A 144,179-nucleotide genomic window follows, 5' to 3' on the forward strand; every position below is an offset into this window, starting at 1 on the left:
CAGTGTCTAATGCCAAATCCTACATACTCAAGAGGCTAAAATCTGAGGGTTATGGTTGGAAGCCAACCTGGGCATAAAAATATCCCAGTCTGGTCTCCAATTAACCAGCAAAATCCCTCATGTGGAGTTATGGCTCAAGAAGTACAGAGCTTGCCTTGAGTGGAAAAGGCTAAGCAAGAAGTAGGTCCCTGATTTCAAACCCCAGCACCAGAACAAAATGCAGTAACTATATCATATTTAGGGAAAAAACTACCGAAAACTACAAAACATTTTTGGAAGAAATTAAAGATGACAGAGGAATGGAAAAACATTCTGTGGTCATGGATTACAGGATTTCACATGGCTAAAAATTCCACACTATCCAAAGCAATTTGGAAGTCAACTCAATGCCTATCAAAATTTCAATGATTTAACATTTTATTTTATAATAAAAATGCTGTACAGAGGGGCTACAGTTACAGGAGTAAGGTAATTAGTACATTTCTTGTCAAGCATTGTTACCTCCTCCTTTGTTTTTCTCCTACTATCCCTTCCCTTCTCCACCACCCCTGCCCCCCCCCCCCCCCCCCCCCCCCCCCCCCCCCCCCCCCCCCCCCCCCCCCCCCCGCCATTTTCCAACATAATGTCTTGTGAGTCTCATTGTTGCAATGGGTCATCCTGTGTCCTTATTTCAGCATTTGGTTATTCTCCTTCCCCTCCCCAAATTAGATAAATGTATATATAAGATGCAGGGTACCAAAAGAATCTAAATACAGTGACAACAGGGTATATACCATAGGGGGAAAATGACTTTTTTATTTTTAATGCGAGGTATCAGTTCTTAAATTCATGTAGAATCACAGAGGATCTAAAATAGCCAAAACAATCATGGGAGAAAGAGCAAGCAGAAGATATTATACTTCTTCTTTTTTTTAATTTTAATTTTTATTTTTGTGAACATACTGTACAGAGGGGTTACAATTACATGGGCAAGATAATGAGTACATTTCTTATCAAGCATTGCAGCCTCCTCCTTTGTTTACCCTTCTCATCCCTTCCCAGCCTCCCCCCCACCGAACCCTCCCCCCCCCCATATTATACTTCTTGATTTCAAAATTTGTTGTGAAGCTATAGTAAGCAAAACAATTTGATACTGGCACGAAGACACACACACACACACACACACACACACACACACACACACACACACACACACGGGAACAGGACTTAAAACCATGAAATCCCTATTCATGAATTCAACTAATCTCCAACACAATACACAAGGAAAAGGCTGCTGATAGGAAAACTGGATATCCACGTGCAAAAGCTTGATCTTTTTTTTTTTTTTAATTTTATTTTATTTGAGAACATACTGTACAGAGGGGTTACAATTACATGGGCAGGATAATGCATACATTTCTTACCAAGCATTGCTGCCTCCTCCTTTGTTTACCCTTCACCTCCCTTCCCAGCCTCCCCCCTCCCAAAGCTTGATCTTTTATCTTACACTATAAATAAAAAACTGATTGACTAGATTAAGCCAAACACAAGTCCTCTGAAGGAACGTACAAAATGCTGTTATCTCATCCAGACGAGATAGGTCAGGTATAACCGACAAGCTCTCAGATTACTGTAGACAATGACATTCAACAACCACATCTTTCAGCTTTCCAAGGCCAGGAAAAGCTAATGCGCAACTACTGTGGACGCAGAGGCCTATGGGAAATGTAGTCTTGAGGGTGTTTCACCGCCATTGCACCTTGGGCACGGGACTCACGCTGCTTTCTGCGCATGTGCCCCCGGTAGCTCCGCCTCCTCAGTGGGCTTCTCGGCCCCGAGCGTTGGCTGCTCGTCCTTTTCGGGGTGTGCTCGGCAAGAAGGGGCGCGCACTTGGGGTGAGAGCCCTGGGAGCAGTCCGGAGGGGGTGTGCATGTGTTCGGCGGAAATGTCTTGTGCGTTTGCCCAGCGTGCTCTTGACTGAGCCGCACGGGGCCCTGGAGGGCGGAAGGCCCTTGGAGAAGGACGCCTCCCATCTCCGGGCATCCCAGGCCCGAGCGGGTGCGGGCTGTCGTGTGCGGGGCCTGGAGCTCGGCCCGAGCACGCTTGCCATGCCGATGACTGACGTGCCCGAACGCCCGGGCGCTGGGTCTGAGGTGAGGCCTCCCACCGCTCTGGAGCTGGGAAGACTCCGATCAGTTCCCGCCAGGTCACCCCGGAGCCGAGGCCCGAGTTCTCAAGGTCACCCGAGTGTGCGGGGACCACTCACCTCCAGCTGCTGTTTTGAAACGTCGATGTCGTCACCTGTGCAGCACACTGCCACGGGTGAGGTTACTACTTCCCGAGGTAATTGGCAACCGCTACTGTGTGTAGAAGACCCGGTTGTTTCCTTGGCTGACGGGTGTAAACGTCACGTCACGCTGTGAGGTTGGCATTGAGTACTATCATGAAGACAGTAACTGAGGCTCGGGTGGATGGAGCTGTACTGGGCACAAGCTAAAGGTGAAGGACCTCGTGGATTCCAGGGCAGATGTGATTTGCTTCTAGTCTCAAGGCTTTCTGTTGCAACACCTGCTTCAAGCCAGCATTGTCACCCGCCCAGCCCTGAGCAGAGCTGACCTGTCCCCAAATACACAAGGATAGAATGGGAAGTGAATGCAAACGTGATCGCTCCGTGCGTCCTATGTATTCTAAGATTTTTAGTGTTACTTCAGTGTCAGGCTGAAACTGGTCTTTGGTATAAGGAATTCCAAAGAGTCAACATTTTGCCCCCAAATGAAATTGGTTTAGGTCCAGCTCCTTGAAATACATCTTCATCCTTTGTGAAGTAGGAAGCAGTGGCCTTGTGTACAGGAGCTTTACCTGGAAAAGAACTTCTTTACCCTTCGGCTTCTCTCCAGGGTTTCAGAACAGAGACACTAGCCCGGGAAGAAGCAGGTCCTGACCCTCAATGCCTCAAAAGACCCAGACTTAGTAACAGGTCTGTCTTCAGAAGCCACTGCAGTCTGTCTGACAATAAGGGGTGTGAGTTAGTTTTAGGAATAAAAGCATGAGCTGGGAGGCCCAGGGGAGGACTAATTAATGGCTTTAATTTGTGAGGGGAAATCAGCCCTCAGGTAAGGGGTATACAAAGCAGAAGTTGGCAATTCTGTTGATCTCTCTTCTGTTCTCTAATGTTCTGCTAACCTGGGAGACACTAGTGATTTTATCTTGACTTTAGAAAATTCCAGAAGGAACTTACTTTGTTGGGTTTTCAAAGTTACCTAAAAATTTTTTTTTAACTCTGGGAAACATTAAAAACACCGAATATTAAAGGTTGAGTGACATTTCAGGGGATAGTCAATTGGTAACAGGAAAAGAGTACAATTCACTGTCTCACAGGTGAGCCATTAAAAAGGCTTTTTTTTTTTTTTTTTTTTTTTTTGAGAAATACATTCAATTAGAACAAACAAAAATGTTAGAGCATCTCATCTCTTTGACTAGGGATGGCTATGGATTTGTGTGTGTGCACCTGTGTGCGCATAAGGAGTAAACAGCATTACTAAGAAAAATAAATATGATACAGAGTATTTTCCTGCTAAGTTAATTTTAAGAAAAGAATAGTGTCTGTGCTTTATTTCTTTTTTGGTGTGTGTGTTGGCTGTACTGGTTGAACTCAGGGCCTGGGCATTGCCTCTGAGTTTTTTCTCCTTAAGGCTAGTGTTCTACCTCTTGGGCCATACCTCCACTTCCAGCTTTTTGGTGGTTAATTGGAGACAGGTGCCTCAGAGGCTTTCCTGCCTGGGCTGGTCTTAACAGATGTGAGCCACCAGTGCATGGCTGCAAGTGGGATTTGTGAAGTTTGAGGAAGGGTATCTAGGGGCTGTGAGGTGGGTTGATCTGATGACCTGAGTCATCTTCTCTCTCCCTAGCCGAGCCCTCTCAGTTCTGCACTCTCCAAGAGCCTCAGAAAATGAACACATCTCAGGTGACTGCTTTATTCATTCCCCACTTTGTAATCTAATGCATTTATAAGGTTTAGAAGGGTCCATGCATTAACTGAAAAGGGAAACTAGAAAGAGAACTCAAACTCAGGTTTGCTACTTCCTCTTGATAGACAACCTTTGCTAAAGTAAGTAGGTCCCATACACTTATCAGTTTGGCAAAACTGAAGGTTAGTTCTGAGTGTGCATTGAACACCTCCACCACTTGAGCCACAGCTCCACTTCTAGCTTTTTTGATAGTTAATTAGAGATAAGCGTCTCAGACTTTCCTTCCCTGGCTGTCCTAGAATTGTGATCCTCAGATCTCAGCTTCTTGAGTAGGTATGGTTACAGGTGTGAGCCACTGATGCCTGGCTGTGATATATCCATTTTTAATTAATTCAGACTTAACCTGCCTCAAATCTAAGTACTTCATATTACCCTTTTTATTATATATATTGATATATATTGCTTATTTTGGTTAAAAAATTGCTAGGGAAAACTAAGCATAAGCATATAGACAGGAAATGTTGAATAATAGGCAATATTATAGGGCTTGTACACTGAATACTGAAGTCTTTTATAAGGCTTCAATAATTAAACCAATATGGTCTTAGTATATGATGAAGTATACTATACAAACCAGAAGAGAATGTTATGAGTAGACATAAATCTCTTCCTCTTTTCTTCCCCCCTTCTTTCCTCTCACTTCCTCTTTCTCTCTCCCTTTCCTCCCTTCTCTTTCTCTTTCTCTCTGTCTCACTCCAGTATTAGTATGTGAACTCAGAGTCTCCTGCTCTTTTTTTTTTGTTGTTGGTCCTGTGGCTGGAACTCTGGGCCTGGGCGCTGTCCCTCAGCTCTTCAGCTGAGTGAGCGCTCTACCACTTGAGCCACAGTGCCACTTCTGGTTTTCTGAGTGGTTTATTGGAGATAAGAGTCTCATGGACTTTCCTGCCTGAGCTGGCTTTGAACTGCTATCCTCAGATCTCAGTCTCCTGAGTAGCTAGAATTAACGGTGTAAGCCATCAGCGACTGGCAAGTCTCCTTCTCTTGCTGAGCTTTTTGTTGTTTTTTTCCTCTAGGCTGGCTTGTGCTCCAACACTTTGAGGTACATTTCCACTTCTGGGCTTTACTGCCTAGGCTGGCTTTCAGCCATGATCCTCAGATCTCGGCCTCCTTCTGAGAAACTAGGATTATAGGTGTGAACCACTGGATCCTGGCTCATAAATATCTTAATTTGAAGATATGTGACATCTCAACTGAGTTTGGAAAGGCTGAATACAAATGTCTAGGGTGAAGCATTCTGCAAGTAGCAGGGTGATGGATGAAAAGACTGTAGGTGGGTACGTTCTTTTTTTTGGTATGCTAGTCCTAGGCTCCTGGGGCTTCAACTCAGGGCCTGGGTATTGTCCCTGAGCCTCTTTTGCTTAAAGTTTTTGCTACTTTCATTTCTTTTTATTTTATTTTGTTGTTAATTTAAAATAAGAGTCTTATGGGCTTTCTTGCCCTCAGGTCTCAGATTCCTGAATAGCTAGGATTACAGGTGTGAGCCACTGACAACCCAGTTCTGTACATTCTTGAACAATGATTCATTTCCTTGCTGTTGTAGTGATTTTTTTTCCAGCCTTATTTCCTAGTTCTGTTTTAGTTCCTATTCAGGTTAATTGATATATTTTCTAGTTTCTCCATCACCTTACCATAGCTGTTCTGTCTCAGGACTAGCTTTCTCGAGTATATCTCCTGAATGTAAATGTGGTTTTGTGTAGTACTGTTCTGGCTTACCTGTACCTCTTCAGTTGTCCCTCCTGGATCCAGCAGGGATCCACTTGGTTGGGTTGTTTGTAGTATATAGAGTACTCTGCATAATGTGTTGAAAATGCATACAGGAATCCTATTCATAATAATAATAAAATTGTAAGGCATGAAACTTCCTCAGTATGTTAAAAGGCAATATGTGAGCTGGATACTGGTAGCTCATACTTGGAATCCTAACTACTCAGGAGGCTGAGCTCTGAGGATCATAGTTCAAAGCCAGCCTGGGCAGGAAAATCTATGAGACTCTTATCTCCATTTAACCAGCAAAAAGCTGGAAGTGGAGTCATGGCTCAATTGATAGAGCACTAGCCCTGAGCAAAAAAGCTCAGTGACTCAGGCCCTGAGTCAGAGCTAGGACTAGCACGCATATGTACACACACAGAGAGGCAATGTGTAATTAAAAAAAAAAACAAATAAAAATAGAACTGTATTAAAATCAAGTTTGTGCTCACTATGTATCCCCAAACTATAAGACAGATTTAGGGCCATGATAGGTATCCTTTAGGGCATTCACTTTCGTCTCTCCACAGTGAGCATAGTCAATTAGTTCCTGCTCCTGATTCTTAACCACCATGTTGACTAGAACTGTGTTGTCACAGGCATCAGTGCCCTTCATGGATGTGTGTGTGGACCTCACCGAGGAGGAGTGGCGGCAGTGCCTAGGCCCTGCGCACAGGACCCTGTACAGAGACGTGATGTTGGAGATCTACAGCCATCTCGTGTCTGTGGGTGAGCACACCATCTTCTGTGACAAAATGTATGCAGTGGATTACTATCATAATTAAGGCTTGGAATGTTTCCATCATCCCCGCCCCCCCCCCAAAGATACCTTGTAGCTCTTTTGGGGGAGTCCTTTCTCTCCATCAATGGTCCTGCATTCTGTGGCAATAATTTTTCTTTTTCATTTGATTTTATATAAATAGAATCATTAACTATGTATACTTTTTTTGTGTGTGCCACTTCGTTTTCTGGTGGTTTATTGGAGATAGATAAGAGTCTAATGGACTTTCCTGCCCAGGCTGGCTTTGAACTGCCATTCTCAGATCTCAGCTTTCTGAATAGTTAGGATTACAGGCGTGAGCCACTGCCCCCCCCCCCCCCCCCCCCACTCCCCTACTCCTCTCTGCCAGTTCTGGTTTTTGAGAGATTAATTGGAGATAAGAGTCTCATGGGGACTTTTCTGCCTAGGCCTGCTTCAAACTGCGATCTTCAGATCTTAGCTTCCTAAGTAGCTAGGATTACAGGGCTAGGATTACAGGGATGAGCCACAGGCACCTGACTCAACATCATGCTTTTGAGGCTCTTACATATTTATGTATATTAGAAATTTATTCTTTTTCTGTTGAGCATCCTTTGTGTGTGTCTGTCACAATTCGTTATTCTTTATCGACTGATAGACTTATCTGATTTTTTAGTTTGGAACTATTATGAATAAAGCTGCTATGTATGAACTTTCACATCCAAACCTGTGTGTGTGTGTGTGTGTGTGTGTGAGAGAGAGAGAGAGAGAGAGAGAGAGAGAGAGAGAGAGATTAAAAGAGAGTGTGTGTCCTAGAGCTGGTCACTTAGCTTTTTTATGCAAGGCTGGCACTCTACCACTTGAGCCACACCTCCAATTCCATCTTTTTACTTTGTCTGCTAGGGCTGGCTTTGGACAGTGATTCTCACATCTCAGCCTTATGAATAGCTATGACCCACAGGCATGAATCACTAGTGGTTGGCTCACATACAGATCCTATGTGGATTTAGCTATTTACCTAAGTCACAAGGACTGGGAGGTAAGCCTTTTCTGGCATCAGGAGATAGGACTCTTGGGATGGGCTAGTTTGAAGACCTGCATGGTCTCCTAATTGTTGGGCCCCTGTTAATGTTCCCTCCCACTCACACCCCTTTCTCCTGTCCATTGCTTAATCCTGATGGGTTTAGGGTGCTCTGCTGTCTGATTGGCCACTCATCAGTCACTGCATTGAGGCATGGGTGTCATTAGGTGCACCTGAAGCACCTAAGTAAAACAAGGAGCCACAGTGCCTGTGTCAGAAAGAAATATAAGCATAGTACAACTAGGAGCTAAAGCCAGAAGATGTCTAATAGCTCCATCTAGTGGACAGATGTGTAACAGCCATAAGAACTGTTGATCCTGCTCTAACTACTGTTTTTTGGTAGTGCCTTCTGATCTTGAAAGTTGTCCTTGTCTCTGAATGAACTGTCACCTGTCCTTTGACCTTCTTTAGGGGTGGGAAAGGACTGGTTCTTAATGTGATCCCACATAGAAGAAAGTTTAAAGAAAAATCTCTTTAGAAGATGGCTTAGTGGTAGAGTGCTTGCTTAGCATGCATGAAGCCCTGGGTTCGATTCATCAGTACCACATAAACAGAAAAAGCTGGAAGGGGTGCTGTGACTCAAGTGGTAGAGGGCAAGAATTGAGTAAAAGAGGCTCAGGGACAGTGCTCGGCCCTGAGTTCAAGACCCAGGACTGGCAAGGAGGAGGAGGAGGAGGAGCGGGGAGGGGGAGTGGGAAGGGGAGGAAAGGGAAGGAAGGAAGGAAGGAAAGAAAGAAAGAAAGAAAGAGAGAGAGAGAGAAAGGAAAAAAGGAAAGAGAAAGCTCTTTGAAAGAGGTTTAGAAAGATTGACATTTAGGCTAAGTTACCTGGGGACTATTAATAGAACAAAAGTTGTGCTCCCTAGACATTGTATATGTTTGTGTGTGTGTATGTATTTAGACCTTTTAAAATAACTTGAAACTTTTTTTTAAATTGTGCTGGTGTGGGGCTTGAACTTAGCCTGGTGCTCTTGCTTGGCTTTTTCCACTCAAGGCTGGCACTCATCACTTGAGCCGTACTTCTGGCTTTTGTTGTTGTTGCTATTGTTGGTTAATAAGAGTCTCTCAGATTTGTTTGCCTGGACTGGCTTCAAACCTAGATCTTCAGATCTCAGCCTCCTGGGATGAGCCAGCCACCAACACTCAGATATTTTTATTTTTTATTGTTATTGTAAAAGTGATATACAGAGGGGTTACAGTTATATAAGTCAGATAATGACTACATTTCTATGTATTATTTATTTATTTTAAAAATCCTGATCAGGAAAAGATGACATACCACATAAATTAAATGTTTTTAATAAAAAAGCTAACCAGTTGTCTAGTTACATTTCTCCCCCCAAAACTCCACATAAACTCGGTAGTAACTGAATCTCTAGGCAACATATTCAAAGTTGAGATTAACAATTAGGTGAAAAGAGAGTTCTCAGATCCAATTAAGAGTCCTGGTTCATACATAACGGGTGATCCTGGCTACTAGACTCTAGACAATATACTAAAAATCCCACTAAGAACATTAACTTCAAGTAGCCTTTTTTTCAGTTTCCAATTTGTAAATAAAGATCTCTTTTGTTAATTCTATCAGAAACCTTGTTGCCACTTGTTTTATTTACAATGCCAACTTCTGCAAGCTTAACTAAAGTTAACTAGACAATAAACTAGGCAGAAATTGCTCTTACAGAAAGAGAGAAATCCTAAAATGCCACTTTCCACAGAGAACCCACAATTGTTTTTTTTCAGAAAAGAGAAACTTTCGGGGCTGGGAAGATGGCTCAGTGGTAGAGCGTTTGCCTTGCATGCATGAGGCCCTGGGTTCAATTCCCCAGCACCACATAAGAAAAAAAGCCAGAAGTGGCGCTATAGCTCAAGTGGTAGAGTGCTAGCCTTGAGCTGAAGAGCTGAGGGACAGCGCCCAGGCCCAGAGTTCAGGCCCCACGACCGGACCCAAAAAAAAAAAAAAGAAAAAAAAAAAAAAGAGAAGCTTTCACTCGGACTAGAAGAGACTCAGCCAAAGTTTGGGATGTGTATTCAAACTACACATGCAACGAGGACAATATTACGCTAATACAATTGATGTGCTGTTGCATTTGTCTACTGTTTGTCTAATATTAACAATTATAAACGGAGCAGTGCAACTAGTATTTGGAACAATCCTTGTAATGTTACAGTGTCAGGCACATTTCACTTCTCTTCACACCACTGGTTCTCTTTGCATACTTGGGCTTCTTCCTCTTCAGAAAAGTCATTCTTAATGTTGAAAGTTTTGCAAATCTCCTCAGGAGTTTTCTCCTTAAATCATATTGGCAACAGTCTTACATGTGACATCAAGCAAACCTTTATGTCTAAGTAGTTTGCAGCCAGAATAAGTTTGAAAGGTGTTCCTTGGTCAACTTTCAGGAATTCTTGGTCCCAAAGAGGAATATCATCTGTATGCTTTTCTTTGTTCTCATCATCCTCAGTAGGAGGAGGATCATCCTTGTGGTGGGTGCACCATGGAATGACCTTGAGTTCAAGCCCTAGTACCAGCACCCATGTACACACACACACACACACACACACACACACACACACACACTTACATTGAGTACTTCACACTTAGGAACAGGGGAACTTTACAGCTAACTCGAGTTCTGAATTATTTCCTTTTTGCAGGGTACTGCTCTACAAAACCAGAACTGATCTTCAAGTTGGAATAAGGAGACAATCTGTGGTCATTAAATAAGGAGAACAAACTTCTAAGCCCAAATTCCCCAGGTGAGTTGTTGAATATTGCCAGAAGGTTCACTGATTCATGGAAAGTCGTATTCATGACTAAATTTAACAGGAAAGATACAAAGGAAAATCAGAGACAAAGCCTGGGGCAAGTCCACAGGAGATTACACACAAGATTCATGAGTTTTTATAGTACATACATGATTCTCCCAGCAGTGAATAAAATGAGTAAAAGGGCTGAAGATAAGAAAAAGAACATTTTTGTTAATAGTAAAGACAGTTTTAAAGTGAGATGCTGTCTACTAGGAACGTTTATTATAGACTAGATAGTCAAGATTTTTATCGTGGACTGCTCACATCGGCACCTTTGGTCTAGTATCACCCTTGAAAGTCCAGACTTTTAGAGGGGAAACAGGTGTTCAGCCTAAGTCACCATATATATACAAATAGTTTGAGCACAGTAAACTCTTCTGAGATATTTTTGAGAATCTTGGAAATCCTTTAGAAATTTTAAGTTTCTGGTTTCCATCCAAGAACAAACCTGGCAAGGAGGCCTTTTAACAAGTACTTAGGTATGTTGGAACAACTCTTAATCCGCACAAAACCACACAGACTCTCAGTATAATATAGAGTAAGATAGATTTGTGCATCATATAATGTAGGTGAGCTGGGTGCCAGTGGCTCACATCCATAATCCTAGGCTGAGATCTGAGGATTGTGGTTCAAAGCTAACCTGGGGAAGGAAAGCCCATGATACTCTTAACTCCAGTAAAATACTCATCAAAAGCCAGAAGGGGTACTGTGGCCCAAGTGGTAGAGTGCTAGTGGTAGAGTGCTAGCCTTGAGCCAGAGAAACTCAAAGACAGTGCCCAGGCCCTGAGTTCAAGCCCCCAGGACCAGCACACACAAAAAAAGAATGAGTAAATTGAGTCAATTGCATCCACACTGTAGAAGGAAACAAGGGGCGCACTTAAAAATTATTTTAAAAATGAAAAACACAGTTATGAATTGATAAAGCAATAAATAAATAATCAGTGTTTATTTACCACTCATATTTTGGGTTCAGTTAAAATAGAAAGCAGGTAAGAGAAAGGGTATTTTATTAATGGTAAAGACAAATTTAAAGGAACAATATGAAAGGAACAAATAGTTTGAATATTTGTGTACCCACTATGCCTTTTCATGAAAACTGTAAGCATTATAAGGAAATATATGGACATATTAGATATAGTAGACTCTGCTTTTCATATCACAGACCGAAGACATCAGTTGAGACCTTAAACTGGTGCCCAGCAAACTGGTCAGTCAAATTTACCTATTGTCTCTTGGAAAAGGAAGATTCATTGGAACACAGGTTATAGGAGAGTTAAGCAGTTGCAACAAATGCCAAAAGATCAAGCATAACCTTGATTTATTTTATCCTTTTTACTGAAAAAAGTTTAGTGACACTGGCTGTAGAATTTGTAATATATTTTATAAAATGAATCTCTAATGTGTTTTTTAAAACTCTGCTTGGGAAACAAAGAAAAAGTCTTAAAATGACCATGGAATATTAATAAAATATAAGAAGTATTTAGGTACATGTTAGTAAATTCCACAGGAAAGGCATTGTTCACTGAAACTAAGACTATAGCTTGTGAAGAATTTAAGAGAAATTAGTTGGGTGCTGAGGCCCGAGGCTCACACCTGTAATCCTAGCTACTGAAGAGGCTAAGGTCTGAGAATTGCAGTTCACAATCAGCCTGGGCAGGAAAGTCCATGAGACTCTTCTCTAGTTAACCTAGAAGAAGCTGGAAGTGGTGCTATGGCTCAAGTGGTAGAATGCCAACCTTTAGTGAAAAAGCTGAGAGTTTAAGGTCCTGAGTTCAAGCCCCAGTAATGGCATTAAAAAAAAGGAAAATTAAAGGCCTTCCCTTGGCTTTTGAGCTATCATTTCACTGTGCAGTTCAGGCTAGTTTTGATCTGACAAGGCATGTAGCCCAAGCTTATCTCGAACTTGTGACCCTCCTGCCTATACCTCCTAAGTTCTAGGATCGTAGGCATGTGCCTCTGTACCACCTGGAAGAGTACTCTACCACTTAAGCCATAGTTCTACTTTGGGCTTTTTGGTTGTTAATTGGAGGTACTTTCTTGCCCAGGCTGGCTTCAAACTAATCCTCAGACCATCAGCCTTCTGAGTAGCTTGGATTACAGATGTAAGCCACTGGTACCTGGCTATATTCTTGTTGTCTCAGAAAAACCTAGACCTTATAGAGTTGGTTGTTATTGTTGTGACCTACTTAGTGCTTATAATCTCCATTACACTTATCATTGATTTTATTGTTCCCAGGATCCTGTTCCCAGGATCCAGCAGCTCACTTAACAAACTCTATTCTCAATTGTTCCTCTTATTTTTTCTTTGAATTCTTTTCTGTACTTAGTTTTGACAGCTGTATTTTAGGGATACCAGATGTATATGCCCATCCTTACAGACATGTTATTTCTAGTTTACTTTTCTCTAGTAAAGAACAGTTTTTAAAAACCAAGGAGTATATAAGAGGTATATATACTGCATTTTTTAAACAAAGAATTATGTATACCTTTACCTGCAATTAATTTATGGGTGGGAAGCAAGCCAGAAAACAAGAAATCAAATACATAACGGAATGTATGTATCTAAGGCTCATTAATAATTGCATTGAGTATTACTTAATTTTCTTATTTTTAGAAGACTGCCATCCTGATATTCTCTCAGAAAAGAACCCAGAAAATCAAGGCAAACATTTATCACAAATTTTATTTAAAGCATTGACTACAGAACCAGAAATCTCTGCAAAACCATATGATCCAGACATAAACATTTTTCCTGCAAGAGTGAAGCCTTATAAATGTGACACCATAGGTCCTACATATCTGGGTCTTAGCCCATACTTCTCACACACTCAGTGTTCAAGGGAAAAGGCATATGAGGTGAGCTTACATGAGAAACGGCTCCTTGGTAGTAAGGACTGCAGAATGAATACTGGAATGAAATCTTTTGTTTATAGTGAATATAGGGAACCCCTCAATTACATGGAGGAAGTTAATCAGCATCAAAAAATTCAGAATCTGCGACGTTTTTAACTATAATGAAAGTAGACAAGCTCTTGAAAAGGCTTCCCTCAACATATCTCAGAGTACCCACCCCAAACTGAAGTATTGCAGATTCAATATATCTGTGGAAACCCAAATAAATAAATCAAAAATTATTGTGTCTCAGGACATTCCTCCAGAAGACAAGAGCCGTTATGAGTTAAATGAAAGCAGGAATAGTTTCAGTCAGACCACTCAGAAAACACCAAGAACACCTTTCATCCAGAAATCACACCAGGAACAACAGAGAAATCATACTGAGGTGAAGCACTTGAAATATGGAAAAAACCTCCAGCATAATCCAGCTCTCCTGCTATATGAGAGAACTCACACCACAGATAAACCATCTGATCTTCCCACGTGTACATCCAGCTGCCAGGAAACTTGTGATGTACATCTCAGCTCTCACTTTAAGTTGAAGCCCCACGAATGCAATGAATGTGGACAACCCCGCTCTGTGGTCTTACTCCTGATTCGGCCTCAGAAGAGTCACACAGGAGACAAACCTTAGGAAAGTTATGAGTCTTAGAGGGTCTTTGATAAAAATTCATGCCTAAGCAAAGTACAGACACCTTACATATATTAATGTGATAGCTGTGAGAAAACTTTCAAAACAAGGTCAGGCCTAAAATGGTATCAAAGAAATCACACTGGGGACAAACCTTTTAAGTGTAATGAATGTAGGAAATCCTTCATCTTTAAGTCAAACCTCATCGTACACCAGAGAACTCACACAGGGGAGAAACCTTTCATATGTGGTAAGTGTGGAAAATCTTTTGCCCACAGGTCAGGCCTAAGAAGTCATCAGGGAATTCACACATGGGAGAGGCCCTATCAGTGTGAGGTGTGTGAGAAAGCTTTCAAACTGAAATCAGACCTAAGCAATCATCATAGAACACATACAGGGTAAAAGCCCTACGTATGTGATGACTGTGGTAAAGCTTTTGGTAGAAAGTCAGACCTGAGAAAGCATCACAAGATTCACACACGGGAGAAGCCATTTAAATGTGGAAAACCTGCCACCCAGAAATCAAGCCTTAGAGAACAGAAAGTCCATACAAAGGATTAAATATATGAATGTAAAGAATACAGGAGAACTCAGCCAGAAATCAGAGCTCAACCCATAAAAGGAAGCCAGGTAGAACTGTAAGTATAGTGAACATTAGAATTTCTTCTGCACAACATTATCAAAACATCAGAAAGACAAGGTATATATAAATTTTGTTCACAAGCAGTTTATTTATTTATTTTGGGGAGGGTCCGGTCATGGGGCCTGAACTCTGGGCCTGGGCACTGTCCCTCAGCTCTTCAGCTCAAGGCTAGTGCTCTACCACTTGAGCCACAGTGCCACTTCTGGCTTTTTCTTTCTTTTTTTTGTTGGGGGGGGGGGTCTGGTCATGGGGCCTGAACTCTGGGCCTGGGCACTGTCCCTCAGTTCTTCAGCTCAAGGCTAGTGCTCTAACTTGAGCCACAGCACCACTTCTGGCTTTTTTCTTTTTGTATTTGTGGTGCTGAGGAATCAAACTCAGGGCCTCATGCATGCAAGGCAAGCGCTCTACCACTGAGCCACCTTCCCAGCCCCTTGTTTATTATTTTTTGGCAGTACCAGGGCTTGGATTTAGGGCCTCACGCTTACTCCAGTTGCTCACTTACCTGGGGCTCTGCCACTTGCGCCATGACTCCAGCCTTACTTTTTCTCGTACATTTGGAGAGAATTTCATGGATTCAATGCCTGGTCTGTCATTGAACTGAGATTCTCCATCCCTCAGCCTCTTGAGCAGATAGGACTTTAGGTATGAGCCACCAGTGCCTGTTTTTCCTGGGTAGTCTTGGAGTGTGCATCTCATTGAATATCAGAGGACTCAACCAGCAAACGAAACTATAAAGGTAATGAATTTAAAAGATACTCTGAGTTCAGTCCTTGGGACATTCCTGCTGCAGAAAGGCTCTAAAATGAGCAAGCAGTCACAGTAATTCATCATTTAAGTCACAAATACAAAAACCTGGAGGATAATAAATGTGCAGGCACCTATAGTCAAAAGTTAATTTTCTCAGTATAGCACTAAATGCTGGATGACAAAGGGCTCACAGTTGGCCAAAACAGATGAGAAGTGAAGGTAATGGACGTGAAAACCCTATCATAAGTCCACACTCAGTCTGAACTACACCAGAGTAATCTCTATATTCCACGTAACAACCATAACAATGATCAGCAATACCTATTTCCTGGCTCCATGCTACAAGCTAAAACCTCTCCATCTCACTGTCATCCAAATAGATATCAAGTTCTAGTTAGTGGAATGTGGAGGTCAGTTACACACAAGTCTCATTAGTACATCTCTCAAGTTTTTTCTCAAAAGACCAAGTAGAGATTACCCTGGAGTTCCCATACTGAGATGGAAGAGTAGGAGGCAGGAACCAGGTACAGAGAAGGGCTGTAACATGTCTCCTCACAGCTACTCAGTTGCAACTTTTTTTTTTGTGGCAAGAAAGTTTTGCTGAGCTTCAGGAGGTAGATATACCTGAAATTGATACAAATGTCCCATCCCGGTATAATACAGCCAATGAATATCATTTCTGTAGATATCTGAATTGATCATTTCAGAAGAAACTTGCAATAGCAATTCGGATGTCCATAGCTTTTGTCCAACCCCCCCCCCCCCCATTTCCCCTCTGATGATTTTTTTTTCCGTTGAATGTATACCCAGGAGTGGTCCATATGCTTTAAGGTTTTGAAGCACCTCCACATTGGATCTTCATAATGGCTGCGTGGATTACAACCCCCCCCTCCTTTTCATCAGGTAATTATTAGGTGGAGGGAGGTGTAAATTGATAAATTTGGCAATATATGCTGAAGAAATCTCTTACTAAGAGAATTATATTAAACCAGTAAATATTTCCGATGACTGTTTTGAATGTGAAAATTTCAGCAAATCATCAAATTTTACCTCGCACAAATATGAGAGAGATGTATCCATTTGAGAAAGGTAAGTAATTATTCTCCTGCTAGAAATTTTATACCAAAACTTGTTTCCTGTCTATTAGAGAAACATATAGTGAAATGCACAGTATTGATTCAGATATTCACTAGAACTTACTAGAATAGCCTGAAATAAAATCACATAAACTGACCATACCAAATATGTGTGTTTTCTGAGTTGTCTGTTTAGCTACATATGGAATTGTTAACTGAAAGTTTGCCATGTCATATACATTTTCTTGTCCTGCTGTCCTCTAACATAAATCCCCCCTCCCCGCTTTTCAGAAATGCCAGTATTTTCTTTGTACTTGTATATTACTATGTATTTTGATTAACTTATTAAATGGGAAGATATTGTCTATATCATCTTCATTGAATTATTTCTTGTCAGTCGTGGGTGGGGCTGGAACTCTGAGCCTGGGCGCTGTCCCTCAGCTCTTCAGCTCAAGGCTAGCATGCTACCATTTGAGCCACAGCGCCACTTCTGGCATTTTCTGTTTATATGGTGCTGAGGAATTGAAAGGGCCTCATGCATGCAAGACGAACACTCGATCACTGAGCCACCCTCCCAGCCCTTGAATGTTTTATTTTATTCTTTTGGGCGTTAGAAGTGTTCCTGGTTCCCAATTTGGCCTTAAGTAACCCACACTCCAACCCAGTACCTCCCTTTCTAACAATCCAACACCAGCCCACATTTAGCCACCATTTAGCTCAGCATTTTCAGCTCTGAACCTTAGTTTCCTCATGATTTACTTAAGAGGTTCCTGAGATATTCCCATCCCTCTCCTCCCCTGCTATTTTGGTTTTGCTACTTTGGTTGTGTGCAGACTGCAGCTGTATGCTGCACTTTCACCAAGGGCAGAAAGTCCCCTGGTGGCCAAGGAAGATCCTGGAATCCGTGGGCTAGGGAAAGACAAAAGATTTACAGAGAACAGGAAGCTCTATTCCTCCTCAAGGACTTTACCCTTACTAGTACCCTGGGTATTGATCTAGAAGGTGCCCAACTCATCTGGGAAGGAGAATATTGCTCCTGAATCAGTCACTAGACTTAATCCCCTTCGAAGAATGTGCCAGAATTTGCATGTTGCACCTGTTTCCATTTTATCCACCAATTTGGGACAAATTGACAGAACTTTTGCCATGTTGATTCTTTCAGTGTGAATATTCTTACTCAGCTTTAGTGATTCTCAATAAAATTATGCACTTCTACTCATGAATGGATTTGATACCTTTGGATTCACCCCTAGTTAATTGTTATTTAGTGTAATTATAAATTGTAATCTCGGGGCTGGGAAGTTGGCTCAGTGGTAGAGTGCTTGCTGTGCATGCCTGAGGCCCTGGATTCGATTCCTCAGCACCATATAAGCAAAATGAAAAAAGCCGGAAGTGGCGCTCTGGCTCAAGTGGTAGAGCACTAGTCGAGCTGAAGAGCTGAGGGACAGCACCCAGGCCCGGAGTTCAGGCCCCAAGACCGGACCCAGAAAAAAAAATTGTAATCACAAATACTTTTCATTTGTGGTTGTAGAGTGACTGAACATTTAAAATTAGACCTATGTGTCATCTATAGGAAATTTATATTTCTATATTTCATCTATATGAAATTAGATCTATGTTCTATTAGTGTGTCTCAGTTTTGTGAGGTTCACTATGCACTCTTAAACATCACAGTGTTGATGAAATCTTTTCAATTCTTGCATCTTTTCTTTCTTTGCCTTGCTGTGCTCTTCCTGCTAGTGTTCCTGTAAATGGTGCACTTGCAGACAGGGCAAGGGACATGCCTTATTACAAAAGGAACTTAAACATTTCAGCACAAAACATGCATGTTTGTACATTTCCCTCAAGATTTTCTCACCAAATTGTTTTTCTATTCCTTGTAAATGGAATTTTGAAAAAAATCATTGAATATTAAAATTAAATAGTGGGTATTTTTTTTACATCTTTGGTATCTTTTCCTTTTAGCATGCACAGTGTAGATTTCTTCTAATGTTCAGTGAATCTTGCATTCTTGGAGTGAACAAACCGGACTTGTCCATTCTGTATTGTAAGCACAATGGATTCAGTGCAAGGTGGAATGAGGAACACATTTCAGTAGCAGGAACTTCCAAGTTAGACACAGGTAGTATTAATGTCTAGCATACCAGCCATTCTGCTATTCACAAGGCATATAGTCAATATCTGGGCTGGTAAATAAGCAGTTTAAATGGACTGTAAAGTGGCTAGGGATGTTGTGTGCAATTGGTCTAGTATATGTGAGGCTCTGGATTTAGTACCCAGCATCCCTTCCTCCATATTCTCAAGCACACAGGCACACAGCACTATGATAGATGCTACAAGAGTCCAAGAAAAGAATACTATGTGTGTAATATTCTCTTTAGTATTCTGAATCAGTGCTTGATTAGTTTTCTGGTTTCAGCACACCACCTCTTTTTGGAAACCTCAACATAGTCAATGCAATTCCACTTTTATTTTCTAGTATCTGAATTCACTTCCTGATGGCTAATGACATAACCATTATGTAATATTTTATGCCCAGTAGTTAGCCTTATAAAAGCTGCCATTTATTGGCTTCTGATATGCATAATACATGTTGTATTTCCATATGTATAAATTGAAAACTGATACCCTCAAGCACCTTCATTCTAGTCTTTTCTATATTTTCTTCTATTTTAGTGGGAAAATTAGTTTCCATTAGCCATAAACACTTTCTTCTTTGCTAATTTCTAGAAAGCTTATCACAGAGTTTCATGACAGCTAATTCATACTACCTAAACCTACTGACCAGTGCAGTTTAAGTCAGTGGTCTGGCACATCCTTAGTCTGTGTTTCTGACATGGTTAAGGCAACATTGGATGCAGTGATGAGTTTGCCTGAGGAAGTCGCCTTTTATATAGGCCAGTGACTTCAGAGCCCCTTAAACCTGAACCCTTGAATTTCAGACTACTCACCTCTGAGGGAATGTGCAGTGCCTCCTGGTAGCTTCTTCAGAGAACTGACAGATGATTTGAAACAAGAAGGGTGAATCAGCTGGACTGCAGTAATCCTAGCTACTCAGGAGGCTGAGACCTGAGGATCCCCCTTTGAAGCCAGGCTAGGCAGACCAGTCCCAGGCAGACTCTTCAATGAGACAGCAAAGAGCTGGAAGTGATGTGGTGAAGGTGGTAGAGTGCTGGCCTTGAGTGAAAAGGCAGAGCAAGGGCAAGAAACCCAGATTTTAAGCCCCAGTAATGGCACATTAAATTTAAAAAGTGAGGTTTTTATCCCTTCCCTCCCACAGTAGAACCAATATTTGGATTCCTAGAGGGCAAAGCAATCCTTGGTTTAGGGTTATAATGACTCAGCTGTATGCAATGAATCATTTGAGGAAAGTTTCTAATGTCTTCCTCAGTGATTAAATACTCACATTGTGTAAAACCAGTATTCTGCTCCATCGCTGCCATTCATTTGAAATAGTAGGCAATTTGTGCTTTTAACCCAGTGCTTGAGAAATTATCAAGTTCAATAAATCTCAAACAGGCCTGGGAAGGTGGCTTAGACTGCTTGCCTAGCATGCACAAAGCCCTGGGTTTGATTCCTCAGAAACACATATACACAGAAAAAGCTGGAAGTGGCACTGTGGCTCAAATGGTACAGTGCTAGCCTTGAGCAAAAGCAGCTCAGGGACAGTGCCCAGGCTCTGAGTTCAAGCCCCAGGACTGGCAAAAAAATAAAAATAAAAATAAATCCCAAACACAGTTCCTGAAGCTCCAGGAGTTACTCAAATGTCTTGACACCTGCCCTAGTCTTCCTCTGGTGAAGGGCTGTGGAGTCCTGAGGAAGATCAACTCCACACCTGCCTCAAGGGGAAGGTCTTAGGATGAACAAAAGTTGAGCTATTTGGTGTGTTAAGGATGAGACACGTGAGGAAGAGAGTCTGATTACTCTCTGTCCCCTAACTCAACCTTTCTCTGGATTGGTACCTCTTTCTGTCACTAAGAGCTGCCTAAAACTCAGAGGCAGCTGCCTCCATTTCTGCTGCAAGGTTGAAGCACCAGATCCTTGGGCCTGCTCATAAACTTTATGTCTCCCTTTATGCTCAGGGCTCAGGCCAGGAAAGATTCCAGGAGATGAAATATTCTTCCTATCTTGTACCCAGTTCCTGCTCACTCAGAGGAACCATCCCTCTCTGGTAGCTCTAGGTGATGGACGAGCTTCATGGACAGAGTTGGCCTCTAACCTGGGACATTTGGGGAGTGTATCTGTTCCATTGGTGTGCCTATCCAGCCAGTACTAAAGAGTTTTGGTAGCTGTAATTCTAGTTCCTTAGGAGGGTGAGATTTGTGAATTGTGGCTTGAAGCCAGCCCCGGCAGGTACATCAATGAGACTCTTATGTCCATTAACCAGCCAAAAGCAGAAAGAACAACTGTGGCTCAAGTGGTAGATCACCAGCCTAGGGAAAAAAGCCGGGACAGCTAGTTGAAGTTGCAGTACCAATACACACATAGAAGTTATTTATTGTTTAAATACTATATAGTTCATGAAAGCCTATATTCAGCAAAGAGAAACAGATCAAACTCTGGGATTCCTTAATATTTTGAAACTTGTAGACAACTACAATTCTCAGGACAGAAAGTTAAATCACATTTCAAGGAACTCAAGACAGATGGACTTGCTTTGGCTGATTAGAAAATATGAATTCAAGATACCCAAGATGTGGAGATAGTTCATATGCCCAACAATGGATGAGTGGATCAAGAAAATGTGTTACATATATACAAAAGAATTTTACTCAGCTATCAGAAAGAATAATACTATGTGCTATTTGCAGGAAGATGGATGGACCTAGAAAAATTAGATTAAGTGAAGTAAGTCAGGCTCAGACAAACAGTGCATGTTTTCTCCCATATGCGGAAGTTAGGTTATGTTACATAAGTTATGTTACATATACATATATAACAAACAGGTTTATATGCATATACACCCAAACAAACTGACTTAAAGACAGTATACTTAGCGGAGGTGTAGAGTGGAACTTCTTTTAATGACTAATAAATCAGTCGACCAAATGAACAGCAGTGAAAGGTATATTAACTAGGTAGGTTTCATTAGGTAGCTGATGAAGAGGACATCATGCAAGGCAGGAAAAAAGTTTATTTACAGGCTGGGAAAGTGGTTCCGTGGTAGAGCGCTTGCCTTGCATACATGAGACCCTGGGTTTAATTCCCCAGCACCACATAAGCAAAAAGGAAAAAAGCCGGAAGTGGCGCTGTGGCTCAAGTGGTAGAGTGCTAGCCTTGAGCTGAAGAGCTGAGGGACAGCACCCAGTCCCAGAGTTCAGGCCCACAACCGGACCTCACCCTCAAAAAAAAAAAGTGTATTTGCAGAACTGCTGCCCCCATGGTACATGGTGGAGAGGCATGGCCAAAAGGGGAGACCCACCCCTGGGCCAGGACTTACCTAGCCAGGGACAGGAAGAGCTGTGGCCACATTGCATCTGGATGTGACCTCAGTGCCTGGGACCCATCTATGGTCAGATGGAAGGCCAGGAGCAGCCCAGGATGTAACCTAGCAGGAGGTGGTCACTGCTTCCAGGTGTGCCAGTTACCTAGGTAATGGATACTGGGTGGAAACTTAGCCAAGAGGTAGGGAAGTGTCTGCACTGGGTCTGCATGGCCTGGCCCAGGCCTTACAGTCAGGAAGCTGAAACATGCTGGGCTCAGAAGGCAACAAGGGGGTTACACAAATAGAGGGAGAAAGTGTGAGCAAATACAGTCTTTAACGTCAATGGATACTGGGTCAAAACTGAACTACACAATGTGAGGTTAGGGGTGATTGGGGAAAGGAAGAGGACAATAGAAGGGCTGACATTGATCCAGATGCAGTGTACTCCTAACCTGACTTCATCTGGAATTGAAACCTCCTTGTGCCACTACTCAATGAACATAAAAATAGAAAATATGGACATTCTAGAATATTGAGAAAAAGGGGTGTGTTTTTTGTTTTGTTTTCTGTCTGAGACTAGGACTCAGACTTGCCATCTGATGCTTTATGCTCATTGGCAGGCATCCTACCACCCAGGCCACACCTCCAACTCCCCAAATGTTATGAAATATGTATTTATGAAACTAGTATTTCTAATTAAAATGTCACCCTGGTGTTCATAGCATGTCAGCATTGGTGGATTTTCTATACATGTCTGTAGTAGTACACACACACACACACACACACACACACACACACACACACACACAATATTTACCTCTAGGAATGCAAAGCTTCCAAAACAGGCAGTATTAGAAGACATACTGTTCTTAATTGTAATTATGCAGTTAATCTAAAGGGAAAAATTTTGTTGAGAGATGAACCTTGATTACATTTACCAGTAAATCTTTCAGAGCTCATTCAGGTTTGGATTATGAGATTGAGTGGATTCTGTAGTGAAGGAGGAGATGAGATTAGTGGCTTCATCAAGTGTATAAAAGAAGAGCTCAGCCACAGAACTGTGCAGTCTTGGGCAACACCTTCCACAGAGACCTGGCTGCCTTGTCAAGAGCCATCTATGAAGAATTGGTCCTCTACCATCCACAAACTTGAATTTGGTGAGTGCTGGATATGTTCACTTGGAGAAGGAAACTTCAGTCTTGTGAATTTTAAGATGTAGATGCTTTAAAATCTATTTGCTCAACATAGTCTTTTCTTTTTTATCTGTCAGTTGTGGGTCCTGAACTCTGAGCCTGGGTGCTGTCCCTCAGCTCTTCAGCTCGAGGGACTCTACCACTTGAGCCACAGCACCACTTCTGGCTTTTTCTGTTATGTGGTACTGAGGAATCGAAACCAGGGCTTCATGCATACTAGGCAAGCACTCTACCACTAAGCCACATTCCTAGCCCAAGAAAAACTTTTCAATATTCAGAACTGGCATTTGATCAGTAACTGTACTAAATGTCAGGCAGATGTGAGCATGTTGTCATTTCTTTGAAAGTGTGCAAATAAGGAATAATGCATGCAATGAATAAGATTCAGTTTGAGGACTGATAAGAGGCAAAGAGCATTACAAAAAGGACATTCCTTGGGTTTGAGAATGTAAGTCTGGAAAGCTTCTTTCTTTTTTTTTGGGTCTGTCATGGGGCCTGAACTCTGGGCCTGGGCACTGTCCCTGAGCTCTTCAGCTCAAAGCTAGCACTCTACCACTTGAGCAAGAGTGACACTTCTGGCTTTTCCTGCTTATGTGTTGCTGAGGAATTGAACCCAAGGCCTCATATGTGAGGTAAGCACTCTACCACTGAGCCACCTTCCCAGCGTCCCCTGGAAAGCTTTTCTATCAATTAGAGGAGGGAAGAAAGTTATGAAAACTGGAGTGAGGATCTGATTTATATCTGAAATTGACATCCACTGTTAGGCTAGGTAAGAAATGTACCACTAGAAATAACATGTTTAGCAATGTGAATGGGATTACAATTAGACTAGAATTAAAATCACATTCAAGCTGGGAGCTAGGGACTCATGCCTATAATCTTAGTTACTCAGGAGTCTGAGATCTGAGGATGGTGGTTCAAAATCGACATGGGCTGGAAAGTTTCAGACTGTTTTTTTTTTTTTTTTTTGCCAGTCCTGGGTCTTGAGCTCAGGGCCTGGGCATTGTCCCTGAGCTTCTTTTTGCTCAAGGGTAGCACTCTACCACTTGAGCCTGAACACCACTTCTACCTTTTTCTTTTCTTTCTGTTTATGTGGTACTGAGGAATGAAACCCAGGGCTTCATGCATGCTAGACAAGCACTCTGCCACTAAGCCACATTCCCAGCCTCTCATGAGACTCTTATCTCCAGTTAATCACCAAAAAAAGCCAAATGTGGAGCTGGGACTCAAGTGCTAGAGCATTACCACGGTACTAGAACAATGGTTATTCATTGTTAATATACTAGAATCAGAAGGATTATTGTGAGGATTGTATAGATAAATATTTGTAATTCTGCAAGTAGTGGATCAGATTTTATTTCACATTTATTTATGTATTATGTACGTGTGTGTTTTTTAGGTCCCTAGAAGGCAATCAGAAGTATACAGATTCCCCGACAGCACTATCAAGAGATGGGGAATTGCCTAGGAATCCAAAGACAATTAACTCATCGTCTAAACCAATTAATTCGTCATCTCAACTGTTCCGTCTGAACAAGTTTTTAAGCTGGAAACTACTAAAGACAAAGAAGAGTGTATGATCTGCTTGGAAGACCTTGTCTGTGGGGACATTGTCCGACAGTTGCCATGCCAGCACTTCTTTCATTCACAATGCATAAAAAAGTGGCTGGTGATATCCCGCACCTGCCCCTGCTGCAGGAGGCACGCCGCTCGAACTTATGGATTCCAAGACAAACACTGACATTGGTAGCTTTGACCTTTATCATCGAGTACAAGGAGCCAGCCTGAGGAATGATGAACAGGAGTTTTTGAAACATTCCTCAGTGAAAACGGGGATTGGGATACAGCAAGTGACATTAAAAAAAAAAACTTACAAAGAAAGTAAGGTGATATGCTATGTCTGGCAATGCTTGGGATTGAAGTCAAGGCCTTATGCTTTTCAGGCAAATCTTGTACCAATAAAATTATGCACTTCTACTCATGAATAGATTTGATATCTTTGTATTCACCCTTAGTTATTTGTTATTTAGTGTAATTATAAATTGTAATCTCAAATACTTTTCATTTGTGGCTGTAGAGAGACTGAACATTTGAAATTAGACCTATATGTCATCTATAGGAAATTTATATTTCTATATTTCATCTATATGAAATTAGATCTATGTTCTATTAGTGTGTCTCAGTTTTGTGAGGTTCACTATGCACTCTTAAACATCACCTGTGTTCAGTAATGAAATGTTTTCAATTCTTGCATCTTTTCTTTCTTTGCCTTGCTGTGCTCTTCCTGCTAGTGTTCCTGTAAATGGTGCACTTGTAGACAGGGCAAGGGACATGCCTTATTACAAAAGGAACTTAAACATTTCAGTACAAAACATGCATGTTTGTACATTTCCCTCAAGATTTTCTCACTAAATTGTTTTTCTAATCCTTATAAATGGAATTTTGAAAAAAATCATTGAATATTAAAATTAAATAGTGGGTATTATTCAGTTTCTTTTTTACATCTTTGGTATCTTTTCCTTTCAGTATGCACAGTGTAGATTTCTTCTAATGTTCAGTGAATCATGCATTCTTGGAATGATCAAACCGGACTTGTCCATTCTGTATTGTAAGCACAATGGATTCAGTGCAAGGTGGAATGAGGAACACATTTCAGAAGCAGGAACTTCCAAGTTAGACACAGGTAGTATTAATGTGTAGTGTACCGGTCATTCTGCTATTCACAGGGCATATAGTCAATATCTGGGCTGGTAAATAAGCAGTTTAAATGAAGTGTAAAGTGGCTAGGGATGTTGTGTGCAATTGGTCTAGTATATGTGAGGCTCTAGATTTAGTACCCAGCACCCCTTCCTCCATATTCTCAAGCACACAGGCACACTGCACTATGATAGATGCTAAAAGAGTCCAAGAAAAGAATACTATGTGTGTAATATTCTCTTTAGTATTCTGAATCAGTGCTTGATTAGTTTTCTGGTTTCAGCATACCACCTCTTTTTGGAAACCCCAACATAGTCAATGCAACTCCACTTTTATTTTCTAGTACCTGAATTCACTTCCTGATGGCTAATGACATAACCATTACATGTAAAATTTTATGCCCAGTAGTTAGCCTTATTAAAGCTGCCATTTATTGGCTTTATAATACATGTTGTATTTCCATATGTATAAATTGAAAACATACCCTCAAGCACATTCATTCTAGTAGTCTTTTCTATATTTTCTTCTATGATTTTAGTTGGAAAATTAGTTTCCATTAGCCATAAACACTTTCTTCTTTGCTAATTTCTAGAAAGCTTATCACAGAGTTTCATGACAGCTAATTCATACTACTTAAACCTGCTGACCAGTGCAGTTTAAGTCAGTGGTCTGGCACATCCTTAGTCTGTGTTTCTGACGTGGTTAAGGCAACATTGGATGCAGCGATGAGTTTGCCTGAGGAAGTCGCCTTTTATACAGGCCAGTGACTTCAGAACCCCTTAAACCTGAACCCTTGAATTTCAGACTACTCACCTCTGAGGGAATGTGCAGTGCCTCCTGGTAGCTTCTTCAAGAGAACTGACTGATGATCTGAAACAAGAAGGGTGAATCAGCTGGACTGCAGTAATCCTAGCTACTCAGGAGGCTGAGACCTGAGGATCCCCCTTTGAAGCCAGGCTAGGCAGACCAGTCCCAGGCAGACTCTTCAATGAGACAGCAAAAAGCTGGAAGTGATGTGGTGAAGGTGGTAGAGTGCTGGCCTTGAGTGAAAAGGCAGAGCAAGGGCAAGAAACCCAGATTTTAAGCCCCAGTAATGGCACATTAAATTTAAAAAGTGAGAATTTTTATCCCTTCCGTCCCACAGTAGAACCGTTTGGATTCCTAGAGGGCAAAGCAATCCTTGGTTTAGGGTTATAATGACTCAGGTGTATGTAATGAAACATTTGAGGAAAGTTTCTAATGTCTTCCTCAGTGATTAAATACTCACATTGTGTAAAACCAGTACTTCTGCTCCATTGTTGCCATTCATTTGAAATAGTAGGCAATTTGTGCTTTTAAGCCAGTGCTTGAGAAATTATCAAGTTCAAGAAATCTCAAACAGGCCTGGGAAGGTGGCTTAGACTGCTTGCCTAGCATGCACAAAGCCCTGGGTTTGATTCCTCAGAAACACATATACACAGAAAAAGCTGGAAGTGGCACTGTGGCTCAAATGGTACAGTGCTAGCCTTGAGCAAAAGCAGCTCAGGGACAGTGCCCAGGCTCTGAGTTCAACTCGCAGGACTGGCAAAAAAACAAAAATAAAAATGAAAATAAAAATAAATCCCAAACACAGTTCCTGAAGCTCCAGGAGTTACTCAAATGTCTTGACACCTGCCCTAGTCTTCCTCTGGTGAAGGGCTGTGGAGTACTGAGGAAGATCAACTCCACACCTGCCTCAAGGGGAAGGTCTTAGGGTGAACAAAAGTTGAGCTATTTGGTGTGTTAAGGATGAGACACGTGAGGAAGAGAGTCTGATTACTCTCTGTCCCCTAACTCAACCTTTCTCTGGATTGGTACCTCTTTCTGTCACTAAGAGCTGCCTAAAACTCAGAGGCAGCTGCCTGCATCTCTGCTGCAAGGTTGAAGCACCAGATCCTTGGGCCTGCTCATAAACTTTATGTCTCCCTTTATGCTCAGGGCTCAGGCCAGGAAAGATTCCAGGAGATGAAATATTCTTCCTATCTTGTACCCACTTCCTGCTCACTCAAAGGAACCATCCTTCTCTGGTAGCTCTAGGTGATGGACGAGCTTCATGGACAGAGTTGGCCTCTAAGCTGGGACATTTGGGGAGTATATCTGTTCCATTGGTGTGCCTATCCAGCCAGTACTAAAGAGTTTTGGTAGCTGTAATCCTAGTTTCTTAGGAGGGTGAGATTTGTGAATTATGGCTTGAAGCCAGCCCCGGCAGGTACATCAATGAGACTCCTATGTCCAATTAACAAGCCAAAAGGAAAAAGAAGAACTGTGGCTCAAGTGGTAGATCACCAGCCTAGGGTGAAAAAGCCAAGACAGCTAGCAAACACTGAGTTGAAGTTGCAGTACCAATACACACATAGAAGTTATTTATTGTTTAAATACAATATAGTTCATGAAAGCCTATATTCAGCAAAGAGAAACAGACCAAATTCTGGGATTCCTTAATATTTTGAAACTTGTAGACAACTACAATTCTCAGGACAGAAAGTTAAATCATATATCAAGGAATTCAAGCCAGATGGACATGCTTTGGCTGATTAGAAAATATGAATTCAAGATACCCAAGATGTGGAGATAGTTTATATGCCCAACAATGGATGAATGGATCAAGAAAATGTGTTACATATATACAAAGGAATTTTACTCTGCTATCAGAAAGAATAATAATACTATGCTATTTGCAGGAAGATGGATGGGTCTAGACAAATTATGTTAAGTGAAATAAGTCAGGCTCAGACAAACCGTGCATGTTTTCTCCCATATGTGGAAGTTAGGTCTGATATACATACATGTAACATAAACAGCGTTATATGCATATACACCCAAACAAACAGACTTAAGGACAGTATACTTAGGGGAGTAGTAGAGTGGAACTTCTTTTAATGACTAATGAATCAGTCGATCAAATGAACAGCAGTGTAAGCTATATTAACTAGGTAGGTTTCATTAGGTAGCCGATGAAGAGGACATCATGGGAGGCAGGAAAAGAAGTTTATTTATGGGCTGGGAAGGTGTCTCAGTGGAAGAGCACTTGCCTTGCATACATGAAGCTCTGGGTTCGATTCCTCAGCACCACATAAGCAAAAAGGAAAAAAGCCGGAAGTGGGGCTGTGGCTTAAGTGGTAGAGAGCTAACCTTCAGCTGAAGAGCTGAGAGACAGCACTCAGGCCCAGAGTCCAGGCCCACGACCAGATCTCACCTTTCAAAAAAAAAGTTTATTTACAGAACTGCTGTCCCCATGGTCCATGTGGAGAGGCATGGCCGAAAGGGGAGACCCACCCCTGGGCCAGGACTTATCTAGGCCAGGAACAGGAAGAGCTGTGGCCACATTGCATCTGGATGTGACCTCAGTGCCTGGGACCCATCTATGGTCAGATGGAAGGCCAGGAGCAGCCCAGGATATAACCTAGCAGGAGGTGGTCACTGCTTCCAGGTGTGCCAGTTACCTAGGTAATGGATACTGGGTGGAAACTTAGCCAAGAGGTAGGGAAGTGTCTGCACTGGGCCTGCATGGTCTGGGCCAGGTCTTACAATCAAGAATCTGAAACATGCTGGGCTCAGAAGGCAACAAGGGGGTTACATAAATAGAGGGAGAAAGTGTGAGCAAATACAGTCTTTAATGTCAATGGATACTGGGTCAAAACTGAACTACACAATGTGAGGTTAGGGGTGGGATGGGGAAAGGAAGAGGACAATAGAAGGGCTGACATTGATCCAGATGCAGTGTACTCCTAACCTGACTTCATCTGGAATTAAAACCTCCTTGTGCCACTACCCAATAAACATAAAAATAGAAAATATGGACATTCTAGAATATTGAGAAAAAGGGGTGTGTTTTTTGTTTTGTTTTCTGTCTGAGACTAGGACTCAGACTTGCCATCTGATGCTTTATGCTCATTGGCAGGCATCCTACCACCCAGGCCACACCTCCAACTCCCCAAATGTTATGAAATATGTATTTATGAAACCAGTATTTCTAATTAAAATGTCACCCTGGTGTTCATAGCATGTCAGCATTGGTGGATTTTCTATACATGTCTGTAGTAGTACACACACACACACACACACACACACACACACACACACACACACACACACACACACACACACACACAATTCACCTTTAGGAATGCAAAGCTTCCAAACCAGGCAGTATTAGAAGGCATACTGTTCTTACTTGTAATTATGCAGTTAATCTAAAGGGAAAGATTTTGTTAAAGAGGTGAGCCTTAATTAGATTTACCAGTAAATCTTTCAGAGCTCATTCAGGTTTGGATTATGGGATTGAGTGGATTCTGTAGTGAAGGAGGAGATGAAATTAATGGCTTCATCAAGTGTATAAAAGAAGAGCTCAGCCACAGAACTGTGCAGTCTTGGGCAACACCTTCCACAGAGACCTGGCTGCCTTGTCAAGAGCCATCCATGAAGAATTGGTCCTCTACCATCCACAAACTTGAATTTGGTGAGTGCTGGATATGTTCACTTGGAGAAGGAAACTTCAGTCTTGTGAATTTTAAGATGAAGATGATTTAAAAACTATTTGCTCAACATAGTCTTTTCTTTTTTATCTGTCAGTTGTGGGTCCTGAACTCTGAGCCTGGGTGCTGTCCCTCAGCTCTTCAGCTCGAGGCTAGCACTCTACCACTTGAGCCACAGCACCACTTCTGGCTTTTTCTGCTTATGTGGGGCTGAGGAATCAAAGCCAGGGCCTCATGCATGCAAGGCAAGCACTCTACCACTGAGCCACCTTCCCAGCCATCTTTTTTTTTGTGTGTGTGCCAGTTCTGGGGCTTGAACTCAGGTGCCTGGGTGCTCTCCTTGAGCTTCTTTGTATTCAAGACTAGTGCTCTGCACTTGAGCCACAGTGCCACTTCCACCTTTGCTGAGTAGTTGATTGGAGATAAGAGTTTCACAGACTTCCTGTCTGGACTGGCTTCAAAGCACGATCCTCAGATCTCAGCCTCCTGAGTAGCTAGGATTATAGGCATGACCAGCAGTGCCCCGCTTTGCTCAGCAACATATTCTATGACAGGACTTCCAAGGTCAAAAGAGGTTGTTGTGAGAATATAGACTTTTCCTATATTATATCATATGTAGGATTACATGCTAATTTCACTACTTCCAAGTAGTGAAATTTTAGTAATGGTTTTTAGTGATTCAACCAGTGGAGGAGGACATTTGATCAGTTATTCTAAGTAAATAAAAAGCTGGAATAGCATTGTAATAAGGGCAAAACAGGTAGAAGGTTAATGGAGTGGGGGACTCTGGGAAGTGGTCTCTGAGAATACACATTACATTTGGCCTGAAGAAATTGAGAACTGAGGTGGCTCTCCATGGGTCTGAAGGAGGATACTGATATTCAATTCAGCAAGCAAAAGAGTGCTGATCGACACCAGGGATTGCTCAGAACAATGGGGTAGCTGTAGGAAGGAGTCTTTTTGAGTTGTTTCTAGGGGGATGTTGGATAGAAGTGAGTTTCAGATACCCAAAATACCAGAAAACTTCTTGAAGCCAGGCACTTGATGGTGGCTCAGACCTGTAATACTTGTTACTCAGGAGGCTGATATCTGAGAATCATAGTTAAAAGCCATTTTAGGAAGGCAGATCTGTGAGATTCTTATTTCCAATGAACCAGCAAAAAGCCAAAGTGGAGACATGGCTCAGGTGGTAGAGCAAGCCATAGCCTTGAATGAACAAGTTCAGCTTGACTGTGAGGACCTAAGTTCCAGTCTCAGTTTTAAAGAAAAAAGAAAAGAGAGAAAAAATTGCTCAAAAGGTTAAATTTAAATTTTTCCAAGTGAAAGATGACAGAGACCCACATATATGTGAAGGAAAAATGGGGCTAGTGTGATGGACAGTACCTTGGTGATCTTAGTAAGTCCTAAATGTCAGAGTTGATAATGAAATGGAAATTTCCCTTTTGACTTTCAGTTTAATTGGGAAGAAGGAGACAGGAAAGCACAACACAGTGATCAGAGAGGTTTATGTAGTGTTTCCTTCACAACGGTGGACAGAGTTTTGTAATGGGTCCATAGAGACAGAAGTATAGAGGAGGCTGGTACATCCAAGTTTTGGCCAAGGACAAATTATAGTATCTATCACTTTTTATTTTATTTTTTGTTGGTTGTGGAGCTTGAACCTTGGGCCTGATGCTATCCCTCAGCTCTTCAGCTCAACACTAGCATTCTACAACTTGAGCCTCAGCACCACTTCTGGTTTTCTGAGTGGTTAATTGGGGATAAGAGTCTTATGGACTTTCCTGCCAGGGCTGGTTTGAACTGTGATCCTCAGAACTCAGCCTCTTGAATAGCTAGTTTTACCATTATGAGCCATCAGCATCTGGATTTATTATTATTATTATTATTATTTTTGTGGGGGGTCTGGTCGTGGGGCCTGAACTCTGGGCCTGGGTGCTGTCCCTCAGCTCTTGAGCTCAAGGCTAGCACTCTACCACTTGAGCCACAGTGCCACTTCCAGCTTTTTTTTTTTCTTTTTGCTTATGTGGTGCTGAGGAATCGAACCCAGGGCCTCAGGCATGCAAGGCAAGCGCTCTACCACTGAGCCACCTTCCCAGCCCTGGATTTATTATTTTTTAAATGGTTTTAATTTGTATATCTTTTTGTGCATGTCTCTATCTCAGATAATTAGCTATTTTTTAGTAAAATATCGACACTAGCTGCCAATATAAGAATAAATTGATTTGGAAGTCAAAAAATTAAGACTTGATGCGACATCAACAATAAAATGCCCAAGGAAGCAGGAGAGAAAGGACTTAATGGAGAATAGGACTTACCCTGGAGCAGAGGAGGCATCAGTGGTTAGTAGACAAGTGACTGGGAATGCAGATGGGTGGTCCAAGGTGGATCTCTTGCACAAAGCTTCCTCTCCTAATCCTCCTTTATACATTGAAACGCTTCCAGATAACTTAGATGTGATGCAGCAGAAATGGCATACAAATAGTTGTTACACTGTATTGTTTGAAGACTAGGGAAGAAGAGAAAAACAGCCTGTATGTGCAATGGTTTTCAAATACTCTCTGTAGGTGGTTGTTGAAATGAGGATTCCAAAGCTACCAAAATGTATGTTCAAATATTATTCACATAAAAGGCATGAAGGTACTTTGAGATATAAATGAGGCAGAAAAAACTAATTTCACTAGCAGGTTACACTAGTTTGCGTATTGTGTAACTGTAGTTAGACAAAAGATTAAAACCTGTCAGACTCCACCAGGGAGTAAGGAAAAGCTTTTTTGTTTTTGTTTTTTAAACCAATCATAGGACCTGGGCCTGGGCACTATCCCTGAGCTTCTTTTCCTCAAGGCTAGCACTCTACCACTTGAGTCACAGCACCACTTCTGGCTTTTTCTGTAATGTGGTACTGAGGAATCACCAGGGCTTCATGCATACTAGGCAAGCACTCTACCACTAAGCCACATTCCTAGCCCAAGAAAAACTTTTCAATATTCAGAACTGGCATTTGATCAGTAAATGCACTAAATGTCAGGCAGATGTGAGCATGTTGTCATTTCTTTGAAAGTGTGCAAATAAGGAATAATGCATGCAATGAATAAGATTCAGTTTGAGGACTGATAAGAGGCAAAGAGCATTACAAAAAGTACATTCCTTGGGTTTGAGAATGTAAGTCTGGAAAGCTTCTTTCTTTTCCTTTCTTTCTTTTTTTTGGGGGGGGGTCTATCATGGGGCTTGAACTCTGGGCCTGGGCACTGTCCCTGAGCTCTTCAGCTCAAAGCTAGCACTCTACCACTTGAGCAAGAGTGACACTTCTGGCTTTTCCTGCTTATGTGGTGCTGAAGAATCGAACCCAAGGCCTCATATGTGAGGTAAGCACTCTACCACTGAGCCACCTTCCCAGTGCCCCCTGGAAAGCTTTTCTATCAATTAGAGGAGGGAAGAAAGTTATGAAAACTGGAGTGAGGATCTGATTTATATCTGAAATTGACATCCACTGTTAGGCTAGGTAAGAAATGTACCACTAGAAATAACATGTTTAGCAATGTGAATGGGATTACAATTAGACTAGAATTAAAATCACATTCAAGCTGGGAGCTAGGGACTCATGCCTATAATCTTAGTTACTCAGGAGTCTGAGATCTGAGGATGGTGGTTCAAAATCGACATGGGCTGGAAAGTTTCAGACTGTTTTTTTTTTTTTTTGCCAGTCCTGGGTCTTGAGCTCAGGGCCTGGGCATTGTCCCTGAGCTTCTTTTTGCTCAAGGGTAGCACTCTACCACTTGAGCCTGAACACCACTTCTACCTTTTTCTTTTCTTTCTGTTTATGTGATACTGAGGAATGAAACCCAGGGCTTCATGCATGCTAGACAAGCACTCTGCCACTAAGCCACATTCCCAGCCTCTCATGAGACTCTTATCTCCAGTTAATCACCAAAAAAAGCCAAATGTGGAGCTGGGACTCAAGTGCTAGAGTACTAGCCTTGAGCAGAAAAAAAAAGGAGAACTCAGAGACAGTGCTCAGGCCTGAGTACAAGTCCCAGGAACTCTTTTTCTTTTTCTTTTTCTTTTTCTTTCTCTCTCTGTCTCTGTCTCTCTGTCTCTCTGTCTCTTTCTGTCTCTGTCTCTCTCTCTCACACACACACACACGATTCCATTGGTTATACTTTGAATTATGTAATATTACCATGGTACTAGAACAATAGTTATTCATTGTTAATATAGTAGAATCAGAAGTTTTATTGAGAGGATTGTATAGATAAATATTTGTAATTCTGCAAGTAGTAGATCAGATTTTATTTCATATTTATTTATGTATTATGTACGTATGTGTTTTTAGGTCCCTAGAAGGCAATCAGAAGTATACAGATTCCTGGACAGCACTATCAAGAGATGGGGAATTCCCTAGGAATCGAATGGCCATTAACTTTAACTCGTCATCTAAACCGATTAATTCATCATCTCAACCGTTCGTCTGAACAAGTTTTTAAGCTGGAAACAACTATAGACAAAGAAGAGTGTATGATCTGCTTGGAAGACCTTGTCTTTGGGGACATTGTCCGACAGTTGCCATGCCAGCATGTCTTTCATTCAGAATGCATAGAAAAGTGGCTAGTGATATCCCGCACCTGCCCCTGCTGCAGGAGGTACGCTGCTCGAACTTGATGGATACCAAGACAAACAATGATATTGGTAGCTTTGACCTTTATCATCTAGTACAAGGAGCCAGCCTGAAGAATTCTGAACAGTTTTTGAAACATTCCTCAGTGAAAATGGGGATTGGGATACAGCAAGTGACATTAAAAAAAAAACAAAACTTACAAAGCAAGTAAGATGATATGTTATGTCTGGCAATGCTTGGGATTGAAGTCAAGGCCTTATGCTTTTCAGACAAATCTTGTACCACTCTTGGTCCCTGGCCCCAGGATTTTTCCTTATGTTTAGTTTTTTAGATAGGGTCTCAAGCTTTTACTGGGATAACCTTGGACACAGATGTACTTACACTACCTCCTGAGTACCTGGGACTGAAGACACATGTCACCACAACTGACCCAGTAAGATGACAATCCATCCACCCATGATTCATAACTATAATTGCATTGAGGTCTTGTGGGTGTTCCAGCACATAGGGGTTGGCTAACGTGTACCAACAACGCTGTGATATTCCATCTTTTTCTGCTTCTGTGGTGCTGAGGAATCGAACCCCGGGTCCCATGAATGCAAGGCAAGCAATCTACCACTGTGCCACCTTCCCAACTCCCTGAAGAAATCTTTGTCTCACAACTCTCTGAGTCCCTGTGGCTACTGGTACCCTGTGACTATGTTTGCCCTGTGATATCTGCCCCATGGTCTTCTGTCTTCAGACTCTTCCTCTGCCTTCCACTTAGGAGCATTTGTGATTTCATTAAGAGTCCACTTAGAGCTGGACACCAATGGTTCATAATTGTAATCTTAGCAACTCAGAAGGCTGATATTTGAGGATTATGGTTCAGAGCCATCCCTAGCAGGAAAGTCTGTGAGACTCTTATCTCTAATTAATCACAGAAAAATCCAGAAGTAGAGCTGTGGCTCAAGTGGTAGAACACTAGCCATGAGCAGAAAAGGTGCACAGGGCAAGTCCAGAGTCTAAGTCCAGAGTTCAAGCCCCAGGACTGGCAAAAGAAAGAGAAGAGAGATCCACTAAGAGATGGATGCCAGTAGCTCCTGCTTGTGCAATCCTGTCTACTTAGTAGGTTGAAATCTGAGATTGAAGTTTGAAGCCAGCCGAGGCAGTAAAGTCCATGAGATTCTTATTTCCAATTAATCCCCCAAAACCTGGAAATGGAGGTAGAGCAAGTGGTAGAACACCAGACTTGAGAACAAAGCTAAAAGAGTGTCTAAGCTTTGAGTTTTAGTTCTAGTACTGGCACTAAAAATTAATAAAGGAGCTCACTTGGATAATCTAGGCTAATCTCTCCTTCTCAAGATTCTTAATCTAATCACTGCAGCAAAATACCCCTTTCCTAAGATACAGGCTTCAGATCAGGAATTGCTATAGGATAGCACAGAGCTCCCTCCATTGTTGTTATTATTGTTTTTCTGTTGTTCTGGGGCCTGAACTTTGGGCCTGGGCGCTGTCCCTCAGCTCTTCAGCTCATGGCTAGCACTCTACCATTTGAGCCACAGCCCCACTTCCACCTTTTTTTTTTTTTTTGCTTATGAGGTGCTGAGGAATCAAACCCAGGGCCTCATGCATGCGAGGCAAGCACTCTACCACTAATCTACCTTCTCAGTCCCCTCTATGGTTTTTTATCCCTAAGCCTTGTTTTCTTTCTGACACTCCTGCTTCAAGTTCCCAATCACAGTTTATCTTTGCTAAAGAGAAACAGCAAAGAGTATTCCAGGAACTGATTTCTGGCCTTTGAAATTTCCTTTGGTTCCCCACTCTGACCTTTTTTTTGTTGTTTTGTTTTTGTGGTTACAGCCATATAATGCTCTAAGCTGGGGCCACATACTCTTATGCACCAGCTGTAAATAGTCAAGCTTACACAGAAATCCAGTATCATCCAAATCAGCATGCGATTAAAGCCAAGCCAATAGCGTGAATTTCTTATTCTAAACAAAGCAAAAGGAAGGAGCGATACCCAGTCTGTGCCAGTCTCCAAGGCCAATTTAGTTAAAGTCTCTTTTAGAGTCCGATTCATTCTTTCTACCTGCCCTGAATTCTGGGGTCTATAAGCAGAGTGCAATTTCCAATCTGTCCCCAGTGCCGCGGCTATTCCGACTTACTTTTGAAATGAAGGCCAGTCCATTGTCCGACCCGATGGTGGATGGGAAGCCATACCTGGGTAGAATTTCTTCCAGGATCTTCTTAGCCACGACTTTCGCCGTCTCATGCTTTGTTGGGTAGGCTTCAACCCATCCTGAAAAAGTGTCTACAAAAACTAGCAAATATTTATATCCAAATTTTCCAGTTTTAATTTCTGTGAAGTCTACTTCCCAATATTCACTTGGCCTATCTCCACGGAGGCGAGCTCCCTTTGTAACCGGTTGATTGGGGGCATTGGTGAGCTGACAGGCTTTACAATTTTTAACAGTGTCCTCAATGAGTTGATTTCCTTGCCTAATTTTTACTTCTGAGTGTCAGAGCAAGTCCTGCATTCTTCAGGTTCCCATGTGAGAGACCCAATTGATTCTCTTAAGAATCCCCTTGCCCAATCTTTGTGGCAAGATAAGTTTCCCCTCACCAGTTTACCATCAGTCTTTGTTTCTTTCTCTGTCCGGGGGTTTATAGGCCATGGGAATTTTCTTTATCCACTCCAAGTCTTCTTGGGAGTGCTGAGGCTCAGGAGGCAAATCTTGTTGCCCTGGGTCTACTAGAGTCAGTACTTCCGCTCTGGGCTGGAGGGCCGCCTCCTTAGCTGCCTGATCGGCCAAGTTATTTCGTTTGGTTATAGAATCAGTTCCCTTTTGATGGCCAGGGCAGTGCATAATGACAATATTTGCTGGTTCCCTTATGGCGTGGATGAGGCTTAAAATTCCCTCAGCTGTCAGCAGCGCCCTCTCTTGGTAAATGGCTCCATGCACAGTCGCAAAAGCATACCAACTGTCCGTGTGAGTGTTTAGTCTCTTCCCTTTTCCCATTTGTAGGGCTTTTGTTAGTGCCACTAGTTCTGCTCTTTGTGCAGACGTTCCCTGGGGGAGTGCTTCTGCCTATGCTATCTCAGTGTCCGTGGAGACTGCTGCACCCATGTACCTTTTTCCATCTCGAATGAAACTGCTGCCTTCTGGGAACCAGGTATACGCAGCATGCGATAGTTGCGAGTCCATCAAGTATGGCCTCTTTTCCTCAGCCCAATCTCTCTTTTCACGCTCAATTTCATGTTCTCTGTCCTTCCTTTCCTGTCTTTGCTCCTCTGTCTCTCTCTTACTGTAAACCTTTTCGGCCAAGGCTACTAAATCCCTAATAGACTTTTCACCAAATCTGTCCAGAGCTTGCAACTTTTGCTTTATGTCTGATACAGCTTGATTTATATAGGCAAACATAATCATCTGAGCCGACTCCTGGGTCTCAAGATCATACAGAGCATATTGACTAAAAGCTTCCATGAGCCGCTCAAGATATGCTGCCGGACTTTCACTTCCTCCCTGTCTTATATCATAAACCTTGGCCATAGTAGTAGGTTGTGATCTGCCACCTTGAGACCTGCCAAACAGAGCCTGGTGGTATACAAGGAGTAGCTCCCTACCTTCAACCGTATTGTAGTTCCATGTTGGTCGGATCTCAGGAAAATGCGCAGCGATCAGGGCAGGCTCCCTGATGGGAGCTCCTGTGGGGCCAGGGATATGTTTCCAGGCCACCTCTCAGATATGGTCTCTCTCTTCGGTGGTAAAAAGGACCTGTACAAGCTGACTGCAATCATCCCAAGTGGGCTGATGAGTAAAGAGAATAGTTTCAAGCAAACGAATTAAATCCTGGGGTTGCTCAGAAAAGGGAGCATTTTGGGTGCGCCAAGTGTATAAATCACTAGTAGAAAATGGCCAATTTTGGAGTTGCTGTTGACCATACACATCCACAGTACCTATGGTGCTTAAGGGAAAAACAGCTGCATAAGATGGGGGGTTGATCCCACAGCGGCGGCCAGTGACTGGCCCCTCAGAAACTTTAAGGGCAGGTGCTGAGGGTTCTATAGCTCCCTCCTCCTCTTGATCATTCTCAGGTTCTGCAAAAGGAACCTGGGAAGGGGAGTATGGGGGAGGAAACATTTCTTCTTCCAAGTTATCTCCCTGAAAAACCAGGGGGGTACCTTTTCTTTTCCTCTTAAGGGGCTAAATGGAGTGGTGCCCATGGTTTCCAGTCCCGTCAGTCCTTCAGTCCAAAAAACAATAAACAGTACAAACAAAACATGCGCAGGCCTGACAATTATGAAATAAAGCTTACAAAGTGGAGATCTCCCGAATTGGTCCGCTACTCCTGTCATGGGACATCCATGCCCCACAGCAGAAGGAGCAGACCCACAGTGGGAGAGTTGGGCCTCAGTTAACACCGAACCCACCCTCACCCCACAATTCACACGGGCGAGGTTCCAAGGATCCTTCTGCCCCTCCGCGCCCCCCCTCACACGGCAGGGTTCCAAGGACCCCAACCCACATGGCGGGGATCCAAGGACCCCGGCCCCCACGGTGGGGTTCCAAGGACCCCCGCCCCACATGAGGATCTGGGACGTCTCCCACTTTCTCCAGGGCTGTCGTGCAAGCGCGTCCAATTCGACAACTCTTTACGAATCGGAGCAGCCATCCTCACAAGGGAAAACAAATGTAAAAGAGACAAATGACAGGACAAGACAAATTAACAAAGACAGCGCTATTTTACCTTTGGAGTCTGAGGTCTGGGGGGGGGGGTCTTTGGGAGGTATCCCGGATGAGCCCCCACTTATATGTTATGCCAGGGTTGCAGGACCCCCCACAAGAAGACCACTGAGAGTCAGACTCTACAGCTGTTTTATTTAAATGGGCTGTAGCTCGGGCCTTGTCCTACACTCCGACACAGTGGAGCCTAGGAGGAGATCCCCGAGCTATAGATTTGCAGGTCTTATATAGGCACACAATCAACCAGGTGTTTTGATTACCACCACGTGTTGCTTTGCTAGACAGAAACAAGCAACACGTGGTGGTCACTGCCTCAAACTTTAACCTTTCAAGTGCTCAATGCATTCAATTGTTTAATCTACTAAAGTTTTATTTGCTCAATAGGAAAAGCAATGTATATAGTAAAGTTAAATTGGCATGAGTGGGTTAATATATCTTCAAAGAGTGATCCTGTAGCTCCCTTCACATAGTTAGGATGGACAGGAATCCATATTTTTAATGATACATTTCTGGCTTCCTCCGACTGAGGTACTGGGACTCGGACATCTCCCCATCACAAACCATGGCTCCTACACATCAAAGAGGCATCATGTGCTACCTTGGTTACGTTACCCAGCTGTTCTGAAACTGCCTCATGTCTTTCTTTATTTTAGTTTTGGTGATATTTTCCTTATGATCATCTCACTTGACCAGTCACATGGTATTTTTTTTTTAATTGTAAAGATACTATACAGAGGGTTACAGTTACATGAGTGAGGTAATGAGTACACTTCCTATTGAACATTGTTACCCCCTCCATTGTTTTCCCCCTACTATCCCTTCCCTCCCTACCTTCCCCGAGGTTCTTTTTTTTTTTTTTTTGATTGTGATTAAGTGATTACATAATTTCCCGAATTTCACAGTATTGTGGAATAATGATGCTCATTTAAAGTCACAAGTTCATTCTAACTTTCCTGGAGCAAATTGTCTATCACAGTCTATAACATATAATGCTGTTCACATGTTATACACCATACATAGTCACATGGTATTTTAAAAATAAATATTTTAAAACTAAAAAGGATGAAATAATTGGAAATACTCTATGACTTCCAATATTTCTTTTCTGACTGAGTTTTCCTCATCAGCTCTTATTGTCATTCAGTATAGGGAAAAAATACCAAAACAAAATAAACACAAACTTATCAGGAAGAAGAAAGCTAACAAGTGATAACATGATGGGTCCTTTCCTTAAATTTCAGTATAAGTAGTTTTGCAGCTATATGGAAAATAGCTAAGAATACAAAGTCTTTGGAAGACACCAGAGTGGATTGACAATAGCAGACTCACCATCTCTCCTATGTAGACTAGCAAATCCAGGGCCTTGGCTGCTGGACATCTCTGAGCTGCTGCTGAAGGATGCCCGGGGGCAAGGCAGAGGTCAGTGGAGCATCAGACTTGTCTGAAGAACAACAAAAAAAACATCATCATCCCTCACAGGCTACAGACACTGAGAAAAGTGTTCCTAATCTCTACTTTCTCACCTCCCTACATGTTGAGGTAACAGGTAGAAAAATGCTTGAAATTGTAGCAAACATCAGTTTTGTATGAGATATGCTAGTAACTGCTAACTACAGGCTCTCGTTGATTATTAAACCTGATTTGTAGCATTTGCTGTTTCCCATGGTAGAAGTATTTCAAATTTGACCAGAATTTCACCTATCCATGGGCTGTTATTGACCCACAGGTTTGAAAATAACACAGAGTTTCACACATCATTTGCATTTCTCCATGCAAATAGAAGATATGTAAATAGCCATTGTGCTTAAAGCATAGATATCATGAAATCAACACTTAGTGGACAGTTGTGAGAATTTACTTCCATTTTGCTTAACTAAAAGTTTATATAATTTTATTTTGAAAAACAACTGGTTTGTAAAAGTAATGATTGGTTCATAGTAGGAACTAAAATTATTGATTATTGAATAGAGAAATAAGTATTTCTTTCAAGATCAGGAATCAAAACTTATGTTAAACATTGAACTGAAAAATCTTACCCGTATATAGAAGAAAATAAGTAAGAACAGGAAATAAACTGTCAACATTTCCAGATATTTTGATTATGTAGTAGAAAATCTAAAAATAATTGTTCAGCTATTACCTTAATATACAAGAACTCAGTATACTTCTAAACATTATCTGTACTTTGAAAATATGAGAGAATATCAAATGACTATAAAATGACAAAAACCTAACAAAAATTTACAAAATGCTATGACATTTATATTGTGATAAAACTATATTTAATTTTTTTTAAGTTTCATAGCTGGGTGCCAGTGGATCTCGCTGGTAATCCTAGCCTCTCAGGAGACTGAGATCTGAAGATCACAGTTCACAGCAAGCCCACAGAGAAAAAGTCCATGAGACTCTTATCTCTAATTAATCACCTTCCAAAGAAATGGAAGGGCTGCTGTGGTTCAAAATGGTAGAGTGCTAAGCTTGAGCAAAAAAGCTCAGGGACAGCACAGCATCCAGGCCGTGAGTTCAAGACCCATCACACACACACACACACACACACACACACACACACACTTATGCTTCATAAATGCAGACTACAGGAATCACAGACATACTCCATATTGGGTTCTAGATTTCCCTAAAACTAACTAAAGATTCATTAGAAGCACAGTCCAGAGCCAATGAGGATTCTTCCTACATGTTCAAACAGCCCTACAAGGCTCAGGGGTTAGAAACAAGTGGCACAATTATTCCTAGGACCTCTAAAGAGTGAGAAAATCCTTTGATGCATGGTTTAATATAACAAACAAATTTATTTACACTATTTACACCAGAAAGGGGTCCTGCGACTAAGTTGTCCTGGGCTAGATACCCAGAACCAAGAGCAGCCTCGACCATGAAGCCACCAAGTCTCCAGTAGGCAGCCCCGATCTTTATTAGTTGGTCTGCAAACCACAAATTAGTCGGCTGTTCTGCAAACCTCAAACCCCAGACCTCCAAAGCTGCAAAGCTCCGAAGGGGAAGGCTTTTCCTTTTCTTCCCTTCCTCCTTCTCGGCAGCCTCTCTGCTCTCCACAGGCCTGCCCCGCCTGCGCAGGAGGCGCCTCTCCACAGGCCGCTCCAGAGAAAGGTCCCAGACGGCCCCTCGAGGAGGCCCCGAATGACCTCTGGAGGCCGTCCCGGATGGCTGTGGAGGCTGGCCTGCCTCCTCAGGCCTGCCCTGCGCTACTCGGCAGGCTGTCCCTGCTGTCGCCTCTCTTCACTCAGTGTCTCCCCTCTCCCTTGTTCTACTTCTTCCTTGCTCTCTCTCCCCCACCCTCCTCAGGACTCTCCTCAGGACTCTCCACAGGACTCTCCTCAGGACTCACCTCAGGACTCTCCTCAGGACTCTCCTCAGGACTCTCCTCAGGATTCCCCTCAGGACTCTCCACAGGACCCTCCTCAGGACTCTCCTCAGGATTCCCCTCAGGACTCTTGGTCTCTCCCCTACTCTCCCCTTCTCGGTCTTCCCTCAGGACTCCTAACAGGCAGCCCATGTGTAGGCTGCGCCCCTCCCCTTTCAGCGGCTTTCCCCGCCCCTTCGGCGGCATGGCACGCCCCTCGTGTGGTACGCCCCCCGGGGCGGTGCCAGCTTCTCGATGTCCCGCCCCCTCCGGTGGCCGGCTGTGCAGCAGTGAGGCTCACCTCTTGATTCCCGCCCCCTTCAGCCGGCCGGAGCCACGCTGATTACCGGGCCCCACTTATTATCCCATCCCAGCTACATTCAACAACCCACCACACCCTACTTTCTGATAGGACCCATAATTTCTGCATGGTCTGTCAAGATTGGGTCTTTTTGTGAAATAAATAACAGAGACTAGGCAAAGCAGCAGTGTCTGCTTTTAAACACAGGCTTGAAGGAGACTTTGAGAGCCCACTGCCCCAAAGCCCTGAGTCCTGTGGCTGTACTTGCCTAGGCCTCCCAGGTCCCCTGGGTAGGACTGTCAGATCCTGTCATTAATCAGAGAACCCTGTCAGGTAATTTCAAAACCAATATAAAACACCTAGGCCATGTTACAAACTTACAGTCTCCTCCCTATGTACACATATATTTCCACTCATGAAATTGTGATTTGCAAAATGTAATCTGCTTTGGGCTCTACTAAGCCAGAATATTGAGGATACAGTGGGTGGGTATATGTGCTGTCAAGGGAGAAGGCTGTGTACAGAGGAAGGAAATGTATGGATTCACATCAGAAGCACAGGGCAATGGATGGACTTCTAGGGAGGTCACTGGGGTCACTCAGTGATGTCACAGGGGCAGACTTAACCTGCAGTTTTTTTTAGGAAGTCTGTCTGTGAGAGGTTCTGGGACAGTACCACACAGCCTGATGCCACATCAGTGGCAGTGACCTCACAGTTTCAAAACAGAAGTCATGTTATTCTAAACCTAAACGTTTCTCAATTCTGTAGGTTTCTACTAAATTCTCAGATTCGATGGTGAAATTGTTTAAATGGCCACAAAACAATATATTATTCAATTTCTTTAATCCAGAGGATTATTTCCATTCTATAGAATCTGGAAAGCCACTTCCCTTGCTGTTGCTTCACAATTCCATTGAATTTTCAGTCAAAACAATAAACTACGTGGATCTCATGAAAACTATTGCTATTTACTAATACTTTAGTGTGGCCAAAGATTGCTTTGGATATGTTTTGCAAATATTTTCTCCTTGCAGGGCATTTTAAAAAGTAATAAAAGAATGTGACCACAAAAGGCAGACATGTGGTATGGGTCTTAGCTTCTCTTTGGAGTGCTGTGAACCAGAACACCAGGTAGAGATCTCATGAACAGAGGACCTGGGAGCTGGTTTGTGAAACACCCCCTCCTTACCAGGGCCAGGCAGTGAGCTATGCAAGAATCTTCCTCAGGTGAGAAGTACCCTCAGCATCTGGGGTGAAAGCATAGCACATCTTGGGGGACAGGAGACACCCACTAGCCAGGATATGTGGCAGTTGCAGGTTCTGCAAAGTGTTGCTCCCTCTCCCTACAGATGCCTGAGCAGCCACTTCTGACCTTCACAGAGGCTGCAAAGAGCCAAAACTCCATAGGAGAACACACAGGGGAAGTAGCAAGCATTTCAGGAAGGCACAATCCAAGGGGAAGAGCCAGAGATAAGAAGGGTTCCACAAGCTAGAGAGAAGTCTGGGGAAGAAATAACAGGATAAAACTCAAGGCATGGAGCTGCCAGGAGACCTTCAGATTCCAACAGTGCCGCCTAACATCACTGTCTATGCACATGTGACTCCCACCCCAGTACAGCTGTGTGCTCCACATGGAGACTAGCATGGTTTAACAAATCAACAGTCATAGACATGAGACAATGAATAGATGGCCAGAGGAGGTATGTCCTCAAAGAGAATAAGAAACACAGGTGTCCAGGCCACATTGATCTGACAAAGACAGCAGGATAATTCCAACTAATGGAAATTAAGTGACATTGAAAGAAGTTACACTTTTACATTTTTTAAAAGGGTGGGAGTTAAATTTGCTAATAACCAGTGGATCTTAATAGCTAAAAATCAGAGAAATTATTTATAGAGATATAACTGTATAAAGTTGAGCCATGTCAATATACTGTAGGAAGATGTTTTTATTTTTTTTTTCCTTTGGGGGCTTGAACTCAGAGCCTCATGCTCATGTTTTTTTCCACTCAAGTCTGGTGCTCTACTATTTAAGCCATACCTTTGGGCATTTTTTTGCTGGTCAACTGGAGATAAGAGTCACAAGGACTTTCCTGCCTGGCCTGGCTTCCAACCATGATCTCAGACCCCAGAGTAGCTAGGATTACAGGTGTAAGTCACTAGTGCCCAGCAGAAAGAGCTTCTGATTTCATACCAGCTTTCTGGCTCATATTTCTATTTTATAACTATAGTACCTAACTAATGGTAATATACAGACAGTAGAGATACCAATAGCAATGCACTTCCCAAAGTTACTGTTTAGTTTTCTGTCCAAGGTCAAGGACCAGGGTCATTTTTCTATTTTATACTTTAGGTCATTATTTCAGACAAATTACATTGAGAAATTAGTATGATCCAGGTGTTATTTATACATACTAATTTAATCTTCATCAGAATTCTATCTGGTAGGGTACCACATTGTTTTCTTTTTTGAGTACAAGCATTTGAGCTCAGGGCTTCATACTTGCTAGGCAAGTGGATCTATGGCTTACACCACATTTCCAAATCTCACCACATCTACCTGTGTAAAGACAAGGAAACAGAGACACAGAGGTAATGTAAGTTACTAGAAACCCCACAAGCTGGAATGAAGTTCTAGAACCAGAATTCCTAACTCAGAGGCTCTGCTTGTAAGTACACCACTCCATTGACAATCAACAAGTACGGGTCATTGATTATGTTGGGGCATCATCAAAGAATATTACTATAGTCATTGTTGTCATAACTAGGTATTTTCATACACCAGGCTTCCCTCCTTCCTGTAGAGGAAAGGACACAAGGGACTTTCTTGAAATTCCTCAGGAAAGAAAGATCCCTTGATGGAGATACTATTTGAATGAAACATTCTGTAACTTTTTTTTAATTGTAAGAATGCAGTCCTGTTAATTTACTTGCTCTGTTTAGCTATAATTTCATGTGCCAGTGCAGAAGTGAGAAATGAACATTACCACACAGAAAACTCCAGAATCAGCAGTACAGCAAATCAGAACACACAGCACAGACACTGTTAGTAGAGCTGGGATCCAGATAGGCTTTTTATCCTTTAAGAAAGCCTACAAACACAGAAATGGAGAGCCAAAGCATGAGCAAATGCTGCAAGGTACTCGCTGGACACTATGTAGAAAATGAACTATAGAACTGTGGGTGGGGATGGGAGGGAAAAACTAGGACAGAGAGAGAGAAGGGATGACATTGACCAAAAAGGAACGTTCCTTTTACCTGACGTGTCACCATAAGCACTCTACATATCACCTCAATAATACAGTAAAAATTTTTAAAGTCAAATCATTAATCTCAGTTTTAAAAAGAATTTAAGAAAGAAAGTCTCAGATAGTGGTGCTTCCCTTTACCTGTCTGTTCTCTGGGCCTGAGGAGGCTGTGCCCACCTGGCAGCCCTGCACCTCTCTGGTCTGCTTACTGGGTGGAGTGCCAACTCCATACAGCTAAGATGTTAATACAGGACCAAGCCACCTGGACCAGGGCCAGTGATTTCTTTTTGTAACAAAGTTCCTGAAAGATTTATCCACACCAAAACACCAGTGACGACACTGGCCTGATCTTCCTGTCCAGCAATCCCATCCTAATCTCTCTCCGTTCTCAACATGCTCTTGCTAACCTTACCACAATGAGAGCTTTCTTGGGGACTGCAAGACACCTGGGCTCCCAGAGTCAAACGTACTTTCATCTTTTGGACTTAGGAGGGCAAATCAACTATAAACCACCTCGTGCTAGCTTCATTTTCCGAAGCAGGCCAGCCATTGTGTTCATAAAAGTTTATAGTAATGCAATGGCATTTTCTCAGTTTCTGATACAGTTTTAAACGATTTTCTGCACTCACGAATGTATCCCGCCACTCCTGGGTTCCAGGTCTGCATAGAAAGAATCACCAGCATCCTGAACAGGGCGGTAGGGCCGTGTCCGCGTCTGAGCGCTCCTCCGCTGGCCATCACTCCAGTCCTCCGCTTGGTGCTAACGCCTCCTTGCTGCTCTCTTCTCTTGTGTGTTTCAAGTAGGCAGAGCTCCCCAAAATAAGCTTTACATTCACTAGGATAGCTGTTACAAAGTAAGCAGAAGCAAGTGGAGCTGTGGCTCAAGTGTCAAACTGTTAGCCGTCAGCAAAAAGCTTAGGAAGAGGGCTTCCACCCTAGGTTCAAGCCCAAGATCAGCACACATGAAAAACCAAATAAAACAGAAATTTGATGTTGGTAGAAACTAGAAGAACATGGAACTCTAGTTTCTTATTAATTTTTTATTTAGGTTGTTTTGTTTGGCAATAGTATGATTTGAACTCAGGACCATATTGGGCAGAGCCTCACCTTCTTTTTGGCTTTTGAGTTATTTTTCAGATCTTTTTTCAGTTATCATTGTGATAGTTTTCCTCAGAGCAGCTTTGGACTTCAGTCCTCTACTTCTGTCTCCTGCTTAGCTGGGATTACAGATGAGAGACACCAAGTCATCATAGGTCATTATTCCATTTCAGCAGGAAGCATCTAGACATCGACAATAATTCTTTGAAAGAAATTGGTGGGTAAAATTGAGAGTGAGGAAAATGTAAAAGGATCCAACATCTAAATAAGTTCACATGTGAGGATTTAGCTCATGACTTAACCAGGATGCTTCCAGTTTCTTGAGTTTTTCAAAGGCAGCATTTTTCTCTTCTCACTCTATTGCCCCACCCACCTACCAACTTGCCATTCCCTAGAAGAGGAAATTCAGGATGATTTTCATACTTTCAGTCAAGGTCACCACACTCCTCTCCTTATCTTGCTTTCCAAGGTATTGAAGGAACATTTAGGATGATGACTACATCTCTGGAGACTGCTGGTTAACACATTTGGAAATAAGCAGGCCTAAGAACACCATTAGGCCGGACCTTCATGCCTCAGCACTTAAATCCATCAGGAAGTCCATGCTCCTGGACCTGTCCATAAAAGCCTCCTTCTTCCCCTACCTACAAGGACTGCTTTTCTTTCTCAGACAATAGCTCAAGTAGGTCTCATTTTGCCTTCAAATTAATAAACCTTTATTTCCTTTACTCTAAGACACTAATCTCACTGACATTGAATTGACATTGAATTCAGGGAACTGAATTTCCAGTAACACGGGAGAGTTGGGAATTGTAGACAGGGGTCATCTTGAGACTAAAAAGCAAAGTGAACAACACAAATTCCAGAGTAAACTCTAAATTTTCAAAAACTGTTAACGATATGGACTGTAAGTAGTGATCTCCAAAGAAACAGGTAATATCTGAATTCAAGGGGAAAGGCACAGGAAATGGATGGAAGTATGCCTCTGACAGGTTGAGCAGGTGAATTTGGAGGTAGGAATCTAGAGGGCCCAAGACTGAAGGACTTGCTGTGCTAGTGGCGGGAGGAGGGCTTTGTGACACATCACTCCTCCCCCTTGTGACTTACTAGAAAACCAGGCTTTTGTGATGTAGGCCTTCATTTACTATATATTGCCAAAGAAACTCCCAGAGCTCAGTTGCTCAAGAGCAATAGTGCGATTCAGATGATGGAGAATCTTCTCTTATCACTGAAAAGCGTTGCTATACCATGGCTGAGCCCTGAACTCGCCACCTTTGCAATGGATATGATCCTTGCCATTGTGGGTGGCGTGGGGCTCTACCTCCTGCTACTGCTACTCCCCTGCTTCAAGGAAAATCCATCCTCACCAACACCTGAGAGAAAGAACAAACTGATGAAGGTAAGATCCCTAAGGACAGACCACCCAAAAATAGGTATCTATATCTATATATCTATACACAGACATTGGAATTTTACTTATCAGTTAGAGTGATATTGTAACATCTGTAAAGAAATGGAAGACTTGGGAAAATTAAGTGAATTAAGTCAGTCCCAGAGAGACAAAAGATCCATGTTTTCCTTTATATGTGGAAGCTAGATTTAGCTTATATACTCACAAATGTGGTGGGTGTTATGTATGTGTACACAAATGTATTGACTGAGAGCTTGTTTGGAGGTTCTAGCAGGGGAGCACAGCTACTCGTATACCCTTGACCGAAGACCCGGTCTCTGTCGGGAATGGTCGTCCTCTTCGACCAAGTGCGCAGCTTTGGGAGGGATGCACATGGAGTGGTGAGGGAGGAAGGGGACACCCGCCTAGCCAGCCATATCAGCTGAAACCATGGTGATCAATGTCGCAGCCAGATCGCCCTTACATCCATGTATTGACTGAGATATGGTAGAGTCAAAGGAGATCTCAATGTGGAATTCATTAGAAAGCCAAAAATCCAAGTTCAGTAAAATAAAAAAAAAAAAAAAACAGGAAATGAGTACTTGACAGGGTGGGGAGGGGGTCAAAGGGAAAGGGGTTAGTCAAGGGAGAAAAGAATTCAATGTTATAATCTGACAGTAAGAAGGGAAAGGGGTGAGTGGGAGACAAAAGGGAGACACTGTGGTACAGATTAAGAGTGATCAAGGTACATGATATTCACAAACTGCCTTGTGAAATGGCAACTCCTGTGTACAACTACTTAATGATAATTTTTTAAATGGTTCTTTTGTTTACTGATGTTTTCACTTCTCCAAAACAAGTAACAAGGCTTCTTGAGGGAAAATTTTAGGCACTATCAGCACAGGGCACAATGTCAGTAACATAAGGTAGTATTCTGAGCTCACAGAACAGCTGTGTGGTGTGCAGCAAGTACCAGGGTTAATTCAAACCCTGAAGCTCAGCAACCAAGGACTGAGGTCCTCAGAGCTGAGGACTTGAACACTCAATCCCATGTCACAGCAGGTGCCTGAAAACCGCACTCTCCCCAGTGTTAGGCTGATTAGCGGACTGTTCAAAGCCCATGTCAACCTCCCATCAGAGGCTAAGGTCACCTTTGTACTCAGGAAGGAAAAGCCAACCTGGAAGCTGAGAGGCACCTGGAAATCAGAGTCTTGGTCCTGAGAACAGAAAAAGCACTGAGGTGATCTTTGTTTATCTCATATAAGAAAAACAAATAATTAGCAGCCACAGTAACTGTGAAGAAAGGAAATGCAGGGACACAGGTGAAGACACCATTTTATCCAGAAACACCAAATATCTCAACTTGTCTAGGCAAAGGAAGAGTAAAGAGGTCTAAGTCACGTTTTTCTCATCTCTCAGTATCCTGTGGAGAAAAGAGGCCAGATCAAGTGCAAGAAGAAACGTGCTGCTCTGAAAGGTAGGCTCCGCACTTTCTCCTAAGGTCTGTCAGCAAGAGCCAGGCCACCAAGTATTTCAGTGTGTAAAACCTTAGGAGGAGAGTCCTGGGAAAGACACCAGAACTGGAGACACTTCTCAGGTTCTCTGCGTGGAATGAAGCTGCGACATGCATCATAACAAATGGGAGGGGCTGAGAGGCTGTGAGGTCACACTGATGATGTGCAGGTGTGTCACACGGGGAGGGGTTGAGAGGCTGTGAGGTCACACTGATGATGTGGATGTGTGTCACACAGGGGGAGGGGCTGAGAGGCTGTGAGGTAGCACTGATGATGTGGAGGTGTGTCACACAGGGGGAGGGGCTGAGAGGCTGAGAGGTAACACTGACTTGATGAGGAGCTGTGAACTTCAAGTCCACATGTGGCCCAATTCAATTCCCTAAAAACTGTATTAGCAATGAGATGTCCTTTCTCCGGGTCCCCCAAGAGGTTGTGCAGGTTATGGAGGTTTGCAGAGCAGGTGGTCCCTTGTAAATAAAGAAGCACTACCCCTCTATATGCCCTCTTAGCACTGGTAGCCATCTTGCGGCCATGAATACAGATCTGGGATCCAATGTGATCTTCCATGTTCTTAGAGAGATGTTTCCTTCAGCCTCCTGTAGGTTCCAGAGGCCCTGCCTTATCTGCCCTAACCACCATCTGTTTCTAGCTTGCAGAGAGATTCGGGAAGAGCTTGAGGAGATGCATGACTTAGCTTCCTTTCTGAGTAGGTAAGGTTTCCACATGTCCCTGTGCCTGCATTTCTACCCCAGGGAATGGAATTGTCTTGGGGTTGAGAGAGACTTCAGGTTGGCCTGGGATGTGGCTGAAGCCACAGGATGTAGAAAAGTAAGGGCTGTGTAAATGTCAGGGTGTGGTACTGTGGGTGCCCTGGACAGCAGGTAAATACCCTTGCCCATACTGGGCCTGTCTGTTGCTGAATGAAGTTTGTCTCCTGTCTCCTACAGCGCCCTAGGGAAACTCGATGACACTGGAAGCTTTCAGCGTTTCTTAAAAGGAGATGCCTTAGGTGAAGTTTTCAACTCAGAATCTGCTACAGCCCTCCCGTCAGCGAGGGACTCTGAGGAGGACACTTTCTCCAGCACTGTGTCCCTGAAGGCTTCCCCATCTCCTTCACCCCAGGGCTTGCAGCCTCTGGCCTCTACCTTGTCACCAGTCCACACGGGTTCCTCAGTTTCTGTTGAGTCACACTCATCCCAGAGTGTGTCTCAGCCTCCGGAGCCGTCGATTGCTCTAGGAGAAGGATCTTTTCCCTGTTCTCATTTTCCTCCACCTGTGGCCTGCACTCCACCCAGGCACGACTCACACTTGGGTCTTCCCCCATGTGACATCAGGGAAGTCCCACCAGAAACCACCCCACAGAGCTCTCCAACCAACAGCTCTCGGGTGCCTTCTCCTATCCCAGCCCTCAACTCTGATCTCCTGGATTTTCCAGACAGAGTGAATAGTAAGAGAGCAAAGCTGAAATCAGCTTGTCAGGAAAAAGAACACCCTCTGGATTCTCGGGGGAACATGATGAAGTCACTAGGCAGTGCACAAGACACTGCCATCCCTCAGCCCCTCTGGAACACCGAGGGAAAACCACAGCAGCTTCCTGATTCTCAGGAGCTGTTTTTCCCCATGGTCTTGCAGAAATGCTGCCAACTGTTCTGGGGCCTTCCCTTCCTGCACAGCGAGTCCCTGGTGGCTCCTGTCCAAATGTCTAGTCATCCACTAGACTTACCCTTTGTTTTATTCAATAGTTTCTTGCACTTAGTGCCGGTACAAGTCCAAGCTAAAGTACTTCCACCGTACTTTCTACAGCAGCCCTTACTGCACCATTTGGTCAAATCACAACCCTTCACTCCAACCGTATCCTGGCCTCAGCCTTCCGCAGTGGCTGAGATCCAGGCCTATGCCCATGGCATGTTCTCTACACCAAACTTATCCTGTCCATCACCTCCAGTGAGGTCCTGTACTATCCCACCTGTTATTCAACAGCTAGAACATCATCTCGAGAAGAAACACCTGGAATGTCGTAGAATTTTATCTTCTGTGGTTGAAGAGTCTCACAAAACCTTTAGTCAAGATCAGGGCCCCTGTAACCAGAGAGGCTTTAGCAACCAATCCAGTGATTTGATAAGCCTTGAGATAAGGAAAAAGCTGGAACATCACTTCCAACAGAGAGTCCTACAGCACCTATGTAAAACAAATGACAAGATCCAGCTGTCCCCTAAGAATTTCACAGGGACAGGGCAGACAGACCACAAATATGAGTCTTTACAGAACTCTACATCCATAGATTATTGCTACCGCAATATTCAGAAAACAACCTCAGAATGCCCAGTATCCCAGGGATGGGAGAACTCTAGAAATGATCGTCAACACTCTGTGAGCAGAGTAGTGAGAGCTCTAGACAGGGATGCAGAAAGCTGCTCAGTGGATTTTATAAAGGCCAAAACACAGAGCAAAATAGAAAGTGACTTGATGAGACCAAGTAGTGACTCAGGATATTTTTCCCCAACTCATTCAAATAAGAACTGTCTAGGAGCAACCTCAATAGCCCATCTCATCACTAAATGGGAGCAGATCAGCAGGGACAAGGTCCCTATGCATGTTAATCATTCCCGGGGCATGAAAGGTCATGCCTTGGCCCCCCTTGAAAACTCCAACTCTAGCAAGAACACTGGCAGAGAACTTCCCTTGGAGAATAGGGAAACCTGCAAGAGCTCCTCCCAGGAGGTTTCTCACATTGATGCTGCCACTCGACAGCTGCTAGATGTGCATATCAAGAAACTTTGGGTAAAGCACCAGTGGGGCTTGTGCCTAAAGGTTCTCAAACCTATAAAATTCCTTACTCTGAAAAAGGCTCCCCGTGTACCAACTTCACAGGGAGCTTCACCCTACATGGCCTGTAGTAACATCAAGGCCTATCATACAGTGAAGGAGGGTGCATGCCAGAGAGAAGCCCTTCCCAAAGAAAAGAGCAAAAAGAGAGAAAAAAGTGAAGGCCATGCCTTACAACCTTCTCAACCACTTTCACCACCTGAAACCCCAAGGGGAATACAGTATAATCATATCCGTGGTCCCTTGGACGCGTCTCCTACTGGAGAGGAAGGTAGACTGCTTTCTGAGACTCAATCTTGTATCCTAGTAGGACGAAACTGGCACCATAACATTGTGCCAGGATCAGAGGAAAGCAGTTTAGAATTAACTAAAAGCCCAGAAATGGGCATGTTTGCAAAACATGAGAAAGAAAACCTCTGCCACAGTGTAACCATCCGAGAGGTCTTTGTTCCACCCAAATCTGTGTACACAGATCATGTCAGGGAAATGGCAGAGGATGAAGAGGAACAGCCCACTATCGATTTCAATAACTTGAACCTCAGAAATTTAGAACTGAGGACCACTGAAACACCATTACCCTCCAGAATTTCAATTTCCAACTACCCACTTGATTCATGCCTTAAAGATCACCCAGGGTCATCCAGTACAAGCGAAAGCACCCCTTTTGATGATATCCTGCAGGACTGCAATGCTGACCCATTCCTGCAAGGTGGTGCCCCCGAGATGCTGATTGCTGACGACATGTTTGCTTCTCAGAGCTCTCTAACTAGCTCAGAGAACCTTTCTGGAAGCAGCACATCCACTTTCTATGAGCGACGCTCTCCCTTGCCAAAAGGAGAGCAAATCACAAAGCAAGAACCTAAGACATCTAAACTCCAGCAGCCATGGTACAGCAAAATGTTTCATGGGCATAATGAGACACAGAGCTGTGAGAGGCTCAAAGCTCCAACACAGAAGGCAAAGCCAGCAGGAATGAGGCCCTCACAAGGCTGGAAGCTGAACTCTCCTGCCCAGGTCAGGAAAATAAGAACTGTGAAGAACTCCAGCCTACCTGTGTCAGAGAAAGCACAGCATCCCCCAGAGAGTGAGTTCGGAAACCGAATAAAGAAGTTTTTAATGTATATTTTTCTTACAAAAGAGAGCCAGGCAGACTTATTGCCAAATTCAAAAATCCAGTCAGCCAATAGCAAAAACCAAGACTTAACGACAAGCAGAATCCAAGACAGTGGAGGGCCTGAAGCCCAGACACTCAAGAATACCATTGGAAAAATCCTAGAAGAAGAAATTCATCTTGGGCATTCTGCCTACAACAAAACTTTCCACAAAGAATTTCAAGCCCTCACAGATAGACATTCCCACTCCCACATGGCTCCTCCTTACCAAGAAGGCGGCCAAATGAAGACCAGCAGGGTCTCATTTCCCCAAACCAGCCCCACTGGCCATAGCCGTCCTCTCAATGACAGAAGTCTCTCAAACCATAACAACGCTGGGACAGACTTGCTTCCCAGAAAGCCTGTGTCTCTACTCAGCCATGCCTGCCACCATAGGCCATGGGAGACAAATGTCCCAGGGCAGCATATCCATTGCCCAGGGCAGTGTCCTCAGGGTGGGTTAGGCAGTCATGCATATTATGCTTATCATGTACTTCCTTGTGAGGCTCATTTTTGTGAGGACTAACTCCAGTCCATGCAAAGCAAATCTGCTTTTTGTGAATGAGTACAATCTCTGTCTCCCCCTCAAATACATATTGCTTAATACAGTCTTTGTGTGTCATGAGATGTATTGGCTTCTCTTTGTGCCTTCGGCTGGGGTAGGGATGGACAGTTTGTGGTCTTCCTCAAAGAAGCTTCTAGAAGTGATAGGCACATGACATGCCATTGAAGACTCACCCTCGATCCCTCATTTCACCTATCGTGTCCATTTAATCACTACAAAAACTTCACAAAGCCTTTTGGGGTTGTCAGGATGAGGAAGCCTGAGAAGACAGCTTACTAGGATGTTCTTCAAATTAATGACCTTGGTTTGGTTGGAACATCATCTGTTGTACTTGTGGGCTATTCACCTAGGACAGAATGTTGACTAGCAAAGCCTATGTTTGTCTTATATCTGCCATTAACACTTCTCTGGGAATCTTCACAGAAGCTGTCTCAGCCACTGGATGCTAGGGGTCTGCAGGGAAGGCAATGATGCCATTCATGGCTAGTGATCCTTGGCGCTGTTGGGTCACTGGTTTGAGTTGAATTCCAGAAAGCATAGAAGCAGCTCCACCTCTTTTCCAGAATGTTGGCAGTTGACTAATGACTTATTGAGAATTTTTCGAGTTAGTTGCTAAAGCTTTTCGTTGTTGAGTTTGTTGGAATATAGAATCCTAATCAGGGATGGAGAATAGTGTAGTTGGTTTGGGAGAAAGTATGGGACATGGGTCTTGTCCTGATCTGAGCCACTTTGGGGGGGGGGCAAGATTTTGTCTAAATTCAGTTTAATTCACCATAACTAAAAGCTCTACCTGGATAGTCTCTATTATTGGTGGTGGTGGATGTGGGGCTTGTACTCTGGGTCTGGGCAATGTCCCTGAGCTTTATTTGCGCTAAGTTAGCATTCTACCACTTTGAGCAAGAGCACCACTTTCAATTTTGTGAGTCTTTTTGAGACTGCCTGGGCTGCCTTTGAACAGTGATCCTTAGATCTCAAGCTTGGGAGTCAGTTAGTTTGCAGGCAGGACCCCCAGGTGCCCAGCAATGTACCTGCATAATGTTTAAATCTCTATCAGCTGGAAGCTGAACTGGGAATGTGTTACAGGAAACAAGGCAGTCTACACCAGAAACTGCACAGAGAGCCTAGGCCCAGTACAGGTAGGTACATTTCTGCAACACTTGGTTTACACATAAATCCACATACCATTTTGAATTAAGCAGTGACAGTACAAATTCTGATGATCCCTGCTGACCTACCCAAAAAGAGGATATGTTTAGTAGGGTCTGGATATAGGCATAAGCTTATAATCCCAGGAAAAATGTATAGCTGGTGTTGAAAACGTCAGACCATCCCTTTCTGAAGGTTGGTGACAAAACTCAGATTGTGTTTTTTTTGTTTATTTGTTTTGTCCATGGGGCTTGAACTCTGGGCCTGGGCACTGTCCCTGAGCTCTTCAGCTGTGCTCTACCTCTTGAGTCAAAGCGCCACTTCTGGTTTTCTAGTGGTTTATTGGAGATAAGAGTCTCACAGACTTTTCTGCTGGGTCTGGCTTTGAACCATGATCCTCAGATCTCAGCCTCCTGAGTAGCTAGGATTACAGGCGTGAGCCACTGGTGCCTGGCTTTTTTTTTTTTTTAACATGGACCATCTGATGCTGGGAAGGAATGTGAGAGGATCTGAGCAGAGGATGTTCCCCTTCCATCACATGACTCCACATCGACATCAGTCCAAGCTTGTTCTGTTGTGTTGTATCTCCTTCCAAAAGCTACTATCATTTCAGACAAGCTTTGATATTCAATCAGTTATATCAATATTGAAGAGCCCATGGGCACATTCTACTGGAATCTTGTTACCTTTGTCCTCATAACATCCATAATATATCTGAAGGACCCTTTGGTTAAATAGAAACAATACTGGCTTACTGACTTAAAAATAGATCACTGTATGCTGAAAATAAACTATATAACTTCTGGGTGAGTATGGGCAGGGAAAACAATTGTTTAAAAGAAATATACTATTTTTTTATTGTGAAAATACCAGACAGAGGTGTTACAATTACATGGGCAAAGTAATGAGTACATTTCTTATCAATCATTGTTGCCTCCTCCTCTGTTTCCCCTTCTCATCCCTTCCCATCTCCCTTCACCCTGCCCCCGGCCAGCCAAAGTTGTAAAGTTCGTTTTCAACATATTTATCTGTGTACATCACCTTTACAATTAAATAACATGAAATGACACAAAGAAAAGAAAACAGATCATCATTTGCCCCCTTTTAATCCTAAAACCTTTCTGGAATGCAAAATAATTCAGAACATGAAGCACACACCTATCAGGATTAATTATGATTCTAAGAACAAATATAAGGAAATTTTATTGTCATAAGATTTGCATCAAAAATGAGAGTAAATATCTAAATTAATATTTTAAGGTTTTCATTGATATTAAATTACCCATGGCGTTTCAACAAATGCTATTAATGCACTGGTCAAATACACACACACACACACACACACACACACACACACACACACACACACACACACACACACACACACACACACACACCACTTCACTATAATCCCCCTTTTATATCTTTGGCCTTAATGGTTTGATTTTGTTTCTCCTAGTTTCCACAAAATGAGAGACAAAATTGTGATACTTGTTTTGTGGGGATGGCTGATTTCACCCAACATGAACATGTCCAGGTCTATGCATTTTTTAGTAAATTAGATCATTTCATTCTTAACGGCCAAGTAGTGGTTATTTTCATTATCTGTTTTTCAAACGAAGTAAAATGGCAAATACACGAAAAACTGTTCAACATTCTTAGGCATAAAGAAGATACAAATCAAAACTGCACCAAGAATGGTTATCAAGAAAATAAATACGAGCTGGGCACAGGTGTCTCAGGTCTGTAATCCTAGCTACTCAGAAGGCTGAGATCTGAGGGTCATGGTTTGAAGCCAGCTGGGGCAGAAAAGTCCATGAGAGGTTTAAAAAGCTGGAAGTGGTGCTGTGGGTGGTGCTGTGGTTCAAGTGCTAGATGACTATCCTTTAGCACTGAATCTCAGGGACAGTGCCCAAGCCCTGATTTCAAGCCCCAGGATATCAACGCACACGCACACACACACACACACACACACACACACACACACACACACAAATACTAGTGAGGATGTAGAGGGAACAGAACTGTTGGGAACTGGTGAGAATGTAAACTAGTCTACTGAAATTAGTTTGGAAAACCGGGTGCTGGTGGCTCATGCCTGTAATCCCAGCTACTCAGGAAGTTGAGATCTAAGGATCACGGTTCAAAGCCATCCTGGGAAGAAAAGTCCATAAAACACTTATCTCCAATTTACCAACAGAAAACCAGAAATGGTGCTGTGGCTCAAGTGGTAGAGTTCTAGCCTTGAGCTGAATAGCTTGGGGACAGCTGCCAGGCCCAGAGTTCAAGTCCCATAACAGGAAAAAAAAAAAAAGAAATTCCTTTGTTGTTTTCTCAGAAACCAAATCCAAACATCCCATATAATCCTTCTATACCATTCTGGGAACATACCTCCCTCCTCAAAATAAATCAAAGTCAGCTTACAATGGAGACATCTGTATAACCATGTTTTGAGGTGCATGATGAGCAATAGCCAAATCATGAAACCTCTCCCAAGTTTTACAAAGCAATTTCTTGATTAAGAAACACTGAATTTTGTATCGTGTGCTATTTGGCCATGTGCACGTAGAAAATAGAGGTCCTATTTAGTATCTTAAAAGCAAAGCTAAATATTCTTTTTTATGTCATCCCTTTCATTATTCTCCATCATCACTCCAAACCCCATTTCTTTTCTTTATTTTGGTCCAGTCGTGGGGCCTGTACTCTGGGCCTGGGCACTGTCCCTCAGCTCTTCAGCTCAAGGCTAGCGCTCTATCACTTGAGGCACAGTGCCACTTCCGGCTTTTTTCTTTTTGCTTATGTGGTGCTGAGGAATCGAACCCAGGGCCTCAGGCATCCAAAGCAAGCACTCTATCACTGAGCCACCTTCCCAGCCCACCGAACCCCATTTCTTATCTCAAGTTTCTTAATTTTCTAAGAAGTGAATTGACTTTTATGACGGCCTTATCCCCTCCTTGCCTCTCTTCATTTGTTTACTTCCTTCATTTTATCCCACCACTCCTTCCTTTAGAGTACTTTTTCCTGGTGTTTATTTTGTTGGTCCATGAATTTGCCCTTCTGAGGAACTGTACCCTTAGGGTACTACCCTAGATCTAGTAAATACTGGTTTTTAATTGTATACTTTTAAAATTTACTTATCTTTTTTTTTATTGTGAAAATACTGTACAGAGGGGGTTACAATTACATGGGCAAGATAATGAGTACATTTCTTATCAAGCATTGTAGCCTCCTCCTTTTTTTTCCCCTTCCCATCCTTTCCCATCCCCCCCACCCAATCCTCTTCACCCCCCAATCCCCCCTCACCAAAGTTGTAAAGTTCATTTTCGACATAACGACTTGTACATCTCATTGTTACAATGGGTCCACCTATATCTCTATTTAAACGATTTGTTTTTCCCCTTCCCCTCCACAAATTATACCAACATCAAATACAGTGAAAGCAGGGGTTATACTGTGGGGGAGGGACATACAAAGCAACAAAGAAATAATCTTATAAATGTGTTAGAAACAATCGCATGAAAGAAGAAAAACATTTGAATAAATATCTTAGGGTTCGTTTCCCTAATATTACCTTATCTGAACTTTTCTGCTTGACTCAGACATATACTAGATATTGCAAATAAGGGAAACCATGGGACCTATGTTTCTTTGGCCTGGCTTACTTCACTTAATTTAATTTTTTCCAAGCTGTTCCATTTCCTTACAAATGGGGCAATGTCATTCTTTCTGATGGAGGCATAGAATTCCATTGTATATATATATATATACCACATTTTCTTGATCCATTCATCTACTGAGGAGCATCTGGGTTGGATCCATATCTTAGCTATAATAAATAATGCTGCACTAAACATAGTCATGCTGGTAGCTTTAGTGTGGTCTTGTTTGTAAACATTTGGGTAAATGCCCAAAAGTGGGATTGCTGGGTCATAGGGGAGATCTTTGTGGAGTCTTTTGAGGAATCTCCATACTACTTTCCAAAGTGGTTGAACAAGTTTACACTCCCACCAACAATGCAGTAAGGTTCCCTTCTGTCCACATCCCCTCCAGCATCTGTTGTTATTAGAGTTCTTGATTTTAGCCATTCTAACTGGAATGAGGTGGTATCTCAATGTTGTTTTGATTTGCATTTTTTTATGGCTAGGGAGGTTGAGCATTTCTTCATGTGTCTGTTGGCCATCCTTCTTTCCTCTTCAGAGAAGTTTCTCTTTAAGTCTTTAGCCCACTGATTTATTGGGCAGTTGTTTCTTTGAGGATTTGTTGTTGGGGGATTTAATTTTTTGAGTTCCAAGTATATTTTAGATATGAGACCCTTGTCCATGTATGGTTAGTGAAGATCTTCTCCCAATCTGTGGGCTTTCTATTGATCTTGTTAGCTATGTCCTTTGCCATGCAGAAGCTCTGCAATTTCATGAAATCCCATTTTTCGAACCTTTCTTTGATTTGTTGTGTTTCTGGGTCTCTATTAAGAAGGAGACCTAGGGTTTCTCCTATTCCATCCTGTAATGTTTTCAGAGTGTCTTCTTTGACTCTGAGGTCTTTGATCCATTTGGAGTTGATTCTGGTGCAGCATGATATATAAGGATCTAGTTTTAGTTTTCTACAAGTAGTTAACCAATTTTGTCAGCACCATTTACTGAAGAGGCTGTCTTCCTTCCATTCTATTTTTTAGCTCCCTTATCCAAGATTAGATGGCTATAAGTCTGTAGGTTCATTTCTGGGTTTTCAATTCTGTTCCATTGGTCCTGAGGTCTGTTCTTGTGCCAGTACCAAGCAGTTTTGATTACTATGGCTTTATAGTAGAGTTTGAAATTTGGTACTGATATTCCTCCAGCAGTGTTCTTTCTGTTGAGGAGCGTTTTTGCAATTCGGGCTCTTTTTTTGTTCTGTATGAATTTTTGGATTGTCTCTTCTATTTCCTTGAAGAATGAGGTTGGAATTTTGATAGGTATCACTTTGAATTTGTAGATAGCCTTGGGAAGTATTGCCATTTTCATGATGTTGATCTTTCCAATCCAGGAGCATGGGAGTTTTTGCCACTTTCTAAGTTCTGTTTTGATTTCCTTTTTCAAGTTTTTTTTTTTTTTTTTTTGGTCGGCCATGGGGCTTGAACTCTGTGCCTGGGCGCTGTCCCTCAGCTTTTTAGCTCAAGGCGAGCGCTCTACCACTTGAGCTACAGCACTACTTCCGGTTTTCTGGTGGTTTATTGGAGATAGGAGTCTCACGGTCTCTCCTGCCCAGGCTGGCTTTGAACCGCGATCCTCAGATCTCAGCCTCCTGAGTAGCTAGGATTACAGGCGTGAGCCACCAGCGCCCGGCAAGTTTTTAAATTTACTTATCTTTCTAAAGGCTAAACCATAAATTTATAGTACAAACTGTAAGAAAGTGGGAAAGAAATATGATACCTTTTCATAAGATAATCCCTAAAATACTGAGTTATTAATTGCATGGAAAACATTAGACACATTCCTGATCCAGTGACACATAGTAAATCCATGATTTGAGCAAACATATCAATTACTCAGTGTTAGGAAGGTGGGAACTACAATGTAGAAACTAATGATTCAATCATATCTGTTTGTATTAAATCACATCATTCTGAAATTTCACTCTTGGTAAAATGAAATCAATGTTGAAATCGCAGTAATGTGTCTTGTGTCTACAATGGGTACAGGGTGTACGAGATACTCATGACTTTACAACCCATGGTTTCAGCATGTGAGATACAGAGAGAGTGGTCTTTCTGCCTGGAAATTAATACTTAGACAAGCACTTGTGAGGAAGAGCAGAGAGACATAAGTCATCTCTGTTACTTCCTAGTCAATTACATACCTCTGGCAAGTCCATGTCCCTTGTTACTATGCGTGCACTCAGTGTTCATGACTGATGTCACCTACAGCTGGGAGGCAGTAGTACCTGGAACCCTTCACAGTTCCATATGTAGCAAGACTGTGGAAACAAAAAGACAACCAAAAAAAGCAAAATGTAGAATGAGTTAGAATGAAACCCTCACAAAATGAACTGTGGATAGATATTTCTGATTGTTTGGAGGATGGGGAGCTCAATGAATTATAACTTGTAGGGAAGCACATTAAGAAAGGCAAAATGAAGATGAATATCACAGCCTCTTTTTATGTCATCAATTTTGAAGATTTCATCAGTTATTCTTTATATGAGAAATATGAATGAGCTTTTAATTTTTAGCAATTTAATGTTAATGCTGAAAATTGAAAACTTGTTCATGTTTCAAGGTGTGAAAAGACAAAATCATATTGAATTAGGGTTCTCTTGCAAACAGCCTATCTGGCACCAAATCTCAGACATCAAACTGGACCTCTAGAAGAACCACAGAAATAGATTTCAAAAATAAACTCTAGGAGCATTTGATTCTCTGCAAAATAATACCAAGCCATTGCTATCTCTAAAATAACCAGATTTTTCATTAGCCAACTCCTGGAAAAACTGGAAAACCTGACCAAAATACAGTGACACGTTAGGGGTCACGAAGTTCAGCCCCTAGGATGGGGCCTCTCTCCTCCTGCTCCGGAGGAATGCCTGGGCCTGAGCACATGTCTCTAATCAGTGCACTCAGGGCCCTTCAAAGACTCTTCTGTATATGTGTAGCTGCTAGTGACTTTCTAAGAAATAATAATTCAACAATGCTACAAGAATATATGCATAAATTAAATGAAGGAATAGAACCACCAAAATGGGCAAAAAATAGAAAGTACAAAATGTGGGTTATTTAATTGGTCAATCATATATTCTATGGATTAAAATTATACTGGGGTGGTTAGAAGATGGTTAAGCTCATGTATGCACCAGCCTTAAGTATGCCCAATAACTCTCTAGTCCACTTCAGATACCAAGTATGAGTCACTGATCAACTGCTGTGTATAAACTACTTAGAACAAGTTGTGATACTGGAATAGTCTTAATTTTTAATAAAAACTGTGGAAGCCCAATGATTTCTCCATAAATGAAAAGCTAAGGGAATGAGAAGATGCCACCCTTTAAAAATCTACAAATCCCATAACATAGGGGAAGGGCATTTTAACCAACATGCATTTTCCTCACTATATCAGGCTTGGAACTTTTAAAACCCAAAACAACAGCCTGTATGACTCACAATCATTATACTCATTCATATTTTATACAATATATTTCATATCAGAATCATCTACAGTGCAATAATTAATACGTTCACTTGTGATGTTTAAGGGATGCACTGAACTCAAATCCTAACCTCTCAACTTCAAAATAAGCTAAAAGAGGAGAAAAATAAACTCATTTCTGTAGTTATACCACCATGATTTACAACAATGGACTTACATGTAGCAGCATTAAATTTAAGTTGTACTTCTTAAACTAGCTCATCTTTCACTGAAAAATAGTTTTACCCCTTAAAGAGTACAAGAAAATTTGAGTTTAACTATAGCATTTAATCAATTGATTTGGCTTTTTGTTAATAGGAAAAGTAACATGTTCAGTAGAACTAGCATGAATAGATTAATATATCTCCAAAGAGTCAGCTCATATCTCCTGTACAACATTAGCATGAAAGGAAATCCGTACTTTCTTATTTTTTAATTATCATTAAGAAGATGTAGAAAGGAGCTGTCATTTAACAGGGGTTTATAAATACAATGTATCTTGGTCAATGTCACCCCTTTCAAAATTCAATGTATCTTGGTCAGTACCACACTTTCAAAATTCTCAACCACTCCATCCCCACCTCTTCCCTCACTCTTCCTAATTTTGTAGGTTACATATCTGCATTTTCCTCCTCCTCTCTTCTTCACTCCTCTACCCCTTTTCCCTTGGCTCCAGCCCACCCCTTTTGAGTACAGGCTTCCTGTGCAGTCCTTATTTTCAATGATAGATTGTGTTTTTTGGGTCCGGTCGTGGGGCCTGAACTCTGGGCCTTGGCGCTGTCCCTCAGCTCTTCAGCTCAAGGCTAGCACTCTACCATTTAAGCCACAGCGCCACTTCCGGTTTTTTTCTTTTTGCTTATGTGGTGCTGCAGAATTGAACCCAGGGCCTCAGGCATGCAAGGCGAGCACTCTACCACTGAGCCACCTTCCCAGCCCCTCAATGGTAGATTTTTAACCTCCCACAAAGTCCTAGGACTTTGTCCATGGCACTAGCAATGGCACCTTCACATCACAGAGGGGTCAATTGTGTCTTGGCTTTCTCCCTATAGCTCTGCTATAGGCTCATATATATTTGAAATTCATCAGTTTTAGTTTTTCATAAGTACCTCGCTTGCCTTGTCAACTTCCTCTAACCTGCTCATAAACTAAAAAGGGATGACGTACTTGGAAATAATTTATAAATTCCAATGATCCTTTTCTGACCTGAGTTTCCTTTAGGAGCACTTATTGTCATGTCATTCAGTACAAGGAAAAGTTAGCAAAAACACAGACAAATGTATAATAAGAAGAAAGCTATAAATTATAACAATTCATTAAATGCAGTGTAATTAAATTTATAGCTCTAAGAATGAAAAATAGCTAGGAGCTAGTTCAGGGCAAATTCACAAGAGGACAATAGGAAATTCACCACAGGGCTGTGGTTGCTGGACAGCTATAAAAGCTGCTAAAGCAAACTGAAGCAGGGAAGAGGCCAGTGAAACACCATCATAGCTAAAGACAAAAAATCATCATGCTCAGATTAATAGACACACTGATAGATGCTCTCCTTTCTTTTCCTCCTTCCTTCTCTCCTTTTTAGTTAACAGGAAAATGACTGAACTTGTAGAAAACATCAGTCTTGATCAAGGTGTGCTAGTAAATCTGTAATAACAGGCTCTCAAGGAGAATAAAATCCCTGATTTATACTATTTGTTATTTACGTGCATTCTCACCTTCACCAAAAATTGAATCTGAGTCTTACTGACCTCAGGGTTGTAAAGTGATGCTCAGATTCACATATTGTTTGACTTTTTCCTCCAAGCAGTTGGCAGAGAGGTGAACATCTATAGAGCTTAAAGCATAGGCAGTTGTCATGAAATAAGGAAGCAGTGGTGAAGTTTGCAAATTTACCTTACATTTTTTCTACTATTATATTACTTTATTTTAAATAATGATTGGATTGAAAAATTAATGAAAGGTAGTGATTGACTCATCCTAACTAATGAAAATTGGAATCAATACCTGATTTGTAAGTAAAAAATATTAAAATTATATACTTTAAAATGAGGAAGAAAACATCAGTAGAAATCATGCTTCTGTTAAACAATGCCCTAAAAACCTTATCAGTACACAGGGAGCATTACAAAAACTCAGAGCACAGAACTGAGGGAAAATATGCAGCCACCAACATTTCTAGATGATGTGATTATAAAGCTAGAAAATCCAGGATATTTGGTCAACTATTGGCTCAATATTTCTAGCTAGATCTAAAGGTCCTACTAATACAGAATAATATGTACACACAAAAATATTCGTGTTGTGCAAAAACAGAATGTTAGATGATAAACAATATTGAAATCTATTGCATTTTAATTAAAAATGAAATATAGTATACCTGTAAATAAGCATGGTAAAATCAAACTCACTGAAAGCTGTTGAATGATAGGACATAGGTAGGACATGGTCAGTCACTTTATAATATATATGCTGTGAAACAAGAATGTGAGACTCCCTTTGAACAATTAACATGCACTCTAGCAATAAGTAATTGTAAAGCAGTTCCCATACTTGCAGAAATGAGGAAGTTGAACAGAGGATGAAAGATGATGCATATGCTTGAAATACTTCTTATATCTGCTTGAAAATGGAATAATGACCTAGTACAAACTTTTGAGAAGGGACAGAAGAGAAACAGGAAGGTGACTGATTGGGTGAATTTGTTCAAGGTACATTGTATGTATATATGGATATATAAAAATGAAAGTACCATGTAATGATCAACAACTAATTGATGCTAATAAACATGCAAATAAAAGTTGAGTAGATTTTAAAATATTATCCATACAGAAAACAGATGTGAGAATATAAAATGACAACAAAACATGAAAAGTATCTGAGAAAACAACTTGTTGGCACAGGCCTGTTATCCTAGCTATTCAGGAGGCTGAGATCTGAGGATCATAGTTCAAAGCCAGCCTAAGCAGAAAAGCCTCTCTACACTCCAATTAAATCAGTCCCCCTCCAAGTCCTGGATTGCAGCGTCATCGGCCTGGGCCTCTGCACGTCTCGCAGAAGTTCTCACCTGGCACCTCCTAGGATTCGAAGGCAAACTCGCGTGAGCCCTCAGGAGCCTCAGGCCAGGCACATCCCAAGAAGGCCCCAAGGCCACCTGGCCTTCACGTCTGAACCAAAGGTGACAGCCATCTGTGGATGTATCACATTGTTCTCCTCAAGGACCACAAGCTCCATTTCCCAGCCCTCGTCCAGGGCTATTCCTGTCCCAACCGCCAGACTAAACGGTCCCCGGAAGTCCTAATTTGACGTGCAAATTGAGCGTCCTCACGTACAAAATGTTAACCAATCACAGAGAAGCATAGGGACATTATTTCCTTGCTTATAGAAAACTACCCAATAGGGATGGCCCACCACATCTTTTATTTACATAAGTTGGTCAGGGGAAACCTGGGTAGCTTCTCTACTACTTATTAACACAAGCTTTTTTTTTTTTCCAGAAGAAATACTATCACCCTCTTTTGCAAGCTGATTATAGGTTTATTTGTTTATTTACTTATTTATTTATATTGAGAAAATACCGTACAGAGGAGTTACAATTACATGGGCAAGATAATGAGTACATTTTTTATCAAGCATTATTGCCTCCTCCTTTGTTTCCCCTTCCCACCTTCCCATCTTCCTCCCCCCCCCCCCCCCCCCCCCCCCCCCCCCCCCCCCCCCCCCCCCCCCGCCAAAGTTGTAAAGTTCATTTTTTGACATAATGACTTTTGGTTTGTTTTTTAAATAAGGCCTCTTTTTTATCTTAAGTTCTTTTCTAGTCAATTCTTTAGACTTGATCATTTTTCCACCTTTACCTTTTATTATACTGTATTTTGCTCAACTTTAGCAAGCCATTATCACGCTGCCACAAAATATTTAGATGTTAACCAAAAAACCCTAATTATAAAAATGTAAGTTTGAGTACTCCATTTGGTGTCTTCAGATAGCCAGTTGCTAGTGCATTCATCTAACCAAGAATTTCAGTGATAGCTCACAAGTTCCAGAGAAATCTAGTATTTTCCTAAACACATGGGAGACTTACATCTGAGTCATAGAGTTTAAGAGACCAAACAGTCATGGAAACTGCTATGGGTTCCAAACGAGGTTCACAGCTCCAAGAAACACATGGTATCAACAGTTCCTCCTCCAGCACAGATAATCATTAGCATAATATTTGCTAAGAAATCATTTCAAAGTCCTTTAAAGAAGCAATTGTTTAATTTCCATGTGGATAGGCAGGGTTCTGGAAGGAAGAGAGAAGTGTGGGATTAGTCTCCAACTAGAAAATGAATAGTTGGGTTTCCAGAATCTGTAATGTGCTCACTGGGAGCTGGAAGGAAACATTAAGTTGTGTGGTAGGATTTTATCCCTGGGGTAGCCAATATACCCCTTGGCCATGGTTGCCTTATTGCATGGAAAGATTACATAGGACAAGTATGGGAAACTACACAGGAAATAGGAAGCTAATAAAGAAAAGATAAGGCTGGGCACTGGTGGTTCACAACTGTAATCCTAGCTAATGAGAAAACTGAGATCTGAAGATCACAGTTTGAAGCCAGCCCAGGCAGAAAAGGCCCTAAGATTCATATTTTCCACAAACTACTCAGAAAATGCTAGAGTGGTCAGAATAAAGCTCAAGTGGCAGTGTGCTAGCCTTGAGTGAAAGGAGCTCAGGGATAGTGCCTAGGCCCCGAGTTCAATCCTCAGGACAGGCAAAAAAAAAAAAAAGAGACAATTAAAAATCCAAAAAGTGCATCCAATAGTGCAGGTTTTAAAAAGAAATCTGATTTGAGGAAGGGAAAGTGAATCACAAAATGGGGAAAGAAGGACAAAGGATGACCCATTGCTATAACCATGTTGACAAGACTCTATGTCTGAAATGAACTTACAATTTCGGGGGTTGGGGGAGAAGTGGGAAAGGGAAGGGACAGTGGGAGAACAACAAAGAAGAGGGTAACAATGTTCAACAAGAAATGTACTCTTTACCTTACTCATGTAACATAACCCCTCTGTACAGCATCTTTACAATTAAATAAAAAATTTAAAAACCAAGTCTGCAAAGAACAAGCATAAAGAAGATGGTTCTACTTACAATCTATTTGTAAAATTTTACTTTCAGACTATAATGTATCAAAGTCTGCCTATCTCCATCATTGACTGCAAAGAAACATTTCATCCAAGACACAAATTGTATTGAGAGTAACAGCAAAGTTTATTCAAAAAAGTTTATTGGAATAGAAGGACACTCTCAGAGGTGAAAGTGGGTCATATCAGAAAGGGAAATCCATGAGATTCTGATCTCCAATTAACCACCAAAAAGTAGGGTGAGCAAGGCCTTCGCATGATGTCTTCCCAGGTTTCCTCATCCACACACATCCTAAAGGCTTCCTGTAGTTTGTTTCTGTAATGACTGAACAATGGGCAGGTAAGAAACAATGAGGGATCTAGGATAAGCTTGAGTCCTTGGTGGCACCATCCCATGTACCCATCTATTCTAGCAGCTTTCCGGAGGAAGACTAGATACTAACAGTCCCTACCCTAACCTGCAGAGCAGAGAAGCCACTGCACAAATAGACATAAGGCCCCCAAGATCATTACTTTCAAAAAACCTCAAGCCTGACTGTCACAAAGCAGACCTTCATAAGCTTCTTATGCTCCTTAGGGCGCAGGTTTAGAATAGATACAAAATGAGACTCACCTGTCATCACAAAGGCTAGTTAGGGGGTTTCTCTGAAATGTCTGTCTGATGGGTTACACATCTCCACCTTGTTCACTTCAGGTACTATCATACACCAAAACACATCCAGAGATTTTGGAGATGTTGAATAGCATTTAGTCCCTGGGACAGGGAATCTTCAGAGACAGAAGCAAGTGGCTACAAAACAAATTTGGGGCCAAGTGCAAAGGAGAGAGTGTATTCTCAAGTACAATGTCTGTGAAGCCTGAACAAAATAGGTTTGGATTCCATTTTGTCCAGGAAATGTGTCAGCAACTCCCCTTGATCCTCTCGGGCTCAAATTGCAGGAACAACCCTCTACTGTAAATTCCACTAACTACATCTAATCAGCAGATAACAGGAAAAACCCAAAGTTCCAGATGTTCCTGCAAGCTAAAGAGCACTTGGTGGCGGCTCAGACCATCTGCTTTAGACAATCATTTCAAAGAACATCAACTCCATGACCCAGCCAATCCCCAGTACCTGGTTGGTTTCCGCCACTGGTTTCACTAATCATCTTTTAGAATTATTTTATGATTTTTCCCGCGGTGTGATATGATTTGCTAAGTGTTGTAATGATGCATAGAAGTCCCTAAAAACCCTATAAAAACCCTGCTAGAGGAAGGGTCGGGGCTCTCAACTCTGATCTGCTGCATGGGTGATGGTTGTGAGTCTTGTCACAAGCTCGAGCTTGTATTAAATGACTCTCATGTGCTTACATTGGAATCGGCTCCTTGCTGGTCTTTGGGGATCCTTATCTGAAGATCTCCTAATACTGCAATGTTCTCCTCAAGGGAAATCTGATATCTGTGCAAGAGGCTCACCTCTATTCTCACATGTGTTGGATATCTACTCAGGTAGTAGTGTAGGTAAAAGGCACAGGTTAGGTAAACTCTCTACCACTGAACCACACCTTCAAACCCAGTTCTTTATTGAGGAGATTTTGTATAAATGGACACTGATTTTGTGTAAATAGACACTAATAACTTGGAACTACCATGCCTTCCAGTTTCTTGGGAACACCAACTTCTCTCCTACTTCTCCTGCAGCTAAGGATTTCTTGACTTATTTTTCCAGTTGGGCTCCTTGATAGAAAAGAAATCCAGGATTCCTCCCTTGGTTTTTTTTGCTTTCTTAGGAACCAAGAGACTGCTATTCAGAGCAGCAGCTGCCATTCAGCCTGGTCAAGCTCAATGGATTGGTGGGGCCAAGGCAGTCAGCAGGTTTTCTCACTTAATCTCCTGGAGAGGGAGCCCAAGAGCAACTATCAAATGCTTCTACTTGAGGATTTTAATGTAGACATTTTGAATAACTCTGTTGAATTCTGTGATACATTTACAAAGAACAGACAATAAGATAATCTCCTTGCATTCACTAGCAACAGAGTAAACTTTCACAATCACTTTCTACACTTGAGAGTGAAACAAAAGGCTTCTTGTGCTTTAAATTCTCTAGAATGGAATTTGCATATATTGATTTTCAAATATATTAATGGGGAGTAAAAAAGATATCTCCTAGGGAGAGAAGATAATTTTCAACAACAATGCTAGGAAAACCACCCAGAAATTAATCAGATGAATGAAATATTGAAATGCAATGGTAAAAGCTACAAAAGAAGGGAAAATAGGGCAAAGGTTTATGGTAGGGGATTTGGTGATGGTTTTCAAATAGAATAAACGTAACAATAGAGAAAATAGATAAATTGTATCCCATTATAATCAAAATTTTGTCCATTCAATGGCTCTAGAATAGAGTGGAAAGTGGATCCTCAGAAAACATTTGCAAATCATAGAAATAATGAGAAATTAAAATCTAGGAAATATAATGAACTCCTAAAATTCACTACCACTATGACTAACAGAATAACTGTTATTCCTCTCCTAAAAATAAATAACTAGCAAATAAGCACATGAAAATATGTTTCCTATCACTAATCATCAGATAAATATAAATCATAATCACAATGAGATACCAGTTCATAGGTACTAGGATAACCACTGAGAGGAAAGAAGTAGAAAGAGGAGAAAAAGAGTGGTAGAAAGAAAGAAAGAAGAAATAAAAGAGAGAGAACAAGAGAGAGAAAGAAAGAGAGTGGGAAGGAAGGGAGAGATGAAGGAGAAAATACTGAAGAGATGATTAGAACTGGAAACACATTGAAGTAAGGTCTGGCCAGTGCCATATTGGCCATATGGGTCTGACATTTTGTCTTCATGCTGGGGGAAGGAAATTACCCTGCCCATCACCTGTCTCCCAGGTGATGGGTGTGCCTGGATTCCCGGAGACAGAGGTGGGCACTTGGCTGATAGGTTACTGAATCTGTCAGTACAGTGCCTGGGACTAGGAATTTCCTGTGAGTCTGCCCCACCTGCGCCAACCCTATTCAGGCCTGGACCAGCCCAGCCAGAAGGAGGCCATGCCATGTGTGTTTCTGTGATTCTGTCCTGTGTCCTGTTTCCAGGCTCATCGCCAGTCATCATGGCCTCCCAATTCAGCTCTCCATTGGAGCTGAAATGGCTTGTTGGTATGGTTTTGGTATTTCTTTCCTCTTTAGCATGTTTCCTAGCTGTGTTATGTGTATTTGCGTGCTTCAGGCCTTTGTAACAGCTGGCAGCCTGCAACCTGTTAACTGTATAATAAAGACTCTAATATTCTATATTTTAAAATGGGAGGATTCACCTTACAACAACTTGTACAATGTTGATGTTAATGGAAATGGTACATCTACTGTGGAAATTACAAAAAAATCAAGCATACCATTATATCTAGCACTACAACTTCCAAAGAACCAAAAGTAGAAATGTGAGTAGATATTTGTACATTTATGATGATAAGAATATTAGTAATAGTGTGAAAATGCCCAAACAATTCAAACACCCAAATAAATAAGAAATGGCTCTATGCATAATAAAATATTACTCAGCCTTAAAAGAAAGGATACTCTGCCAGATGCTACAACATGAATCTAGTTAATATTATGCTAAATGACCTATAGAAAGACAAAAAGACAAATACTGTGTTCTACTCATGCAGTATTAGTCTATTCTATATGGCTGTAGCAGAATACAACAGATTGTGTATGTAATTTATCATGAGAAGTATACTGCTTTGCAGATGTGGAGACTGAGAAATTCAGTATCAAGATGCCAGCATCTGGAAAGGGCCTTCCTTTGGGCTTATACCATGAGAGAGGGTATCATATTGCAGAAGGGTTGAGGATGAACATGAGAGACAAAAGTGGAGCTGATCTTGTCAGAGGGATGAATAGGGCTGAGTCTGGGTCATGAGTATCTAGTCACAGTTCAAAAAGTAGGGAATGGGCTGGGAAGGTGGCTCAGCAGTAAAATGCTTGCCCAACATTCATGAGGTCTTGGGTTCGATTCCTCAGGACCACATAAGCAGAAAAAGCCGGAAGTGGCGATGTGGCTCAAGTGGTAGATTGTTAACTTTGAGCTGAAGAGCACATGGACAGCATCCAGACCTAGAGTTCAAGTCCCACGACTGACCAAAACAAAACAAAAACAGTGGGGAGGACCTCAGGTCAGTTAGCAGACCTGAGACTTTAAAGCCTGAGTTAGATATTAGGAACAGGAGCTGTTAGGACAGTGGTCTTTAGAGAGTTACACTGAAGAGTGCACCTACATAGCTTCAATCTCAGGTGAGCATTCCAAACCCACAGAGGCATGGTGGGAACAGGGGATGGAATAGGGATCCTTTCAGGAACAAGATCCCAAGTAGACACAACCTGCAGGAACAAGAGCTTCTGCCCTAACACTGGCACCGGGGACATTAGAGAAGGATGGCAGGGCTGGGGTTGTGTGGAGGAATGAAACCCAGGGTGGCTACAAGATCACTTAGAAGATCTCAGGTTGTACAGTTCAGTCAGGCTCAGGGTCTAGCCTGGTTGGATAGGGCAGGTGCATCCCTGCAAACTGCATTGTGATGCTCATTCCTTCTTGTCTATTACAACCAAGTAACATCCTCCAACTCTTTTTTTTGTTGTTGTTGTTTTTTGTTTTTGGGTCCAGTCGTGGGGCCTGAACTCTGGGCCTGGGCACTGTCCCTCAGCTCTTCAGCTCAAGGCTAGCACTCTACCACTTGAGTCACAGCGCCACTTGCGGCTTTTTTCTTTTTTTGCTTATGTGGTGCTGAGGAATCAAACCCAGGGCCTCAAGCATGCAAGGCAAGCGCTCTACCACCGAGCCACCTTCCCAGGCCACATCCTCCAACTCTTAAGAAAATGTGCAGAGGGTGAAACAGATGGTGTATGCTTGGACAGTCACTACCCAGAGTTCCACATGCACTGAACCAAATCTGAGCCCGGAGCTCCACAGGCCTCCTGTTGCTGACCAGGTGCGGGGGTTCAGACTTACATTTGTTTGAGTACATGACCATGTACTCATGAATGGCACAGCAGGTTGTGACATTGGAGGCTGTTGCGTAAAACTGTGGCAATGTGGAGTGCTGTCTTCCCAGTTTGTCTAGGAGGGCTATTCCAGAAGTTTTCACTCAAGAAGGAGAGATGCCAAGGCACAACTCATCTTCTGCCTGATGTGTATTGGTCATGAAAATGTCAGTGGTCTCCGAGCTCTTGGGAATGTGATTGCCCCTACTAAGATCACATATCTCATTCAGTGAGATTTTTGCCTGAATGACACAATTGAACCAACCATTTTCCTTGCACACTTTGCTTTAACCCCTAGAGCTCTGGGCAGGATACCCTTCATGTTGATAGCTTGATCTCATTTCTCCAGTTGTTTCTTTAAGTCAAGCCACATCCTTAAACCTTTACATAGCTTAGATGAATATTTGAAAGAGTAGTTTGAATATTTCAATCAAAGAAGGTTTCTAGAAAGCATGAGTCACATGAGATCCCATCTTCCTTTCCTTTCTAGGCTTTACAATATGGATCCTTCTCTGCGGCTGGACATCCTTTGCTAGGAAATGGCCTCAGCTGTTCCATTGTGTGATCCCACTTTGCATGGATAATGGATGGAGTGGGAGACAAAGGAGAGGAAAAGCTATGGCACAATGGGTGTAACATCACAATGTTCAGAGGAACCCCAGAGACAAGATTCTTGCTGATGGAACTTCATAGCCAGAGAGTATCTTCTAAAAGCCAGGTCTTAGAAAGGCATTAACCTAATGCTAGTCATAGAGCACAATATGGGGAGACATCCTGCTCTTTTCTGACTGTAAAGAATAGCTTCCAAAAGGGCACTGCAACCTGGCCAGAGTCTTTCTCCAGCTTTTTCAGCAGGTCCATTTAGTAAACAGGGCTGGGCTTAACTAGAAAAAGCAATTATTACTTGTATTCTTTCCTAAGATGAAGAGGGACAGAGGACAGCACTATGGGAGGCAGACATGAAAATAATTGAATTTCACAATACAGAATACAGCCAAGGGAAATGTGGCTTCACCTTGTCGATGAATGCCTTGGGATTCATGGCAAGTGTCATGTGCATTGCTTACCACTTGCTTCTTTCAATTCTACACAAAATGGTCTTAGTTTTCAATATTTCCTTTACTGTTCTTGGAAGACCACCAAGGAATTCAAACAGGAAAGGTATGTCTCAGCCCGATGAGTACAATGAGGAACAGATGTATCTGGAACTTATATTTGGTGAGCTGCTGGCATCTGTGGACTGGAGAGAGAAAAGCCATGTGACTACTGTGTAGTCTCAGGTGTCACATGGTCACAGTAGACCCTTTCACTGCCCATAGGAAAGCCAGGAATAGATGTCACTTGCCCTTGCAGAGTCTGGGTGACATGGAGTTCATTTTTCTTTCTGAGGGATGTTCAATATCTTGCTATTTGCTTTGTGTATGACAGTCTTGTTCTCTTATCAGGATAGGTGTAGTTCTTGTTGGGCTTTTAACACAATTGGTACACCAGAAGGACAAAAGTTCCAGAAAACTGCTGATTCCCCCAATGAGAAGAACCTGTTGAACTGTTCTGGTCCTCAACACAACTGGGCTGCAGGAGTGGCCAAATAGATATTTCTTTCCAATATGTCAAGGAAAATGGAGGCATGATTCAGAGGACCTCTACCCATAGGACAATCCTACCCACAGGGTAATTGCTGCTCTTTAACTTTGTTGTCATTCTTGCTTGGATTTTAATGAACCAACTTCAGAGAAAAGATGTCTTCTTCTGAATCGCAGCTTTTAGCTGTCAACTGTGTGGTCTGTGCTATAATCAATAGCCTTTCAGAGTTCTGTGATTTAGCAGTTAACATATGGGTTATCTTAGGTCTATGTAACATAAAGTATAGTCTGATATTCTGTATCTAATGGATCTGTCCATTGTGGATGATTTGTATGAACTGCTATTGGTAGAATAACCCATTAAAGAAATATGAGAAGATTTTCTGTTTCAAATCAAGTATTAGCATTGTGTGGCTTATGACACAGGGATCTCTACACAGAACACTTATTTCTATTGGGACACTGTTGTGACTCTTGTCTGATCTGTATCCAGTTTATGTTGACATCACTTTGGCAGTTAAATGCCTGTTCTTTCCCCAGAGAACCCCCCCCCCCCCCTGGATTAATCCTTGCTTTTCCAAAGAGAAGATATAAATTCAATATACTACTGCAATAGGAACTAAGTTCAAAGAGAATGAGAATGAATCAGTAGGGTCTATTGCTAGAATATTGGAGGAAAACACTAAGAATTCAGAAGAGGGCAGAGCAGTTTTGTGTGGGTATATATATATATATATATATATATATATGTATATATGTGTGTGTGTGTGTGTGTGTGTGTGTGTGTGTGTGTGTGTGTGTGTGTGTGTATGTGTTTATAGAATAGTGTGAGGGTCATTTTTAAATCATGAGCAATGCCTGTTAGCATGTCCTCCTCCATTTTGGCTTGACATCCTCCATCTCATGTCCTCAGCCCCTCCCACAAAGCTAGTTGATCTGGCCAGGCCTAACTACAACTGGCTGTTCTGCCCTGGTTTTTCTTTCACTTCACTGCCTGGAATCAGGTGTTATCTACAGCATTCAGCTGCAACCATAATTTGTAGCCCCAACATAATGGAATTCCTTGCCTTCATCTACCTCACATACTCCACCACTCACAAACCAGACCACAAAGCATTCCCTGCTTCCAGGCCCCTGGCCCTAGAAGGCAACCTTACACAAAGACAGGCTGCTGTCCCTGAGAGGGTCAGCTTGTCAGCTTGATGACAGTGAAGTTTGTTGTTCATGACTTGGTATCCACATGGTCTTCTGGGCTGAGGTGTCCATCGGTGCTGTCAGTCAGATCTAGGATCCCCCAGTGGTCCTTGCTCTTCCCCTCAGGAAATTTGAGCAGCCGAAGGGAACTGGTGGCAATATCAGGTCCACCCAAAGGACCACTGAGGTGATTTCCTCCTGACCAGCGCTTTGTCTACATCCATCAGTGACCAATCTGGCATTTTTTCTGGGTGAGTGACCATTCAGTGTCAGGGATTGGAGTTCACAAGGGTGAAAGCCTGGTATTGAGTTCTGAGCCCTTCCTCGGAGGCTTAGGCCTCTAGAAGGTTGGTATAGGCCAGGTGAACTAACAATTGCATGGGACTGGCCCCTCTTGTTGCATCCCTTTGTGGTCAGGATGTAGCAATTGTGGGTGATGACTCTTCTTGCTGCCTGCTCTCTCTGTTAGTTGACCAGAGTCCCACTCACCATGGGAGGGGCCCAATCCCGAATTCCTCAGGATTCCTCTCTGGGCTGCCTTTACACAAACTAGAGGCCCTTAAGCTTTTGCCTGATGTTAAGCCTCATGAGCTTAGATTCTTACTTAATTAATTCTGAGCCCCAATATTCACTGGACAATGAGTATTCCTGGCCTTTTCATGGGACACTGGACCCTGATACTTTATGGGTCCTATATAATTTCTGCAAGCACTCAGACAAATGGAAGGAAATCATCTAAGTACAAGGTTTACCTCTCTCTCTGCCTCTGTGCTTGTGCCCTTGAGAGTTGAGACATGGACAGGGTCACAGGACCCCCCCCCCCCCCAAGGTTCCCTATCAAGGTTAGCCATTCTGGCTTACTATTTTCTTAGCTAAAATTATCTGTCTCTCCACCACTCACCTTTTTCCACTTTTGGTCCAGTAACTACATTCTTCCCCTTTGCAGTCAGCAAACTGACTGTCCTCTTTAAGCCATCCCTACCTGAGAGGTTCAGCTTGTTAGCTTTCTGACATTAAACTTTGCTGTAAGTGACTTGTGCCTCCCCCTGTACCTGCTGTATGGCTGGCCCAAGGTGGGGTGGTTGCAAGCCTCAAAAGGTAAAGCAACTGTGGCTTTAAATGTGGTCCCTGCAACAAGCTAATGGCCCTGCTTGAACTCCATTACTGACAGTCCCTGGCCAGCAAACACATCGAAGCCAGCTTCTCCTTTTTACTTCTTTCTCCTTTTCTCACCCAAAAATCCCATAAGGGGAGCAGTTATGTGTCATACCTAAAATAAACCAGTCCTTTATCTTTCCTGGGTCTACTCACTTCAGAATCTGGATGCTTAATTTCTTTTTTGTTTTTTTAATTTAATTTTATTTTATTTGAGAACATACTGTACAGAGGGGTTACAATTTCATGGGCAGGATAATGCATACATTTTTTATCAAGCATTGCAGCCTCCTCCTTTGTTTACCCTTCACCTCCCTTCCCAGCCTCCCCTCTCCCCCCCACCCAATCCTTCCCCCCCCCACACCGACATTGTAAAGCTCGTTTTTGACATGACATTTTGTACTTCTCATTGTTGCAACAAGTCCACCTGAATCCTTAAACGACTTGATTGTCCCCATCTCCTCCACAAGTTATACTGACATCAAATATAGTGAAAGCGGGGGTTACACTGTGGGGGAGGGACATACAAAGCAACAAAGAAATAATCTTATAAATGCGTTAGAAACTCATGCATGAAAGAAAAAAAAACATTAAAATACATATTTAAGGGATCGTTTTCCTAACATCACATTATCTGACCTTTTCCGCTTTACTCATACATATACTAGATATTGCATATAAGGGAAACCATGGGACCTATGTTTCTTTGGGCCTGGCTTACTTCACTTAATATAATTTTTTCCAAGCCTTTCCATTTCCTAACAAATGGGGAAATGTCATTCTTTCTGATGGAGGCATAGAATTCCATTGTGTATATATACCACATTTTCTTGGGGATGCTTAATTTCTGTTTTTTGTTTTTTTTTTTGGTCCAGTTGTGGGGCCTGAACTCTGGGCCTGGGCGCTGTCCCTCAGCTCTTCAGCTCAAGGCTAGTGCTCTACCACTTGAGCCACAGCGCCACTTCCAGCTTTTTTCTTTTTGCTTATGTGGTGCTGAGGAATTGAACCCAGGGCCTCAGGCATGCAAGGCAAGCGCTCTACCACTGAGCCACCTTCCTAGCCCTGGATGCTTAATTTCTTCCTTCAGGCAAAACTCCTCTAGGAGCTTGCTACAGGCCCCTTGGAGGAACTCTTCTCTCCCCCAGTTCTCTACAGGCCCTGGAGATCCATAACTGCCTAGGAAGAGACAAAGGCCACATGGTAGGTTTTCACATGACCCCCACTCTTCCACCAAGCTTACTTTAAAGGTCAATTTATATGCTAATATGTCTCATTCCCAAAATTGTTTTAAAAATATGTGCTGTACATTGGTGTTGCTTTTCATTTTTAGCATAAACCATGCGGTTCTATCATGCAATAGGCATTAACATATTTTGCCACTGGAATTCCAGGAAACGTATGGCCAATTTTTATTTTTTCTAAAAAACTTAAAGGTGCCTTAAAATTTTGTGCACAAGTATGTGTGTAAACATGTCAAAGTAATTTTATTGTAATACATAAAAATTGTCATCATGGTGTAAAATTATTTGCTTTTCTCACAGATGGCCTAACATTTTCAATATGCACACTTAACATTTTTTTTAATTAAAACTCTAAAAATCAATATGACTTCTTAAAGCTGCCTAATCAAGTGTCCTAATCACTCACATTAGAAAGGTAAAACTAAGGTTTAAGAGTTGCTCATAAGTTTTCTTCCAACTGCTAGAAGTTAGTTACAGTGCTCATCCTTTCTGTAAACTTGACTCTTCCTGATTTCTTCCATGTTATCCCTTGAGGAGAAGCTGAGAAAGTTCAGAGAGTGACTCTGCCGTGGTTCCTTCCTTATTCACAGAACAAACTCTGGGCAGCTCTGGACAAGCTGAGGAAGAACAAGGAAGAATCTGAGAAGTGGAATGCTGAACTCCAACAAGACAAATTTCTTGGCAGACTCAAATACAAGGCAAGATACAAAATGTTCAGGCTGATTTTTACACAGTGGAGAGGCATCCTGGACACTGAGGAGGAGAAAGTACTGCAAAAGCTGAAAAGGGAGGAGGAAGATGGTTTGCAAACCCTGGCAGTGTCAGAAAATGAGCTGATCCAGCAGAATGAGTGGGTGACTGAGCTCATTTCAGATGTGGAGCATCTGTTAGAAGGGTCCACAATGGAGATGCTGCAGGATGTGAATACCATCATGAGAAGATGTAAGCTCTTGACAATGAAGAAAGCAATACCTTTCCCCAAGAAAGCACAGACAGTGTTCCCAATAACTGGTCTGAGAGAAAGGCTACAAGGGTTTCAAGAGCTGACTGATGCCCGCCAATACTGGGTGCATATGAGAGTGACTACAAATGACGATTCGAGAATTGACATTTCTAAGGATCAAAGAAAAATAAGATACCAGTATACTCCTGTCTTTTTCACAGAATCTTTTTCAGTTTCTAGAGACCATTATTTCCCCGCTCAGAATGTTCATAACCAAGTTTTAGGCTTTTCACAAAATGCATTTCAATTGCCAGGAAATAATTTACCTCTCCTAGGAGTCCTAGGTGCCCTCATAATCACATCAGGGAAGCACTACTGGGAGGTAAGTGTGTCTAAGAAAACATCCTGGCACCTGGGGTTAAGTGATGGAAGACACTTCTGACGCAGGCCAAGTCATGATCATACTATTTATGAAGTTCCTCTACCAAAAATTGGTTACTGGATTATAGGGATGGAGAATAAATCTGAATATAAAGCTTTCAGGGAGGGTCCTACCACCCATTCTCCTTTGTCCTTGCCCCTGTCTTTGCCTATCGCTCTTGAACATGTTGGGGTTTTTGTAGACTACCAGGCTGGCTCAGTCTCATTTTACAGCACTACGTACAATGCATTTCTCATCTACAAGTCCACTAACTGTGCCTTTACCCGTGAAGTCTATCCATATTTCAATCCTTTACAAAATGTTCAGAACCTATGACTCTATGCTGATCCAGCTCTTAAGCCTTTTTACCCCCTTTGACATTTCTGTGTACTGTCCCTGGTCCTGGTGTGTGTTTCATGCATCTGTGCCCCTCTGTGCCTCTTGAAACATCTTTTCCTCCTTACTTGAGTCTTTCTGATTCAATGTCCTTCACTTATAACTAGGATGTATACCTTTCAATGGGCCAGATTTGTTTGGGAGATAATCTTATGTCATCATTCCTAATATCACAGCCCTTTTCTCTCTGCCATTGCAGAAAATGCAGAGTTGTTTCAACAAGGTTTTTGTGTCATTGAAAGACTATATATATAGGAATCACTCCCTTAAAGAATGAGCCCTTAGCAGTGTCTTAGCTTTACTCTCAGACTCTTTATTCATCAAGGAGAAAAGTGTCACAAATGATCTAGACCAAGAAGCAGATTATGTGTACATTGTAGTTTTAACTAATGTCCCCTCTCCCCATGTATTTGCTGGATTAAAATATTGAAATGTTGTGTTTATTTTCTGGCAAGTTTCATATAAACAATTTAACTTACACGTTAGAACTGTATAAGAAAATAAGCTCTGTATTAAACATCTATTTAACTCTAAAAAAAAGAGTTGCTCATAAAAAATAAAAATAAAAAAATAAAAAAAGAGTTGCTCAAGATCAAGATTTAGAACTTAACTAGCACAATGAAAATTTTCTCTCAATTATATGAGAAAACACACTAAATTCAGAAACACATTTTCAAAAAATAATAAGCAAATTGAACGATGTAATTACAAATGCATCTGCCTTCATTTTCAATTCAGCTGGTCATAGAATATTCACAAGGAACACTTTGCAATATGCATTCCCTTCATGAAAGCAGAAGAGGTTTGAAGCATTCTTCACACCGTAACTGGTATGGTCAGGTGGATAAACAGTCAGGATGTGTCTCACTCATGGAACTCTTTCTCTTTCAGTGTGTCTGTTTCTTTTGGTGAACTGTGGTAGGCAGGCAAGGGCAGGCCGTGGCAGGTGGCAGGTGGCGGCACACAGCAGCAGTTGGAATGGCATTCTGCAGCTGAGGTGAGATCTGTGGGCATGAATGGGAGCCAGGACACAAACTACAGGTGGGCCCTGCAATGGCTTGAGCTGCCAAATCAGGTCCAGCCCCTGGTGCAACTCCCTCTTGTGGTCTATGCATGCTCAGAACCATGAGCCGTAGGATCCTCTGGATCTGGGACACAACCTAGGCCCTGGCCCTGGCCAATCCTCAACTTCTGGTCCTGCAGTCCTGGGAGACTTACCTGGCCACTCATCAAGGGCTTCCCTGAGACCTCGGCCAGCTCTTGGCTCCAGGTTGCCCTGAGAAGCAGGTGGTTCCTCAACTACTCATCCTCGTGTGTCTGGAGACCTTTCTTGGCCCTCAGCTGCTCAGCCCAGCTATTTTAAGATCTGTCCCCAGTCCTTTACCCAGGTTTTCCCTGAGACCCTTATTGACTATTATCCTGTTCTCCAGGGCTTCCTGGAGATCCCAGCAGGCACTTGTACCCTTAACCTGGGCTTCCCTGAGACCACCTCAGCACTCAGTCCCTAGTTACAAGCTGTCCTGAGACCCTGGTGTACTCTTAGCCCCTTGCCTCATGCCTCAATGAGATTCAAGCAGCCTACAGCTAAAGACTTCCCTGGCCCCAGGCTATCCTGAGACCTACCAGATCCTCAGTCCCTCACCTCACCTTGCTCACAAGACACTGCAGGGACCAGGCTTTGCCAAGACCTGGGTAGGCCCTAGTACTTATTCACAGTGACTGAAGAAGAAAAGGGAGAATCAGAATAATCCTACAAGCTAGTCGAAATGAATTAGACTGCATGTCAGAATGTTTGGGATACAGCAAGAGTGCCAGTAAGGGAAGAAACTTAGTATAGCTGCATGTATGTACATTGGAGAGAAAAAAAAATCAGGAGTATGAGAAGAGAAAGTGAGATCACAAAAAGGTTAATGATAAACCTAAAAGTGAGAAAAGAATAAAAATGCAAAATGAACAAATATAAACAACTAGTGAAGAGGAGGAATCAAATGAATACTGAAAAAACTGTGCAAAGTCTTGATGAAACAAATTTTGAAAAATAAGCTTTGTAACCCAGTAGCATTTGTCAAAAAGAAGAATCGTGACTCAAATTAATATTAAAATTAAAAAAGGAAATACCACAATAAATTTCAATGAAAACCAAAGAATCAGGAGGAAATAGTTATGCTTAAAATCAAATGCCAGGAAATGAATACGTTCCTAGATCTACCTTTTATTTTGACCTTCCTAAAATGTACCAAGAGGAAATAGTCACTTCAACAATTAGATGGATGTAGTAATGAAGAGTTGTCAAAACCAAAAAGGCCACGTCTAGATGGATTCGCTACCAATCTATGAGAACCTTAGGGAGTAACAAACACTGTTCTGATGCCCAGATCAGCAGCTGCCTCTGCCTCCCAATCAGTGCTGGCATGCCATGCCTCTCCAACACTGCCACTTCTGTGTTGTGTTCCTTGTCTTTCCATGTCTTGTCATTATCTAAGTGCACTAGCAATGAGTGATTTTACTTATCCAAGGACATTCAGTAACAATGAGACATGCAAGACACTATGTGGAAAACAAACTTTATAACCTCGGCTGGCAGGGTCGGGGGAGGAATTGGGGAGGGAAGGGATAGAACAGGAAAAACAAAGGAGAGGATAACAATGCTTGATAGGAAATGTACTCATTACCTTACTCATGTTACTGTAACCATCTGTACAACATGTTTACAATTAAAAAAAAACATTCAGACACCTACGAGCATGTCCACATGATGACATTCTAGGAAGCATAAACTGGAGGGACTCCTTGAACAAGTAGGGATATAGGAGAGATGGTGAGGGAAACAGTTTTGCCTCCAGTGCCACATCTCTTTGATAGTTGGGGCAGATTGAACACAGCAGTGTCCTCCCAGGCAAGCCCAGGGACAGTTGACTGGGGTGAGTGGGTAGAATTGTGTACAGCTGTATTTGTGCCCTTCTTGGCAAGTGTTTGTACACAGGGCACCTTTGAGAATGTCTTATGTGAGGGTACGACTCAGGTGAAGGTACCTGTAGAGGAGATGACCTCACTTCCTTGATGAAGGATCAGGTAGAACTCAGAACCCTGTTGCCTAGGTAGCCAGAATCCACAACAGCCCCAGCCAGTTCACTGGTGCTGAGACTGTGGAGAAAGCAAGATATATCCTGCTGTTTGTTGTCTCCCAAGTTGTTTTGGCTCATGCGTAATGGAAGACCAAAGAGGGGGCTTCACCCATGTCTGGCGACGCTGGGTTACCCCTAAACCCAATAATCCTGAGAGATTTTCCCAGGTGATCACAAAGCTGATAGAGTGTCAGTTAAAGGATAGCCAGCCAATCCCTGATCATCACCAACTTTCTCTCTCTCTCTCTGTCTCTGTGTGTGTGTGTGTGTGTGTGTGTGTGTGTGTGTGTGTGTGTGTGTGAGACAACCCTTTTTCTAGGTTGTATCTCTATACTCTGGAAATGAGTGTTAAAGTTTGTCACCTTTAGTATTTGAGTTGACCTTCCTTGGTCCCCTTCTAGGATGAAAATCAAATGACAATGGGTGAGCCCCAGTGGGCAGAGACACTTAGTGCAGGCACACTGGAAGAGCTGGTGGACCACTTGGTGCCTGCCCAGCTGACAGGGGAGCCCTTCTTCATCCCCACCTTTCTGTCCAGCTACAGAAGGTTTACCAATGCCCAGCAGGTGCTGGACCTGCTGTTCATAAGGTGAGCACCTAGTTCAAGATCAGGGGTCTCCTTACCACTAAGTGGAACCTGGGGAATGGCCTGAAACTCTGACCCCTAGTTTGATCCTGGGAAGTACTGCCTAAATCACTGTCTTTGTCTCCTGGCAGGGCGATATGGTTTGAGCCTTGGCAGTGCTCACCCACCCTGTCTCTGGGGAGCAGGCTGCCTAGAACTGGAGCCTCTTCCTTGTGACCTGTTTTCCTTAGAAAGCAGCTCTGTCCTCCTGCAGCACATACCCAAGGCCTCAGGAAAAGCAGCTTCCGTTTTAAAAAGGGGACTTCACATTATATCTGAGAGGGGTGCCTCTAACCAGTACATAGACATCCTGGCACACTGAACTATCTGAGAAGAAGCTGGTTAGCCTCTTCCATATTACAAATAGATAAGATCCAGTTACATTAGAAGCGCAGATTTCCAAACACTGATTATAGTTGAGTGAGAAGAGCAAGTAAATCCTTTCTGTCTTGAAATCCAAGACATGGGTTGATGGCCAGTAAAACTGAACATTCTAAACAGGTTCCACAGGTGTGAAGCCCTCTTGGACTCCTATAGAGATGGTGAAATCCTTCCCTATTCCTCTGAGAAGATCATCCCACAAGACCAGCTCAGAAAGTGAGTGGGCCTTAGGTCAAAGGGCTGGAAACATCTATCTCCAGAGTGAGGACATTTGTGTCCTTAATAGAAAAGACAAACAGTGGAGTCCCAAACTCTTGCGATTCTTTTTTTTTTTTTTTGAAACATTTTATGATTGTACACAGTTGTAGAAAGGAGCTGTCATTCACCAAAACAGTTAATGAATACACTGTATCCTGATCAATGTCACCTCTTTCAGCATTCTCATACACCATTCCCAACCCACCCCTTCCCTTACTTATCTTGACTCTAGATTACGTATTTTTTATCAATTCTGAGAAATGTACAATGAATTTTTGCCTGCATTCTCTCCATTTCCCCCATTCATTCTTCAACTGCTCCCCACTTGTCCCCACTCTGTCCTCTTGCAAGTACCCAGTTGCTGATATTGATTTTGTCGGGTTTGACTTAGACTTTTTACAGAATTATGCAATCTTTGCTCTCCATAGATTCCATCAAACTTCAGTTAACTCATTGGTTACCTTTGCTTACCATGCAGTACGTTTATCTGTAGATTCATAGGCACATTCTAGTTACCTCAAAGGAGGGAGGCCATACAAACTTTGTTTTCTGGATCTGACTTAATACATCCTTTTCCAAATCTTCCCATGGTACAATATCATTCCTGCTGATGGATGCATAGGATTCCAATATGTATATATACCATATTTTCTTGATCTAGTGATTCATGGAAGGGCATCAGGGCTGATTCCATATATTGGCTACAGTAAATAATACTGTAACAAACATGTTTGTGCTGGTAGCTTTAGTGTGACTGTTTTCTCTTCTTCTTTTTTTTTTTTTATCTGGTTGTGGGGCCTGAACTCTGGGCCTGGGTGCTGTCCCTCAGCTCTTCAGCTCAAGGCTAGCGCTCTACCACTTGAGCCACAGTACCACTTCCAGCTTTTTTCTTTTTGCTTATGTGGTGTTGAGGAATCTAACCTAGGGCCTCAGGCATTCAAGGCAAGCGCTCTACCACTGAGCCACCTTCCCAGCCCCTGTTTTCTCTTCTATTAAATGATTGCCCAAGAGAATTATTTCTGGGTCATTGTGTAGCACTATGTTACATTTTTGAGGAAATTCCATACTGCTTTCTAGAGTGGACAAACAAGCTTACCATCTCACCAACAGTATAATAGAGATCCCTTTTGTCCATATTCATGCCAGGATTTGTTATTGTTAGTTTTCTTATTTTTGGCCATTCTAATTGACATGAGGTAGAATCTCACTGTTGGTTTGACTTGCATTTCCTTTATGGCCAGACATGCTGAACATTTCTTCATGTGTCCATTGGCCATTTTTACATCATCTTCTGAGAATTCTCTCTTTAACTCATTAGCCCATTAATTAATTTGGTGGTTTATTTTTGAAGGTTTATTTCATGAGGTTTAATATTGTGAGCTGTTAAGTGTACTTGGATATTAATCCCTTGTTCAAGCCCTTTTTTAACTTGTTATATAAGTCTTTGATTTCTTCTGATTCTGGATCTTTACTGAGAAAGGCTGACCTGGGTCTAGGAGCTCTCGTGTTTCCACTCCCCTTTCCTGAAATGTTTTCATGGTTTCTGTCTGATGTGATCTTTGATCCGTTTTGAATAGATTCTGGTGCAAACTGATGTGTAAAGGCTCTAGTTTCAGTGTTCTGCCAGTGGATAGCCAATTTTTTTCCATCACCAGCTGTCTTTCTTCCAACCAATGTTGTACTGGAGCATTGAGGTGAAAGGATTTGCTTTAGGAGAAAGACATGAGAATCTGAGCACCAGGGATGCCTAGGGCTCATAAGAAACCCCTGGAAGGATCCATCTTCCCTATAGTATATTCCAGCCAGGCTAGCCCATCATTAATCAGGTGACACAAAAAAGTGTGGAGGCCTTGTTGCTGGGCATTGAACCCTCAGTGAGAGCCTGGGTCAGGCTGTATCTTCAGGAGAATGACGCATTACATGTGGTACGGATAATGAGGCAGCAGTGCATCAGCTGTGGTGCTATCAGGATCCTGTGTATGCCACATGGGACAAGCCATTTGGAGACTATTTTAGTGGGGAGAGAGAGATTAGAGGCTGTGGTACTTGGTGAAAACAAGAGAGCTGCTCAGAGTACTGATCATGGGATCCATGCTTGGGTATTCTCTGCAGCTCTGGCCTGGCTAACCTGGTCTGCCCCGCCTTGCCAGCCAGAGTGGCTTGGGGTAGGGTCCACTAAACACTGGATGGATAGGGACTGGCCCTAATCCCTGTCCCATTGGTGCTCAGGGAATTCACTGGGAAGAAGGAGAGGCCAGGCCTCCGATTCAGCTGCACACCTTTTCTCCTCCCAGTGCCATCTCCTCCATCTTGGGCACCTGGCTGGATCTGTACTCAGAGGATTTCTGCCAACCTCTGCAAAGTTCATGCTTCAAGAAACTAATGGCTTACCTGCAGTCGTACATGCCTGGTTCTGACGTGATATCTCGTGTCAACACTCTCCTGGGCCAGATGGAGGCCCTGGAGCCCAGCAAGGCTGAGTCTGAGGGTGAGAATCCAGGGGTGGGAACAGGGAGGGGAGAAGGGGAGTCGGGGCAGGGCCACACTGGGAGGCATAGTTAAGTGTGGCATAGGATTAGAAGCAAGAAGGAACCTCAAAGACACAGTGGGTAGGAGGCATTTTAGAAGGTGTCTTATTGAAAGTGAGGAGCTGGAAATTTTGGGGCAGAGGGTGTCTTCTCTATCTTTGAAAACACTTAGAGCATTGCGGTAATATGAAGAATCTTATGTCCTCTTCCAGGTGTTTCACCAGCCCAAAATCCTTACGAAGAGTTGACGCCAACCCAACCTGCAGCTGTGGTTCCCTGCCTAACAGGAAAACCAGTGTCATATTCAGAGAGCCAGCTAGCTCCATCTGTGCCTCTGGTGCCTGTCCCAGTGGGAGTGAAAGGCTCTAGTTCTGAGTGGGAGCCCAATTCAGATTTAGCACAAGCCTCAGTTTGTGTGGAAAGCCCAGCAGGAGAATTGGCCTCAGCTTCACAGCTGGAGCCAACTCCACCTGTGGCTCTGGTGCCCAGTTCAGCAGGAGAACCATCATCAGCTAGCTGCAACCTAGAGTCTGTGGCTCTGATGCCAACCTCAGCAGCAGAACCAATACCATGTATAAAGCTGGAACAAGAGTCAGCTCCAGCACCTGCTCTTGAGCTGGAGCCAGATCCTGTTGTGGGTCAAGAGCCTAAGCCCTATGCGGAACCTCTTCCAGAGCTGGGCACAGCAGTCCCAGGTTCCATTGATTCAGAGCCTGAGGAGGCATCAGGTTCCTCAGGAGACCCTTCAAATCTTTCTTGTGGAACCTCACAGAACTGGATGAACAAGGAGAAGCTGGATTTCTTGGCTTTTCCTCCTGATCTGGTGGCCAAGCAACTCACCATGATGGATGTGGTGAGGTCCTAGGCAGGGATGAAGGGAGGATGGGGTACCTGCTCTATTCTGCTGCCTGTTCTGTAGCTGCTTCTTCCCGGGGCCACGACCTTGTCTAAATCTCAGCTCCACAATATCTGACTATGCCAAAGCAAATTTCTGACATGGAAACATAAAAGAAGTGATGAGACCCACTCCCCTCCCAGGGGCAGCCAGGCCTATAGCTCATCCTCATTCCAGGAACCCTCTCCAGCATGAGGACATTTTAGGCTCCTATTTTATCAGAGGTTAGGGAAGACAAGACTGGCCTTAAAGGTAGACATTGCATGTTCACCAGGAGACAGGCTTGAAGTGGCTATGTGAGGGCAGACCCTGCTGGCCAAGGCCATGCAGACAGAGCTAATTTCAAGTGGATAGACTGGGATTAGATAGAGAAAATACAACTCTCACTTTCCCACCTGTTTCCTTCTATGACACTCAGGTGTTGGGTATACTAGGTGGTCAGCACACCAGACCCAGAGCTTCTCACAGGCTCAGGTCACCATGTGCACTTCCCTAGCTCCATCTCCTACTAGAGTCATCCTAGCCTGCACCTGGCATTTCAATCTATGACAAAGCCAGGTGACACCGTTCTCTTCCCCAGGAACTATTCAAAAAGGTAGTGCCCTACCAATGCTTGGGCTCTATCTGGTCCAAGAGTGACAAGAAGGTCAAGGAGCACTTAGCCCCAACCGTCTGGGCCAACATCACACACTTCAACAGCGTGTCCTCCTGTGTAATCACAAGCTGTCTTGGGGATCACAGCATAAGGGCCCCAGACAGAGCTCTTCTGGTGCACCAGTGGATCAAGGTGGCCTGGGTATGATACCTCTTATCCTCAGGATTTGACTGTGTTCAGAGACCTGTGTGGATTGAGTCCCTCTTCCCCACAGAAAATCTTTCCTCTAGCAGGCCACTCACTGTCTCTGTGCTTGCCCATATCTTGGGCCATGTAAAATCTTGCCTACTTGTCCCATACTCCCTGCTGTACTCCCTGATCTCTCCCGAAACCTAAGTATGAGAGGCTAAACCAGCAACCATGGTAAAATCTGGTGTTAGAATCATCCACATCTCACACAGTCTTTCTCCCCAGGAGTGCCTAGTGCTGAGGAACTTCTCCTCCATGTTTGCCATCATCTCTGCACTGCAAAGTTCTTCCATCCACCGCCTGAAGAGGACCTGGGAAATGGTTTCCAGGTGGGTCCTCTCTCTGCAGGAGCTGTGCCGGCACAAAGGCTGGCATCACCCAAACTAAGATCTGGGGCCTCAACGACAGATCATGGGCTCCTTGGCTGTGAGACTCACTTTGCTCTGTCTTTGGCAGGGACCAGCTCCCTGTCTATCTAAACCTGGAGACACACAGGAGGTAGCTAGGTTTCTTGGATTGCCACTGATTTGCTTTTTTTGAAATCAAACCAGAGCTACATTTTGGTAAAGAAGTAGCACCCGATTTTTGCCAGGATGAAAAACTTTCTCCAAGCCTATGTGTCCATAAGATTCAAAAGATGTATTCTAACACTCTTGTCCAGGCAGTTGGAAGTCTTGGTTTTAAAACAAAATGGACATCCACTCTCTCATCCCCCATCTTTTCAACTGTCCCTTTCTCTTGTCTCCTCCTGTAGGGATAGCTTCCAAAGATTTCACAAACTGTCAGAGATAATTGCTCCAGATAATAACCATACCAGGTGCAGAGAACTGCTATTCAAGGTAAGGGGAGGTGGATGAGGAGAGGACAAGTATGTGTTGTTATCTCTCTGTGTTTTGAAATTTTTCAATTCTGTGTCATCTGAACTAAAGAGAGAGGAGGCTGCTTGGACAGTGATCAGAGGCCTCTCACAATAGTTGTACTGCAGGAAGATAGGGTATCTCTGGAAGACACTTGAACCCAGGATTGGGGTGTCTTTCTTCCTACTGGGATTATATATTGTTAGACTGTGTTAATTGAGTGGTTGAGTCCGTTTGCCAAGACACAGGTCCCACCAGTCCCCAGGAGCCCTGGCTTCTGCTGTTGTCAATGTAGGCTGGACTTCATTGGGGAGATTCCTGCTATGCTGTGCCGCTGGGGTTCTCAGTGCTGCTCTGGGCCAAATGGACATGGAAGTCATTGGGTTAGAGCCAAAACATCCACGCTCAGGATGTAACATGGGAGGCACTGTGTTGGCTCCCTAGAGCAGTAGCTGCTGCTGAACACAGAAAAGCTGTGGTAGGTACTACACAGGTGGATCTGTGGAAAGCCTAGCTGATTTAAAAATTAAAAGGGAATGGTCACCTCATTGAGTGTCTTTCCTAAACTCTCTAGCAGCTACTTTTGTAACAAGGAAGCAAGATTCACTTCCTCAGTCACAGTTCATAATTGTCCACATCAGGGACCCTGACAAAGGCTCCAATTCAAGTATAATAATAGAATTGACTTCCATGGGAGAATAGTAGAGGATTTGTGGGGTTAGAAAAAAAATGGTTTTAGACTTGGGCCCAGTGCAAAGACAGAGAATTCGTCACCTGGGCCAGGCAGAAAGCTTCAGTCTTCTTCTCTCTTTGAGCCTCAATTACTCTAGGCACCCTGGCACACACCAAAGGGCTGGAGCACAAGACCCTAGTCAATAGCCTGATGAGGCCGAAGGATTCTTCCCCTTGTATAGCTACAGGGCACTGGACAAGTTTCCAGCCCTCTATGCATTTCACTATTTTCATCAGGCATATAAAGCTATGAAGAGCTTTCAGTTTATTTCACAAGAGAAGATGAGGTCCAGGGCAGAAAGGGATGTCAGGAGTTCAGAAAAGGCCTTGGTCCAGGTGCTAATCAGGACAGCACCACTGGTGGGGGAAGATACTGAGTACTCCCAGCCCCCTGAGGCACACCTTGCAGAAGAGGAAACAGTCACAGTGAGGCCAGGTTTCTCACTTGGGATCCCATATTAGTGGAACTCAGGTAGAGACTGAGCTAGAATCAGCCTGCCAGGTGGTGGGCCCTTTGTCACAGATGACCAGGGAACACTATGCTCATGATCTTGGATGATTGCGGATAGGAGAAAGACCTCTCTGACTCCACTCCCAATCATGGCAGGACACTTCCATAGTTTCCACCAAGGAGAAGAAGGCCAAGAGAGGTCTGCGGCTGTCAAAGGAGTTGGTGAGTAACGGTGCCCAAGGCCCCAGCTGTGTAAGAGAAGAGAGTTCCCCTGGAGATCTTTTTACCTTTCCCCCACTCCTCTATATGCACTCTGAGAAATGGGCTCATGTCTTCAGCATTCTGGCCCTGTTTTCACTGTGGAAGAGGTGCTGGACCCACCAGAACCAGGGCTATAGAGAAGCTGGGTGGCACAGGCTACACCAGCTGGGGTTCTTTAATGCCAGTATGGGACATACCCTGATGCAGATGCGGTTTGGAGTTCCAACTGCCACCGAGAAGCTCAACACAGAACTGCCATATGATCCCCAGCATACTCTAATAACGAAGCCCCTGTGGGGCCTGGGATGGCTGAGCACCTCTTGGGAGAGGATCCATGGGCCTAACTTACCATCCCTACCAATCTTACAGGTGCTAGTCAAGGGCACTATTCCCTACCTAGGAATTATCCTAAAGGACCTCATGATGATTGACACTGCCTTTCAGGACTTCCTGGATGTGAGTAGCCAGGGCACAGTTGGCGGCCTGGGTCCAGGAGAAAAAGTCCCCCTATTGAGTTCTTAGGTCTAGCATTCTTGAGAGCCTTCCATCTCTCTGAGCGGAACACTGCACCCATTTTTGTCTGTGACTTTCAGAGCTGCCTGAGACAGGCAGATACTCAGCTGGAAAAGCAAATTCATCAAGACTAGCTGGGGAAAAGAGAGTATAGCCAAGGTTGAAAGACATGCAGAATGTGGTCTAGCAAAGCCTTTGACCTGAAACCCAAGTCCCTCACAAGATTTAGACAATTGGGTCTCAGAACTTCAGTCCCTAGGGAAGGTCTAAGGAGAAGAAAGTCCCTGTCTGCAAATTGCCCTCACTCAGTTCCTGTATATGTGTCCTGCCTCCAGGGGTAGAAGAGCCCAGGCAGCCAGGAGGGCCATTTCTAATCACATTTCTGTCTGTCTTTTAGGAGGGAGTAATTAATTTCCAGAAATTGAGAAAGGTGAGTTACAACTCCCCACACAGGTAGATGCACATAGCAGGGTTGGATTATCAGGTGTATTCACTCGAGTTATGTGGGCCTTTGGTAGAGAGGCTAGGCACCTCCAGCAGGAAGCTGGGTGTCTGTGGTGGGACCGAGGAGAGCATCCAGAGACTGACTGTGTATGCAATCATGTTCAAACAAGGAGAACCTGGTGGGAGGAAGATGAGGGGCTCCCATTGCAGAGAGCAGAAATCCATTCCCCATCCAGCACAGCCCAGTCATGTCTCCATCCTCTTCTGTCCTCACCAGGAATTCGATGTGATGGAGCAGGTGAGGCAGCTGCAGTCCACCTGCAATTATTATACCTTCACACCAGAACAACACTTTCTTACCTGGTTCAGGGGCCTAGAGCGGCTCAGCGAGAAGGCCAGGTGAGCTGGAACCATAGGGCAACATGAGTGGGGTTGTCCCTAGGATGGAGTCCTTAGAGCCTAGGTCTGTACCTGTGTCACTGTGACACTCTATGGGGCCTAGTGAGCAACTGATACCAGGTTCTACAGTTCAGGCAGACACTGGGAAGGGCCCAAGCATGCTATTCTGTCAGCTCAAACCATCCCTTTCCTTAGTTATGACCTGTCTCTTGCACTGGAGCCCCGGACCCAGAATAACAGCAAAAGCCTTAATACCAAGAAGCGCTTTGGCATTGGCAAGGCCTGGAAGAAGTAAGTGCATGGGCATTTTGGGGCAGGGGCCAGGGAACATGCTGGGCTGGGAGACAGGAGCCAGATATTCAGGTGATACCTTTCCATGGAAAGCCCTGTTCCTGGGCTGAGAGTCCTTGTTCTCTGATTCTCACTTCCTCCACTGTCATGTCTCTATGGGCCTTCAGTTGTGGAAGGAGGAAGGTAGCTGGTGATGGACCAAGATCCTTGAATGGGGCACCAATCACCGAGTGTATTGGTGTCCAGGGATTGGTTCTTGTGTCTTTGTGGAGTTCCTCCCAGTAATTGTGGCCTTCTCTAAAGCCGCCAGGCCCAGAAAACTGACCTCAATACTAGTGGAAGCTCCCAGTCCACACCACTGGATCAGGCCAAGTGTGGCCCTAACAACAGCAGTGGGGACATCCTGGAAGTGACCTCACACAATAACAGGAAGCTGGCTGGCTCATCTAGCTCCCACATAGACCTCAACAGGAGCCTCAACAAAGAATCCTCTGAATTCCGGGAAAAGGTGACTTTGGCCCTTCCCGTACCCCTCCTTCCCAGTGCCAGCCTTCTCTATATCCATACCGTGATCCCCCAAAATTCAGTTCCAAAATTCTACTGGCTGCCACACTGGAGCACTTGTAAATGTCCTGGCTTCTCCTGACATTGCTGCTGTCCACCACAGGTCTGGAAATCAGCCTCCCCCTCATCTCCAGGAATTTCAGAGACCTCCTTGTCTTCCATCACCACCTCCACACCCTCAGCCTCTACCAAATCTGCGGCTAACAGAGGCAATATGAAGAGCCCTGTGTCTGAGGTTAGAAGCAAGAGCTCCACCATGCCTTTGTATAACCAGCAGATAGGAGACTCCTGTGTTATCAGGGTGAGCCTACAAGAGGACACAGGAAATGTATACAAAAGCATCCTGGTACGTTGGAAACATGGCATTCTTCTTGGTGTACTCCAACTGTGAGACTCCCATTTACCTTCCATTCCTTCCTGAATTTGACCTTGTAGTGAATGGTGAAGAACTGACCATGGTGCAGAACAAATGTAGTGCTCAGGGCTTGAGCTGAAAGGGGGTTGGGAGCAGTGCACACAACCTGCAGGCAGGAGTGGAACTGTAGCTTTGAGGAGAAGAAATGGGACTAATGTAAATGACATCCAGGATTGTCTAGGGCAGAACCAAACTATAACATTCACAATGTACGGTGAAAACAGACCAAGACCCTACTTTTTGTAGCAAATAAGGTAGCAGTGGATGTGATCAGTTGGCTGGGAGAGAAATTCACCTATTTCTCAGATGTTAGAAGGCTGCTGAGTAGGCGATAGTCACATTCAAATCTAGGTTGGGAGACAGGAGGTCTTAGCAAGCTGCTGGCCTTGGGGGAATCCAGTGCTCAGAACCTGCATGGTGTTAACCATGGAGGCAACAGGCTGTACTCACATGAGAGGTCTCTGGCTTCCCCCAAGTCCTCAACTGGGAATGAGGTCTTGATAGATTCTCCTTCCTCATGCTGGAGTTGCATTCCATGACACCCCATATTGTTCTGTTCCCTCTTAGCCAGATGCTAGAATGGCCGTCATTCACAGCTACCTGGGAGACTCTGTGTTTTTTCTCTCCTGAGCTCTGAACCTCAGGGGAGTCACAGAAGTGCCACCACTGCATCCTTGAGCCCAGAGCAGGTCTGGCTTGGAGGCACTGGCCATTGCACTAACCCCCTCCTTCCATTGGATTGAACAAGAGGAAGTTGTTTCCTTTTGCCATGGGCAATCTTGTTATTATTCCTAAAGGGCAAATAACTGAAAAGGAGTTTGGAGCAGGTAGAACTAGGAATAGTTGGGAAAGTACCACTGTTGTTTATGTGGAAATCACTCTCAGGAATAGATACATGCTCCATGACAGCATGTGTGATTTCTGTGCTTAGTGTGAGGTTGATCCAGAGGATCCCTGTCCACTGAACTCTGGGAAGGCACACCGGGCTTTTACACTGATGTCTTCTCTCCTGTTCTGAACAGGTGACAAACCAGGAGAAGACCCGGGATATCATCCTGAAGGCCATGAAGAAACATTTCTTGCATGGTTACAATCCAGAGCACTTGGAGCTGGTCCAGATCATATCAGAGGATAGAAGTAAGTCACTGAGTAATGGCATAAGGGAGTCAGCATGCACACAGCCCGATGTCGGGGTGCAGCAATCTAGTGGTGGACATTGTGTACCTAACACAATGCTCCAAGCCAATATCAGATGCTTCAGATCTTGTTACTGCCCAAGTTAGTGGATATATCTATGCTTGCCCTGCCTATCAAGGGAAGGGTCAGTGCAAAGAGAGTAAGGAGTAGATAGAAGGCAGCCTCCATGAGTCAGGGTGGCCAGATTGCTCATTAGAAGAGACTTTGCTGACTAAACTGTGGAATGAAGACAGCAGAAGGAATCTGAAACTGGGGGTGTAGCTCCATGAAGAACTGCTTGCCTAGCATCCATGAGATGCTTGATCTATTCCCAGGACTTTTCAAAACGTTTTCTCCAAACCACTCCCAAACCCAGTTTGAGCATGTCAAACTCCATGACACAAATCCATGCAAATGACATGAAAGCATGCAATAAGGAGCTGAGTCAGCACAGTTATTCACAGAGGAATAAAAGCAGAATCCAGTAGATGTGCAGCCCAGAGCAAGATTTCTGAGACCAGGAGGAAGTTTCAAAACTTCTTTCCTGTGTGTTCTTCTAAAGGAGGTTGAGAGAAGACAAGAGGTTAAGTAGAGATGAGAGATAGAGGCAGAGACAGAGACAGACAGGCAGACAGACAGACAGACAGACACAGTCACACACACACACACACACACACACACACACACACACACACACACACACACACAGACTGAAGAGAAACAGAAAGACAGAAAAAGAAATATATTTACATGGACCACAAAGGCAAATGTATGGTGTCATTGCTCTGCTGCTTTTTAATTTTATTGTCAACGTGATATACAGAGGGTTATAATTGTATATGTAATGAGTACATTTCTTGTGGAATATGGTTACCATCCCTCATTTTTCTCCCACTTTCCCCCTCCCCCTGCTCCTTCAAAGTTGCAAAGTTCATTTCTAACATTGTCTTTTAAGTATCACTGCTGCAAAGGACAAACACCCAATGTGCTGTTTATATAATGAACTGAGGAATCCACCAGGCTCTTTGTGTAGATGGCCAGAATTGATTGCAAGTTCCTAGAGGATCTGTCATAAAATGTTTCTTACTGCATTCTTACTATGAAAGCAGCATGAGGTCCCTTCTTTCAGGATAGTAAGACAGAGGCCTGGGGAGGGTAATGAATGACAATGAGAAACAACCATGTTGGCAGAAATTGAGTCCAGCCCAGATTAAGTGACAGGAGACTCCAGGACAGAGAACACTTGATCTCAAATAAGAGCCCAAAGCCAGGACCTGCTGAGCTCACTGTGTGGGAGAACCCCAGAAGCAATTGCAAAAGGTTTGGGTCAATGCTTGCTGTTCTGTGGTCCTTGGAGTCCTTGTTCTCAGTAGGACAATGCTCCCAGCAGGGAATCTCCATTCTGGAATGTCTGCTCTTCTTGCAGATTTGGTAACACAGGCAGCAGTGAGAGCAGGATAGGAATATCCTGTGCCACTTGCAGGATGAGCTGGCATCCAAGTTATTTTCTGAGCAAGACAGGCTAGAGTTCAGCAGTCAGCAGAGTCTGTTGCCAGGCAAGAGTCGTAGCATTGGTCTTCCTGGATCTGGATTGGAGGAATTTAAGGCCCTGGGTCAGACCTAATCTGAGGAGGCTCTCAAGGAATTGTGTCTCCATGTCTGTCAGTGCTGCTTACTAGCTTTCTGTCCTTCTTCCACCAGAGCTGAGGATCCCTGGGGATGCTAATCTTTTCTATGCCATGAACAGCATGGCGAAGTATAATTTTATGCTGCAAAAGTCGACCTACTTCCTGGAGCAACAGTCAAGCAAGGAGCCAGGTCCACCATACAGGAAGAGAAAGGATGGAAAAACCACAGGACACCATTAGTGGGTGTCTCCCCTGGTTGGCCTCCAACTAAGTACTTCCAAACTCAAGTCCCCAAGCCACACTGTACTTGCCACTCTGCTCATCTCCAGGTCACACTCAGAATCACGTATCCACAGTCTCCTCCTTCTGTCAGAATTACACTTGAAATTGGACAGTGTCCTATCATCCAGGACTCCCGGAAGTACCTCAGGGGCCAACTCCTGTTGAGGGTGGAGGAATGCTCATGAGTCTTGACCTGACATCTTTCTCTAGTGCAGGTCACTACCACATTTGCCTGTGGATTCTGCAGAGCACTCTCTTACCAAGCTTATATGACTTTCAATTCTATCATCCTGCCCAGAGACTTCAAGAAACTTCAAGGGACCCAGGAGAAAGCCTGCCTGCCTTTTAGTCATTCTAGCCTTTAGTAGGCTTCACTGAAGAGTCTCCTGTCAGGGCTGACTGTGAGTGAGTGTGGCTCACAACAAACCCTAGGGCTCCAGACACCATAGAGGGAAGGCCTCTTCTAGAACTCAGTCTTTACTACTCAACGGCAGACAATCAATGGCCTGCCAAGTTAACATGCCACTCCATACAGAAAAAGCATAAAGCATCCTGGGCATTAGAGAGCACATGGATATAATTTTTGGAAGCATTTGGCACTGTATCTATTTATTGTTTATAGTTAGCATTTGTAGAAGGAGCAGAAAGCACAGTGCTACTGACTGGGTAGGGCAATGTGTAGATATCATAAATGTTTAGATATTATAGATAGGAAATGTAGACTTGTTATTTATAATAAAACGTTTCCACCATAATCATTGTGGTTTTATTTTCTTCTCTAGTGTAAATAAGACACTCTTCCACTTTATGTGAAATTCAAAATCATTTAGTATGCACAGTTCAGTCAACTTTTTGGAGAAGTAGGGAATGATGCCACCCTTTCCCTCTCTAATGAAGGAGGGTATGGCCACCCTGCAGAGAGCAAGTGTTCAAATTTGTAAACTGGTTGCTGCCATGATCTGATGCAAGCAATTCTGGGACTGGATATCCTAGTTGCTCCCATAGACCATGGAACAAAATCTGATGTTTGGGTGTCTTTAACAATATTTCCGGGGGAACATCAATGACACTCAAGGTTGGAGGAGGTGTTTTTGACTATCCCTACATACCTTGTTGCCTCTGGGAGGGGATCAGATTTAGAAATCAAGGGAGTACTTCATGGAAAGGGACCCTGCTGACATTGAGGAGTTAAGGGAACATCTCTGGGCCAGTGATGACAAGAGACAAAGGAACAGAAAAATCAGTGAATTCACTCACAGAGATGAACAGGCACCACAAAATTCATTTAAAAATGTCACCAGAGAAATAGGAGACTGCAGCCTTCCACAAGGTACTAACCCAGCTCAGGAGGAGGGACTATCAGGTTTCCCTGATCCATGGCCAATCCACTATGCATAATCTAAGAGAAATATATAATACAATGTATATCAACAGAATAGCATGGTGGAATTATTTATTTGCTTGTCTTTTTTTTTGAGAGAGGGATGGCTTTCTATTTAGTCCAAGAAGTCTTCAAACACTTCCCCCTGCATCAACCTCTGGAGTGCTGGTATGGAGGTGGTACAGCCCTCTGACACCCGCTCAGGCTCCCTCTGTGGGGGTCTGGGTCAGTCTCCTGTATTCCTGCTGGGTCCCTGCCTCTCCCTGGTCCTCTTTGCTCCCTGCCTTGCTGTCCTTCTCTGATTTAGGAGGCACAGGTTTGGTATCAATTTTCACAGGTATTGCCACAGCTCCCATTACATGTGGTGGACACTCACCCAGTCACTGTCCAGCCAAGTAGGGGTTCCTACCTATGGTGTAGAGCTCTAGTAGCTAAGCTTTGGCTTAGCTTCCCTTCATTTCTCTCTCCTAGATAAGTGAAGTATCAAGTCTGTACATGGCCTGAGCTGCTTTTTCATGGTACCTACTCCCTGGAGCCCAGCCTTTCCCCTCCTCCCAGTGTCAGCTCACCCATTTGGCCCAGGTAGTTCATGGCTGCCCAGCTTCACCTGAGAGTGACAGAGAGATGGCAGCCAGGACCCCATTTTGTCTCTCCTGGGGTGTTCTGCTGGCCAACACTTTCCCCTGGGTCTACATCACCTGTAACTGCTATAACTGCCTGTCCTCTATCCTTGGTGGTGTAGGGAGATGCTGCCATGGGGTATGCTGGGGTCTTAAGAAACCTAAGAAAAACAAAACATGTAAGCCTACTACTAATGTATTATACTTTGTTAATGTGATTTAAGATGCCTTTGTGGGAATGGGAAATGTGATACAGTGCTTGCCTAGCATATGCAAAGACCTATATTTGATTCCCAGAAACACGTCTTTTGAGATCTGGACTGTCAATCTTAAATCTTGGTTGTACCCTTTAAATCCCAAGTATCGTCAGGAACTTTTTCCTTTTATGAGATGCCCCATTTTATAGTATTTATAAGGCTGTAAAGATTCAATCAGTAACATAAAAGAAGTACAGAGTGTGATAACCTTCAACGGTGACTCAAATGTTAGAGCAGAAAAGCTCTGACACAGCACTCAAGACCTGAGTGAAAGCCTTGGACATGCACCAACGCTGAAAATAAAAATGGACAAAAACTAGGCTCAAGAGCTTAAGAATATGATATACTTGCACTCTAGGAAAACCAGAAGTCTGCATTCCTTTGGGGGTACATTTGATACATTTCTATGAAAATTTGGAAAGCATTCAATGTTGCCACATTCCAGCTTGCATGACATGCAGTATCTTTAGAGGTATATTTTAAAAGACTAATTCTATCACCTTTCCCATCTGTGAATGTGTTTCTATCCTGCATTTGAAAAATCTGACTTTACAACATTTCCAAAATGTTTGCAAAAGATAACAAGCACCCTCTTCAAATATTCTGTACAATTCTAAAACAGCAAAATTCAAATGTTTAATAGTCAAATCCAAGTATCTTCTAGATAGTATCAATTTTAGAATGCTCATCTATATCTCAGTAAAAGTATGTATAAAAATCTCACGATTTTTTAAAATAAAAATAATTTCACATAGTGAAGTTCCAACATGCCAGATACCAATAACTCTGGCAAATTATGGCATGCCATCCATATTTGTCCTAAAGGAAACTCATAATGCAATTCCAAAATGTAAACTAGAGGAAGTTAAATGTGTAATAAATAGAATGTATACATGTATAAGCAATACATTTATTTTTCTTTAAGCAGTGCCCCAGGCTGTCATCTTCCCAGCCTAGCCCCTCTCCAGCCCAGGGCACCAGGGGCTGGTGTGGAGTTGGATCTGAGGACCAGCACAGCCGACACAGCCACCTCCAGCCCCTGCCAGGGCACAGGACGTGTCTGAGAGAAAGGGACACTGTTATTGGCCACTGCTGCTCTGGGCTTGTGGTGTTCACCACGGGGAAGCCACAGGCAGGCCGCTGTGGGTTCTGGGGTCCAGACAGCCCTAGGGCCTACTGCTTTAGTATGCCAGGGTTGGGATTGAGGGCACCTGCCAGCAGAAGGATGAAGAGCTTGGCAGGAAGAAGGCAAGAAAAGCTCTTGAGGAAGCCTAAAGCTCGGCCCATCCCCGGTAAGTGGAGCTTCAGAGAGAGGTGTGTGGGCTCACGCAGCACAGTTGGCCCTTGCAGGCCCGGGACTTTGGACAGGAGTTCTACCGGATGGGCAGGATGGCTGGCGCAGGTGATTGCGGTAGATCAGGGGCCAGCTAAGCCACAAAAGGCATCAACTGCCCCACCAGACCCTGGCCCGCCTCCCTGTGTGCCTGCGTGAGCAGGTGTGTGATTTCACACAAGCAATTTGAGGGTCCTGGGCTTTAGAGTGTGTCCAGCTTTTAGGCAGATTAGGAAGAATATATAAAACTCTAGAGAGACAACTAAGGACCGTGGAGTTAGAGCTGTTCTAGAACAATGCTTTGGTGAGTCCTTGAAGGGACTGTGATAGAGAAAATTACCTCTCAGCATTATGCCAGGGCAATTTGCCTGACCACTCTAGAGGACTAGAGTGTTCACCTTGATGAGGTCTCCTGAGACCCCTCACTGCAGATCAATGGTTCTGTACCTGAGAGTGTGATTCCTGACATCAAAGGTGTGCTGCAGGCATCGCAGGCCTCCTTACAGCCATCCAGAGATCTACATGGGAGCTCTCTTGCTTCAGCCAGCTTCTAATTAAAGCATGGGTCTTATCAGAATGTTGAATTTCTGCTAAGAGGATGTGATTAGCTTGTTCTAAACATTCCTTTCTATTTTAAAGTATTTTCAAAACAATTACTATCCTTCTATGATTTTGTTCTTTACCTGGTGCATCAAAAGTCCAATTATGAAAACTATTTGCAACTAGAGAAAACTCTGTTTTTTCTTTCTTTTTTCCTTTTTTATTGTGAAAATACCATACAGAGGGGTTATAATTACATGGGCAAGATAATGTGTACATTTCTTATCAAGCATTGTTGCCTCCCCCCTATCACCCACCCCTCCTGAACTCTACCCCCCAAAGTTGTAAAGTTTGTTTTTCGACATAACGACTTGTACATCTCATTGTTGCAATGGGTCCACCTGTATCCCTATTTAAATGATTTGTTTTTTTCCCTTCCCCTTCCCAAATTATACCAACATCAAATGCAGTGAAAGCAGGGGTTATAGCATGGGGGAGGGACACTCAAACCAACAAAGAAATCATCTTATAAATACGTTAGCAACAATCACAAGAAAGAAAAAAATACTTGAATACTTATCTTGGGGTGCATTTCACCTAACATCAACATATCTGACCTTTTCTATTTGTCTCAGACATATACTGGTTATTGCAAATAAGAGAAACTATGGGACCTATGGTTCTTTGGGCCTGGCTTACTTCACTTAATATAATTTTTTCCAGCTCTTTCCATTTCCTTTTTTAAAATTTTTTTATTGTGAAAAATACTGTACAGAGGGGTTACAATTACATGGGCAAGATAATGAGTACATGTCTTATTAAGCATTGCAGCCTCCTCCTTTGTTTCCCCTTCCCATTCCATCCTCCCCCTCCCCCCCCCCCCCCCCAACCCCGTACAGCCACCTCCAGTCCCTGCCAGGGCACAGGACGTGTCTGAGAGAAAGGGACACTGTTATTGGCCACTGCTGCTCTGGGCTTGTGGTGTTCACCACCGGGAAGTCACAGGCAGGCCGCTGTGGGCTCTGGGGTCCAGACAGCCCTAGGGCCTGCTGCTCTAGTATGCCAGGGTCGGGATTGAGGGCACGTGCCAGCAGAAGGATGAAGAGCTTGGCAGGAAGAAGGCAAGAAAAACTCTTAGGGAAGCCTAAAGCTCCCCCACCCCCCACCCAACCCTCCTCCCCCCCAACCAAGTTGTAAAGTTTGTTTTTGACATAACGACTTGCACGTCTCATTATTGCAATAGGTCCACCTGTATCCCAATTGAAACGATTTGTTTTTTTCCCTTTCCCTCCACAAATTATACCAACATCACATACAGTGAAAGCAGGGGTTATACCATGGGGGAGAGACATATAAAGCAACAAAGATATAATCTTATAAATGTGTTAGAAACAGTCCAATGAAAGAAAAAAAACATTTGAATACATATCTTAGGGTTCATTTCCCTAACATCAACTTATCTGACCTTTTCTGCTTGACTCAGACATTTACTAGTTATTGCAAATAAGGGAAACCATGGGACCTATGTTTCTTTGGGCCTGGCTTACTTCAGTTAATATAATTTTTTCCAAGTCTTTCCATTTCCTAACAAATGGGGCAATGTCATTCTTTCTGATGGAGGCATAGAATTCCATTGTGTATATATACCACATCTTCTTGATCCATTCATCTACTGTGGGGCATCTGGGTTGGTTCCATATCTTAGCTATGGTAAATAATGCTGCAATAAACATAGTTGTGCTGGTAGCTTTAGTGTGGTCTTGTTTGTGAACATTTGGGTAAATGCCCAAAAGTGAGATTGCTGGGTCATAGGGAAGCTCTATGTGGAGTCTTTTGAGGAATCTCCAAAGTGGTTGAACAAGTGTACACTCCCATCAACAATGCAGTAGGGTTCCCTTCTGTCCACAACCCCTCCAGCATCTGTTGTTATTAGCGTTCTTGATTATAGCCATTCTAACTGGGGTGAGGTGGTATCTCGATGTTGTTTTGATTTGCATTTCTTTTATGGCTAGAGAGGTTGAGCATTTCTTCATGTGTCTATTGGCCATCCTTCTTTTCTCTTCAGAGAAGTTTCTCTTTAAGCCTTTAGCCCACTTATTTATTGGGCAGTTGTTTCATTGAAGATTTGTTGTTGGAGATTTAATTTTTTGAGTTCCAGGTATATTTTAGATATGAGACCCTTGTCCGTTGTATGGCTAGTGAAGATCTTCTCCCAATCCATGTGCTTTCTATTGATCTTGTTAGCTATGTCCTTTGCCATGCAGAAGCTCTGCAATTTCATGAAATCCCATTTGTCCAACCTTTCTTTGATTTGTTGTGTTTCTAGGTCTCTATTAAAAAAATTTCTGTCGGTGCCAAGAAGACCTAGGGTTTATCCTATTCCATCCTGTAATGTTTTTAGAGTGTCTGCTTTGACTCTGAGGTCTTTGATCCATTTGGAGTTGATTCTGGTGCAGGGTGATTTATAAGGATCTAGCTTTAGTTTTCTACAAGTAGTTAACCAATTTTGTCTTTCTTCCATTCTATTTTTTTTAGCTCCCTTATCGAAGATTAGATGGCTATAGGTCTGTAGGTTTATTTCTGGGTTTCCAGTTCTATTCCATTGGTCCTGAGGTCTGTTCTTGTGCCAGTACCAAAGTGTTTTGATTACTATGGTTTTATAGTAGAGTTTGACATTTGGTATTGATATTCCTCCAGCACTGTTCTTTCTGTTAAGGATCATTTTTGCTATTCAGGGTCTTTTATTGTTCCATATGATTTTTTGGATTTCCTCTTCTATTTCCTTGAAGAATGAGGTTGGAATATTGATAGGTATCACATTGAATTTGTAGATAGCTTTGGGAAGTATTGCAATTTTCACAATGTTGATCCTTCCAATCCAGGAACATGGGAGTTTTTGCCTCTTACTAAGTTCTGTTTTGATTTCCTTTTTCAGGTTTTTAAAGTTTTCATTATAGAGGTCCTTCAGTTCTTTGGTTAAGTTAATTCCTAGATATTTTATTTTTTGTGGGGTAATTATGAATGGAACTGCTTTCCTGATTTCAGCCAAGCTTTTCTCATTGTTGGCATACAGAAAAGCCATTGATTTTGGAGGGTTAATTTTTTTTTTTTTTGGGTCCGGTTGTGGGGCCTGAACTCTGGGCCTGAGTGCTGTCACTCAGCTCTTCAGCTCAAGGCTAGCGCTCTACCACTTGAGCCACAGCGCCACTTCTGGCTTTTTTTCTTTTTGCTTATATGGTGCTGAGGAATCGAACCCAGGGCCTCAGGCTTGGAAGGCAAGCGCTCTACCACTGAGCCACCTTCCCAGCCCTGGAGGGTTAATTTTATACCCTGCTAATTTGCCAAAGTTTTGAATTAGGTTGAGTAATTTGGGAGTGGAGTCTATGGGATTCTTTAAATACAAGATCATGTCATCTGCAAAGAGGGAAAGTTTTGCTTCATCTTTCCCTATTTGGATCCCTTTTACGTTTTTTTTTTTTTTGTGTTTGAGATGAGCATAGTTTTAAACCCACATAAAACTTGGAGGAACATGGATGAGCAAGCACATGTTCTTAGCATATATCATCTCCTTATGTGCACATGTCTAAATATCAGTACTTTCCTTGTCAAAGGCCAGATATGTGTGATTTTGCATCATCTTCTCATTGTTTCCTTTCTATTTTTTCTCATCTTATGATAAATTTGTAAATAAAATACCTTGTTACTTTGTGTGCTCTGAAAGCAACTCGCAGTTGCCAGTTTGGAGTGAGTGGCTTCCAAGGTGTCACACATTCTCAAGATTAGAAGAGTCTGGAGCAACTTCCATTACATTTATTTCTGAATGAGCATCAATTACTATTCATACTAAGTGGATGTTTTTGGCATTTGATTATTCACACTTCAGTAAATCATGCATTCATGTTTTTTTTTCCCTGCAAAATTGTGGTTTGAGCCTATGTATGACTGCAGTCACTATGCTATTAAGGAATTCCATGTTATCAGAACTCTCAAACATCTATTCATGCTTCTTTGTACTATTACCATTGCAACTCATGTGGAAATAATGTATTTGCAAACTTTTCTGTGAGTTTCCAAGTGTTCCTTACTTTTGCTAAGTTTTAAACTGCATAATTAATTAAGCAATGGTGAAAAAAATATTAAGACAATTACTTGAGAGAGACAGTGATTTTCTTCAATACTAGTAGTCATTTTTCTCTTAGCTTCTCTTTAAGTCTCTAGTTTTATTTAAAAAGTAAATCAAGGCTGATACCAGTGGCTTAAATCTATAGTCCTAAGTACTCAGAAGGCTGAGATCATAGGAACCAAGCTGAAAGTCAATTGGAACAGGAAAGTCTATGTGACTCTTATCTCCAATTAAGTAGCAAAAAGCCAGATGTGGAGCTGTGGATCAAGTGGTAGAGTACTAGCTTTAGGGGAAAAAGTTCAGGGACTATGCCCAGACACGGAGGTGAAGTGTCAGGACCAGCATATACATAGAAAATAGAGTAAAACAAATACTTTTCTATCAATTGAACTGAGGAGTCAGTTGAAATATTAGCATTTAGCAAGAGAAAAATACGCAGTTTTCATTGTAAATTACTAGATTAGCTTCTAAACATAATTATTTGAATTTTTTCAGCAAACCCTTGTGGATATAAAAATAGGCTGTTGTAGTTAAAATGAAAATAATTCAGAAGCTGTGAAATGTTTAACAGAGTTGGTGCTAAATCAGCTCCATAAAGCTATTTTTAATAGGAGTTAAAATAGTATAAAAATAAAACTTTGTTATGGACTAAATGGCAGAATGGAGGTAACAGAAGAAAAAGTAAGTAAATCTGGGGATGGAACTATAGTACTTAGGCAATAGGAACAGCATAAAAACTTGGAAAAAACTGTACAGCACATTAGAGACTTATGAGACAATATCAATTCTAATATTTGTCATGAAGACCAAAACAAAAATACAAAAATAATGAAAGAAAACTTCACAAATACGGGGAATAGCATATACCACTATATTATACCTGTATATCTATGCATTGAACAAATGCCAAAGTAGATCAAAAGAAATATTTGCTAGTCTTTCCTATTCCTTCAAGCTAAGAACAACAATAAAATGCTAAACAATGTCCAAAACCAAAAATTCTGGAAAAGCAGCTAGAGAATAATTTGCCTGGTGACAATGACTTAAAGTAGATTTTTGAGCAGAAATTATAGAGGTCAGAAAAATGGACTATATTTAAAATCTTAATGATTCTCTATTTAGAATTCTATGTCTAGTGGAAATACGATTTTTGGTTGAATGTAAAATGAAGACATTCTCTGATAAACAAAGTATCAGGTTTTGTTGGCCCATTTACTTGTGATCTAAATTCACAATCTTCAATGTTAATTTTTTTTAATCTTCAATTCACTTTTAAAGTCTACAGTTTTTTAGTTTGTAATCTATGTATTTCTCACTCTGTGTGTTCTTTCTCTCTGTCTCTCTGTCTCTCTCTGTCTCTTTCTGTGTACACTGGCTTGAACTCTTTTTGTGCTATTCTAGGCATGATTGGTACTCTACATCTTGAGAACTGCCCCCACTTCTGACATTTTTCTAGTCCATTAGCATTTCACGTTCTAGGGATTGTCTGCCTGGAAATTTTTTATGCAAGAAACCAAAGATCACAGCCTCCTGAATAGCTAGGATTACAGGATTTCCCAATGGTCTGTTCTTAAATCAACGGGTGTAGGAAATCCAAACTTCAATAAATTTCTACTCAAACACAACACAATGTGTTTGTATACACAAACATGGGTGAATATGTGAATATCTACATACAGGAATTTATTTAAAAAATTAACAGCAAAAAGAAATATGCAGAAGCATACTAAGGTCAGCCTAACCATAGACCAGAAACCAGACATTCTAGGCTAAAAGTAGAGCTGATACTGCAGGCTTCCTGAGCTGAGGATCTAAACTTAAATACTGTCCTTATGAGTTTTAAATGTATAGCGATGCAGGAACTAAGTGTACTGAGTATAGACAGGCTAAGTATCTAATGCAAGACTTTCCCAGAGTTTCCATTTATTCAAGATTGCTTTCAACATGTTCTGTACCTGCTATTGTGGTCTTCATTATGTATTGTGTCAACACCAGTCTCTACTTTCAGGGAGCTCATTTTACAGTGTAGGGGATCTCATGGACTAGCTAGCAACAGGGGAAAAACATGGAGGGAATTTCTTGAGAAGCAGCTCAGATATCAGACCAGGTACTCTGTTATCATGGAAGACAGAGATTGAGAAAACATTGTAAGACTTGAATTTCAAGTAAGTCTACCAGGGATGCACACTAGTTCAAAACTTCTATGCAGTTAGGAATTAATGGTGGGGGCTTTGACAGAAATAACACAACAGAAAACAAATAATGTTGCAGTTATAAATTCCAATCTGAGAATGTTATCGCCAATTAAGCAGCAAAAAGCTGAGAGTGGAGGAATAACTCCAGTGGTAGATTGCCAGGCTTGAGCAATAAAAGCTGAGTAAGAATACAAGTCCTTAGGCTCACGCCCTACTGGAGTAAAGAAGGACACCCTACTGGAGTAAAGAAGGAAGGAGGGAAAGGATGGAGGGAGGGAAGATGGAAGGAAGGAAGGAAGGAAGGAAGGAAAGAAGGAAGGAAGGAAGGAAGGAAGGAAGGAAGGAAGGAAAGAAGGAAGGAAGGAAGGAAGGAAGGAAGGAAGGAAGGAAGGAAGGAAGGAAGGAAGGAAGGAAGGAAGGAAGGAAGGAAGGCAGGCAGGCAGGCAGGCAGGCAGGAAGACAGGAAGGAAGACAGGAAGAAAAGATGGAAGAAAGGTAGGAAGGAAGGAAACTGCAAAACATTTTAGAAATTTCACATCCAAGAGAAACAAAAACAAAGTTGAGTGAATTCCTGTACTCATTTCCCATACAATTCATTTTATGGAACTTGCTGACAAAGGTTTAAAATGAATATGAAACTTTTAAATTTTTAATGAAAAGTGGCAAAAATTGAGAAAAGAACATTTTCCATAATGTAGCAATGAACCAAGTAGGAAGTTGAAAGTTAGATACAATGATTGAAATTAAAATTTTAAATAAATGGATAAAACTGGAATACACTCACTATAAAGCAAAAAGAGTGAATTTGTGACAAACAGGGATAAAAACACACCAAAACATGGGTAAGAGACACACAGTTTTATGCTCTGTAATCTGTGCGGATAATAGCCCAGGCTAACCATAAATGTGACTAGTCAGCATTTGGAATGGGAGTAGTTTAACATGAGATGTGCTCCATATCATTGAGAAAAGTCACTAGTGCTTGTTATGTTAATTGCATATTGAAATAATGTTGAATATTTGTGCTAAACTAGATTTCTTTTTGCTTTTACATGAGGCTACATAAATGATATGGCTGTTTTGCATTGCCTTCATAGTTGAACATGTTGTTCACTAGAGTACTTACTCTTCTGTAAGTGTTTCCATAAATGATATGAGAGGGAAAGGTGGAGAAGAAATATTTGAAAAAAATTAATGGAATTTTTGTTCAATTGCAAAGGTAGTTATGAGCACATTAAGATGGTGTTACCAGATAATATTAAGTATCAGTAAAGCATGCTTAAGAACTTTACAATGAAATTAAACAATCTTGAGTATAAAGAGAAATGTCAAAACTAGAGGTGTGTACTGACAGCTGGCCTATGACAGTGGGCTTTAAATTATTTTTCTAGAGGACACAGAAAATGCAATGGAGATTGGTGTGCAGAGTTAACAATCCAAATATTCAGTAACCAGCCAAAAACATTGTTTAAACATAAAGAAAAGAGAATATACAAACACAATTTCCAATAAACAACCTCTAGGTAATTTCATCTAGTTAATTAACATAAATGAATCCCCATTCATTTATCCTCTCCAGAGGAGTCAGGGAATGCTGTACATAATCAAGTACCTGGGACCCAGAAAGGCTTTGTCTATGGAAAATAGTATAGACAATTTTACAGTATCACTGAGTATAACTAATGTTTCTTGATTACCTATACTTTTTAATACATTTTATTGTAAAAATTCTGTACAGAGGGATTACAGTTACATGAGCAAGGTAATCAGTACATTTCCTATCAAGCATTGTTACCTCCTCCTTTGTTTTCCCCCTACATTCCCTTCCCTCCTACCTCCACAACTACACTCTGCTCCCACTCCTCCACCCCACACCCCTTTCTCGCCTAAATTGTAAAGTCCATTTTTCAACATAGTGTCTTGTGCATCTCCTTGTTACAATGGGTCAACCTGTATCCCTACTTAAGCATTTTGTTTTTTCCCTTCCCCTCCCCAAATTACAGAAGTGTATATACAAATGACAGGGTATTGACTTCAAATACAGTGAAAACAGAGGTTGTAGTGTGGGGAAGGAACATGCAAAGAAACAAAAAAATCACATGGTACTTTATAAATACATTAGAAACAATAGCAAGAAAGAAAAATCCATGTTCACTTCACCATGAAGTTAATCTGGGAAAAGGTCATAGAAAGCAGTGAAACAGATGGTTGATATGTAGAGTGTGATAATGCTAGAATACAGAAATGTTAAGTCAGTTGATGATATTTGAAACTGATTAATCCCAGGAGAACATAAAGTGCAGAGGAAAAAGCAATGTGACTAGCCAGCAGGAAACATGAAATAAAATGTATTTCATGTCAAAATTGATCAGTAACCTTGGTTTACATCAGTAGATGAAACCTCTGATGATCTGTTTCTTTCCTATTTGCTGTCTAGCCACCATGAGGGACCAGAGATCCGGTGTTAGAAGCAACAGTTTGTACTCTTCACATTATTCATGGGACCATTCTCCCCATAAAAGGGATGCTTCATTTTTCAGAGAGTCACCTGAGGTTGAAAGGACTCTACACAGAGCAGATCCGGCTCCAGTGTCACAACAGGAGCTACTCTCCAGTATGGAGCAAACATTATTCATCCCACCAGTCTCAGCACAGAAGAAGAGAGAGATCTGCTCAGTCTTTGAAAACATCACAAGACACGTCAACTTGGAGCTCTTCAGCACTTCCTTCCTCAAAGAGGGTACCTGCCATTCCATTAGTCACTGAGCAGCCCGAAGAACCAGAGCCGAACACAACAGATTGGATAGAATTATTTGAAGATGCTCAGCTAGACAGTCGTTCTAAAGCAATAGCATCCAAAATGAAGGAGATTTAATGGGTTTGCCAGAAAGACTGTGAAACTTTCGGGATGGTGGTGAAAATGCTGATTGCAAAAGATCCTTCACTAGAACAGACTATACAGTTTGCTCTGAGGTAGAATTTGTAAGACATAGGTAAGTGGTGTATTGAAGAGCTGAAGCATTGCATTGCAGAGTGTGATAATTCTGGTCAAGTTTTTCCAGATCCTTTTTAAAAGAGTTACTGTTCAGGGAAAATAAATAAAAGTAAGTAAATAAATAAACAAACAAGGAAATGTTTCTAGATTTAATAATTCCCACCTCTGGACTGTATAATGGAACTTTGTGATGAAGAGAAATAGTTTATAATATATGATACATTTCCACTTCAGTTAAACATCTACAATAATTTTGTAACGATAATTTAATTAGAACTTTTTTCTTAATGTAAAGCCAACTAGTCTTTACTCAGAATCAAATACATTCCTTTATTCCAAAAATGAAGGTTAATTTATTAATCTTTGCAAAAGCATTTTCTTGGTAAAACAGCTTTTGTACTTCCTACACTAATGAGTAGTGGTTTCTCTGGCCATGTGAGTATAATTTCTACCTAGAGATCATTCTACTTAAACACGAGTAGTCTGTTGCACTCTTGTAGCAGAAAATTCCACGTGAAAATCATTTGCATTTATGCTGTGGATTTTATACTCACTTTTTGTTTATGTGAGGCTTTTTAACATTGAGCAAGTCAATGGTACTGTCTTAATAAATTAGTTCTGTGCTATCTTAGTGAATTCTCATTCAGCATCAAAACAAGTTTAAAACCTCTACAATATACCTTACAATCATTTTCCCAATAAATGAAGTCTTTGTGCCTTCTCTATTAAAATACTCTTGAATCTTTTGAGTACTCTGACAAAATCTTTTTTTTTTTTTTTTTGAGTACAAATTTTATTTAGCAAAAAGACAACACGATTCTTCCAAAATCAAGATCAGTGACACTTTTTCAGGCTTCCCAATTTGCTCATTTCTTTGTTTGTGACTGTGCTGTCATCTCCCTTAATTTCAAGTGAGAGAGGGAGTCAGGCACGGTGGGGCTCTAGGGGAACCTCCAGTGACAACCCTACATTTATTTTCCAATTTGAGTCTCTAGAGAGTGTCGGAACTCATGAGGGATGGGCAGGACGAGAAGTCAGCCATCACTCGTGGTTCTCTGGTTCTCTGACAAAAATCTTAAACATTATCATGTAATAAGAATAAAAGAAAGCAATTTGAGATGGAAGATGATTATTTTAATGATGTGATTTCTCAAACACTTTTATGAGGAAAACTTCAGCATACACCAGAACTGGAGCATTACATTTTCTTAAGCTCATACTTGAAAATGAGTGATTGATCATAAGCTCATGATTAAACCACTTATAGATTAGGCATGCATTAATTTCTGTAATCTGAGTGTTTAGTTCAGCTTAATTTAGATGTTCCTAAACCATCAAAAGAGTTCCTGAAAGAAACAAAGGACAATAAGCAGGAAGCAAGGAAGCAGTCCTGTGTACCAGTCCTTCATGAGTGAGCCAGTCAATGTTCTAATGGTTCCAGTTAGTTTATGAAACTTGGTTGTCTTTTCTATTTTTAAGATCTCTAAAAGCTTTACAATATCTGCTTTCCCTTTGCTGATCATCAAGGCTTTATGATTACTCAATGAAAGTTTTGTCACATCAGTTGGGAAATTAAAAAAAACAATGGATGACTTACAAACAATAAGAACATTTTTTAAAATATACTTTCTAGAACACATCTGAATTTATCTACCCTAAAATTAGACTTTAAAAGGCATTTAAAAAGTGAAAACCCAAACAGGTTGTAGTAACACTGATAAGCCTAACAGAATGCTGAGAGTGGCCAGAATTACACAGCTTTAAATGCTTGTACCTACACTGAAATATATCTGTTAAGAGAATGCTGAGAGTGGCCAGAATTACACAGCTTTAAATGCTTGTACCTACACTGAAATATATCTGTTAAGAAAGGGATTTTTATTTAAACATAGATCAAGACAGAATCAGAATCCCAGGAGCAAATCATGTCACCCCCTAAAGAGAGGGATGGAAGAGAAGCAGAGATGAATCAAAGCAGACCAATGTGTTGTAGCAGCCAATGGGCTTTGGAGCTAAGAAAGAAAACCAGAACCACCTCCCAGTCACACAACCGCTGAGTTTCCTTACTTCTGTCTACAAAAATCTGAAAGGCTGAATATATAATACTCAATGAGTGTTAAAACATGGACTAACTAGCTCACCCCTTATAAGTGCGCCCTCTAGCCAAACACCATCATCAAGTTGGAAGTGGAGTTGAAGCTCAAAGTGGTAGAGCACTAGCCTTGAGAGAAAGAGCTAAGGGAGAGTACCCAGGCCCCGAGTTCATGCCACACAACTGACAAAAAGAAATGTTAGTTAAAAAATTATAAATGCTCTTTTTATTCAAGAGAGAAGGCTGTTTGTCATTTTAGTGTCGGGGGGCACTTTTTATGTTTGTCTGTGTTTAGACATGATTATTCAGTAGCATTATTATTGTCCTAATGCATCTCAGTTATCTGATTAATCTCAGTTGTCGGTTCATCTCACAGAAGTCTGATAGTGAGAAAGTTCTTCAAGGTCAGCAAGCCAAGACCTACAAGTATAAGGCCAGTACCTTCTCAGTCCAGCTGATAGAGGTTGCCATCCCAGCTGGCACATGCTCCTTTGCTTTACATAACATGCTCCTTTCCTTTACCCATAGCAATCTATTACATATTTAGTCATTATCTAAATATTCTCATTTTAACAGAAAAGTAGGTATTCATCATGTACAACATTATGTTTCCAAATGTGTATATATTGTGGGAAAGCCAAATCAGACGACACAATATATAAATTACCTTGGGTACATTTTTGTGATGATACAACTTAAAACATCATTTCAATCACTTCCAAAATATAGTACATTGCTGCCAATTGTCACCATGGTGAAACACAAATACCTTGAACTAATAATTCTTCACAAAGATTTTCTAGCCATTGGCCAATATTTCTATAACTCCACCACTCCAATCTCTTATCTCACATCATGTCTACAGCATACAGAGAAAGAAGCCAAGCCTACCCAGCCATTAAAAAGGAAGAATGGAATTTGAATCCAGGTGCACCTCTGGGGGATCCTGACCAGTGCCTATAACGTCTGTATAATTCAATCCCTTGATGACAGTTGGCACCACCTTAACATCTGTACTTGAAGCATGGATACACCTGACTCGTGAAAAGCCTTTGACAAAGAAATGTGGGATAGAGTTGCTATTGTTATAGCCTTATGTTTTGTTTTTCAGGATGCCTGCCTTATGAGTTAAGCATCTAAGAAACTTGCTTCTGGGCCAGATTTTATCCCGAGCTGACTCAGATGAGCTACAGAATTCCTTAAAAACCCTGCAAAGTCTTGTTGTCTAAGGAAGACTAATCATGTTCAGTGAAACCAATTTACTTCTGTCTTGGAAAAGGACCTTCTTTAAATAGTCTTGGGTAGGAACACAAATCGGAAACATAAAGATTCTTTCATTATTTATTCTTAAGAAAAATCAATCTGAATTTAGTTTCTTGTAGCCATGAGTGCAATTTCAAAAGCAAGGTTTAACAGATAGGGCCTCTCTACTAAGCCAATGTCTGAAGCAGGAATAAAACCAGAGAGCTTCAGAATAACATCCATTCTTAAGGACATACTTTTCCTCAGAATTCAAATACTATTAGAAAACTCTCCTAAGCACAATTATTTTCTAAATTGCCGTCAGTGTCATTCTGTGATTGTGCCACCAACTCCAGGGTCCTGGTGACTATCATAGAAAACTCTGGTTGTTACAGCTTGTTATCTGGGTGTCCTGAATCCTACCGTCCATCTCACTACTTCTCCAACTTTTTTCTTTCTTATTTCTCATTCTATTCTCTACTCCTCAGCTTGGCAAACACAATAGTTGTGCTGATAATAAATCATTGCATTTGCCCACTAATGTGACACATTTTCATTAAAAAAAACTTTTTGATACAGAGATTGCAATTTCTTGCAGGAATAGTAAGAGCTATGATTTTTGCCTACCAGCAAGGCTGTACTTCCTGAGTAAAAGAGTATGTCAACTATTCCTTAACATTTTCAGGATGCTCAAAATAGATTTTTCTCTCTGAATTCTAAAAACCTTCATTATGAATACCACGTTTATAGGCTGGAGAAGGGAGGATCTACTTTTGAAATTGATAAACACAGAAATATAATATTACTACCTGGCTTCTATGGAATAAGAAATTCGTTTTTTTTAACTTTAGCAGTTTCTGTGAAATGGAGTTCAAGTAATAATCTTCACTTGCTGACAGTCATATTTGACATACTGATGAAACAAAGTAATTCTCAATCTCAAATGATTCCAAAAATAGTCGAGAGGGACTGGGAAGGTGGCTCAGTGGTAGAGTGCTTGCCTTGCATGCATTAGTCCCTGGGTTCGATTCCTCAGCACCACATAAGCAAAAAGAAAAAAGCCGGAAGTGGTGCTGTGGCTTAAGTGGTAGAGTGCTAGCCTTGAGCTGAAGAGCTAAGGGACAGTGCCCAGGCCCAGGGTTCAAGCCCCATGACCGGATCCCTCCACAAAAAAAACAGTAGGGAACATTACTTTGATATTCTTTTTTCTAGAAAATATCTGTAATTTAATTCTGTGCACATAATACCTAGGATACCTCTAAACTTCTATCTGTTTAGTTTAAATGTCATTTAAAGAGAAAAGAAAAAAAAGTCAACCCAAATGGTCTAGATGCACCTTTTGTGAGAACCATGAACTGGACTTCATTAATTGCTACAAATTGTAATGAACAGTCTTACAAAAGTGGGCACAGCCAGTACTGTAATGAAAGCACTGGGCTTCCATCAATATGAGAATTGTGGGAAAGGACAGATGCTGCTAGACTTACCAAGGACTTAGCTTCTGATTAAAAAAAAAAAAACTGCAAAGGCAGAGTTGTGTTTTTTTTCTTTTAAAGAAGGTAGAGTTTTTGTTGAAATTCATTTCTTCCGGATGGTGTTTTTGCTGTAGCCATGGTATGTAAATCAGTATGTGTTTCTAATTTATTTAAAATGGAAAATCTAATTATCATTGAAGAAATGTTGGGGGGCAGAAGCAGACAAATATTTCAAAATTTGGAATCACAGAGAGAAAATAATTAAAAGATCTCTTTGGAAAGAATAAAGGGAAGGAAGGTCCTTTAGGTAAAACCCAAGGAGAATTAAGAATCCATGTCAGAGAATTGCATTTTATCTTGGAGATGTGTCTTTTTCTGGTGACTTTGTTTCCAAAAGTGTTTCTGACTCTTTTTTTCCAATCTGTTAAAACCTCCTAGTAAAACTGCTCACTTTCAGCCTTTCCTGTTCAGACCCTAATAACTGTCTAAAAAAACACCCCAAGTTTTTTCTGTCATCTTAATGGGTGAAAAAATCATTTTTGAAATAAATATAAGCTCTACAGATTACTAATATTTCATGATGCTACATTATGAGTTTCATTCTCCTGACCCATCTTTACCAGAGTCAGAAAACAACAACAATAACAATAATAACAACAAAAATACCCCAGCATCTTCTCAAACCTTCAAAAGGGTTTCCTTGACCAAAACCTGCTCTTCTCCAGGAATTTAGAGTTGTGCCTGTTATCAAAGGAGTTCTCAGATCCACAAATTACTTTCACTCTTATGTTGCTATATTCGCTTGCTGGCTCCTGTTTTTATACAACACACGGAAATGTATATACATGGCAATGACTACTCCAATATAATCTCTTAACCAAGTTATTCATGAGTCTCAAAAAATTGATCTCTTTGTAGGGAAAACATCAAGGACCACTTTTATCAGACAATGTCTGTGATATCTAGCAGCTTTAAAAATCAATTTGGCTCTGCATCGTTTTGAATCTTGTGCAATATTTGTATTAAAAGGAGAAAGTAACAATGCTCTATAGGAAATGTACTCATTACCTTACTTATGTAACTGTAATCCCTCTGTACACTATTTTTACAAAAAGCATAAAAAAGTTCAGATTTTTGTCTCTACGTAGTTTTAAAGTTGCATGATAATTTCAAATATCTATATGGTATAAGAAAATATTCACAAGAGAAAAGGTTATAAAAATTGTACTCTAAATAGCCTCTTTAGATTTATACATTAACTAGAGTTTTCCATAAAGATATACAAATCAAATTGCCATAACTTCCATTTGGAGATAACATTACACTTAATTCAAAAGACCTTTGAAAGCAAAGGTTATTTTTTTTTTTAAATTTTATTTTATTTTATTTGAGAACATACTGTACAGAGGGGTTACAATTACATGGTCAGGATAATGCATACATTTCTTACAGCCTCTTCAGTAAATGGTGCTGGCAAAACTGGTTAACTACATGTAGAAAACTAAAGCTAGATCCTTATATATCACCCTGCACCAGAATCAACTCCAAATGGATCAAAGACCTTGAACTCAAAGCAGACACTCTGAAAACATTACAGGATGGAATAGGAGAAACCCTGGGTCTCCTTGGCTCAGGCCGAAATTTTCTGAATAGAGACCCGGAAACACAACAAATCAAAGAAAGGTTGGACAAATGGGATTGTATAAGGTTGCAGAGCTTCTGCAGGGCAAATGACATAGCTAGCAAGATCAATAGAAAGCCCACGGACTGGGAGAAGATCTTTACTAGCCATATAACGGACAAGGGTCTCATATCTAAAATATACTTGGAACTCAAAAAATTAAACCACCCAACAACAAATCCTCAAAGAAACAACTGCCCAATAAGTAAGTGGGCGAAAGACTTAAAGAGAAGCTTCTCTGAAGAAGAAAGAAGGATGGCCAATAGACACATGAAGAAATGTTCAACATCCCTAGCCATAAAAGAAATGCAAATCAAAACAACATTGAGATATCACCTCACTCCAGTTAGAACAGCAAAAATCAAGAACTCTAACAACAACAGATGCTGGAGGGGATGTGGACAGAAAGGAACCTTACTTCATTGTTGGTGGGAATGTAAACTTGTTCAACCACTTTGGAAAGCAGTATGGAGGTTCCTCAAAAGACTCCACATAGAGCTCCCCTATGACCCAGCAATCCCACTTTTGGACATTTACCCTAATGTTTACAAAAAAGACCACACTAAAGCTACCAGCACAACTATGTTTATTGCAGCATTATTTACCATAGCTAAGATATGGAACCAACCCAGATGCCCCTCAGTAGATGAATGGATCAAGAAAATGTGGTATATATACACAATGGAATTCTATGCCTCCATCAGAAACAAAGGTTATTTTGAGTCATGTGATGATTGTTGGAAAAAAAGGAAATGATGGGCATTGTGACATTGCATTTATCATTATTTTATTACTTTAAAATTAGGAAATATAAGCTCTGGTTATAGAAATTTGAACTATCCTTATTATCTATTAAAGCCTTCCTAATTCCATGACCCATATTGTTAGCAACTCAAATGTTTAAGCTGTACTAGGGAATTTTAATGCATTCTTCTACCAATCCTTTAAAGACTGTACAAAGACACATGTCTATTTAAAACAGAATCAAAGTAGCACAGGAAACCTTGTCTTTCTCTTCCTTTCATGCAAATGCTCAGTATGAAATGTCATTTATGCTGATTTCTTTTCTTTACACACAGAAGAATGGTAGGTTTGCAACACTGTCAGTCCAGTCACACAAGACAAGGGCAGAGACTACAGGATTATGTCAGATTGGTGTTACTGATGATCATGAGGGCTAAACATCCATCAACCCAGTCCTTGAATTTCAAATATCTCATATTTCATCCATTTCCTGATCCCCAATTTGTCCAGAAGAAACCAAAAGTCCAATAAATGTAAATGACTTATTTATGGTACTATGCCTTTTTTAAACTATTAAGAAATAGAGCTTGGAATCCAAGTCCTAGGTCTCTGACCAGGACATCTTGTACTACAAAAAGTTAGAAACCAATGTACTAAAATGTGCCCTCCCCCAACTTCCAATCCTGTCATGTCTCTCTGTTCCCTTCCCATCTGAATTTCACTCGTTATCCTTGCAAGTGGCCTCCTTTAATAGAGGGTCTGCTCACTCCCCTCTGACATCTGAAGTTCTAAAAAACATCCCTGCTTCGATAACACAAGTACACACAGCATTAACTTTGCCCTCCCCTTCAAATAGACTCCTAGTTACCCAGTTACCTAGTTACTCCTAGTTACCTAGTTACTCCTAGTTAACTAGGAGTCTTCCTAATCATCATTTATTTCAATCCCTCCAAAAACAGATCCAAGTGCATGTCATACACTTAAACAGTAATGGCATGTCTCTACCTCTACCTCTATCTCATTGAGTAGAATCTTTATTGCACACTCCTTGAATTCAAACTTGTCTTTCTGACCCCAAAGACATGGTTTCCAGGTCAGAACTGAGCAATATTGGCTATTCAAGTTTATGTATCCCCTGCCTGTTCCTGGCTTCTGCTACCCTCTAGCAATCATTAGTAGTATGACAGGATTTGAAGTAATAAAGTTATATTCATTGAATTGAGCTATTGGATAGGTTATTTTGGCTTCATACAAGTAATAGTAAATACCTGTGATGTGACCAGTGCCACTGTTCTACAGTTTCCCTGGCCCAAAATTTGATTTAGAAATCAGTCTTTAAGTTAGAGCTGTAAGTTAGGAATGGTAACAACTGCTTGTTATCACAGCATTTGCGAGTCTATGTTGAGATTCACGAGATCAAGGCCAGCCTAGATTACACACCAAGTTCCAAAAAAGTCTTCCATACAAAGTGAGACTTTGCCTCAAAAGAGCTGAATAAGGACTCACAATGAAGCCTGTACATGCAATTGACTAGTTTATGTCTAAATTCTAAAATGTGTTGGTCCAACTGTGATGACCATCAATTCTTTAAATCTCCTATATTAAATATAAAATGTAAGCATAGTACTAATTCAAAAGGAAGAGGGGCAAAACAAGCTAATTTTCCCCAAATCAGAAATTACTTAAATATATAGCAAAATGCCCCTCAATAGGAGGTTTTGTCTCACGTATGTCCAAAGGAACCCCATATACTCACTTTAATACACTAGATTCAAGCTCCAAAACAGTCTTCTATGCATGTTTTAGTGTAAAAAATCTTCCTTCAAGACAAATTTAAGATCAAACTGAAATGATCTGTTAGTAGAGGAACAGTATCTGGTGCTACTAAGCTGCCGGGTTCTCTAGGAAATCACTATGCCCTGCTGCACTGACCATCAACTCCCACCCCAAGGAGGCTTTAAAAGGTGGTAGATAAGAAACACTGAAGGTAAATGCATAGACAACTCACCGCAGAGCACTGGGAAGCGACATTGGGAGCACTACCTTCCACATGAATGGTCTCTTCTTCATGTTCATACCACCAGCAATAACCCGAGGATGGCTCATTTAAAGATAACCAGGGTCAAGAGAGTCTGGATCACACTACCACAAAAGCTTTTGAGGATTGAATTTCTTTGACAAGAAACAAGAGCCTAATAACACATTCCCATCAATACTTCAAATCTCAAGCTGAAATAATACCCCGGGTAACATGTTGGCTCACACACGACCCTTTCCTACCAACCTATTATACAACTAATTTCTAATACTTTATTGGATTATTAATTGTACCACACTGGAATTTGAGGGAACAGTCTTAACTCCCCCATTTTTCAAGTCAACACTCCCATTCAGACTTGATATATCATAGCTACAATGGATGAATGCCTATTTAAAGAACCACAAATGATATACAATGAAATGCTTCCATGAAATGCTTCCATGTTCTCACAGCTTTCAGAATAGACCACAATCCTTTCCTACTGATATCACCAGGAAAGTAGTTTTGCAGACTACATTCAATATTACAGACTTCTAGACTCAAACCACTTGAGTTCTATCCCCAAAGCAATACATTAGATATGTGATGTGCATAAGAATATGCACACAGTAGAACTCCACTTTTCCATTGGTGTGCCCAGTACAATGCAATATCAAGGAGTAACACCCCCAGGAAGTGATCAGCATAGGTATTTTTTTTCTGAGTAAGCTGTTGTGGCAATGGCTATAAGCCAGAATGGAGAAGGCTGAGACTGGTGGATCATGAGTTTCAAGCCAAAATGGGCTAAACAGTGAGATACTTCAAGTGTCTGACCATGACTGTCAGTCTTCAGTATACTATGAATGATGCTGAGACTCCTCGTGACTGAGGCAATAGTTCAAAATATCAAAATACAGATTTCTAAGTTTGATTCAGTTTCCATAATTAAAGAAATGGATAGATCTCTCACCAGGTAGATGGCCAGAACTATTTTCAGAGCAGTTATCCTCTCCTAAATGGAAACAAAAGCCAAAGCTATGCAGAAATCAATAAAAATAGAAAATGAAGATAAAAATTACTACTGTGAAAAAGACACTACCTTAACTAATTCTTGATATAATCATTCTGAGTCTAATCTAGCGGTTTCTCATAAAAGAACATTAACTTGTCCTTACAACAAGATAGAATAGTGAGCAATGGCCTCAACGTAAGATTAAGCCACAGCTGGCTTATCCTCTGTATGAAGCAAGAAGGTGCAGGAAGGTGATTCCTGAGTCCCTGGAAAACAGAACAGAACGGATCTGTCCATGGATCCCACAGCAGCTCAGTTACCATGAACAGAAATGAATTCAAGGAAAACACTAAAGGCAAGTAAAACACAGGGGAGATCTAAAAGTGACACTCACAATTTTTCAACTGTGCAATGTGTTTCCACGAGGAAATACTGTGATGACATCTGAAATTCTACTTTTGTTTCCACCTAGTCAGTAGACATAAAGTAAGAACAAATGAGGAGTATGTAAAACTTACAAACCTTACATTTTTGAATATCAGAAATTAAAATACATACTGTTCCCAGACATAACAATTCCCATAGAAATTACAGTGAAATTCTTTTGATTTGGACACCATCACTCACCGTATTTCAAAATATTCAGGAAAAATATACTGCTGTATAAAGGAAAGTTTCAATTGTTTCATTAATTACATTGAAGTAACATTACTTAGGAAATGTGAGCGCATGAAAGGTCATGGAAAATAAAGCTCAAAAATCTGAATACAAATGTAGTGTCCAAAATTCTCTCAACAGACACTGAAGGACTTAACTCTGCAGGTCTACCTCCTTCCTGTAAGGGATGAAATCTGTCTACCAATGAATATCGGTGTTCAAAGGTAGACGTTGCTGAGGGGAGTCAAAGGAGAAAAAGAACTGTATGTCAGAGGAAGTTGGACTGAGGAAGACACTGAGCTTCTCAACCCACCAACAGATTCAGAACTGGTTGGGGCCTTCCTCAGGAAACCAGCTCAAGTTCACTTAATGCTCTGTCTTCTACTGCACTCCACATTGTACAGGGCAGACACTGTATGTGCACCATGCAGGGGATGGGTCTGGGCTGGCTTCATGGACTACAGGGTGAGTGAGGTAGAGAACAACAGTCTTCTGGAAGAGAGTGAGGAATGACTAAAAGAAAGAGAAAAGCAACACAAGTAATAAGACAGGATTGTAAACAGGGGATCTGGTGGCTACCATACTATTGGTAAGTCTGAGGGTCTTGATTAGTGAATAAAACAGAGATGTGTACATCCACTTCAGAGCACTCAGAATGACGTCATCAAATTTCCTGAAAGAAAATTATTTGGGAGACAAAATGAGATTTTATACAAATTCAGATCAGCTATAAGTGATCTGCTAGCAACTGCTCAGGAAGTAGTAGAGGAACATGAACACAAATGATCAGAGATAAAATTCACTCTTGAACTGTACAAATTGTAAAATGACTGAAAACATAGGACTAGAATCTCTTTAATTTGTTTCTCCTTTCACATGCAGAAATCCCTTGAGCATTATTATATTCTGGCTTTGAAACACAGTGGCAAGGGCATACACCTGTATAAGACTGAGTTAAGAGGCTGGGAAATTGGCTCAGTAGTAGAGTGTTTCCCTTGCATGCATGAGACTCTGGGTTTGATTCCTCAGTACCACATAAGCAGAAAAAGCCAGAAGTGGTGGTGTGGCTCATGTGGTAGAGCTCTAGCCTTGATCTCAATAACTGAGGGACAGCAACCAGGCCCAGAGTTCAGGCCCCACACTGACACACACACATACACATACACACACACACACACACACACACACACACACACACACACACACACACAAAGACTGAATTACCACTGTAAATAACTACTTTCATTGGAATACCCACAGTACTTTGATAAGGGGAAAACACCACGGGGCTTGGAATGGTGAATTGTCCTTGACAAAGAATGCAAGTGATCATTAATTATTAATATTATTGTTGACATTTTCTATCCAATTACACATAGTACAGCAATGTCAAAAAGGTTTCATGAACTTGCAAACAGACTTCTAAATCATGCTCTCTTAAATTTTCCAGGAATACCATTCTTTTTTTTTTTTGGGTCCGGTCGTAGGGCTTGAACTCTGGGCCTGGGCGCTGTCCCTCAGCTCTTCAGCTCAAGGCTAGCGCTCTACCACTTGAGCAACAGCGCCACTTCCGGCTTTTTTCTTTTTGCTTATGTGGTACTGAGGAATCGAACCCAGGGCCTCAGGCATGCAAGGCAAGCACTCTACCACTGAGCCATCTTCCCAGCCCAGGAATACCATTCTTAATATTCTTCATTAGCTTCAAATATATTAGCCTGTAGAGAATAACAATGAACAGCATATCAAACATGACCATCAAGAAAAAAACATTTTGAAAACCATCCTGCTAAAGGGGTAATAGAGCCAAACCAACTAGAAGAATCCTCAGGTCACAAGAACACCCTTGATGCTACAATATATTCACTTCCTAGGATGAGTCACTCAACTGAAGAGGAGTCAGGCCTTACAGAATCAATACTCACTAAAAAGTTCTCCTAATTGAAAAACATGCTGATAGCCGAATTTTCAATGCAATACGAAATGTATACAACACAAAATATTAAAAGCCTGGGAAAATAAAAATGAATCTAACAAAAATATTAACCCCATCTATTTTTGTCACAAAGTCCAAAGAAGGTATTTTGTTCTCATAAAAAATGTTAGAATTCAATGGTAGGTTTTGGAATGTAAACACCCACTTAAAAATGAAAACCAATCAAAAACTGTTTTCAACGTATTTCCACTATACTCACAGGACTGCGAAGAATCCACTGCTGTAGAACTTATCAATGACTAAGCTAGCTTCACCATGAAACTCACCTTTAGTCAGAGGGATGGTCATATGTGAAAATGGAAATGCTTTAATGAAGTCTAAAGTGAATAAAGGGTATACATATAATGCGCCTTTTCATAAAAGTAGTCATATTAACAAGTTCTAATGCCATGATATGACATTATATACATGGAGCCATGGAAGCTAAATCTTACCCCTATAACACAAGAAGAACTGTAGATCTGGGGAAAGGAACTGTCACCTATTTGTTTCTGGTCATTCCAGATTGTCCTTACCCCTTGCTGGGGAGGGACCTTCTACACAAGCTAAAATCATAAATTAACTTCAAGGAGAGGACTACCCAGGTCTCCCTGCAACTACCTGAGAAAGGCCAGGAAATTCAGGGGACTTTGCGGTTAGTGGAGGAGTAGGTCCTCCATACCATCAAAGACCCAAAGAAACTTCCAATATTTGAAAAGACTTATATCCTAAATTTCCCTGAGTCTGGGCAGAAAACAACCCACCAGGCCTTGCCCAACATCAGGAGCCAGTGGTGGTGCAGCTGAAAGCCTCTGTGGAGCTGGTTAGGGTTAGACAGTACCCAGTGTCTGCAGAGACTCCCAGGGGAATTAAAATCCACATAGACTGGTCGAAATGGACAGGCATCCTGATCTCCTGCTGATCCCGGTGGAACACTCTCTTGCTCCTGGTTGAGAAACTGCAAACTGATGGTTTAAGACCTGTTCGTGAGCTCAGAGAAGTAGACATTCACCCCACAATATCCAACCTGTACACCTTGATAAGTTTGTTATCTCCACAGAAACAGGCCTACACTGTCTTGGACTTAAAGGACGCCTTCTTTAGCATACCCTTGGCTCCTATTAGCCAACCTCTGTTTGCCTTTCAGTGGATGGATCCCAAACATGGCTTCCAAGAACAGCTCACATGGACTAGGCTGCTTCAAGGTTTCCACAACTCAGCCACCCATCTTTGATGAGGCCCTGCACACTGACCTCCATGTGTGCCAACAACTGTATGATTTGCTAATCACAGCAAAAGATGAAGAGACTTGACACCAGGCAACTGAAGGGCTTCTCCAAGCACTTCAGGAACTTGGCTACCAAGTCTTAGCAAAAAAAGCACAACTCTGTGTACGATGTGACCTGGTACAACCTGACCAAGGGAAGTTGGAGCTTGTCAGCTGCAAGGAAACAAGCTATTATGGGGATCCCTAAACTATCAACCAAACAGCAAGTGTGGGAATTTCTGCATACTGTAGGGTTTTGCTGCCTTTGGATCCTTGGGTTTGCAGAACTACTAGACCCCTATATGAGACCACTAAAGGGAGTGTAAAGACTTTGATATGGACAGAAACAGAGGAACTGGCTTTTCAGCAACTGACACGAGCCTTGCTTTTGACTCCTGACGTGGTTATTCTTGATATTTCTAAACTCTTTTTTCTTGTTCATGGATGAACAAGAGTTCATGGAGTGGCTAAAGGGGTTCTTGCTTAGGTGTTTGGCCCATGGTATAGGCCTGTAGCATATCTTTCAAAGAAATTAGACCCTGTGGCATCAGGATGGCTGCCATGTTTGCATATAATAGCGCAACAGCCCAGCTAGTAAAAGACTCTTGGGCCAAGACGTCATCATCATGGCTTCACACGCTGTGGAGAGCCTGATCAAGAGCCACCTGATAGGTGGATGACAAATGCCAGGATTACTCAGTACCAGGCCCTCCTTTTAAACCAGCCTGAGTTAACTTTCAGAGCCTCAACTGCTTTAAATACAGCTACCTTGTTTCCAAGTACTGCATGACTGTTTGGAGGTAGTGACTAACATTCACAGCTTAAGACCAGATTTGACTGATGTTCCTAAATCTGAAGCTGACCTGACCATATTCAGGAAAGGTAGCAGCTTTGTGGAAGGTGGCATTCGCTATGTGGGAGTGGCTGTTGTCACTGACTCAGAAGTCTTATGGGCTAGGGTGTTGCCTCCCAGGACTTCTGCACAAAGCGCCAAATTGATCACCCTAACAGAGTCCCTCAAGCAAGGTGAAGGGAAAAAGGTAAACATTTATACTGATAACAGATATGCTTTTGCTATACTGCACGTACACTGGGTTATGTACACAAAAAATGGTGGGTGGAAAATTATTATTATTATTATTATTATTTTGGTCATGGGGCTTGAACTCTGGGCCTGAGCACTATCCCCTCAGCTCTTTAGCTCAAGGTTAGCGCCCTACTACTTGAGCCAAAGCGCCACTTCCAGCCTTTTCTGCTTATGTGGTGCTGAGGAATCGAACATAGGGCCTCATGCATGCAAGGCAAGCACTCTACCACTGAGCCACCTTCCCAGCCCCCTGGAAAAATTATTATAAATAAAAAGAAGGAACTGAGAAGGTGGCTCAAGTGATAGAGTGCTAACCTTGAGCTGAAGAGATGAGGGACAGTTCTCAGGCCCAGAGTTCAGGCCCCATGACCAACAAAAATATAAATAAATAAATAAATAGGAAATACTAGAACTGTTGCAATCTATCTGGCTTCCAAAGGCAATGGTGATCACCCATTGTCCAGGGAACCAGAAGTGAGGCTCCCCTATAGCGACTGGAAATCACAAGGCTGACCAAATAGCACGAGGGGTGGCACAAGAACCCCCTGCCTCAGAACTGGTTGTTTTACCAGCTCCAGGGTTAGCAGAGGAACCCACCTATTCCGAAGAGAATGAGACACTGATAAAAAATTGAGGGAAACCCAGACTGAAGGGAAATGGAGATTGACCCAGAGCAGAAAGTTCATTTTACCTCAGTCTGTGGGAAGAACATTGGCTCCGCAAATACACCAAAGAACTCTTTTAGGAAAAACTAAATTGGCTGAACTAATTCGAGGTCAATATTTTGTTCCCAATCTGGATAACATCTTACAGGACATAACTAGGTGGTGTGTGCCTTGCCAGAGGACAAACACAGCCACAGGAGTCTCTGTGGTAGGGAAGAGGAAAGAGACATCTCTCCTGGTGTTTATTGGGAAACAGATTTCACAGAGGTAAAGCCAGGAAAATATTGCTATAAATATCTCTTAGTCTTTGTAGACACCTTTTCAGGTTGGACTGAAGCCTTTCCCACCAAGAAGCAAACTGCTCAGACGGTGATCAAGAAACTAGTGGAAGAAATAATACCTAGGTTTGGGTTGTCACTGGCCATAGTGTCAGATAATGGCCCACCTTTACTTCACAAGTAACTTAGCTACTAGGTAAGTCACTGGGAATTAATTGGAAATTGCATTATGCTTATCACCCTAGAGTTCAGGTCAGACAGAAAGAATGAATCGGACATTAAAGGAGACCCCAACTAAATTAACCCTAGAGACCCGCAAATACTGGATGGTACTCCTTCCATTTGCCCTTGTTAGATTTAGGTGTCCCCATTATTTTAGAGGCTTTACACCTTATGAAATAATGTTTGGCAGACCGCCACCCTTGTGTCCTAAACACAAGACTGAATTCATTGATAAATTTACTGATCAAATGCTGCTCCAGTCCTTACAGGCACTGCAGACAAGTCAACAGGAGCACCACTCTCAGCTGAGGGCTGAACAGGAGCCGCTCCTATCAGCCACAACTTCCATCCTGGAGATTCTGTGTGGATGAAATGGCACAAGACTGACTCCCTGACCCCAAAGTGGAAAGGACCCTATGTCCCTATATCCTCACGGCTCCAAGAGCGGTCAAGGTAGAAGGATTCTCCCCTAGATCCATGCTTCACACCTCAAGACTGCTCACCTGCCAGAGGGAACAAAATGGATGGTGCACAGGGACCCTACAAAGCTTTTCAAGCTAAGACTTACCAACTCATAACTTTTGCTTTTGTGTCCATGCTTTTAATGTTGAAAAGTACCACTGGCAGTTCAGAATTAGGGAAACTAGAGGAACAACTTATAGTACCAACAAAAATACAGTTACAGGATGAGGAGACTGTGCTCCAACGGAGTGCTCCAGCGCTATTTCCTTCAAAGTACACCAAAAGTAATAGAAACCTCAACCTTACTGGGGACTCCTCAGTAACTAGGTTATACTTATGATTCTTTTAAGACCAGGCCCCAAGCTGTTGTAAACAAAGGGCTAAGCACACAGATTATTATGGAGGATGCCCCTAATGCTCCTGCTGGATACATGCAACCTGGGCCCACAGGTCCCTCTTATTTATCTAGAACCCCGCCCCAGATGTGAGGAGACATGTACTGTAAACTCTATCATCTCTGACCCTTGGGATTAGTGCTGGGAAGAGGGAGTTGAAGCAAAAATATATCGCTCCTACTCTGTGGCTTCTAACCACTTAGAGACAGTGCTTTGCCCCCCACCAATCCAAAGACTACACAACAAGGGCAAGGGCCAGTGAGGCCTAGACACGTCCTCCACACTTGGCCCCAGATTATACAAGAGTGTGTGACTTTACTTATCAGACTGTTCAAGGTTTAGATATTACCCAGTGTTTCCTATGTGCTCAAAAATAACCTCTCTTTAAAGCTGTTCCCCTAATGAGAAAAGAGACCTTACGCCCTCAGCACAACATTTGAGTGAGTGCCAAGAGGTTCTTCTGGGGTTCACTAAGTGGAATCCAGGGGACAGTTTCCTTACTTTTGCTACTGTAACACTCCTAATGGTGACAGTCTAGTCTTTACCAACCAATGCAACTTGTCGGGTACTAGAAAATGTTTCAGGCAGTTTAACATCTCCTCCTGGTGCTATGATTTGGTGCAAAGGGACCTTGCTGTCTTGTATTAATCAAACCTTAACTCCATGTAATTTGGTAACAGCAGTCCCTCAGCTTACTGTTTACACTAAAGGTAAAATTCTCCAAAGACTAACATCCCACCCCCCCAAGAGAGCAGCTTTCATTCCCATTGGTGGGGTGAGCTTAGTGACTGCCATTGGAGGAGTCACTTTTGCTGGAGGCACTCTAGGGCATAGCCTAAAACTTGCCCAAGAATTTGAGGATAGACTGGATGAGGCTACATGAGCCTCATCAGTGTCTTTGGCTTCACTACAAAGACAACTTAACTCCTTAGCGGGGTTGGCTTTGCAAAATTGCAGAGTGCTTGACCTTTTCACAGCTACAGAAGGGGGAACCTGTGAGCATTATTTACGATAGCTAAGATATGGATCCAATCCAGATGCCTCTCAGTAGATGAATGGATCAAGAAAATGTGGTATATATACACAATGGAATTCTATGTCTCCATAAGAAAGAATGACATCGCCCTTTTTGTTAGGAAATGGAAAGACTTGGAAAAAATTATATTAAGTGAAGTATGCCAGACCCAAAGAAATAGGTCCCATGGTTTCCCTTATTTGCAATAACTAGTATATGTCTAGGGCAAGCAGAAAAGGTCAAAAGCTTTGTTTATATGACCAGATAAGATGATGTCTTCAAGTTTCTAATTGGGAATGTGCGTTTAGTTCAAGAAGTGTCCTAGGAGAAAGAATGACATTGCCCCATTTGTTAGGAAATGGAAAGACTGGGAAAAATTATATGAAGTGAAGTAAACCAGGTCCAAAGAAATATAGGTCCCATGGTTTCCCTTATTTTCAATAACTAGTATATGTCTGAGGTAAACAGAAACTGTCAGACAAGTTGATGTTAGGTGAAATGAACCCCAAGATAAGGATTCAAATATTTTTTTTTCTTTCTTGCGATTGTTTCCAACATATTTATAAGATGATTTCTTTGTTGCTTTGTATGTACCTCCCCCAGGGTATAAGCCCTGCTTTCACTGTATTTGATATTGATATAATTTGTGGAGGGGAAGAGAAAAAATAAACTGTTTCAACTCAAAAAAAAAAAAAAAAGAAGTGTCCTAAGAATTTCTTTTCCTTATTATACCATTCTTCTATAAGCAAACTAATTTATTTACTTCCATAAATGAAGTTTGCTTATCACATTTATTTCTATTGTGTCATGGGGTTTGTAAAAATGAATATCATTGCTTTCAGGAAATATTAATAAATTTATCTAGCGCATATCTTCTGGTTACTATAAAATTTGGGAGAAATAATTGAACTATGGTCTCCTTTTCATTCCTACATATGAGAGTATAAAAATAAATGGTCTGTCGCATGTTATACAAGTTCTTAACCTTCTGATTCATTCCTATATATTCTTTATTTTTATTTCCCCCTGGCAGAGTTGTTAGCTTCAGCATGATAATATCAATATGAGGTTTAATGTGTTCTTTTTCTGTCAGTGATGGGGCTTGAACTCTGGGCCTGGGTGCTGACCCTGAGCTCTTCAGATCAAGGCCGTGCTCTACAACATGAGCCACAGCACCACTTTCAATTTTTTGGTGGTTAATTGGAGATAAGAGTCTCAAGGACTTTCCTGCCTGGGCTGGCTTGGAACTCAATCCCCAGATCTCAAAACATTATATTAAGTGAAGTAAGCCAGGAACAAAGAAACATAGGTCCCATGGTTTCCCTTATTTGCAATAACTAGTATATTTCTGAGACAAGCAGAAAAGGTCAGATAAGTTGATGTTAGGTGAAATGAACCCCAAGATAAGTATTCAAATGTTTTTTTTTCTTTCTTGCGATTGTTTCTAACATATTTATAAGATGATTTCTTTGTTGCTTTGAATGTCCCTTCCCCATGCTATAACCCCTGCTTTCACTACATTTAATGTCGGTATAATTGTGGAGGGGAAGGAAAAAAACCAAATCGTTTAAACAGGGATACAGGTAGTCCCATTGCAACAATGAGATGGACAATTTGTTATATCGAAAAACGAACTTTACAACTTTGGCCGGGATGGGGGCGGTGGGTGGGAGATGGGAAGGGATGGAAAGGGGAAACAAAGGAGGAGGCAACAATGCTTGATAAAAAATGTACTCATTACCTTGCCCATGCAATTGTGACCCCTCTGTACGGTATTTTCACAATTAAAAAATTTTTCCTCTTTCTATTATGTTAATTATAGGGCATTTTCTTGCTTTTGTTTTCTATCAACACATTAGCTTTGTGAAATATTCCTGAGTATTTTGGCACAGTTCCTCTTCCTAAAACATTGAGAACTAGCTGGGCACAGTCTATGAGCTACTCTTCAAACTTATGGGCATGTTTCAGAAATTAGAATGACCATATTATACTATTAGCTTTGGATTTTATAACACACATGGATAACTTGAAATATTCATTTGTAATATGTTCAATTTATTTACATTTCCCTATGAAAATATTACATCTTGTGATACAGAATGTCTTTAGGTCCCTACACCAGTAATAGCAATGTCTTATTTCTTGAGACATATTATCTAATTCATTCTCATACTTCAAGAGAGATATCTTCCCTGTTCATTGATATTTATTGGAAACATTAAGAAAATATTTTCAACAAAACATGTAGGTGAATTTTCTTTCCATGTTTCAAATTCTTTGCTAAATTCTAATAATGATTATTTTTTCCAAATTAAGTTACATTCTTCATATATCTGTTATTTTACTTCTCTTTCAACTGATAGATCATTATTTAAACTAGAGTTTTAAAATTATTTGTCCATATACCCATTATTTCAGAGTTTTGATTATTGATATTTATGAGCATTTGTTGGGGTCATATTAAATATATGATACACATTTCACTTTATTATGCTTTTCCTAACTTCTGGAAAATAATTTGATAGTTTTTTATTAAATTAAATTTTATTTTTTTTAAATTTTAGTATTTAAAAATTATCATCTTTAAGTAATTGTTCAAAGGAATTGCATTTAAGAGAGCAATTTATAAATACAATACAGCCCTTTTACCATTCTCACCCATCCTGCCCAAACCCCTCACTCTTCTTAATTTTATAGGTTATACATTGAATTCTAGTCTGCATTCCCTCCTCTTCTAGTCTTTGTTCATCTGTATCTTTCTACTTGACTCTACCCTACCCCTTTTGATTACCTTCTTCTATTGTCTTATTTTTGCTGAATTTTGATTTTGACTTTTTAAGGAATTACACTATTTGAGCTCTGCCTTAAATCTATCATACATCAGTTACATTTGTATACACTCACATACCACCCACCTAATGAATTTATTTATGGGTTTGTAAGGTAAATGTAGATTCGGTATAAAGGAATATATGGATCCTCTGTCTCTCTGGGCCTGACTTAACTTGCCTTAACACATTTTCTGCCAAGTTTTTCCATTTATTTACAAATGATACCATATCATTCTTTCTATTGAAAGAATAAAATCCATTGTGTACATATACCATTATTTTCCTTTGATCTACTTGTCCCTCGAGGGGCATCTGGGCTGATTCCATAACTTAGCTATGGTTGAATACTGTTGCAATAAACATGGTTATGCTGGTGGCTTTACTGTATTTCAGTTTTAAATATTTTGTGTGAATGTACAGGAGTGGAGTTTCTGGATCATAGTTCAATGTTTACTTACAAACTTTTTTAATTGTCAAGGTGATGTATAGAGGGGTTGCAGTTACATAAGTAAGGTAATAAGTATATTTCTTGGCACACTTGTTACTCCTTCCCTCAATTTTCTCTTACTTTCCCTCCCCTTATCTCCCACCCCCAAATTGTACAGATCATTCCCAACATATTGTCTTGTGAATATCGCTTTGCATTGGTTCCCTCTTGTCTTTTGTCTCACCATTCTGTTGTTCCCCTTCCCTTTCCTAATTCAAATAAATGTATAAACAATACCAGGGTACCAAAATCAAATACAATGACATCAGGGTTTATATATAGGATTAATAGGGTGAAACTGTTTTTCCTTAGTAGTGAAAACAACTATGTGTTGTCTTTTATGATACCTTGATTCACCAAGGTTTACCTTTGCTGATATTGTCAAGGAAGCACCTTTTGTTTTTAATTTATATTTATTAGTTTATTACTTTAAATTTTATTGATATCCATTGGAATAATTTTCATGTACTTAGTTGAAAAATATTTCCTTCTTGCTTTTTTTTTTGTCAGTCTTGGGGCTTGAACTCTGGGACTGGGCGCTGTCCCTGAGCTCTTGAGCTCAAGGCTAGTGCTCTACCACTTATTGAAGATGAGAATCTCATGGACTTTCCTGCATGGGGTGACTTTGAACTATGATCCTCAGATGTCAGCCTCCTGAGTAGCTAGGATTACAGATGAGAGCCACCAGTGCCCAGTTCCTTCTTGGTTTTATAGATTTTCTGATGTCAACTGTAAGATATGTGGAAATTTTCATTCATTGTATTTGCATTAACTGCTTTAAATTCCTCCTTGTATACTTTTTCTACATTTAGAAATTATGTTGATAATTACAGGAAGGAATAGAAAAGATTCTAGGGCTCCTTAGCATAAGCTGAAATTTTCTTAATAAAGACCCCAAAACACAACAAATCAAAGAAAAATGGGATTGCATTAAACTGCAGAGCTTCTGCACGGCAAAGGACATAGTTAGCAAGATAAATACAAAGCTCAGAGCTTGGGAGAAGATCTTCACTAGACATACAACAGACAAGTACCTCATATCTAAAATATACTTAGGACTCAAAAACTTAAATCCCCTCAAAATAAATCTTCAAAGAAACAACTTCCCCATTAATAAGTGGGCCAAAGACTTAAAAAGAGGCTTCTCTGAAGAGGAAATAAGAATGGTCAATAGACATATGAAGAAATGTTCAACATCTCTGGTCACAAAAGAAATGCAAATCAAAACAACATTGAGATTCCACCTCACCCCAGTTAGAATGGCTATAATCAAGAAATCTAATAACAACAAATGCCGGAGGGAATATGGTCAAAAGGAATTCTACTACATTGTTAGTGGGAGTGCAAACTTGTTCAACCATGCTGGAAAGTAGTGTAGAGGTTCCTCAAAAGACTATATACATAGAGCTCTGCTATGACCCAGCAATCCCACTTTTGGGCATTTACCCAAACAATCACAATGTTTATCACAACATTATTTATCATAGCTAAGATATGGAACCAACCCAGATGCCCCTCACTAGATAAATCAATCAAAAAATCTCTCTGAATATGTATGTACATACATACATACATAAACACATATACACACATACACATAATGGAATTCTGTGCTACCATCAGAAAGAATGACATTACCCCATTTGTAAGGAAAAGGAAAGACTAGGAAAAAATCATATTAAGTGAAGTATGGACAACCCAAAGATATATAGATTTCATGGTTTCCCTCATTTGTAATAATTAGTATATGTCTAGGATAATCCTAGCAGATGAACAGAATAGCTCAATAGCTATGTACATATAACTATATAAAATGATGGATGCTAAGCAAAATAAACTCCAAGACATGGGAACAAGAGGTTTTTCTTTGTTGTTGTTTTTAATGTGTTATGTGACTTCATTGGTTTTTTTTTTTTTTGTATTTTTGTATTTTCTTTTCCTTATGGTTTATCCCCTCTAGTCACTGTAGCTGATTTCGATATCCTGGATATTTTATATATGTTTATCTGGAGTAGGGAAGGGAGAGGGAACAACAAAATGGTGAGACAAAGGACAAAGGGTAAACCCACACAACAGCAATGCTCACAAGACAGTATGTTGGAAATGAACTTTACAACTTGGGGATGGGAGGTAAATGGGAGTAAAATGAGGAAGTGGGTAGCAAGTTTGACAAGAAATGAACTCACTATATATTGCATGTAATTGTAACCCCTGTGTACATCACCCTGACAATAAAATTTTTAAAAAGTTGAAAAAAAGAAATGATGTTGATATATGTGTCTGTAGAATTAGGAAGACTAACAAAAGACAACTGGAAGTTTTTGGACAGGCTTGACTAAGTAAAAAATTTCTGTATTAGAAATGAAAACAAAAACAAAATAGAAAACCAAAAACAGGTGCATCAATACTTCATGTAATTTGAAATACTTAAGTATCTTTAGTGACTTTTGAAAGAATGCTTTCTCTTTCCAGGACCAGGATTGAACTCTGGCCTTTGCTCTCATGGGACTTACTTGCTCACAGGTGGCCCTCTACCACACATCTCTAGCCTGACTTTATGCTAGTTAATTGGAAATGGAGTCTTGTGGGTTTTTTAAAACTACGATTTTCCAATCTCAGCTTACTGAGTAGCTAAGATTATAAGAATAATCCAACAGCACTCAGCTGAAAGTTGATGTTTAATGTATTCTTTTAAATATTTTTCCCATTATGTTTCTGTTATTGATTTCCAATATCATCCCAATATAATCTGAGAGCATGCTTTGTGGTACCTACTCCTTTAGATTTGGCAAGGCTTGTTTTGGGGGTTGGTTTGTTCTTCTTGAGACAGGATCTGGATGGGGATATCCTAGGCTAGACTGAAAATTATGAACATGCTGCCTCTACTTTTTCCATGTTGGGAATATGCTGTTGTACCCACCCCACCTAAAATTTTGTATATTTTAGCTCTGAACAATATTTTTGTTTTGTGTTGATAAATATTAAATGTGATCTAGAGAAGCATATGTATTTTTCAGTTGGGTAAAATATTCTGCAATATCATTATGTTGACTAGGATGTTCACTAAAAATTTCCAGCTTCTTCCAGCCTAGATTTTTCCAATCCTAGGAGGAATGTTAAACACTCGTTGCCTTGGGCTTTTCATCTGAGGTCTTGTCTTCTTATTAGAAAATATAAGTTCAAAAACATGTTTATGAAATCCCTTATCCACCCTCAGGTGCTATGATTTCATCTAAAACCAAAGCTAGTAAGTCCCAAGAGAGGAAATATTTTTGTAGCTTTGGTCTCAGGCTTGTGACAGGAAACTTTTTGCATGAATGATATTGGGATGATGTAAATGGATTTCATCAGAGAAAGTTTTGACATTTAAGGTCACACGGTCAGCAAGGACCCAAGGCAGTAGTTACCAAAGTAACTGAAGCATTCCAGCCTCTAAAGTTGAAGATAGGGAGGGTATACCTCACATAACCCAGAGGTCTTGATAATCGCAAAACATTGTTGTATGACTCATGCAACTGCCCATGACAATTTCTTGTACAGAAGTCTTCACAACTACATATAATTTTCTTTTTCTGGGGGAACAAATAATTATGGCAAATTTAGAAAGTATACATCAATAACTGACTCATAGTCAATGCAGAAATCAAGCTGAGAGTTTGCAGTCTAAACTTTGACCATTATCTCTACTTGAATAGCCTACAGGAAATTAATGTATTTAAAAATATATTGCCATAACAGATTGCTACATCCATACAAATGTACCACTACAGATCTCTAATATGTATGATTTTTCTGAGAACCCTTCTTTTCTCCTAATAACAAATCCTTGAAGAAATAGCTGCCTGATTAGTAAGTGGGCTAAAGACTTAAAGAGAGACTTCTCTGAAGAGCAAATAAGAATGGCCAATAGACATATGAAGAAATGCTCAATATCTCTGGCCATTAAAGAAATGCAAATCAAAACAACATTGAGATTCCACCTCAACCCAGTTAGAATGGCTATAATCGAGAACTCTAACAACAACAGATGCTGGAGGGGTTGTGGCCAGAAGGGAACCCTACTGCACTGCTGGTGGGAGTGTAAACTTGTTCAACCACTTTGGAAAGTAGTATGGAGGTTCCTCAAAAGACTACACATAGAGCTTCCCTACACCCCAGCAATGCCAATTTTGAACATTTACCCAAATGATCACAAACAAGGCCATACTAAAGCTACCAGCACAACTATGTTTATCACAGCATTATTCACCATAGCTAAGATATGGAACCAATCCAGATACCCCTCAGTAGATGAATGGGTCAAGAAAATGTGATATATATATATATGTGTGTGTGTGTGTGTGTGTGTGTGTGTGTGTGTGTGTGTGTGTGTGTGTGTGTGTGTGTGTGTGTGTGTGTGTGTATATATATACATACATATATGTGTACACACACAAAGACACACACGTGTGTGTGTGTGTGTGTGTGTGTGTATATATATATATATAATGGAATTCTATGCCTCCATCAGAAAGAATGACACTGCCCCATTTGTTAGGAAATGGGAAGACTTGGAAAAAATTATATTAAGTGAAGTAATCCAGGTGCAAAGAAACATAGTTCCCATGGTTTCTCTTATCTGCAATAACTAGTGTTTGTTTAGGACAAGCCAAAAATGTCAAAATCTATGTACATATGACCATATAAGATGATACTAAGTGAAATGTACCCCAAGACAGGGACACAAGAGCTTTTACCTTTCTTGCAGTTGTTTTTAATGTACTTATAATGTACTGGGTGACTTTTCTGTTTCTTTCGTATGTTCTTCCTCCATGGTAGGACTACTGATTCACTGTATTTGATTCCGGTGTCCTGCATCTTGTATATACATTTTTCTTATTTGGGGAGGGGACAGAAAATAGCAAAATGCTGAAATAAGGACACAGGATGACCCATTGTAACAACAAGATGTACAAGACACTATGCTGGAAACAAACTTTACAGCTTTGTGTGGGGAGGGAGGAGTTGGGGAGGTGGGAAGGGAAGGAATGGTAGGGGAAAAGCAAAGGAGGGGTAACAATGCTCTATAGGAAATGGACTCATTACCTTGCTCATGTAACTGCATACAAAATATACAAAATTTATAAAAAGAAAATCCCTTCCCTTTTCCCCAAACCATAAGCAATAATGTAAATTGACTGTATTTCTCACTAATCAAATTATGTTTGATATAGAATATATGATAAGCCCTCTACAGCTGTGGAGCACACAGCTATTTCAGAGCAGTGAAATTATTCTGCATAATGCTATTGTGCTGTGCTGACATATCTGTGCCAATTACCATAGCATATGCAATAGAAAATATAAATCCATACTAAAATTGACTTAATAATGGCATGTTTTTTGTATTGTACCACACCAATGGAAGATGTTATTAGTAGAGGAAATGAAAGGCTCCAATGTATAGTATCTTTCAGTACTTTCTGGTGAATTTTCAGTGAATCTAATATGGTTCTGAAAATTAAATTTATTAGTTTTAAGGAAAATTTACTTTCTATTTAGATAAGCCCATTCTTATATCACTATCAAGCATCTCAAATTTAGCTAGTATAAATAGAAATATAAGAGAGCGTGGAAAGGAGTATAAAAGATGTGTGAAGAAAAAACTCTTGAGCCTGGCACCGGTGACTCACATTTGCAATCCTAGCTACTCAGGAGGCTGAGATCTGAGAATCGAGGTTGAAAGCTAGCCCAGGCAGGAAAGTACCAGTGAGACTCTTATCCCCTATTAATCACTCAAAACCTGAAAAGTGATGGTGTGGCTCAAGTGGTAGAGCATTGGCCTTGAACACACAGATGCTCAGCGACAGTGCACAGGTCCTGAGTTTCAAGGCCCACAATGACAAAAAAATGTGATTTTTATAAAAATAATGAGTTTCAAAACATTCTAGGAATAGGCAGGTGCTGGTGGCTCCCTCTTCTAATTTCTCAGACTGAGCTGGATTGGAAGCCAGTCTGGGCAGAATAATCTGAAGAGACTCTTATCTCCAACAAGCCAGCAACAATCCAGAAATAGAAATACTGACTCAAAGGGTAGATCTCACTTGTTTTATTTTGAAGGTTAGTCTTTCTTATTCTTATACTTGTTTTTCTCCCTTATTTTCATGATATTAATCTTCCTTTTCTGTGTGCATGATTCCTTTATGGATCCTTTATAGTGCTGATTGGACAAAAGGACTGCATCAGAAGATGTCAAATAAGGTACAAGGAAAAATGGCCAGAAAGTGACAATGAAAATCAAGACTCAAAGGAAAATGATAAGAGGGCCATATGCATGTATCCATACTCAAAGGAAGCCATAGAACCTTTTGGTATGGCCTGTGCAAGGATTCCAGGCCCATTCTTATATAAGAATGTGAGGCTTTGTTAGAATTGTTTTCCCTATCCCCTGAAAGAAAAGACAGGAACATATTTTCTACCACTCAAGATATTTTAGTTACAAAATATATGAGATGACCCGTATGACCCTGGAGCACGGAACAATTCAGGCTAGTGAAGAGATTTTGTACAACACATTTGGCACAGGCTGTTACGTTTACCTATAACCTTGTAATAGAAAATGTGAATCAGAATGGAAATTTAGACTTTATTGGATAATGATGCACTGAAGTTACTCATGTATCTTAAGAAAACAACTCTGATTCTCCTCAGGCAGTCTGTTCATATATCATTATTGAGCATTTGAAATATAGCTAAAGAGAGAAATGCCATAAAGTAAAACAGTGAATTTCAAACCTTTTATCAATAGAAGATATCAAAAAGCTTGATATCAGTTACCCTCTTGGTTACATGTTACTATGCTAAAAGTTTTTGCATATTAATTTGAACAATGTATTTCAAAAAAAATAGTGTCTTATATAGATCACAAGTCAGGTATTTCAAGTTGTAACAAATACACAGGATGTTAGGGTGGTTAGGATATTACTGCAACCAGTATGTAAATTCACTTTGTTGCTACAAGTAAATATTCTATTTTAATGTGGACAGAGTATTATAATTTGAGTTGTGATACAAATGATTAAGGTTTTAGTCCTTAGTTTAGGAGAGCATGGTCATTTTTGGGAAAAGGTCATTGGAAGTGGTTATTAAGTTAGAGTTAAGTCACTAGCATGGGCCCTAAGTCAACATGGTTGGACACCAATAACGGGGCAGAGCTAGGAGGTTGAGTGATGAAAGTATTGTGCATGGGTTGCTGGGAATGAGCCCTAGTGCAGGTCCCAGTGAGCTCAATGATTGTTTTATACATCTATTTAATTGGGCTTTTCTCTACTAATTCCTAGTTTGTTCACAGAAATGGTGTTCATTTTATTTACCAATGAAACCTTATTCTTCTTGCCATATTCTATATTTATGAAAAGGTGAGAGCTCATGGATGATTGTGAACCCATAGGTGACAGTGAAGTTTGTTAAGAGTCTTTATATAACCCATTTGACACTATGTTAGAAATGAACTATACAACTTTGGGGGGAAGGAGTCAGGAAAGGAAAAACTGGGAGAAAATGAGGGATAGGGTGACACAGTTCTAAAGGAGATGTACTCATTACCTGATTCATCTAACTGTAACTCTCTGCACATCACCATTACAATAATGTGTGTGTGTGTGTGTGTGTGTGTGTGTGTGTGTGTGTGTATTTGTCAGTCATAGGTCTTGAACTCTGGGCCTGGGCACTGTCCCTCAGCTCTTCAGCACAAGGTTAGCACCTTACCACTTGAGCCACAGTGCCACTTCCAACTTTTTCTGTTTATGTAGTGTTGAGGAATCGAACCCAGGGCTTCATGCATACAAGGCAAACACTCTACCACTCAGTCACCTTCCCAGACCTAAAAAAATATTTTTTTTTTGGGGTCCACTCATGGGGCCTGAACTCTGGGCCTGGGTACTGTCCCTCAGCAATTCAGCTCAAGGCTAGCACTCTACCACTTGAGCCACAGTGCCACTTCCGGCTTTTTTCTTTTTGCTTATGTGGTGCTGAGGAATCGAACCCAGGGCCTCAGGCATGCAAGGCAAGAGCTCTACCACTGAGCCACCTTCCCAGCCCCGACCTAAAATATTTTTAAAAAGAGTCTTTATATGTATAGTGAAGCATGGAAAGGGTTATGTAGGCATCATCAAGCCATGTGTTTGACCGAATATAGATCTTAGATATTAAGAGGCGGCCCTTTGTTTTCAGTATGTGTCCGTGTGTGTATGTACACACACACATATATATACATATATATGTAAACATATACACATATGGGTATATGTATATATTGTATAACATGTATTCATATACCCACATGTGCATATGTATATATGTGTATGCATATGTATATGTGCTTGTGTATATATCCATATTTATGTATAATGTATGGGTAATGTTTAAACTTTTTAAGTTTTATTTACTTTTTATCTTCAAATTGTTTCATAAGTGTTTATAATTTAACAAGTCCATCTATGAATATAGTGCTTCTGTCTGGTTAAGAATCATCTCTTCTATCATTCTCCCCTCCCACCTACCCCTTAGTCCACCAGTCACATCAAGATTCTGACTTTCTTTTTTCATGAGTGTACATTGAGTGTTATAACTGTTATTCCCCATTCCTTTCCCCATTCATCCTCCCCCTTCCCACTGGCCCTTTCCATTGAAAATGTGTTTCAGTTTCCTGTATTTACTGCACCAACTGTTTAGTAATTGTTTTATGTCACTGTAAGCCTACATTTTCTTTTTCTCTGAGGTAAATTATTGTAGGCAACAAGTGACCAGGTCTTATTTTCAATCTCATCCACTCATCTTCCTGTTTGATTGGAGAATTAAGACCATTAATGTTTAGAAATTATTACAAGTGTATAGTAATTCTGTCCTTTATTGGTTTTGTGTCTAATTTTTACTTACTTCTCATAGGCTTATCCACTCGTCTAGAGTTTCTTTCCCAAACCTTCTTAGATGTTTATATTCTTCTCTTTGTAGGATTGATTTAAGTATCTTGTGCTTCTCTGGATTAGTGGTCAAGAATTCTTCAGGTTTTGTTTATTACTGAAGACTCTTAATTCTTCTTCTTTTTTTTTTTTTTTTTGCTTATGTGGTGCTGGGGAATCAAACCCAGGGCCTTATGCATGCAAGGCAAGCGCTCTACCACTGAGCCACCTTCCCAGCCCCTACTTTTAATTCTTAGTAAGTCAGGAAGAATATCTTTGTTTACAGTTATTTTCTTCCACTATTTGAAATATATAACTCCACGGCATCCATGTTTATGATGTTTGTGTTGAAAAATCACCTTTTATTTGGATGGGCTTCTGAGAGAAAACAATGGTCAGATTACTGTATCCAACAAAGCTACCCTTTGGAAGTGAAAGGAGACATAAAAATATTCCTTGATAAATAAAATTTTAGGAATCATTAAAAAACAGTGGTGTTGAGGAATAAACCTCAAAATGATTGTTCAAGTAAACGTAAAAACTTATTATTTAAATTCAAATGGAAACAATAAAACTCAACAGCAGAAAGAATAACCCAAGGGTTCCTGATGACTTTCAATGACACTAGTGAAGCATATATAGCAACAAACCTGGTATGGAGAAGAAATATGGAAGGTGTGACAATAAGATAGATTTTACTCATCAATTGATATTTTAAATTGCAACTCCTTCATAAGCTACTTAATGATAATAAAATATGATTTAAAAATCTGCATGGTTCTATTGCAAAAACATACACATATACTAACATAATAAAAAAAGGAAATCCAGAAATAAGAACATACTTTTCCAGCCAATGGATGAAAAAATTTTTAATTAAAAACCTTACTGCCTTATATATCCAGCTTTTGAAGTGAATGGTGCTGTGGAAATTTTATAGCCATGTATAGAAAAGTGAACCTAGATCCCTAAATCTTAGCCCCAAATTCATTCAATAGATTTAATATATTAATGTAAGACTTGAAATACTGAATGTACTGTAGAAAACATAGAAGATGTGTACTTGAAGTTATACTAATAAAGTTTCTGAGGAAATAAATGCAATAATTGATAAATGTGATTTGATCAACTAAAAAACTTCTGTAACTTGGGCTGGGATGTAGCTCAGTGGCAAAGTGCTTGCCTAGCAAGTGCAACATCCTGGGTTCGATCCCCACTACCAAAAAAAAAGAAAAGACAAAAAAAAAAAACTTCTGTAACTCACAACTTAATTAGCAGAATAAGTGAAGAATCCATATAATGAGAAAGAAATATTTTCTAACTAGTAATTGAAGGAATAATATTCAGAAAATAGTGAAGTTTGTAAACATCAAAAAAGGACAAATAATTTGATTGATAAATTGGCTAGTGCATTAAGCAGTCATTTCTCAAAGTGAGTTTTCCACACCCTACACCATAATGGAAATACATAGTAAATAAACTAAGATAAAAGCTCCCCTCAATCAGAAAACAATCAACAATAAATTGTGGTTAAGAACCTTTGTATAGCAGATTCTAAAATGTGAAGGAGCCATTATGGACGTCAGTAAGAAGGCTTCTGAAGAAATTAACAATAGCCAAGTGCTGGTGGGTCATGCCTGTAATTCTACCTAATCATCATAAAAAATCAAAATATCTAATGTAAAAAAACAAATAAAGTTCTCCCAAAAGGAAAGGTTAGGAAAGCTACAGGAATAATGCTGAGGAACAGTGGCCAGGCTCAGAGTTCAGGTCCCATGACTGACAAAAAAAAGCTAAAATCATTGAAATTAACACAATGACCCTATAATTAAAGAACACGTGGTAGAGAAAGGAAAAAAAGGAGAAAAAAGAAAAAGAGGGAAAATAGTCCTGAGTAAAAAATACTTCTTTCTATCTATCTATCTATCTATCTATCTATCTATCTATCTATCTATCTATCTATCTGGCCAGAGTCATATGAACAGAAATGTTCATATGTGCTCCTTATGTGTTCATATGCTCCTAATGTGTCTATTGGCCATTCTTACTTTTTCTTGGGAGAAGTCTTTTTTTGGGGGGGGTCCGGTTGTGGGGCCTGAAATCTGGGCCTGGGCACTGTCCCTCAACTCTTCAGCTCAAGGCTAGTGCTCTACCACTTGAGCCACAGCGCCACTTCCTGCTTTTTTTCTTTTTGTTTATGTGGTGCTGAGGAATCGAATCCAGGGCCTCATGCATGCAAAGCAAGTGCTCTACCACTGAGCCACCTTCCCAGCCCCTTGGGAGAAGTCTTTAGTCCATTTACGAATTACTTGTCATTTCTTTGAGGATTCATTTTGGGGGTGCGTAAGTTTTTAAGCTCAGTATATTTTAGATATGAAGCCCTTGTCTGAAGCAAAGCTAGTAAAGATCATCTACCAATCTGTGAGCTTTCTATTTATCATGCTAGCTAAGTCCTTTGCCATGCAGAAACTCATCTGTTTGATGCAATCCCCATTACCCAGTCTTTCTTTGATTGGTTGTTATTCTGGATCATAGGATGTTTTGACCCATGCCAAGGACAATGTTTCCCTGATAGCTGTAATATTTTCTTTTTTTTATTGTGAATATACTGTACAGAGGGGTTAAAATTACATGGGCAAGGTAATCAGTAGATTTCTTATCAAGCATTGTTGCTCCTCCTTTGTTTCCCCTTACCATCCCTTCCCATCTACCCCCCCCATGCCAAAATTGTAAAGTTCCTTTTTTGACATAACATCTTATACATCTCATTGTTGCGATAGGTCCACCTTCCCTTCCACAAATTATACCTACATTAAATACAGTGAAAACAGGGGTTATATCGTGGGGGAGGGACATACAAAGCAACAAAGAAATTTCTTTTTTTTTATTTTTTTTTTTGGTCTGGTCGTGGGGCCTGAACTCTGGGCCTGGGTGCTGTCCCTCAGCTCTTCAGCTCAAGGCTAGCGCTCTACCACTTGAGCCACAGCGCCACTTCTGGCTTTTTTTTCTGCTTATGTGGTGCTGAGGAATCGAACCCAGGGCCTCATGCATGCAAGGCAAACGCTCTACCCCTGAGCCACCTTCCCAGCCCACAAAGAAATATTTTATAAATATGTTAGAAACAATCGCAAGAAAAAAAAATTTGAATACT

At 41.5% G+C, this 144,179-nt stretch overlaps 4 protein-coding genes and 2 pseudogenes across 4 annotated transcripts; 5 read left to right on the forward strand and 1 right to left on the reverse strand.

Moving 5' to 3' along the window:
• Positions 1–1,697: 1,697 nt before the first annotated feature.
• On the forward strand, positions 1,698–6,538 carry LOC122114843. Its single transcript, XM_042688106.1, has 4 exons — positions 1,698–2,322; positions 3,888–3,943; positions 5,021–5,064; positions 6,337–6,538. Exons 1-4 carry the CDS (start codon positions 1,698–1,700, stop codon positions 6,536–6,538), a joined length of 927 nt encoding a protein of 308 aa, XP_042544040.1.
• A 3,119-nt stretch (positions 6,539–9,657) lies between these two features.
• LOC122114844 lies at positions 9,658–15,072 on the reverse strand (annotated as a pseudogene).
• Positions 15,073–34,560: 19,488 nt separating this feature from the next.
• On the forward strand, positions 34,561–75,114 carry LOC122114845 (spermatogenesis-associated protein 31A6-like). Its single transcript, XM_042688107.1, is given in 10 exon segments — positions 34,561–34,814; positions 48,653–48,941; positions 50,352–50,409; positions 51,199–51,274; positions 51,394–54,682; positions 57,594–57,687; positions 74,361–74,482; positions 74,575–74,600; positions 74,890–75,005; positions 75,008–75,114. Coding segments are annotated over 10 exon segments (4,431 nt in total).
• Positions 75,115–79,091: 3,977 nt separating this feature from the next.
• Positions 79,092–80,499, forward strand: LOC122114846 (tripartite motif-containing protein 5-like). Its single transcript, XM_042688108.1, is given in 3 exon segments — positions 79,092–79,977; positions 80,065–80,288; positions 80,291–80,499. Coding segments are annotated over 3 exon segments (912 nt in total). The 5' UTR covers positions 79,092–79,322; the 3' UTR covers positions 80,324–80,499.
• A 3,081-nt stretch (positions 80,500–83,580) lies between these two features.
• On the forward strand, positions 83,581–97,226 carry LOC122114847 (ral guanine nucleotide dissociation stimulator-like). Its single transcript, XM_042688109.1, is given in 17 exon segments — positions 83,581–83,664; positions 83,899–84,086; positions 84,624–84,719; positions 87,056–87,249; positions 87,502–88,142; positions 88,765–88,980; positions 89,254–89,357; positions 89,783–89,867; positions 91,225–91,785; positions 92,240–92,272; positions 92,564–92,685; positions 92,881–92,976; positions 93,280–93,484; positions 93,644–93,886; positions 94,978–95,092; positions 96,833–96,916; positions 96,919–97,226. Coding segments are annotated over 17 exon segments (3,375 nt in total).
• A 12,706-nt stretch (positions 97,227–109,932) lies between these two features.
• Positions 109,933–110,563, forward strand: LOC122114848 (annotated as a pseudogene).
• The last annotated feature ends 33,616 nt before the right edge of the window (positions 110,564–144,179 follow it).

The sequence above is a fragment of the Dipodomys spectabilis genome, unplaced genomic scaffold (assembly GCF_019054845.1).
Source record: "Dipodomys spectabilis isolate Male_0828 unplaced genomic scaffold, ASM1905484v1 ptg000112l, whole genome shotgun sequence".
Classification (NCBI taxonomy): domain Eukaryota; kingdom Metazoa; phylum Chordata; class Mammalia; order Rodentia; family Heteromyidae; genus Dipodomys; species Dipodomys spectabilis.

Excerpts from the sequence above, each read along its gene's own strand:
- LOC122114843 (XM_042688106.1), top strand. The coding sequence starts at position 1,698 with ATGGGAAATGTAGTCTTGAGGGTGTTTCACCGCCATTGCACCTTGGGC. Across the intron at positions 3,944-5,020 it reads AGAAAATGAACACATCTCAG|GCTGGCTTGTGCTCCAACAC; the intron begins GTGACTGCTTTA and ends TTTTTCCTCTAG. Across the intron at positions 5,065-6,336 it reads AGGTACATTTCCACTTCTGG|AACTGTGTTGTCACAGGCAT; the intron begins GCTTTACTGCCT and ends CATGTTGACTAG.